Source organism: Leuciscus leuciscus, assembly GCF_965113295.1.
Source record: "Leuciscus leuciscus genome assembly, chromosome: 21".
NCBI lineage: Eukaryota > Metazoa > Chordata > Actinopteri > Cypriniformes > Leuciscidae > Leuciscus > Leuciscus leuciscus.
This window is the reverse complement of record NC_138745.1, coordinates 28,760,712-28,904,890: the sequence shown is the minus strand read 5'-3', so window position 1 is coordinate 28,904,890 and position 144,179 is coordinate 28,760,712. Positions and strand designations below refer to the sequence as shown.

The 144,179-nt window shown below is 37.0% G+C and overlaps 10 protein-coding genes and 1 long non-coding RNA gene across 25 annotated transcripts in view; 4 read left to right on the top strand and 7 right to left on the bottom strand.

Annotated features, from left to right (window-relative positions):
* timm23a (translocase of inner mitochondrial membrane 23 homolog a (yeast)) overlaps positions 1-55 on the bottom strand; it is an 8,044-nt gene extending 7,989 nt beyond the window's left edge. The window contains exon 1 of the mRNA XM_082151663.1: positions 1-55. This exon is cut by the window's left edge and continues 330 nt beyond it. The gene's annotated coding sequence lies outside the window, so the exon portion shown is untranslated.
* A 7,884-nt stretch (positions 56-7,939) lies between these two features.
* On the bottom strand, positions 7,940-44,806 carry qki2 (QKI, KH domain containing, RNA binding 2). 6 transcript variants are annotated; one of them, XR_014201029.1, is made up of 8 exons: positions 44,074-44,802; positions 31,395-31,534; positions 25,767-25,883; positions 22,107-22,250; positions 17,700-17,787; positions 16,238-16,525; positions 14,522-15,307; positions 7,940-9,917 (listed from the first exon to the last, which is right to left on the bottom strand). XR_014201029.1 is itself a non-coding variant. In XM_082151657.1 (8 exons), exons 1-8 carry the CDS (start codon positions 44,213-44,215, stop codon positions 9,901-9,903), a joined length of 1,008 nt encoding a protein of 335 aa, XP_082007783.1. In that variant the 5' UTR covers positions 44,216-44,806; the 3' UTR covers positions 7,940-9,900. The 6 variants fall into 6 exon arrangements, 4 of the variants coding, with proteins under 4 accessions (XP_082007783.1, XP_082007782.1, XP_082007784.1 ...); XR_014201030.1 differs by having other exon boundaries at positions 7,940-9,801; XM_082151657.1 differs by having other exon boundaries at positions 14,522-14,596; positions 16,238-16,522; positions 44,074-44,806.
* On the top strand, positions 9,924-13,383 carry LOC309485057. Its single transcript, XR_014201033.1, has 2 exons — positions 9,924-12,847; positions 12,897-13,383. It is a non-coding gene; the product is annotated as an uncharacterized lncRNA (long non-coding RNA).
* Positions 44,807-67,976: 23,170 nt separating the features above from the next.
* Positions 67,977-75,026, bottom strand: prph2a (peripherin 2a (retinal degeneration, slow)). Of its 2 annotated transcripts, XM_082151101.1 has the most exons (4): positions 73,367-75,026; positions 72,331-72,577; positions 70,200-70,449; positions 67,977-69,443 (listed from the first exon to the last, which is right to left on the bottom strand). In XM_082151101.1, exons 1-3 carry the CDS (start codon positions 73,945-73,947, stop codon positions 70,240-70,242), a joined length of 1,038 nt encoding a protein of 345 aa, XP_082007227.1. In that variant the 5' UTR covers positions 73,948-75,026; the 3' UTR covers positions 67,977-69,443; positions 70,200-70,239. The 2 variants fall into 2 exon arrangements, with proteins under 2 accessions (XP_082007227.1, XP_082007226.1); XM_082151100.1 differs by lacking the exon at positions 67,977-69,443 and having other exon boundaries at positions 69,576-70,449.
* A 492-nt stretch (positions 75,027-75,518) lies between these two features.
* On the bottom strand, positions 75,519-76,897 carry tbcc (tubulin folding cofactor C). Its single transcript, XM_082151099.1, has one exon. The coding sequence runs from the start codon at positions 76,744-76,746 to the stop codon at positions 75,691-75,693; it is 1,056 nt and encodes a 351-aa protein (XP_082007225.1). The 5' UTR covers positions 76,747-76,897; the 3' UTR covers positions 75,519-75,690.
* A 153-nt stretch (positions 76,898-77,050) lies between these two features.
* Positions 77,051-89,770, top strand: bicral (BICRA like chromatin remodeling complex associated protein). Of its 2 annotated transcripts, none has more exons than XM_082151093.1 (11): positions 77,051-77,982; positions 80,946-80,991; positions 81,113-81,161; positions 81,244-81,309; positions 81,891-83,282; positions 83,370-83,430; positions 85,412-85,496; positions 85,611-85,756; positions 85,845-85,939; positions 86,041-86,143; positions 86,739-89,770. In XM_082151093.1, exons 1-11 carry the CDS (start codon positions 77,892-77,894, stop codon positions 87,197-87,199), a joined length of 2,595 nt encoding a protein of 864 aa, XP_082007219.1. In that variant the 5' UTR covers positions 77,051-77,891; the 3' UTR covers positions 87,200-89,770. The 2 variants fall into 2 exon arrangements, with proteins under 2 accessions (XP_082007219.1, XP_082007220.1); XM_082151094.1 differs by having other exon boundaries at positions 77,051-78,256.
* On the bottom strand, positions 89,632-94,239 carry LOC309484740 (uncharacterized protein). Of its 4 annotated transcripts, none has more exons than XM_082151097.1 (5): positions 93,656-94,239; positions 92,162-93,247; positions 90,541-90,651; positions 90,346-90,462; positions 89,632-90,260 (listed from the first exon to the last, which is right to left on the bottom strand). In XM_082151097.1, exons 1-5 carry the CDS (start codon positions 93,663-93,665, stop codon positions 90,232-90,234), a joined length of 1,353 nt encoding a protein of 450 aa, XP_082007223.1. In that variant the 5' UTR covers positions 93,666-94,239; the 3' UTR covers positions 89,632-90,231. The 4 variants fall into 4 exon arrangements, with proteins under 4 accessions (XP_082007223.1, XP_082007224.1, XP_082007221.1 ...); XM_082151098.1 differs by having other exon boundaries at positions 92,162-93,250; positions 93,660-94,238; XM_082151095.1 differs by having other exon boundaries at positions 92,162-93,250; positions 93,656-94,237.
* A 442-nt stretch (positions 94,240-94,681) lies between these two features.
* LOC309485988 (protein VCF1) lies at positions 94,682-99,296 on the top strand. Its single transcript, XM_082153036.1, has 4 exons — positions 94,682-94,830; positions 95,322-95,444; positions 95,978-96,089; positions 97,548-99,296. The coding sequence occupies exons 2-4, from the start codon at positions 95,413-95,415 to the stop codon at positions 97,788-97,790; spliced, it is 387 nt and encodes a 128-aa protein (XP_082009162.1). The 5' UTR covers positions 94,682-94,830; positions 95,322-95,412; the 3' UTR covers positions 97,791-99,296.
* Positions 99,297-99,436: 140 nt separating this feature from the next.
* Positions 99,437-108,334, bottom strand: tepsin (TEPSIN adaptor related protein complex 4 accessory protein). Its single transcript, XM_082153035.1, has 13 exons — positions 108,066-108,334; positions 107,279-107,351; positions 107,094-107,185; positions 106,827-106,920; positions 105,773-105,840; positions 105,430-105,511; positions 104,519-104,587; positions 104,219-104,407; positions 103,975-104,143; positions 103,023-103,136; positions 102,759-102,837; positions 102,496-102,630; positions 99,437-100,838 (listed from the first exon to the last, which is right to left on the bottom strand). Exons 1-13 carry the CDS (start codon positions 108,102-108,104, stop codon positions 100,338-100,340), a joined length of 1,704 nt encoding a protein of 567 aa, XP_082009161.1. The 5' UTR covers positions 108,105-108,334; the 3' UTR covers positions 99,437-100,337.
* Positions 108,335-108,594: 260 nt separating this feature from the next.
* Positions 108,595-110,645, top strand: ndufaf8 (NADH:ubiquinone oxidoreductase complex assembly factor 8). Its single transcript, XM_082153037.1, has 3 exons — positions 108,595-108,859; positions 109,900-110,010; positions 110,406-110,645. The coding sequence occupies exons 1-3, from the start codon at positions 108,779-108,781 to the stop codon at positions 110,424-110,426; spliced, it is 213 nt and encodes a 70-aa protein (XP_082009163.1). The 5' UTR covers positions 108,595-108,778; the 3' UTR covers positions 110,427-110,645.
* Positions 110,646-112,124: 1,479 nt separating this feature from the next.
* Positions 112,125-143,832, bottom strand: slc38a10 (solute carrier family 38 member 10). Of its 5 annotated transcripts, XM_082153033.1 has the most exons (19): positions 143,606-143,832; positions 142,325-142,541; positions 141,916-142,033; positions 141,114-141,159; positions 140,918-141,011; positions 140,220-140,363; positions 138,854-138,978; positions 131,771-131,873; positions 129,488-129,670; positions 126,872-126,983; positions 124,743-124,849; positions 121,106-121,268; positions 118,773-118,940; positions 118,231-118,695; positions 117,919-118,017; positions 117,214-117,234; positions 115,855-116,094; positions 114,978-115,054; positions 112,125-114,941 (listed from the first exon to the last, which is right to left on the bottom strand). In XM_082153033.1, the coding sequence occupies exons 2-19, from the start codon at positions 142,412-142,414 to the stop codon at positions 113,910-113,912; spliced, it is 3,387 nt and encodes a 1,128-aa protein (XP_082009159.1). In that variant the 5' UTR covers positions 142,415-142,541; positions 143,606-143,832; the 3' UTR covers positions 112,125-113,909. The 5 variants fall into 5 exon arrangements, with proteins under 5 accessions (XP_082009159.1, XP_082009156.1, XP_082009157.1 ...); XM_082153030.1 differs by having other exon boundaries at positions 112,125-115,054; XM_082153031.1 differs by lacking the exon at positions 138,854-138,978 and adding an exon at positions 137,191-137,315 and having other exon boundaries at positions 112,125-115,054.
* Positions 143,833-144,179: the final 347 nt, after the last annotated feature.

The following is a 144,179-nucleotide window of genomic DNA, read 5'->3' as shown; positions in this document are numbered from 1 at the left end:
CTGCATCTCTGACCTCCACATGCTGCTCTGTCGTAAAGTGGAAGGACACTGCTGACGTAACACTGCCGTAAAATTACTCGTGTGATCGCTCCATAGACTGTAATAAAAGCTTTAAGATTTCAACAAAACAGTAATATATGTAGGTATAACATTAACATTAAATATATATTAGTTTGGTAAAGTACCGTATGCAATATAAACATGGAAAGTATGCGTAACACAAAGTATTTGTGTTTAAGAGTCTTGAAAAGACCTGTCATTGAATTTACCAGTTGATTGCACGACATTTTGCGACATTTTGTTTTGTTGCGCAAGGGTGATTTTTGTTTTTCATTTCAGAACAAGTAAGATTCTACAATTAAAAATAAACTGAAGTAACATTCATGACAATGACAAAAAAAAATTTGTTTTAAATGGTTAAAAAAAAAATAGGGAAGAAAAATGAAAGTAACTGTAGCTGTCAGATAAATGCTCTGCTGGGTTGTTTCAACTCATGTTTGGGTCAAATATGGACAAACCCAACCGTTGGGTTTAAACATTTAGGCCTGGTTTCACAGACAATGCTTAGATTAAGCCAGGATTAGGCCTTAGTTTGATCAGGGCATTTAGTGGTTTTATAAACGTGCCTTAAAAAAAATAAAATAAAAACCTTACTGTTGTGCTGCTCAATGGCACTGACATAAGCCTATTTATTATAAGCTAAATCAGAGCAAGTTGTTTCAGTTAAAACAGCTCAAACATGCATTTTAGTCTGGGACTATCTTAAGCGTCTGTGAAACATGGTTGGGTTTTTCCATTTTTGACCCAAATATGAAATAACCCATCAGTTTATATATATATATATATATTTGTTTTTTGTTGTTGTTTTTTTTGTTGCTGAAAACAACTGAAGATTGATGGGAAAAAAATGCATTGAGTGCTATGATATCCTGTTCATTAATTACAGCTACTTTTGTATTTGATGTTGATTTTATAGGTAACAGCCATAATTGTTCAGATTGATAGTTTATTTTATTTTAAATTATTCATTTACAAATATTTGACACATAAATAGACTGTGTGTTTGATATGCTTGGAGAAAAATCTCTGAAACCAGTGATGATGCTTTCCCACTAGATGGCAGACAAGGACAAATTTCAAAAGGCGTCTGACGGAGTTACATTACCTTTTTTTTTTTCTTCAACAGTTGGATAGTTTTTTTTTTCTTCTTCCTTTCAGTTGATTTGTTAGTTTGTGTGGGGGGAAAGATCTACCTCACACCGAATCATGTGCCACAATAAAGCATGTCCCTTAATGCATGCTTGAAAGCACAAATGGTTGTTTAGCACCATAAAGGTTGTCTTCTGATCCTCCTAGCCTGATGAGATTTAAGAGGAATTCACAGAGTGGGAGGATGCTGAAGCAGAATTCTATCACCATTGCTAATTTTTTTCCTGTCTCTTTCTTTTCCACCCCTTGAGGTGGAGCAATAACGTTTGCCATTGTTGTCATTCTGTGAGCTCAGACTTCCTGGCATCCACACTAAATTACCCAGGGCTTTCTGTGGGAGCAGAAATGGCTCACTGTTCCCCAACAAAAAGACCATTCACAGTCAGTGGAAGGCCTCCTATAGACAGCCCACAGTGCTGAAGAGAACCAGAGGCATTCGAATAGAGACAGGCACCCCGAGGAACTGGCCGCACTGGGAAATGACAGTGATGTCATCATGAATGCATCTCACAGATTATCTTTTTATCACGCTTGTGTTTTATCATCACACTTTGTTGTCGGCCTCTTATATTGAGACTTTTTGTGCCTAAACTCAAACGTAACAAATGTTGAGTAGCCTGCACACAAAAAACTCCACAAGGACCCCAAAGGGGGTGTGTTTCCATGGAGATATGAAAGCTGCGTACCAGAGCCTCTGTTCCTTAAACTAGTTCTGAGGAGATGAGAGGGGAGGATAAGAGGGGGTGGGGGTTCAAAGGGGTCCTCTGAAACCTTTCAGATGAAGACATAAAAGCATCACACTTTTTTTCTCGTCTCTAAAGTGTAAACAAGCATGGCACATACTGTTGCTGTCTGAGATTCATACAACAGATTTAGTTAGTTCTGAATTTCCATTAGCCATTACTCCAGTCATCGGTGTCACAGTGTCAGTGTCACAGTGTCTTCAGAAATCGTTCTAGTATGCTGATTTGCTCAATTATTATTGGTGCTCAATTGTTAATAATGGTTCTTATTATTATCAATGTTGAAAACCGTTTTTGATGCTTAATATTTATGTGGAAACCATGATAAATGTTTTGATTAATAGAAAGTTTAATGAACAACATTTCTGTGAAATAGAACTCTTTTGTAACATTATAAATGTAAATGTAATATGTAATTGCTGAATAAAAGTATTCATTTCTACTACTTAACCGAAACTTTTAAATATCAGTTTCCACAATTTTATTAACCCTCTGGGATTGCTCACGTGTCAGTCAAAAATGACTGCATTTTTTTTATTTTATTTTTTTATGAAATGACTGTACTATAAGCTATTTTAGTTTGATAATATTGTTTATTTTATGTTTTATTTTTAGGGGATTTTATGGTACTAACTTATTTTTATGCAGCAGTTATAATCCATTTATTTACTTATTGTGCATGGACCTGAAAATGAAATTTCCAACTAAAATGTTCATAAATCTTTCATGCATTGGAGCACAGACTTAAATTTGGCAGATTATTGCTGAGGTGAAAAAAGTTATAACATTTTACATTTATTGTTATGAAAAATGCACAAAAATACCATTCAATTGTATATGAAATATATATAAATATATTTTCCAAAGCACGTTTTCCCTTAAAACTGTGAAAAAAATACAAGCCATAAATCTTCCAAATTTGAGGTTGATATCCCCAAAAATGTGCTTTTCCAGTAATATTTTGTTTAGCCGCAGTACCAAACTCTTCCACTAGATGAAATTTGTCTCCCATTCATTTCCAATGCGGTCATTTTGACCAACAATACAAGTGTGATTATTTTTTTCAGGAGCATTTAACCTTTTCGAATCATGTCCATGACATTTTGGTGTGTTCACACAGTGAACAAAGTGGCAAAACCTTTACCAAGTAAAAAAATAAAATAAATCAAAACGTAAAAAAAAAATTCTTTCAAAAACATCATTTAAAAAAAATTTTTTCAAACTTTATATGTAAACATATTAAGTATAATGTGTTATGTTATATATATATATATATATATATGTATGTATATACGGGGTGGGATTCGGAACGAACAACTCAAGAGTTAAACTGAATCACCTGTTTTAAAGTCTCTGGAAACTTGAAATCCACCCAAACTCAACAGTTCCCCCTTAATGTGGATTTGTTTCGTTAAAGCCCAGCTGACACTTGCAATAGATTTACATCAGCCGTAGAATATCCCAAATACGAATTAAAATCCAAGAGCCATAGTTGTCCCTTGGCATAGCTCTTGTCATTTCAAGCTCCCCGTTATTCTCTGGCAGTGCTTTAGGACTTTGGCTTGGCTGCGAATGTTCTCCACTGTGGCCTGCCAAGTTCTGCTGTCCTCTCCCACCAGTCTGGACAACGTCCAGCCTTGTGGAGCCAGAGTGGGGGGCCAGGACTGAGCCAGACCCCAAGCCCCATCCCATGAGAGCAGACAGGAAGGGTGGGGGGACCCCACAGAACGAGAGGAAGAGGAACGGGGACACCAATAGAAGACAGTGAAGCAACCTACAAGTTCAAACACACAATGTGTGTGTCTAAAGTACATGTAAACTCAGTTCCCGTACATCTTTTCTTGGAAAACCCATTGGATGGAAGCGAAGTGTAGCTGCGCCCTACTGTGCAACTCCGCTGTGGCGTAACATCTGTTGTGTCATCCTGTTTAATTTGCTGCGTCCTTTATATGCACCCCACCATCAACACCTCCTATATTTCTCAGATCTTTTGCTATGAATAGAAACAATTACACAAGCTAGGTAAACAGCGATGACTTCCTCTCTTACATAAACACTGATGGAAGTGTCTTTGGAAACGGATCTTTAATAGAGCAGAAGGAAGTGTTCCTTGAGATTTGTTCTGGCTGAGCCCGTTGGGAGGACATTCCCCACCCTCTCCATATCCTCATGCTGGACATGTCTTTGTGGTCGTCATTGTTTAAGATCAAGTGCAGTTTGTTTCCTAGAAGACCCACACATATGCTGACACCCCCCTTGGTTCAACAAAACTGAGGGAAGCTGATGAAATCCTGATTCTTCAAGCGATGCAAGACATCATTCAAAGCTAAATGGGAGGGGTGTGAGTCGAAAGCTGATAAACAATGACAAAATTAATAATAATAAAAAGAACATGATATTTATGAAACATCATTTAGAAGTTCATTTTTGAGTGGTGTGAGACTAAATGAATCTGTCCAATACAATATTCAAAGATCACCTAATGACCTTATAAATTATTACATCTATTACAACTAAACTATTAAAACTGAGTGTCAATGTGTACATTCATTAATTGTGAATCCAGAGGTTTTAAGAACTTTTTCAATAAAAACAATAGGTATTTGTTACATATTGACTGGTTTTGTTTTTTTAATTAAGTTTTAATATATTAATAAATAATGAATTTATATAATGTTAAGTAATTCTTCAGCCCCCATTGAAGTTTGCTGAGAACCACTGGTCTACAGGTGTTTGAAAGGTTGCAAAGGTTTTATTTTTATTTATTTTTTTAAATGCTGGTATACACCACATCAATCATACTCATAACATAGTTATATTGTCAAACAGCATTAAACAGCATAAAATATTTGTATATTTAATGTTACGCTTCTTCGTATACCTGCAGTTTTAAGAGTGCACATCTTGACAATGCCCCCTGTTGCCTAATTTTGTTTAAATAACATAAAAATCGCTAATAAAACGAACAACATTTTCAACCATACCAGCTTCTTCAGCAGAAATCAGGCTAAAAACGGCATAATCTTGGTCTATAATGTGCAACTGCGGTAGGAATAATATTTTTTTTAAACAACCAACGTAGTCCAGTATCTGACAGATATTTCTGGGAAGGAGAGTGGACGTTTTAGGGAGGGTGTGTGGTTGAAGCTAGCAAAATGGAAATCACACCACCTTCTACGGAAAGCCTTTCTTTACAGCCGCCATATTGAGTTGCATTGCGACATCCCTATTCATTTTATCTATAAGGAATCTGTCGCCTCTTCCTTAAAACTGACTGTGGGTTTGGCCTGCCATCGGCATCCAATAAGATCGGTAGATTGACAAGGAAGGAAGGAAGGAGGGAAGTAAAGGGTTCTATTTTCGTTTGGTTAGTTGGGACAGAGAGTTCTGAGTTTGTTTGTGGGCATAAAGGTTGTAAAGGTCATCACAGCCTCTGAGGGGGAAGTCAGAGTGCGAGTCAAGAGGATACTGTGTCTCTCATAGGCTCTATACAGGGACTCACCCAGTTCATCTTTCCTCTTTGGCCCTCAGCAAAACTGTTATTCATTCCACTCATCTTCTGCATCACGCTCCATTACTTTAGATAGCCTATATGTGTTTTGATAAGGTAAGCAGCGCTGTAAAGTTAAGGAGGTAGGAGGGGGCATCAGACCTCAGAAGTTTTAATTGCAGGTTAGAGATGGAGCGAGGATGAGAGGGAAAAAAGGAAAGAGGGAATGATTACCTAACATAGCAGCTAGTAATTTAAGAAAGGCATGAACCATTTAACACAAAACGTGTGTTGTTTAATGAACACTTTGCCTTCTGCGGGAGCGAATTAATTGCACTCTCTCCTTTTCCATCCATTTCATTTTCTCCCTCTCAGTGCACGTCCATTTTTTGTGCTATAAAAGTTAGAGTGTAGAACTAAAATGAAATCCTTTCATTAGGCCTATTTACTCACCTTCATGCGTCATCCCAAATATGCTGCTTTCAACAAAAGCAAAAACATTTTCATACAACATCTCACTGGCCACAATTGTAAGCCACCAAAACACTTAAAAGGTAGGCTAGCGAACAGACCAACATTTATTTAACTTTTTTGTTCTCCTGGCTTCTAAAGGTGCGGTCATTACCGTTGTTCGTAGATTTTTCGCAGGCGAAATCTAGAAATTCCAATCCAAGCGATCAGGAATTTCGCGCGAGCGCCAAAGAGTTCCTCTCTCCGATATCGCCAATGTGTTTAAGTTGGTCACCCCAAATCTCCGATTTGAACAACAGAAAGCTTTGTCTTTTGGTCAGTTTCTCTCATAAAAAGCTTTAGAAAACATTTAATAGCCTATACAGTCCACCATTTGTGAACCTTTTTGAGTGTTGTTATTGGCCAGAGGCTAATAGCTCGATGAACTGTGGTCGTTAGAAAATTAGCATAATTTAAAAATAATTTTCCAAGGAAAAATAAGAGCATTTGAGTTCAGAATAAAATGAGCACAAATAAATACTATTATATTGTTAATTTTTCAGTAGCCTATTCTTTTAAAACAATCTTTGTTGTCACAGACCGTGACAGTCACAGATTAAGCTCTGTTGCTATTCTTTTGGATATGACTAGGTTTGTTTAATTGTTGGCGACTTTGCTATTATAGCTATTATTTACAGCTATTTAAACTGAAAAGGGAACAAAAGCTAGTAACTAGGACAGTGATGAGGTCTTGTGGGAACTAAAAGTGTCTGATTAGCCTTATCAGCTAAACACAGACCATTACACACAACAGCAGCTCATTAAAACAATGTGTGAACATTTGGAAAATTGAAAAACAGTTTTTAGAAGGTTATTCAGATTTTCTTCTCGACTCAAATTCCTCTCAACACTGAACCATTGACGAATAGAAAGTGTTATTCTCTGAGGAGGATATTCACTTTTCAAATGAGGAAGTGATTTGAAACTTACATTTTATAAGCCTGATGTTTGTTACTATAGTTAGACAGTGCTGTGATGAGCATAGCTGAAAAAATATTCCAGTTAGTGGGTGTTATTGGACTGACCTCCAGTTATTTTACAAAAGATGATGTTAGCTTATTTTGTTTGTTTTTTACACATTTCAGAGAATCTGGAAAGTTTTGCTTGCATTGTATGGTTTCAATGGACTCCTTTGAAAGACAATTACCGGTGTAATCTATCTGTGGATACTCTTTTCTTGGTGACTCTTATGACTTTCCAAAACAGCTCAACAGATGGCTACAATACAAAAACAAGCACACATAATGGAGTGTTGAGAAAGAAAGAATAATGAAACTGTGTGAAAAAGAGGTGGGTGTTCTTCCAACTCAAGCAACCGTATCATTTATATAGATTTTACTTCTTCCTTTTTTTTCTGCCCCATAATCATCCTGTCACTTTCCTGTTAAATGCAGCTTTGTTCAGGATGATCAATTAAACAGTAAAGAGAAGTTTGGACCCAGATCTTCTCCATTATCTACAGCAGACCTGAATCAGATTAGTAGGCAAAGTGTTCTGGCACATGTAAAAAGCACAAGAGAAAGAGCGACCAAGTTAGTTTCTTTTTTAAAACTATGATTTTAATATTCCGCTGTTGCTTCTCATTACAGAGTTTAGTCCAGCATATTTCAGTCAGTAACACACTCTTTTGCTTAATTTCACACAAATCCTTTTATAAAGATTCAAAGCAGACAAAAGAAATTATTGACAGAGTTAATGTAAAGAAATCATCAAATGTTAGTACAATCGGCAAGAAAAGATTAATCAAATTATATAACTAGAAATGGTTAATAGCTTACAATTTACATAAGAAGGCACAGAGGCAAAGCAACAATGACAAACCAAACGCCCCAGCAAATAATAACCACTTTAAAACTTGCTCAGAGTGAGGCTGGAACCAAATAATATTGTTCATTGAATGGGGGGTTTCCATTTTCCACCACCTATGGAATTATATCATCATGGAAAAAATACGTCTCTCATATCATTTTTGTAATAAGGCATACTGTTCATATCTGGAAATGTGATTTAATGTTATTTCTCACATACAAAATATGATAGAAAAATACATTATAAAATGTTACAATGGTTATAAATAGGACTGTATATTTTCCAATGCAGGGAGCTGCTTGGGTTTGCAAAAAAAGAAAAGAAAAAAAAAAGACAATAATAATATGCTTGAATGGCGAGTTGCAGTTCATTGGCATATACAATACACAAACACTCACTCACACAATCATCAGTAAACATGCTCACACATGTCGACACGGTCTATAATAATACTGCATGGAAGGCAAACACTAAACCAAAAAACACACATTAACAAACAACTCCAGTTCCTGGTCGTAAAAACAAATTCCATCCGTTAAATATATTTGCAGGATTTTTCCTTTAGCAATATCCCGATTAATAGTAATAAAAAAAAATGACATGCAACTTGATCACAAACGCAAACGTCTAAAAAGTATTGCATTTGCTCTGCATAAATACAACCAATATAAAAAAAAAAAGAAAAGAAAAAAAGAGATGTATCTTCTCAAAATCCAGTTATGATAACCAAATAACAAAATGTAATCATAATTTGTTAATAGGCTTTTAGTTTCTGAAATGGTACTGGAAGACCAACTGAAGGACATTTATTCGGTAATTTTAATAAAAACTGAAAATCATTTGCATAGGAAGGAAATGTGACATGTCTGCACACAACTTCTAGTACACTTCAATTCTATAAAAAAAGGAATAAAAATGAGTTCTGTACTAATCAACCCCAAACCTTTATCAATTTCAACCTGCTGAATTGAAAAAAAAAATGCTCCTTGAGATATAAGCTGAGAGAAAAATACAGAATCGAAGTAATAGTTTAGAAGTTTCATATTGATGTGCTTCATTGCTGTATAACAGATGTAGTGATGGCTCTATAAACATACACATATATTTTCACAAACAATCAAATTGCGAGCGTAAAGAGCTCAAGAAGTACCTAATGTAGTGGACAGGGTAAAACTCGATTAATCATTACTTGTAAAGAAAAATATTAAACGCACATAAAAACACTCGTTTTTGAGCGTAACGCCTGCAACATTGTTCTGTACACCTCTTGATTTCATGATCACGATAAAGAGGAATTGAACAGAAATACCTGATATGTTGGCATGTAACACACTGATGGACATTCATACTTGTTCGTAATTGATGATAGTGTAAAATAAGGCACTTGTTTGTTTGTTTTTATTTAAAAAAGACACCGTTTTGGTCTCTAAATATTTGTCATAAGGAAATAAGCATTGTTTGTTCATCACATTTAGACAATACTGTTTGTTTTTTTAATACAAAAAAGGATCACCTGTGAAAAATATATAATCATTTCCTGTGCAGCACCCTCGTATCAAAAAGATATTAATTGATGTTGTGTTTGTACACTTCCTCATGTCACTGAATGCTTTTCGACAGCTCTCTGAAGAAAACGCTGGTAGGCAAGCATGGCTTTTACATCCCTTATGGACATTTGGACCTCTAAGTCAGTTTTAAAGTAAACTGCAGGGGTTTTCTTTTAACTAATTCAGGATGGTATGAGAACTGCAGTGCACAAACTTAGAGTGTTAAACATTATGCTCATTTTTAGAAACAAATAAAGATGTGTTTATTTAGTGTGTGCATGTGAAAGGCTAACATTAGGATTTTAGATGTCGCCCAGACAGTGTTATTGCTTTATGACACTTCAGTGCAGGCTGGGAAGCCCAGGTCACCTGACCAAGGAGGTCCTCAGTTTGAGAAGGGGAGTGATTCGGTTCTGCGGGTGGTGGCGTGGGGCCATCACGGCTTCTCGGCTGTGTTAAGCGAATTAAAGCTGCTTCTGGGCTCACCAGCAGGCTGCCAAAACATAGAAGCGAAGGACGAGAGCCAGAGAACTGGTCAGCAGGCAGGCAATGGTCAGGTCATCATTGGGTGAAGAGTTCAGAGGGTCATTGGTTAGTTGCCGGTGGCGGCTGGGTTGTTAGAGAAAAAAAAAATGGACAGACAGAGGGGAAACGAAAATAAATAAATAAAAGGACATAAAAAGAACACAAAAGAAAAAAGATAGAGAAGGAGATTAGTTTCAGCTAGTGACGGTTGGATGACAATATGACATTACTAATTACAGCTACTGTAAGAGAAAACTGCTCAAAGTCTACATTAACACGGCAAAATCATGAAAGCCTCATGATTTAACTCCAGAACCCACCTCCCAGGTGAAAATGGTTAAAGAAGCAAAAAGGCAAATCAATTACAGAGTCATTACGAATTAAACTAACAGCACTTAATAGTTAGTAGCAGTCAACAGAGTCTGGGTGTTTGGAAAAACCGACCTCAATCCTGGATTAAGAGATGCAAGGATCCTCTGACTGCTATTAAGCATTAGAGTGCTGCTTCAATTCAAAAGCCACAAAGCTGCTAGTGATAATGATATGGATTCATGAGTAGTTACAGAGATGTGACGAGAGAAGTAAAATCAGAGAGTGACAGGCTAATCAAAAGATTTCTAGACAGCACAAAAAGTTTGGTGGTTTTTTTAACTCAAATTTTATTGCCTTTAAAATTGGACTATTTACAAAAAAAAAATAATAATACAGAATGCTAATCAAACAGAATTGATACTAAAGCACATTGGCTGAAATTTAGGGCTAAAACAACACTACAAAACACAATGAACACAGTCTACTTGTTTCGCAAGCTGATAAACTCTTAGCCTAAAACCTTATAAGACAGTGTTTCAAGACCGTCACAGGTACGACATCCTAAAAACAAAATGTACCCCTTATGGAAAAATAACATGGCATTGTTCTCCAAGCTTACATGTTTATAAATTCCCTATTCATTTACAAATACAATAGAATTTCATAAATGTTCTTGCTTTATAGTTAAACATATTGCTTTCATAAACTCATCTTTAAAAGATCACACACGATAACTGGTTTTCCATACATTTGACAAAATTCAAAAAGAAGCTTACTGCAAAACAACAAAGAAACAAACAAACCAAAAATGGAATATTTCGCCAGTTCATCTGTTGTTCTTGTGCTAACAGGCAGGCACAGTGTCAGTGTGTAACCGTCCTGCTTTGATAAACAACCTAACATCTCATGAGGTTTTTTGCGTTTCTTGTTTCACTTTGCTCTGTCTGAGTAGCGCAGACTAGGAGCTGGTGATTTAAAATCTTCAGTGCAAAATACTTGTGCCATATTTTTATGATGAGGAATTTCTTGAATGGAGAGTTTAAGGGATCATAAGCACCTTTATAATGCACCGAGCAACTATTTTAAAAAACGAGTAGTGCATATGATGACTTACACTCTCAAACAAGTCCTAACCTTCATAACCGTCTAGTCTATCTCATGTGACACTGTCCAAGCCAGGTGCTAGGAATATTTCATCCAATGCATTTCATTCAAAATCTTTTACAAATGATCAGAGATCTTTCTGTGGCTGTGGACAGTAAGCCAGACAAGGTAGATTTGACTTTTTGTGCAATTTCACAATTGTTATGCATTAAACTGGTCAGTTGTATTGGTCTATTAAATTATGACATGTTAAAGTCTTATGGGAGTGAAATTCACTTATATTGATCAGTAGATTCTCACATTTAAAGTTTTTTTTTTTTTTCAGGAGTCATAGTTATATGTACAGTTTTGGCACATTCACATGTTTGTAATATGAGTTGTTTAATTCAGTTTCAATTACAGCAATCTTTAAAAGCTGGTGCTGTAATTCCCTTAGATCCAGTTTATTCCATTTAAGGCATTTGAAAGAATTTTTTATCATGAATATGCTCAGTGACCCGGGCCAGAAATGATTACTTTTAACTTAAAATACAGTGATCAACTGATCTATACATAAAAACTGCAGTAAAAGGTATAAATAAAATATGTAAGTTGAGGAAAGATTCTCAAGAATGCATTAGAAAATTGTAATATGAGGGAAAAAACAAACAGATTTTGCAGAAATCAAAGTATCTTTACAGAAGAAATACTGTAATAAGATACAGCTTATAACAAGCCTGAAATAATATTCAGTAGTTTGAAGTTTCTCAATTAATATGATTAAGTATACATCTGGATAAATTGGGTAAAATCTTCTAAACATTATTTATGCTTGTCTGGCCAGGTTGAACTATGATAAATAATATTATGTTTCATTATGTGAGACTTTAAAAAAAAATCTTAGATCTTCCTCCAAAACCTAAATCTTGTTTAAAAGTTGTTCCATTATTCAGAAAAACTCTTTGTAAGCTGCCAAAAACTGTTTCAAAGGATCAGGATTGGAAAGTAGATTTAAATGGGACACTAATGTACTGTATTCAAGCGGCATACAATGAGCTTCAAATACACTAAAACTATGAAAGAATATTAAAGGAATGACAAATGAAGAATAAACCGAAGCAAACAAACAGGTGAGCTCCATTACCCTTCATTGACTATGAGCCTGAAGGCCATCACAACGTCATCAGTGTAAGGAGTGCAGTGGACAGTCAGTTTTGCTCCATGTAGGTTCTGTGAACCCAAAGTGGTTCTAACACTATCACACTAGTTTTTCATCTACATACGTCCACAACTAAACTTCAGGTCATGTTTGTCTCAATATACAATGCATGTAAGTGCTGAAGTTATCAGATCATACCAATAGTCTGTTCCAAAACCTGGTGAGCTGCCTACAGAGGCAGTTGTTATGAGCTATAGTAATATGTTCACTGATTACATTTTGACTTTAAGGCCATTCGCAATGTGAGGACAAAGATTGCCTCGTTTTACCTCATTTTAGCCTAAGGCGGAATGGTATATATCCTTCACGGAAAAGGCAATCCGAGAATGCATTGTGACGTTGCATTCATTTTATTACTGACAAGTATTGATAAAAAAATATATAAAAAAAAAAAAGTTCAGTATACTCTATCAAGTATTTGTGTTCTATGCAGGAGCGTAGTTTGTTAGTTTGAAGCTTTTATACGCGCTAAGTTCCCGTCTGAACTGAATGGACAAATTATCAGCACAAAATTGAACCCCAGTTTATTTAATTCTACGTTTGTGGCGCGCAAATCACCTAATACTGTGCACGCGTTACGTAACGCGAGCTGTTCCTATCGCGACGCCGATGATAAAATGTGCGATCCATTTGTATTATTTTGAGAATTAACAACTTTGAAACGCTATGGAGAAAGTCAAACATGATCTAAAACAGCTACATAAACTAAAAAGACTGATGAAAACAGGAGAAAACATAATCAAGTTTTTAAACTACTCATGACCACCCATACTAGAATTTATCACAGTTTTTTTTTGTTTTTTTTGGCTATTTGTAGATTAATAAAAATAGAAAAAAGTCAACATTGAGGAGCCATCAATGGTCTCACATGTAATTCTAGCCTTATCGTAACAAATGCTATAGTTAAACAATTACAAGAACTATATGATACATTTTCATTAGGGCAAGTACAGTATGGACGTTCTTGAATTACTGACCAAACAAGCAGTTTTTCCCCATGTGTAAAATGTGTTCTGTTCTAATGATGACGGACAGGAAAAACCTGGCCTTCAGATATTCCAAGAGATGACATAGCTGTAATCATTATGAGTCTGATGAACTGTTAAGGAATAGGAAATAAATCATTTCAATATAAGAAAAATGTAAAGTGAGTTTGACTTCCCATGGCATTTTGAAGAAGAAAATTCTGTCAAACTGATAAGGTTCCAGATGCTTAAATAATATAAAATACATAATATATCCTATGTAAACAAGTAATTGTTAACTATAGGCTATTTCTTTATTGCAGTTATGTTATCAACCAACTTTGCATGTGTGGACTATAGGTACCACAAAAGACCATTTTGCAAAATTAAACAAATAAATGTCATAAGGGAGCATTCTCTGAGACCCCGCTAAAACGGTTCACACATCAACCCCCCAATGTTCTATGTATCTATATATCCTTAAAGTATCACACTGTTAGCTTAGCAACATGCTAACTGCAAACTTTGAAACTACTGAAATCAATTGCAAGTCGAGTCTCCTGTGCGGAATGTAATTTATGTTACGTGTTCCCTAAGTAGAGTGTTCCAAATTGTACATTAACAGTGTTCCATGGTGGTTATGATGCTCTTTTTGAAGGTAGCTCACTAGATTTTGGAACAGAGCTGAAATCTCTGAGTTTGGAATGTTTTCATACGCCATAAGGATGTTTTGACCTATTGTAAATCAGTTTTTTTGCTCCAGTATTCTATTTTTTTTAACCTTTGCTTCAGTGACCCCAAGAACATGCTCAACATATAATACGAGTAAGATGATAACACCTTCAGTTTCAATGCATTTCTAGGTTGGCAGGTTTAGTGAGTAAACAAACCCTGCACAGTATGACTGGCATGTACTTTACCCGATAACAGCAACACTGAAATCTCAAATGATGCTTTTGTTTGGCAGGTTAGAAGTTGCTAAAAACAGTTCATCTCTTTGTATTGAGTGAGATGCAATGAAAAAGACAGTGTAATCAGCATACTGAAGACGACAAAGTACACACACACACACACACAGAGCACAGTTTGAACACTGGAGCTAAACTAACCTCGTTCTGCGGTCACTACCCTTTGGTAAGGATGGACGCGCATATCCTGCCTTCGTACTTTAGTAGTCACTGCACCTGCTCAGAGCGCAACATTGCCAACAAAACAAGAATTAACAGATTATTCATCAAAATACATTAAAACAACATTTCACTCAAAATTGTTTCACAAACAAGGCTTGGAAGTCCAAATTACAAGCCACAAGTGACCCTTTCTCCATTGTGAAATCACATCATGTTGTTCCCCTTCTCAATTTCCCAGAAAATCTGAAGTATTTCCATAACAACACAAATTCTGCTTAATGCTCTGACTAATTTAAAACTATAGAGCCCTTGTATTCCTCTCAATTCACAAGATGCTTCAGATAAAATGAATTCACTACAGGCTTTCATGGAGAATGTTTTTCACAAGCACGTTATATTAGCAATAATACTGATCACTCTCTAAATATCTAAGATACAGTTGCAGGAGAAATTAAGTGATACAAATATTACAAGCTAAACAAATATAGATTATTTTCCAACAGAGGAATGTAATAAGGCTTAATTATCAGTATTTATCTGAAGATATCAATTTTTTAATCTATGAATAAGTCAATAAAACAGTTAAGACCAGTGTAAACATGAGTAGTAATGATCTTTAGTCTTTTGTTTCTTATAAAAATCAGTTTCTTCGTTTGCTCTTTTGTTCCAAGGCAGCTGTAAAGCAAAGCATTTTTAACACTCGCATGGGCTGAAGACTGTGTAAAACCCCTGAGCATTACTAGCCTTTTGTCGGGAAAGCCATACCTACAAGGACAAGACAGAACGCTGGAGTTAGTCTACTGGATCTCCGAGCAAATGAGGACAAACTGTGTACTCCAAACAGGGTTGGACATACAGAATATAATATGAAATAAAATTAAATGTATCTTTTTAAAATATAATCAAATGTATATAATAAAACAAATATAAAAATACTTAAAGGTATAGCGGAGGATTTTTTACTTCTGGGTGGATCACCTATACTATTGGTCCTCCTAATTGTCAATCATTCTGGTGAATCAATCAAACTTATTCAAAAAGTGGAGAGGGCGGGTCTTATCTAAAATTCGGAAAGATCCTCCACTATACCTTTAAATATAAAAAAATTATGTATTTTATTGTTTAATAAAATAAAACAAGATATTAACATAAAATGTATTATTATTGGTAACTCTTTATAATAAGTATAGAGTAACAAAGCAATAATATAATTTGCAAACTACTAGTTTATAGTTAATAGTTTATAAACTGCAGGTAATACATTAATAGACTAAATACAAATAGGGATTAATTAAAAAAGTGTTATTGTTTAATTAGCTCATATGTAAAGAGTTAGATAATGCTTTGTTAACAACTTATAAACCATGAATATTTCACACTTTAGATTACGTTATGGAAAATCGGAAAATGTCCTTAATTAAGTGCTTTAATCCAGCCTTTATTGGACATTAATTACATTAGTATTAAGAGTTCCTTAAAATGTTTCAAAGTATTATATAAATTGTTACCTTATTATTATTAATATTATTATGAATATAAACTGCTACAGACAGATGAACAGTATAGCAAAATCTCTAACTGTTGACAAAAACCATGCATTTTGGGTATATCATGCCAGTCATAACTCCAAATCATGGTAATCACATAATCTGTACAAAATACCTTTAAAGACAAACAAATGATCAAATCTCTTACCTAAAACACCACTGGAGTCAATAGGATATTCAAGAATGGAGGCAGGGGCTAGGGTGTAGGGGTAATCGTAGGGTGCATAGATGATGCCTGACTCGGGGGTCTGGGGTAAGAGGTGGTGCGGTGTGCCCGTGGGCATGAGGGCAGAGGTCTGGATCTGTCGGATGAGGGGCATGAGGGTGGGTGCGTTGGGTGCAGGGTTACGCAGTGCCCCAGTGGGCATCCCCGGGGAGGGACCGGTGAGAATGCGGGGAGCTTGTGCTGTGGCGGCCAGGGAGAAGGCTAAAGCTGCTAAACAGAACAAGATGCACAAGAGCAAACACACAAAGATGTGAGGAGAAAAGAAACTCAGGTGCTAATCAATCTACCTTGTTTTACATTTCAAAAAGCAAACCAGCTGCCGGTTTGCGTATTAATTCATCCACATGGCAACAAAAAATTTGAGACAGGCAACTTTGGCTGTACTGCAGAATTTAGCTCCAACCATGATAAAAACTCGCCTGCCTGCTTTCTAGCATTCTCCAAGACATAACCTGCGTCCCTATTCAGAGGCTACATCCTTCGGAGGCCGATTGTGTCACGGTGGCGCGACAAAGGCGGTCCCAATTCAAAGGCTCCTTCAAATGCGTCCTTTGTTTCCCGTGCAATGAAGGATAAAAGCCTTGCCTACCACCAGGATTTTGCCGAAATATTTTTGACAGAAATTGACAAGTTGCACTTCTAAACATAAGTATTGGGTTTCAGCTTACTCAAATATCTAATGATTCAACGTTTGTATCATTAGATATTTGAGACCATGGTGAACATATTTACATAGTTTGTGAACCCTGGTTTGTTTTCAGACAGCTTAACATAACTTTCAAAAAAGTCCAGTACAAATGTTACTGCCACTCATCAACAACAGCAGCTGTCAGTTGCTTGGAGACAAGAACAATCTTCCGTAGGCTCGACCGTCCCATTTAACAGTGCTCGTTCCGACCTTCGCTGACTTCGAAGGATGCAGCCTTTGAATTGGGACACAGCTATTGATTAGCTTGTTCAGGTGTGTTTGATTAGGGTTGGAGCAGGACAGTGGTCCTCCAGGACCAAAGTTACCCATCCCTGGTTTAGGTCATCATTATTGTAAGTCAATATTCAAACTTTCTTTTTAATCAAGTTCACAAAACCCCAAAATAGACAGCATATCTAAAAACTGAAATGATGTACAAAAAGACTCAGTGTAAGATGTACGCTAAGTGGCTCGGGTTTAATTAATTGCAAGAAAAGATTGGTTTATAGCAAAACCCTAATCAGAATGTTTGAGGAATATCAATATGGTGCTCCAATATCTTGCAAGCACTGTAAACAAAGCTAAAGAGCCCAATAGAGGCGAGTTGTATTGCAAAAAAGATATAGAGGGATGAATATTAGAGGGGAGGAGAATCTGGACAGATAAACAGGTCGATGTTGATGATGTCATTCTTACGTGACTTGATATTGGCGTCTCTGTATGTGCCGTTGAGTATGGCCAGCTCCATCAGCTGCATTTTTTTCAAGCTGTCTTCACCTTCAGCCTGCCCATACACAAGAAAAAAGTTGTTTAGAATAATTTTACATTGTTTAGCTTACTTAAAAAAGCTGGATTCTACACGACAACACTTTTTGTTTACTAGAATGTTTGAGAAGTAGGCAGTGCAGTGGCGTGGGTAAGCTAATGTTTCACACTTGCTAACAGCTAGCAGATGATTTACTCTGCCACTGTTAAAACAAGCCAGCCCCAAAGAGCAAGAGGTTAAAAAAACAGATAACATTACTCTCAGCAGCGAATACTGCGACCAACGCCTCTCTGCATTCCCGTTTTCCGTGGCTTATCCTACAAGCTGTTTCCCCCTCTGCATAGTTCACTTCCCCTGAAGTGGACACTTTCTTGTCTATTAATGATGAAGTGCTTCATATGAACCACTGGTTCTCAGTCAGGGGGCCTCAGCAAACCTCCAAAGATGCCACAAGATGACTTACAATTATTAAAATAAGACAAAAGTATTTAAATAATTACGAACTACAAAATCAAGGTATTTCTTATTTTAGGTTAACAAGGTTGTTGTTGTTGTTGTTGTTTTTTAAAGGGATACTCCACTTTTTTTGGAAATAGGCTCATTTTACCGTTTTCGAATCCATTCAGCCGATCTCCAGGTCTGGCGGTACCACTTTTAGCATAGCTTCTTGTTCAAAGTTTCTTGATTATTACGCAGGAATGAGAGTATAGTTCCTAGCCATATCAGCCTAGAAAATCTCAACTTTTCATTTTCCGTCGGTCTTAGTACACGATGTAACTACAGAAGAGTCAAGTTTTAAATAGGAAAAATATCGAAACTCTTTGGTCATTTTTTTGAGAGAGATGCTAATGGTCCTGTCCGATTCAATGATCTATGCTAAGCTATGCTAAAAGTGGTTCCGCCAGACCCGGAGTTCGGCTGAATGGATTCGAAAACGGTAAGACTCAACTGTTTAACTCTGGGGGAGTTGTAAAATGAGCCTATTTCCAAAAAAAGTGGAGTATCCCTTTAAGAACCAGGATTCCCACAGTCTTGGAAACTTGGAAATATGAGGTAGCCTAATTAAAAAATGTCTAGACCTGGAAAAGTCATGTAAATGAATAAAATCACATAATACATGTGTATGTATATATATCACTGATATAAATACACACACAATCAATTATTAGTATATGTTATTATTATATATAAATATTTATCAATTTTTAAAATATAAATGTACATTCATTTTAAATATGTATTTTTTTTATATTCTTCTAGTTATGCTAAACTCTCAATTTTTTTTTACATTAATCAAGTAATATCATGAACGCCTGGAAAAGTTATGAGGCCTTCAAATATTGTGGACAATATTCTATTGTCTACAATATTCTATTGTCTACAACACTTGTTTTCCACCTAATCATTTATCTGTACATGACATGTAAAACAGCCATAAATGCACTGATCTATTGACAGCAACTGTATCAAAATTCAAGCCTAAATAAGTGAAAAGATCAGCAACAGACTTTTCATCAAGCTCTCAGACAGTAAAGTCTGAGTTCAGAGCAGGTCAGGGAGGGGCATGGCAGACAGTCCACAGAATAATATGAACTATGTCAGCAAGCAGAGAAGCGAAAGAAAAGCGGAGCTTTTCAAAGTGGGATCAGTGTGAGAATGTGTGTGTGTGTGTGTGTGTGTACCACCCTTCTCTCTGCTTGCTTTGGTGAGATCTCCCAGCCAATTGACTGAAGCTAGTGAATATCAACCACTATTTAGACTGTGTTAGTGAAAATACATATATAACAATTATAATCTTTTGATGAAGGAAATGCTGAATTCAACAAAAATTGCTGAAAAATCTGAATTATTCTCGTGAAATGAACTTCTCTTCCATTAGCTTTTAGTAGAAAATGGTGGAAGAGCACAAGTCAAGCTCAAACCCGTTATGAAAAGACATTTAAAAACTCCATGTACTATAGATCTGTGGTTCTCAACTGATTTGGTCATGGGACCTACATCTTCCCATGGTCATGAAGCCACAACCAAAATTTTAGGGATTTGAAAAAAAGCTAATTTATTTCTCAAAAATGGTTGAAACACACACAAGTAGGCCTACCGTCCCACTTAACTTAACATACACATAAATTGTAAGAATATAACTAACACAAGATAAACAATTTATATCCCCCATTCATACTATAGTTTTTCATTATACAATATAGTTGGCATGAGCTACTGTACCACAGTCATCAAAAATATAGAAAAATAAAGTGGTATTTCGGGTTAAGACTACGGAAACTACCATGGTAAATACACAATACTAGCATGAACTGTTAATGAAACATCTGGACACTGATCCATATATTTAGGTTATAAAAAAAAATACATTGAAAAAATATACTGGATGCCAAATCTTTAGTTTAGTCACCATTTAATTCAGGAAAGAAACGAATGGGATGAATTTGCTTAGACAGTGATTTGTTGCTATGGGGATACTTTTATATCTTGATATATAATTGCAGAGACTATTTTTTTCTCCCAAGTGAGACAGAAAGACTAGAGATTCCAGTCTCTGAGGGGAAAATATGTCTTCCATATGTTTTGGGCCTTGAGCTGGAAAATAAACGCCACAATAACATTTTTGAAATATGAAAATGGTGAAGAAGAAGTGCATGACACTGACTTGCCTAAAACAGATCAAATTGAATTCAAAATAAATATCAAAACATTATCTTTGAACACTACTTTATTACAAAAAAGCAACTTCTACAAATGTCTCACAGCTTTAAATGAGTAGGCAGTGGCAAAAAAAATTAAATAAAAAATAAATAACCTGAACACTTCCCCTGGATGGTTTGATGAAGACAAACACAAACGCAGTGGGTTTACCTTTAAGACGAGAGCTTCCTGGAGTAAACAGTGCTAAACTTTATAAAGAGCTTATTCCCCATTCAGGATTCCATTGCAGAGAAAGGGCACAACTGTCAATCAAGGATCAGTGCATCCCAAGAGGGTTTCCATAGTAGCACCACAGGGAGTCCAGAAACCCTCTCTCTTTGACAGCAGAGGAGCGATTACAATCCACAATTACACAATATTCCTGAATTCCATTCTCTGATTCTATTGTGCTTTCTACATTAAATAGCTGCTTTTCACAAGAAATACCACAGACTCAAGAAATGCTTTTTCTGTATTTCACTTTAAAGTTCACAAAACAACATTTGCAACAGTATTATTTTATTATTATTTTAAAACTATTACAGTATTCATTAATATTTTAATTAGCCTGTTTTAATCATTGTTTAAATGATCTGTTCAAAATCATTTCCTGTAATAAATTAAAATTTTAACAATACCAACACAAACATTATGTCTGTAATGTTACATATTTTTGAGTGAAATGGAACAATAACTGAGAAAAAAAAACTATGCAACCGATTTTACAGGTATCGAACAAGAATAATATCTGTCATTGACTGGATTATGTCTCTACTTGATAGATAAAAAACTAAGAAAAACAGTTAAAGTTAAGAAGGCATTTTGATGTTAAGCGACACAGCAAAATCGTTTCAGAGGACATGGAAATAGTATTAAAGCAAATATAACCAATTTTGATTTCAATCTTTTTTTTTACTTTAGTTTTACATTTTAGTATAAAGTCCTAAAAAAAAAACTTTTAAAAAGTAAATTGTTCTTCTTGACATTTGAATGTATCCAGCTAAGAATATTGCTATATTTCAATGTCTGATCTCGTAGCTATTTTATAAATGAAAAGAAATGAAAAAACGTTGTGAAAAACACTACAGAAAAAGAACATTTCTCTCAAATCTCACCAGGCTTCTAATGGCACTTCCTCCTAACCTGCTGTCACTTCCTTTAGACCCAAAGGTTAATTGGCATTCAGCTCTGCATCCCAGGGCAATGCTGAGACTTCTGTTGTTCCCCTGTGGGGATCTTTTGAGTCTTGACCCTTCAGTCCTGAGCTCCTCATTAATTTATAAGCAAAGGTAATTAAGCCTATTAAAAACTGCACACGGTGCTCACCTTTGCACATCTAGATCTCATGTGTGCTCATTGGCTCCAAATTTATTCTCATGGAGGAAAGCAACTCCTCTGTTTCTGTTCCCTGCTCACATTTACCAGTCTGAGGATGCAGAGCAACTAGCAGGGAAACAGAAAACCTGCTGAGCGCAGCTCTTTCGATTAATAGTGTTCTCCTCAGAGTAAATATATGTATCAGTGCCCAAGCAGCTTGTTTGCAAATCAATGTGATTTTTCCACTCTACACATTTTTTAAAAACCTCTTCTCAATAAATACACACAAGGTCAGGAGATCAAAGGGACAAATCACTCACCGCCGGGACAAGCAGTTTCTTGACCTCCTCGACGGCTCTCTTGAGTTTGATCTCGGCACGGTTCTGAGAGTCTTCCACAGTGATGAGGACATGCAGGTCTTCGTTCAGGTGTTCCCAGTTGGGCTTTCCTCTGTTTTGCTCTTCCTGTTCAAATGAAAACAGAAGAACCGTTTGAGAACCAGGGATGTGTGCACTATTCAAAGCTGAATTCAGATTTTTTTTGATCAATTCCCGAATTTGAATTGATGTGTCAAACAGGACGCAGAATTTCAATTCGAATTTAAATGCAAGCAAAATTTATTCAAATTAAAAGGGATTTAATTAAAAAATTTTAAGGGATTAATTAATTGTAAGGGAGTCAATTCTTCGGACAAATAGACAAATAGACAGATAGACAGATAGAAAGTGGTAGGGTGAGATTGGGAAATGACTTGATTCGCCCACATAAGAACTACTGGTAGACGTGTCGGAGAACATACACAACCGGCCAGGCCACATTTCCAACAAGACATTTTTCAAAAGTATTTTCCAGGGACATTTGTAAGACTTTGGATCAATTGCCTATGAGCGCACAGACCGCTTCCTTTGAATACGCAGTGCCACAGTTTCCATGGAAACTTTTCCAGACTCTTATTCCAACTGTACAGCTAAACATGGACACAACCTAAAACATCAACAGACACTTAGCAACAGTTAACTTAGAGACAAGTGACTGTCGGTTAATCTCAGGGTTCAGAACGCCAACAGCAGTGACAATCCTGTTGCCATAGAAATGGGGCGTTGAGCCTTATTGAATGCATTGTCTCTCCAGCTGGGTTTTTCATCACAGCGGGGCTTATGTTTACAACACAGCTCAGGCCTACAGAACAATCCATTACTGTGAACTCGCTCGCTGCCTTCTGAGGTTCCCACTTCAAGCAATCACAGACATCGCCATGGCCTCAAGGGAAAAGTTTGAATGAGAGTAACAAAGACATAGACGGCCCGGCTTCATCCTTGACCGGGGGACGCCAGCCTCAGATCACAGTTGGTGGCGTTATATTTGCTAATAAGTGGCTGTCACCTCCTCAAAATATCGAGTAATTAGATGATCAAATATGTGCATCCGATAAGGCTGCAGTCTTGAGCACAGCTGGTTATGTGCTAATAATAACTGTAATTTTGACTCTGAAAAAGTCTAAGCAGCAGCACAATGCATAGAGGTCTTCTGGCCTACTTTTGGTGGGTCGGCAGTTTTGTGCACAACACAGCAAAGTATGAAAAAGTTAATAACAGCTATAGATCAACAGTGAATGTAAAAGGCCAATCCAACACAAGCTGTAAATTACAGAAAGTTCACATCAACACGATTTTAGCAAGCTTTCATAGAAGGATTGTGCACCTAATGGTGCATTTGGTCTATTTTCCATTTTCATTCGTACGCAAACTTCCCTCAAACTTAGAATCTTTATTTTGCTTTTGCAAGATCCGAATTACAGCGTACAGCCTAAACAGGCTATTCCGTCATGTCATGTGATATTATAAACGTAGCAGTTTGCTATAGTAATAATTGACAAAAATATAAATCTGCCATCATTTACTTCAAAATCAGTGTGACTTTCTTCTGTGGAATATGAAAGGATATCCAAGTTGCTCTTTTCCATAAAATGAAACCATAAGATGTTCCTCACATAAAGATAATCGAATGTAAATAACCAACAAAGTTTTAATATTTGGATAAATTCACATTTTAATTACGAACACCTTTCACAGCCAAAAAACCTAACCCTATTATTTGTTTATTCCAGGAAATGTGACAGTAAATCTAATTTAGAGAAAGAGAACAGATGCATATGGCATCTCCATTTGACGCATGACTTGTTTGCCCCTGGCTGTAACTTTTCTTATTTTTCTCGCTTCCTTGATTGCCATAATTTTTCACAAGATTTATGCACAAGTTTCGCTCTGCTGTCAGAGTAGTTTCAGTGTTACAGAAAATAAGTTTGCAGAACACCAGAGGGCTTGATGGTTTCATAATCTCACATTCATTTTAGCACAATACTCAAAAACTTCACAGATTTAATTTTGACATGCTATTATGACAACAGCTTTTTGCACTGCTGTCAGAAAACAATTATGTCAAACTTGAGGAAACAGCTGAGGTTTAAACTTTCCATTTCAATTGTCTGTTCTGCGCTTCCTAGAAGTGCAACACTATAGTCTGGCAAAGAATGCTGAGCCACCAGTCTGTTTTTCCGTCTTGACCCACAGTACGAAACAGCCTTTATAAGCATCTCTGGTGTGATAGACGTAGATTGTGCAATACAGTGAGAGAATGGCGCTTTGCCTAAGGCATCTCAGCTCATTGTGTTCCATTAATTCCCCATCAATCTGAATCTCATCAATGCGTCTAACCCAATATTTTACAGTGTTTGCTCTTAATGTTTTATGTGCATGCGTGTGTAGGCAGTAGAAGTTGCACTGTGAGGAATAAACACAGATGGTGTATCCTCAAAAATCTCAAACTGATGAAACAAGTGATTTCTATTATGTAAAAAGAAGACATTCATGATCCATCTGTGGATCACTACTACAGGCTTGGTGTGTGGGAGTGGGAAACAGGCCTGAACTCAAAACGGTAGTTGCTAGTGTCTGTATACCACATTGAAATCAAACAGGATGACATCAAGCACTTTAGAAAAGCACCAATGCAACGCCATTAAAGCATTACAACATTTTGTAGCATTATTTGTTCTGTTCTTGTTTATTTGTTCTTTTCTTGATTTTTTTATAGTTTAAAGTACTGGCTATTTGCAACATGCTCATACTTCCTCTTACCTAAAAACTTGGGACTAAATGGTGTAGGATGAGACATTGCAAGGAAGTGAAACCGTATTCTTTGAGCTTGAAAAATCGAGCATTCTCCTTTATCTAATAGCACTCATTTTCATTTTAATGCGAGTCATTTTTCCTCTGTGTCAGGCAGCCTTGGAGGCTGGCAGATCGTCTGCCTCAGTTCTACAGTTGGGAAGGCCATGCAGACTCCGTCAGGAATTCCATTAAAATGGAATTGCCTGCATTTTGTCTCCTCCCATTTGGTATCTATTAGTTATGCGCTGTCGCAAAGATAGTATATGGTCTTCGTCACTATAAAACATGCAGTAAAAACGGCTCACAAGCTCTTCCATCATCAAAGAAAGAAAGAAAGAAAGAAAGAAAGAAAGAAAGAAAGAAAGAAAGAAAGAAAGAAAGAAAGAAAGAAAGAAAGAAAGAAAGAAAGAAAGAAAGAAAGAAAGAAAGAAAGAAAGAAAGAAAGAAAGAAAGAACGAAAACAAAACAAGTTGCTGACAAATGTTTAAGTACAATCAACTTGGATGTTTGAGTCATTTAATTTAAATGAAATTAAACTGACTTATTTATAATAATTTAATCTTGCATAACTTACAAAAATGTTGAAAATTGCTCAACTTATTTTGATGAGTTAAAGTAATGTAAAAACATGTTGTCATTACTTATTGATCACATCTTTTTTATAGTGAAAAAAAAGAACAATAGAAAGAAATAGTAAAAAGGGAAGGGAAAGAGAAAAAGAAATTGAAATAAAAACAGAAACACAGTAAAAAGAAATAAAAGAGGAAAAGTAAAAAAATAGTAAAATGCAAAAAGAAAAAAAGATCTCACCTTCTTCTTGTCTCTCATGGAGCCTTTGCCTCGCACCATGATCTTGCAGCCCGTCTCTGCCTCCAATTGTTTGGCTGTCAGGCCCCGGGGCCCCAGAATTCTTCCCACAAAATTGAACTGTGAAGAGACATCAAAAGGTAAGGAAAACAAGAGAATTCTTTCAGTGGAAAACATCTGCATTTTATACATCTGGTATGAGGATCGCAGAGCTGAAAAGCTGAAACGGATCTGAAATCATTTGTGTTGCAGTCTCGCCGTGACTGTGCTTTATCACTGTGCACACGCATAGCTCTGATATTTTAGTCATTATAAAACTATTTAACTTGGTTAAAAAAGACCTTTAAAAACTAGAGAGGCAGAGGCAGCCACAATCACATCCTCAAGGTTACAAAACACAGACCATCATCCCCTCAGCTAATGCTTCTCCCATATGGAAGTTTTGGCAGAGCTCGACGTAAACTGCAGCATGGTAACATAATTGTATAATTCAATCAAAGGGACTTTGTAAAACCCTGGCAAGAATGCGAGGAATGTTTAATCCCCTTTTATTGAAAGGGGAACATCTAGAGACCAAATGCGGTTTTGGAATGTACCATTTGCCACGGGGAAGCCTTAACTGTGCTCCACCCTATTCCTGCACTGACACAAGTCACATGGAACAAATGTAACCTAACAAAGGGGTCAAAGTGTCATAGAAACACAAATACCTACCATATTTAACAGCCAATATGACTTTGAATAGATACAGGATGTACACGAAAGTGCTTGTTTGTTTGCTTTTTAGTCCAATCCAAATTCATGTTCCAATTGATTTCTACATGATTTCTGCTTTAAAAGTCAAACAAAACAAACCTGACATGTGGGACTATGAACAAGCAACAATAATTTGTATTCTGACATTGACATACTATTTTCAAAAACCAAGTTGGTTTGAACCGTTTCCACTAGTTTCCACAATCAAATCGAATACCGCTAACATTATAAATTATGTTTTTCGACATCTCGGTAGGGAAACCACCAGGCAAGCATACTGAATGACTAGTGAAGCTGTGATTCGACCCATGGCGTGATTTGTTGCGCTGCCCCTTTAACAGTCGCGAGGCCAGAACATTGTGCTTTTTGGCATTTGTGGGCCAGTGGCAGCGCCGCTCTTTCAGCATTTAACCTTATCTGTCACAAGGGTTGAGTGATAAGCCAGGCAGCTGCATCTCTCTCAGGGTCACAATGCATTCTCTTCCTTTTAAAGCTCATGTCTTCTCGGGCCGTTCACAGCTGCTGGGGGTCGTTGGCTCTCTGTGCTGTATATTTAGAGTTGAGCTCATCAAACTACTGTGTGGATGGCACTGTCTGTCTGTCTGTATCCTTGTGTTAATGTCGTTTTTAGGCAATGTTTGTGCAACTGTTGACTTCATGAACTTTTTGTCAATCAAGATGTTTTTTGCTACCTTCCTGTCATTCTGATTGGTAGGCCGTGTAACAGCGAGATGAGTCACCGCTGGTCTACTTAACCGCACAGAATAAATGACAGAAATGACTGCTAGTGTATAATCTCCAAAACAAAGGGACAACAGCAGGAAAAAAGAAAAGAGTCGGATAGAGGGTGGATATATTTTTGTGTTTACAGCACAAAAATACGCTTTACTAACATTATAAGTGGACATTGAAAAAAAAAAGAACGTTTTTATTTGATCAAAAATACAGTAAGATTCTGAAATATTATAACTATTTAAAAATAACTGATAATAATTCTATTTGAATATATTTTAAAATGTATTTTATTCCTGCGATGATAAAGCTGAATATTTAGTATCATTACTCCAGGCTTCAGTGTCACATGACCCTTCAGAAATCATTCTAATGTTTTTGCTGCTCAAGAAACATTTATTATTATTATCAATGTTGAAAACAGTTGTGCTGCTCAATGTTTGTGTGAAAATATTAATGTGCCCTTGCTGAACAAAAATATAGAAAAAAAAATAATAATCAACAACAACAAAAAAAAAAAATCTTACTGACCCCAAACATTTTAAATACACCCATTATATGGACTCACAGATTTTTTTAATTTTTTTATTTTATTTGTGTTCATCTGAAGAAAGCAAGTCATATACATCTGGGATGGCTTATTGAGTTATTGATGGAGTTATTGGTGAGGGAATAATCATTTTTGGGTAGACTTCCTTTAAGAAAACAAAGAAAGTCACAGAATCCTAACAAAAAGTAAACAGTATTTTTAACAAGTTCAAGGCTCTTAATGAACAACAATGAAGCATTGGAAAAACCTCATTACCAGTCGACAGCTAGAAAGAAAAGAGTGGGAAGAGGATGACAGACTGAGGCGACGGCCTGAGAATCATTCTGAATGGTCTTTACATGGAAACAGTGAGAGCATGCAGAATAGAAATCTAATCATCATTCCCCACCCCTCCCATCTCCTCATCAAAGTCCACATTTGTTTTCACACAGACTATGCAGGCAGGGATAATGTTCTAGATCATTCTCTCCAAAAGGCGACGGAGGACAGAAAGGCCAGTGACCTGCATGTCTCTCACCCGCACTTGGCACTGATTGTGGGATGGTGGTAACCCTGACAGGTTCCCGCGGGATTATCGGAATTCTGGTTCTATTACGGGGAGCAAAGTCACTCTCAAAACAAGATGATTGATGGCTGCAAATAAGATAAGATTTGTTGGGCCCCGACTGATCTTTAAAAGACAACGGCCAACAAAGTGTAAAGAGGAAAAAAGGTAGAGGCAAAGCAACAAAAAAAACAAAACAAAAAAACAGGGAATAACAGTATCTTACATTTGCTAATCATGTACATTTGTTTAAAACCTTGCAAACATTAGATTTTCTGTGACGTGAACACTGAAAATTGAATTGAATGTTGATTAAAGGCGACTCTAGCTGGTTGACAGTTATGTTGAAATGTCAAGAATATTCCAGGAAGCATCAATAGAAATATTTGAAAATAAACAAAATCAATAATGTATTGCACAATATGCCACTATTCTAGCAAAAGTACTTGTGTAGTTTGTTCATTTAAATTATTTAAAATTGCAAAATTTCCAGCTATATTGAAATTTAAAAACAAACAATCTTTATATGAATCAATTTTGTCAAAAAAATTTAATAATTTATTTTATTTCAGCAACATTTTTTTGTACATTTATTTAAAAACATCTCGCCAAATAATAAAATGTGCCTTATTTTGAAGTGGGCCAGTGAAAATGTTGGCCAGGCAATTAAAGATCTCATAGGCCTGAGAAATCCCTATTGTTGAGCCTGATTAATCACAATAACTGGGTAATATTGCACATGAACCAGACCCATTGGTGCTGCTGGTGTGCTACTCCAAATGACTTTGTTGCTTTATGAATCTGTGACCTCAATGAGTCACTCAACAATGGGAAATTCTGAGCAGGTTGTCAAAATGTATCACATTTTAATACACTAGACACCAGACATCAAATTGGAAGTTCCTGTGTTTTGTCATCCATCAGGCTAATCTATTCAAAAGCTTTTCTTTCTTCAAAATGTGTTTACTTGACGCAAGAACAGCATCAGAATGAGATGTTTTACATTTTGTGAGTTTCAATTTCTCTACATAACTTTTCAAGCAAGTTAATTTTGCACACTTTCTCAAGTGCTGTCAGTAGTTGGTTGGGTTTCACCCTAATATAGAGGACAATTCACAGAGGTTAATTATAACTAAATGAGAGATAAGGGAGAAGCCCCAGTAACGCATCTCTCATTCAAACTCGATTAACCCTGACCCTACTATCGCTCTTATCAGCTCTTTAAAATGGCAGAATCGTGAGAGCTGACAGCCAGAAACACTCCTCCGTCTACTTAACATCTCCTTAAACTCAGTCTCAACCCTAAACCTGTTCAAGATCAAACGAGCCAGATAATCGCCCACTGTGAAAACGTACATCCCAACACTTTGTTCAGTTCATATATAAATGTTTCAGATCGGACTCCTCGCGTAATCCACTATTGGGCCTGATGACCGTTTCTGCATGAATTATGTTCTCTGAGAAGAGTGTGAAAGCTGCCCTTGCATCGAGATTTGAAAGTCACGATGTATTCAAATTAGAAACACAGGCTGTGAGTCAAACAATGCCTAGGATTGCAGTATTAAGCAATATTTACCATGCTAATTATAACCATTTGATTATTGCTGTCCTGGTAGAGACGAGTTAATTGGATCAATCTGCTGCAGGCTTCTCATGCTCCCCTGAGTCGACGTCTAAGGTAAAACAATCAACGTGCAAAAACCCCCCTCCAGAGGATCCACCTGTGATTATAGACTTGAAATAAATGTGCTTTCATGGACAAATTACCAATTTTCTGTCATTTGAGTAATCTAAAAAAAAACATGTGTTAACACTAAGACATGTCTCTCTCTTTATTTACATGCACTAGTCAGGGTGCATTTTAAGAGGTAAAAATGGCAGTTTCGGTACATTACTTTTCCAGGAATACCATGAAGTGGCAATGATCTTATCAAAATAATAATCTTCTATGAAGCAGCTTTATTGACCTTAATGTTGCATAAACATGCCCACACTGATGGAGATTCAACATTTAACTGCTACTCAACAGTCTATGAGTTGGAAGAAAACAGCAAGGACTTTGGGCAGGATTTGGGACAGGGCCAAACATTATTTTTGCAATTCCGGGAGTCATTAGTGTCAGAAATGGTTTTCTACTTTTTACTTGCTGCCTTTACAAACCATTGGCATAAATGTGTTGATTCTGTAGAAAACATACACTGTCAGAAATAAATATTTAGCGGTACAACAGATTGTTTCTGTGCAGTAGCCTTAATGAGACAGATTTGTATCTTATCTACCCCTAAAGACTGCCTATTAGTATATTAGGTGTGCATATTAGTATCTTAACTGTACCTATTAGTATCTTATCTCAGGTTTAGACTACACAATATTTTTGTCTGTTATGATAGTCACTGTGTCAGATTATTAAATGTTTGTTGTGTCGTGAACAAGAAACATGTCAGACTACACGTTGCTTCCCGACCAATCATCACTTGTCGTCTTTAACAATGTGCGTGATGTCATCAAGAAGGTGGAACTAGCGACTGACTTCTGGAAACAAGAGCGTAAACAAACAATGGCTACAGAAGCCGCGTACATACCGGGTTGCTGAAGCGGCTCTGCTATCATTGGCCAGCATTTATCTTTTTTCACTCTGTCCTGGTAGTCCCTCAAAAAAACCTTATAAAGGCAGTAGGACTGTTGCCATCTCCTCAAACCTTTCCTCCATTGCATAATTCCACCTAGCAGCAACAATACCATCGTCTCTCTTTTGGTGTATGAAAGCGGAAGAGCTTCTACTTAGAGATGTGACGTGTGTTGTTTACGAATCACCACGACACCCTACCTCAAACGGATCGTGCCAAAATTGGGCTGCTATCATGTAGTCTGAACCTGGCATTAAGGTATGTGCTCTTTAGGGTAAGATGGCATACAAAAGGTGTACTTTTAAGGGTACTGCCCCACTAACAAGCTCATTTTTTAAAACTTTTTTTCTGACAGTGTAGCTTCTAACTAAACATTTCTAAAAACTTGATTTAAGTTACAATAGCAGTGAGGTAATACTTACATCTGGGAATTCTTTTACAGGCACGTAGAGTTTCTCTTGGAGTTGTGCAATGGGCCCCACAGCATCTGGGAGCTCGGAAGTCCTTTTATCTGTGCCGTTCATAGTGTCATTGTACATGTCCTTCCGTACCCGTCCAATTTCTGTCAAACAGACACATTAAAAAAACAATTATTTGGAGGCTTAATCCAAAAAAGTTGCCTCATCTATCTTTAAAAACAAAGAAAAGTTGTTTTTGTTTTTGTTAAAAATGACTTGCAGAAGTCTTGATGAGTTCATGCAACTATTTAAATATAAAAACAACTCCCAAAGGGCATGAGAGCCCAGCCAGCCATAGAGGAGCTAGCGCGACATGATGTGCATTCACAAAGAGTGAATCAGACACCAGCCTTTTGAATGCTTGCTGGTCCAAACCGAGGAATTCCAAAGAGACCAGCTTAAAAGACTGAAGCAATAATTATTTTTTAACTAAAGCTCTTTAGAGGATATTGGGAAGAAGCAGCAGTATATTAGAATGGATTTACACCGATGTACAATATGGTTCAAAATAACAACATCAAAGCATGGCCCAGGCCTACAGATTAAAATGACCTAAATATAACCCTGATCTGAGCTAGCTGTAGCTTGTTGGGCTCCCATAGGATCCTCCCAGAGTAAAGCAGAGAACCTCAACAAGATCTCATAAGCAATAACTCAACAGTACTCAGCAGGATGTGGTCTTCTGAACTCCACCGACACCACCCCTCCCGAAGAACGAACGGGATTGTTTTCATATGACTTACATAAGTGAACGCAGGCATGTAAGCACATTTACACTCAATTACATGCAACACATGCTCTTGGCATCTAACCATGTGTTCGATCCCTGCCATGAGACACAGCGTTTTCTGATTTACAATGTTTTAAATGAATCCAGACTGCACTGTCACATTAGGACTGGTTTCATCTGTTCATATGCTATCATTCAGAATAAAGCTGATTAAATAAACCCTCAGAGTAAAACCAGCCATTTGAGGTCCCACAATGAAGCACAAATCCAAACATCAGCTCAAACTGCTCAAAGCCGATTCATTTACACATTCTGGGACTTACTCGTGAAATTGGTATAATTGGTCACTTTACATTGAGTGTTGAAAGGGGATTAAACAGTCAGTCAGAAGTTTATATTGGGTTTTGTGTGACTCTGCGGCTTAACATTCCAACAGTCTCGACACTTTGGATTAAGTATGATTTATCCCATGAGTCACAAGGGCTGGGCGATAAATACAATATTCCCATCTCAATTTTAATGTTTTTTGTTTGCCCATTAAGTTGAAGGGATAGGATAGTTCACACAAAAATGAAAATTCTGCCATCATTTACTCACCCTCACAAGACTTCATCTTCGGAACCAAAATGACCTAAATGAGATCTGTTTCTTATATAAAGTGATCGTGTCTCTTCAGATGACTTGTATTAAAAAGATCAATTCATTTGGATATGGATGACATTTTTGATGCATTAAATCTTTGGTTGCAGGGACTTTTAATGGATGGACAAAAATGATGAGAGAATATAAAAAAATATCTTCATTTGTGTTCTAAAGATGAACGAAAGTCTTATGGATTTGGAACAACATGAGGGTGAGTAAATGACAGAATTTTTATTTTTTGGGGAGAACTACCTGTCATAAGCGCCCGGTTTCACAGACCAGGCTTAAGCTAGTCCCAGACCAAAATGCATGTTTGAGCTGTCTTAATTGAAAGCAACTTGAATGGCATATCTTAAAATATGTCAGTGCCATTGATTTGTCTCAAGATGCACACCAGTAATGTTTTTTCTGAGGCACATTTATAAAAGCTACTTAAATGTCCTAATTTAACTAAGGCCTAATCCTGGCTTAATCTAAGCCCTGTCTGTGGAACCAGACCTAAATGTTTTTAAAATTCAGAAGAAAAACAAATGGCTTTAACAGGGAATTCAATTCTGGGAATCAGTTTTGTCCATTCTCCATTTCAAAGAATAGATTCAAAACTCAATGATTTGTTTGCATCACACAAACATCTTAACAGAATTCTTTGCATGCTATTTCCATATATTATTATTAATATATTGATACAAATTAATCTTAACATTTTTTGACATATTGGGTTATATATATTGGTGCAAATGAAAACGATCAATATTATCAATAAATAAAATAAATCAATCTTATTTGTGTTCAATTGGTAAATATCATATGTCATATACTATATCATACTATATGGAAGCAATCACTTTTTTGTTGAGATGGTAATTTCTCATATTTAAAATAAAAATACAGAACTGCATAAATAGAAATGCAAATTTAAAAATAAATACTATCTGTTTTAACCATATGTATTTTGTCTGAAGAACAGCTGAGGTGACATAAGACATATAATTATCCACCCCCAGTTTGGCTGTTATTAGCACAAGCTTCAAGTGCACTAAAAACAAACATTAGAGGCGACTGGTCAACACTGCCAACCACAACATACACAGACAGTGAGATAGTCCTTCCTACTGCTGCTGCAGACCATCATTTACGTGTGTGTGTGTGACAGAGAGAGAGAGAGAGAGAGAGAGAGAGAGAGAGACGACTCTGATTACAGTTTGTGTTTGCTTGCTGTCATCTGAGTCTGTCCAATACTACAGTATGATACACTTGGTCTGGTATGGCTGTGAGCGAGCAACAACTACATCACTGCGACATAAATATCACCTCCATAATGCCAGCAGATCCTGCACTCTAAACACACAGCGCTACGGATAACCTATTCAGTTGCTGTTATTTACTAATGGCACACTGTCATGCGTCTGGTTTAAATTACTTCTTCTGACAACTTTTGTATTTTTCACACTTTCAGTGTCAGCCATGGAAAGTTTGCACCTATATGATGCTTTCAAACAAGCAAATTTGGATGCAGTTTTTAGACTTTCTGAAACTTTTGACTTTATAAACCTAAGAATTGGAACGCAGAGATATGTGCTGGCAGAAAAACAAGCGTGATTTAATGTGAGATGTCAGACACATTCTTTGGTCGTTTAGGGAACAAAAGTGTTGTTGCCTGCGAGAGCTGGCGGTCTCCAGACCATGCTGGACGCTGGATAAAGACAAAGCGTTTACTCAACCAAACACTGCTTCATAGTGTGTGCCATTACATAAGGTTTGAAAAGATGTGTGCACATACACACACACAAATTCATATAAACAACAAAAGTGGAGATAACAAGAAAAACAACACTATGAATGAATCATTTAAGAAAGGTTGTCAATTCAAATACTTAACAGGAATATCAACCAAGTACGCAAGTACTTTCTTTATTTGAATGAAAGAACACGCTGCACAATATTAAAGAAAATCTTGATATGCAATATTGGTTAAATATTGTGATATTTGATGTGCGATACGATAATGCTTTAAAGGTGCAGTGTGTGAAATATAGCGGCATCTAGTGGTTCGGTTGCGAATTGCAACCAACGGCTCAGCCCCCGCTCACCCCTCCCTTTCGAAGAAGCTACAGTGGCCAAAACAAAACAAACATGTCGTCGTCTGAGACAGCAGAGAGTAGCCAGTCAAGCAACGAGGTTTCTTTACAAAGAAAAAATAAGACATTTTGGCCACCGACCAAGAGTGTGTACCATTGTCACTGTTTCTGTCCCACAGAAAGTGCTAAAGTTGGACAAACTTACCTGTCCAGCAGAAAACAGGCAACTTCGCTGTAGTTTTTAAAACATTTTTCTGCTTCAACATCGTCCATCTGGAAAAAGCCTTGTACGTCAGAACGTAGGCTCACTATTGGCCAGCATCACACACATGACCAGCGTTGACCAATAATGAGCCTACGTTTTGACGTACAACCCAGAAGCGCTGCACTGTTACACTATGTGAACTCACTCAGAGGCCCACACAAAAGAAAATGAATAGTTGAATAAAGTCGTTATTTTTGTTTGTTTTTTGCGCAAAAAATATATTGTTGTCGCTTGATAAACTTAAGGTTGAGCCACTGTAGTCAAAAATCAAAAATATCTTAATCTGTGTTCTGAAGAAGAACGAAAGTCTTACGGGGTTGGACCAACATGAGGATGAGTAATTACTGACAGAATTTACATTTTTGGGTGAACTAACCCTTTAATACAGGATTTGTGTCGTCGTATGTCCAGACTTCGCCTGGCTGCATCTTGTTTTCTCTTCTTTGCCGACGAAAATTGCCTCTTTGTCGGCTCTTGTGCAAAATTATCATGTGATCCTCCATTTGTTAAAATTTCACTACTTACAATCGTACTTCGTTACTACTACTACTTCGTGCGTATTGCTACTACTACTACTTCGTGCGCAAATTGCCTCTAAAAACACCAACTAAGAAGAAGCAAAAACAACAGAGTGATGAAACGCACTCTGTAGAGAAGTTTGTCCATTTAGGGCTACTGTAGAAACATGGCGGCGCAAAATGGCGACTTAACATGTAAGGTGACCCAGGTCATTTTAATGTCAGTATAAACCAAGGGGGGTTTAGGGCTTCAGGTTGGACATTATGTTTAATTAACAACAGAAATGTAATAATAAAATGTAAAAATAAAACACTGCCTAGCCTTCTCTGTATGAATTAAATATACACTGATCATTAAGCACACAGATTGAAGAAGGTTTATTAGGCTGCTGTCACTTTAAGAGCTGCATGGCTCCAATATGTTGTTACATGCGCACTTTCTTTCTGTGTAACTGTTTATTCCATTGACTGTGACTGACATAACTGACTGTGTTTACGTGAAAACTCACCAAGATGGGCATTCTGACATCATTTTGTGTGTATTTGGCCATATAAACTGCAGAAGAGTTGAAATCGTGATTACGCACTGTCCGAGAGGCGGCTTCACTGTGCATGTGTACTTATTGCGCCTAATAACATCAAGCATGTCACACGTATGTAACGGTCATGTGTCCAGTCTATTCTCTGCTGTCTGCTTCTACCTAAAACTTAGACCTTTTGAAGTATTAAAATCATTCAGTTATAGTAAGCCATTAAGAAATGCTTAACGCGATATGTACATTTTCAATATATCGTGCAGCTCTAATTAAAATGTAATATTTCAAAATACTGTTTTATTGGCCTATTGTGCCCATTCCTAATTCATCACATTCATCATATTTCTGCAATGATTATAAGTTCCCCACTGATTTATCAAAGTCTTAAATAAAATCATTTTATTTAATTAAATATACACAGATTCTTAGTCAGACACCAGAGAGTTTTAAGACTTTGGAACAGAAACAGATTATTTCAGTCTCTAACACACAGACATCGAGTTGACCATCTGTGGCAGTGTGGGAGAGATGAGAGACGCTGAGATGAACAGAGGAAACATGATAAAAGGTAAAAAAAAAAAATAATATAAAATAAAAGCTAGAAAAGGTTGCAAGAGGGATGAAAGAGTAGACCGCAAACCGTGAAACCATCTGGATAATCGTCGACTGCCAGGAAACTGTCCGACTCCTCCTCCGTTTTCACACAGAGAGCAGACACCACAGTTACTGCAATTGTCAGGCTGTTAGTGACAAGTGTAAAAACAAATGTGTACATGAAAGAACAATATTTCCCTTTGCTCTGACAATATATCTTCAAACCAAATACCTGTGGTGAAAGCAGATCTGTTTCAACTGCAACTACCGTCATTTTAGCCAACAATTAATGACTTAAAAATGCAACGTACATAAATTATTCTAATTAACAGCATTTTGAATGCTTGCTGTGTTGACATCTCTTCCATGCATAAAAAAAAATCTGTCATTATTTAATTGCGAAAGCCATGCATGATGAACAGACACAAATTTAAGTCATGTTTCACTGAAAATCATGCCTTCTGCCATAGCTCTTAAATCAAGCATGATTGACGATGGCTGACCATGTGATGTGCCACAAGGACCAATGAGCTCTGATGATGTCATTGACATCCAACCTGACACGTGAAGCACTGAAAGGCACAATTTTTCACTCAAAAGGTACAGCGGAGTGCAGGATTTTCTGAAAATATAGACTAAACATTTGATCTGCTCATCAAAACTATCAAATGACTTAAAAACATATACATATAAACTGAATTTTGTAATGATTAATATAAATTAAGATGGTTCAAATGCTTCTTTTGACTATAAGAAAAACAGTAATACAGATTTGGAACTACACGAGGGTGAGTACATGTACACGACAGAATTTCCCATCAAGGTCATCTTGATTCTCCAAGCAATCAGGAAATTTGAATGTGCAGCTTGCGCTTATCACTCTGATTGTGTTGGTCAGCAGTAACGTGCTATTGTGATTGGATGATTGCTGATTGAGTTTAGGTTGAGAGAGACAGAGGAATTGTCTGGTGGTGTCAAGACGACTGTGGGGCAAACTGGCAGTTAAGGGTGAGATAAGTATTGAGTATTTACAGATGCAAGCTAAGCTGCCTGGAAAGAGCAGGAGACTGATGAGATCACTGACACGCTTGATAATCAACATTTATCTTATCAAAGAAAACGGCCAAAAGGGAGACAAAGAAAAACACACAAACAACTGAAAAGCACCTTCACAAACACACAAGACACGAGGATTGACACTGAAGCTAAGATTTGACCTGAAAACGACATTATGACTGTCACTTTATAGCTCAAGGTCATGTCGGCCACTGCCAAACAAAGCAGATTCACTCAGAAAAGCCATTGTGAAAAACTGTCTGATGGTCAGGGAGTCAGATCTAGTCAGATTTAAACATCATTAAAACTATTTTTTCCCCAATATTGTTTGAGATTCACCTCTAAACCTCCCTAGCAAAACCCAGATATGTTAAATCCCTTTGTGGATGAGTATTTATTTAGCTTTTCTCTGGGAAAGAAAATCAATTGATGCCAGTAATGATTGTTATTCCACAGAAAAACATTTGTCATAACTAAATGTAAGAACTTGTGCTGACCTCTGAAACGACTTTTCGGCAGACATCACTAAACCCTCTTATTTTTATACCACTTGTCAAAGTGACCACTTTTTATGATGCAATAAATTCCTGATGGATAAAATCATGTCTTGAAAAATATAAATATAATAAAATATCAACTACCAGTCAAAAGTTTGAGGTCGGTAAGATTTTTTTTATGTTTTTGAAAGAAGTCTCCAGACAGTTCTGTCAAAGAAGCATTATCTACAGAACCAGTAAAATGATGTGCCTTTCACAGATCTGAGACCAAAATGAAATGTATACACCCGAAAATAAATGACAGTCGGAATGGGATTTGGAATGGGATCAGTGCTTAAACAACAAATTACCAAAATGTTGGGACAAAACATATATTCCCTTTTAATAATCGCTGGGATCAAGTCATTTGCATACAATGCTGGATATAACACTCAAGACTTGCACATACATTTTTTACTATCAAGATAAAATTCCACAAAGAGTTCCTCTTGTCAGATTCCACTGTCCATTAAACACATATGTAATACTTCTACCCCTGTGAGGAACATGTTTTATTCTGTTGATACTTTTGAAAAGGTTTTTAACCAAGTAAATCCAAATTTAGCCTTAAGGTTTTTAGAGAAAAAAAAAAATCTTGATTATGATTTCACATTTCTAACTTTAGTTAGTGTGTAATGTTGCTGTTTGAGCATAAACAACATCTGCAAAGTAACGACGTTCAAGTTAAGCAAAGAGAGATATTTCTTTTAAAGAAATTGCTTTTTAAGGAATACAACAAACGCCTGGTATGGACTACACGACATTCCTCCCGGGTTAGTGACATCACCAACCCCAATATTTACATAAACCCGACCCCGGAACACGATTTATAGATTATCAAGACAGAATTTACTAATCAAAGACTAGAAGATAACTACACATAAGCTACATAAATGCATCAACTAACCATTCAGGAATGTTGTCTACATGTTGTCACTTCTTCTTGAGTCTCTCCATCTTTCTGAGTCCGGTTTGAACATAAAAGACTAAAAGTTTTCGAAATTTTCAGTGCATGTCTGTGTGAGGTAATAAAAGCTGCTAAGGACAAGAGCTCTTGTTGCTCCGCCCCCTGTGCCGGGAGCAGCAGCTCATTTGCATTTAAAGGGGCTCACACAAAACGAGGCGTTCTTTAACATTCTTTAACATTCTATATAAAAGAATGTTAACTTTAACATTCTATATAAAAATATTGGTGGGGTATTTTGAGCTAAAACTTCACATACACACTCTGGGGACATCAGAGATTGATTTTACATCTTGTGAAAAGGGCATTATACCACCCCTTTAAAAGATAAAAAAAAAAAAAATGTAATAGCTAAACCTGGCTCTCGCCATTAACATAGCCAAAGAAGTTGGCTTGGCGTTAAAAAGGAAAGAAAAAAAGAAAGAATTCTCTTTTTTGCACCATTTATTTGCATTTATTTGATAAAAAAAATACTAAAAACAGTATTATTGTGAAATATTATTACAATTTAAATTAATGGTTTAATATTTTAATATATTTGTCAAATGTAATTTATTAGAATTTTGCAACCATTGTCACATGATCCTTCAAAAATCATTCAAATATGCTGATTTGGTAACATTTCTTATTATCATCAATGTTGAAAACAGTTGCGCTGCTTTTTTGTAGAAACCATGATACATTTTTTTTTCAGGATTCTTTGATGAATAGAAATATCAAAAGAACAGCATTTATGTGAAATATATTTTTGTAACAATGTAAGAAGTTATTTTGATAGATTTAATGCATCCTTGCTGAATAAAAGTATTTAAAAAATCTTTTGAACAGTAGTCTAAATGTAATAAAATATTGCTTTATTATAAAACGTTTTCTAATTGCAACATTTTCTGATGCTAATAAATATAATAACTGGTGTGACACCCTGATGGAGCTTTTCATTTGGTTGAACAGTGATTTAAGCCTTTTTCATTCACCTGTTGCCCTCACCCCAAACCCTGATCCCCTGGGACTTTCAGCATCTCGCTCTGTCTGTGTCACGGGATCTGGCTAAGGAGGTAATAGCTTAATGCAGTCAAAATCAAAGACCATGGATGTCACATGTAGTCTGAATCGAAAAGGTCATTTAACTACACTCACTCACACATTCATTCATACTGAAAGGCATTTCAGGGGAGCATGAATATATGGAACAATCATGAACTTGTTAAATAATAGATACATGGACACAATTATATGTGACAAAATGTTTCCTGGAATACCCGATACTCTCTCTCTCTCTCTCACACACACATATATTCACTTGATCTCTATCTGTGGAACATTCAGCACTTCTAACAGTCATGAAGTGATGACAGACTCATGAAGAATCATGTGATCTTTGCTCCACTCCACTCTGTGTGTGCCCTTGTCACGGTCATATGATGCATATAGGTCAGAGAGGCGTCTCTTCATTGCTCATGTGCCACTCTATGTTTGGACGGGGTGACCAGAGCACCACGCTTTACAGTTTAACCGAGAAGACCATAATATGAGGACAATCAGAGGTCAAGAGGCACTGGTGAAAATTCTAACTTTCACCCCTTTAGGAAATACATTATGCTATGGAGACATTTAGAAAGACAGACTTAAATACACGCATTAAAAGATACCCCACCAGAAAAAAGAAAAGAAAATCACAATGTTCAAGGCACTTTATAAATGGGATGCAAACTTTAACCCAAAGTATTACACGAAAACACAATCAAACGAATACATTTCTTCATTTTATGCACTGTAAAAAAAAATTTTTTTTTTAAGTCAGTAAATTTTATTTAAGTTGAAATTACTTAAACATCCAAGTTGATTCATTGTACTTAAATATTTAAGGCAGCAACTTTTTTTACAGTGTGGTAACCATATACATTTTTTCTATTTCATTTCAATGTTTATTTAAAGTGTATTGATAGAAAACACAATCCATTTAAAAAAATTTTTTATTTATTGGAATCATGTCAATTATTTTATACATTTTGCCTGTTTCTTTTGCTGACCATTTAGAAGTTAAAATAGTTTTTTTGCCCATATTTTGTACCCCATTTATTGAAAGTGCCTCCAACAACAACATTTGAGCAATGTTGTTAACGCAAGCCCAATATTATTTATATTACGCAATAATAAGAGGCAACAGAACAGTTGCAGTAAAAAGCACATTTTGCAACAATTTCATCTTTGAATCACTAGTAGGCCCCCTGGGGCTCCGAAGTCTCTTTTTATATCTAAATCAGATAAAGAAAAGCCAGTGTTTTCAACGAGAGGTTCAACACTACTTCTGGATTCGCTCCCAGATATTTTCCTTCAATGATGGCATAATTACTCAAATAATTCAATTAGCTGCATACCAGCAGAATATACTGTATGTTCCTCAGAGGGAACTCAAAATAAGTGAGAAGAAAAAGAGCAGCACTTGGAAAACCAACACTGGAGATTTACAAAACCCAGAAGAGTGCACAATATTAAATAATATGGGGTTATAAAATATTATGTGTAACAAGCTGTGTTCATTTAGAACACAACAGACAATGCATGCAAGAACAACTGCTATAAACAGTAGCCTACATTTTAAATAATTCAGAGATAAACCTATAAGAGCAACTAGAAACTGTAAGGATGCCTTGAATTTTAGGTAAAAAATTAACACATTTGAAAACTGCAAACCCAAACAATGGAGTTCTCTGGCATCATAAAATCCAATGAGCGTGTTGAAAAAATAGCCTGTGCTCAAGCAAAATACCAAGCTCAGTAACCTCTTTAAAATAACCTGACAGAACTGGATCCTCATTTAAGGAAAATATATGAGACACTAAAGCTATACCAAATGTAGTGGGTGATTCAGAAACTGTGATTGTGAGAAGAAAGCTAGATCAAAAAAAGCTCAACTTTGTAATTCCACCTGACAATCAACATTTTAAGAGCTCCCAACAGTTTGTGATTTGCTCAGCTGAAGAGAACAGATAAGGCTAAATTAGCTCTAAACAGAGGAACTGAAAACCCTCGAGTTTTGTGAGTTTATTTATGACACATCCTTCAATATGCCACAAGCTATGGGTGAGCAATGATGAATCTAGAGAGATTTCAGTGTACCGATAAAGCAGAGACAAAATCCACTCTAATATGGATTGCAAGATACTCTATATATAAATCTAACAGATCACCCATCTCTCCATGAAAGTATTGCAGTGATAACATTTATATTATTACACTGGATTATCAGCAATAAACTGGGAATGAAATAAACCAGGGCCATGGGCTGATTAGAATGAGAGGGAGAAAGAGAGAAGTGGTTCTGTTATCACATCCTTAGCTTCCCCTGCATTCTCAGAGGAAAACTGTTACATGCGTTCTGCGCAGCATTTGAATATGTTAGAAGTGTCAACTCTGAGCAAACTCAAGCTTTTCACTTTAAGTACAAAACTTCTTTTACAATACCATCCAGGTCTGGAGAGCCTAGACAGATGTCGTGCCACTGTAGTACGTGTTAAAAATAGCCATACCTCTAAATTCACAAAGCAAACAAGTAGGTTAGTCTCGATTACAGCCACCAGTTCCCTAAATCGGAGTAACATCCAACTGCGTCATGGCCCGTTATGATATTTTGTAATTGAATGCATCTGTGCTGATTTAATAAGCTTGCTGCAAAATATCTCAGTGTGTGTGGATAAGATTAAAGACATTTCCAGGTCATGTAACGGATTCATTTGAGCAAATAAAAAAAATAAAAAACTTTTTCAGCTATGGTCGTTTAAGGAAGAAATTATACTGTCTGAAATGTTTCTGAAGCCTGTTAAAAAAAAATCAGAACATGGTCATTACCATCATTGTTACAGTCTGAAAGAATGAATAACCTTCTGTAGTGATAAGCAAATGTGTTCTTTCGTTCATGAAATAATCTTTTTTTTTTTAAATAAGCCATGTCCTCGAATAAATCGCTGTTGTTTGCTTCCATGGAGACATCTATCTTTCGTTCATCAAAGTCCCTTCCTTTTGACTGCTTTCCTGGTTTCAAATACTGACTAAATCGCTTTAAAGTAAGAGCTGTGAAGAATAATTTCATTTGTTGGATCAATTGAAAGAACACACTTCCTTCACTGAACAAGTCGTTGTTTTGAGGCAGCACAGAGTTAGTCTTGTTCACAATAAAGAAGAGAGAAATTATGTGTAGAAATTACTTTGACTCTAATATTGCATGACAGAAGTCATAGCTTTTTCCAGCATAGGACAAATGTGCTGTTTGTGTTCTATAGGAAAACATGAATGAATGATGCATAAACAGTTAGGTCCATAGTCTCATAGTGGATTAGCAAGCAAGGAAATTTTAATAAAGTAGCCTATCATAAGACTTGATGCTTTCAACGAATCAGGAGTGAATGATTCAAAGACTCACTGATAATCATATGCACTTGTCGCCACCCATTGGCGTAACAACACAGTGTAACTTGCTAAGTGTAGCCTACGTTACTTACTAAATTAATCGTATAACGAATAAAATACAATAAAAACTCGAATCACTGGAATGAATAAAAGTGATCAAAATATATTTTTACAACAAATTTAAGAGCTTTTTTACAACAACACTGAAACAGAAAAATAACAACACTGACATTTTTAGGATAGCCTACATCTGCGAGCATCCGCAGTTTTTCCAAACACATTCATCCGTTCTTTTTATAAAATACCAGAACTCTCACCTTCATCTAACAGTCGCTCGAGATGGTTGAAAATGCCACAGAAGTTTGGCAGGCTGCTCATCAGTTTCTTGTCATTCATGAGCTGCATCAGATAATCAGGAGTCGGCTTAGGCTTCTCCTTCGTTTCCATTTCCCCAACCATGTTTAAAATATTGGCCCAAAAAAAAAGCTAAAAAAAAAAATGCGTTAAGCTTTGGAAAAACACGACAGCCCCCCACAAAAACGCAAACGGAGGGGTTTTATATGTTTTCCGTTTTATTCCAAACTTTTGACACGATGTTGCTACTTTTCAAACACAAAGTTCCAACTTTGTATCACCCTCAATCATCCGTTTAAAAAAAACCGATGACGCAATTAACGAAACGAATCTGCGCGAAAGTTCTTATTTGTTTGTAGAATGTTTGCAGTCAAATAACTCCAAAAACTCCCGCATGCCCGCTGAGATTTGTTCGTCTCTCCTCTTCAACAGAGTATGTTTTATAGCCACCACACCAAACCTCTATCCAGGCTGTTGAAAACAGCTTCTTCTCCTCCCAGGACTTTTTCAACCACCGTCGATGTGTTTCAGAGCACTTGAATAACGGTTTTAAAGCAGGGGCAATGTTCACTTGTAGGCTCTACCTCTCGCGCTGTGGAATCTCCTTTAGTCGCGCGCGCCTGATGTTTCTGTGTTCAGTGCCGTTCTCTCCCAAAGCTGTCTGTCAGTCACATGATCATGATCAACCCTACACTGCTCAACATTGCCATCGTGCGAAGTCGCCAATGGGAGGAGAAACCAGCACAATCTCTCTCTCTCTCTCTCTCTCTCTCTCTCTCTCTCTCTCAAACTTGTACACATACAGTATACTTGAGGTTGAGGAGGAGCTCCCATTCACAACGTTTTTCTTACATTAAAGTCATTATGAATTCTACAGACTCTTTGTATGGGAAGCCAGCCAGGGGCTAGAGCCTAGTTGTTGCCATTTTTAAATGAAACATTCCCATTAAAAATACAGTTTGTGACAATATGCCATAGCGAGAATATGCAAAATATGTAATTGGACATTCGAACGTTCTGGCAATGTTCTCTTAAAGTTATGAACAAACGTTATTCTAGTAACGTTAATATGACATTCATTTAAATTGATCTGGTCTTTAATAACGTCATCAAAATGTTAGCACAAAAAAAAAAAAAAAAAACATTGTTTTTGAATGTTCATAAAACATTAAGAAAAAAACGTTTAATAACAGAGTGAGAACGTTAACATATGAACACTTTTGTTAGCTGGGTAGTTACTGAGATATAGGCAATTTTCTTGTGTGACAACTATAGCCAAGATGCACTTCATAACCCTAAACCAAACTTACTACATTTTCAGACATTCTGCCCTATACACACAAATACACACACTTAATAACCCCGAAGCGATGACATGAGTCAAAAAAGTGGGCAGGCTATTTTTCTGCATTCCAATGCATTGCTAAATATTTAAGCATGCCACTGTCTCAGAGATAACATTATCTTGGAGGAAGCATGGTGGATATCATGGTCTTTAAAATCAAGTTTGACTAGCTGTGTCTGTACTCTCCTGCTACTACACTGACCTTGTTTTATAAGCATGTGTTATACATGTTCAAACGCCACGTTTTAAGAAGGTTTTATTTCTGAGTGTGTGTGAAACATCTTGAGCCAAGTCTTGAGAAAAAGGAGAGAGAGGAATGAAAGGGCTTGGGGGAACAGGAAAAGTTTTCATCAGTTTGCGCGGCCCTCCTCTTTCCTCTGTGAAGTGGGCAGCATTCTTATGTAGATGAACAGACTTCAGCTATTGCTCTCACAACAGCAAAAGGCCAGAATGAGAGGCCCTCTTACAGGGAACAGTTTGATGATGAAATGCTGACCTGGGATCAGATTTGTGCCATGTGACATTTTAAGCAACTATGGTAAATGCAAAAAGAAACAGATCCAAAGATAGGAGGAAAAGTTAGTGTTCCTGCTGCCTTTGTGATTGTACACTGAGTGATCGTGGTTAGCATGCTAAACTATACGCACACACTGTAAAAAAATAAATAAATAAAAAACCTAATCAGCACAATTTTTCCTAGTAAAAATACCCAAAAATATACAGTAAAGACCAATTTACTTGAGATATATATATATATATATATATATATATATATATATATATATGAAGAGTTCAGATGCAAAAGCCTCTAAGTGCCATCTGAAATATTCTTCTAGAATGATCATTTTTATCAAGCTCGTATATTTAAGTTTAATAATTTCACTTAAATCTCAATGCAAATGACCTATTAATTGTCATTTAAGTGAAATTACTTAACTTAAATATACAAGCTTTATAAAAATGATCATTCTAGAAGAAAATTTCAGATGGCACTTAGAGGCTTTTGCATCTGAACTCTTCATATGTATGTATGTATATATATGTATATGTATGTGTATTGGACTTTTTTCTTGTTTTGAGCATATATGAAACTGAAAACAGTACAAAAATACAGGTTGAGATTTTTATTTTTATTTTTAAAAAAAATTTTTTAAGATAAATATTTTTCAGACAGGATTTTTTGAGGATCACGGTTTATGGCTAAAGCATTACCTAGCAGAAAACTGTCAAGTCACAGTGTGTATGAGTATGTAACTATATATTTCAGTTGTCAGAACATTCCTCCGGGATGCTATGCGACCCTTTATACCCTTATTTTTCACTATGGGGAGTCAGATGGGTGCTAATTTGCCAGGCCGTGGAGATGAAAGTGAGGATGGTATTAGCCTGGGCATCAAGGGATTGGAATGCAGGCTATTTAGCATGGGAGTCAGACAATCCCCAGGGCCTCCCATCACCACAGCACAACGGCTAAATAAATAGAGAAGTAATTAACAGACTAGTGAGAGAACGGACCGTTTCATTACTGCACCTTCTTCTGATAGAGAGAGAGAGAGAAAACAGTTCACTAGGCAAAGCCATGCAGTGAGATGTATTGACAAAAGACTATGTGCAAATCTATTGGAGAAAAAAAGGAAAAACACACAATAGTCATTTGATTGACACCTCAATAAGATTATTATAGGCTCTGAGCAAAACAAAGAAAAAGTTTTTAATTGTCTTTGTGGAAAGTTACACTACACAAGAAACTACACAGATTTGTTATGCTGATGTGCGCATCACACACACATATCCTCTTTCAACCGAGGCTTATTGAAGCATTCATTTAGTTAAGTGATGCACAACTGAAATGTGCACAAAAATACTATTTTTCAAATAGGTTTTCACAATTTCTGTCTGCCATTGGTTGTACAAACAGATAGGGGCTGTTTTAGACATTGTGTAATAGTACTACATTATAAATTGTTAACTTATGAAATTAAAAACTTCACATTTTCTGTTGTGACATATGAGTTCTTGAATGAGAAAAATGTAGGGCAGGATTGGATGAGATGTCAGTTGTAAGGGGGAGCGAAAGATGTTTTTGATTAAAGATCATGAGAGCACATGCATTTTAAATAAAATAATAATGTGTGTGGATAAATCATTTATAATAAACTGCGATATTCCATGAAAAAACTACGAATTGTCAAGTTTGAGTTCACTGTTTTCAGCTTAAAGGGGTCATGACATGAGAAATCAAATTTGCCTTGATTTTTTGACATATCAAAAGTCTTTGTACCAGTAAAACATCCTGCAAGTTTTATAGCTTAAAATCTCCTCATTATAAACAAAGCATTTCTTCAATCAGGCTCCAAAAAACGTCTTGTTTTGATATTGCGAGGTCTGTGATATCAGACGGGTAAATACATTTGAATATGACTGCCAGCAGAGCGAATAACAATGAATCATCATACCAAAGAACCCTCCTACTGGCATTCAGTCACTTTAAAGGGTTAGTTCACCCAAAAATTATCCTCGCCTTCAAGCCATCCTAGGTGTATATGACTTTCTTCTTTCAGCCAAACACAATATAGTTATATTAAAAAATATCTTAGCTCCTCCAAGCTTTATAATGGGAGTGAATGGTACACATTTTTTTGAAGCCAAAAAAAGTACATCCATACATCATGAAACTAATCCATAAGGCTTAGTTAATAACGGCCTTCTGAAGCAAAGCGGTGTGTTTTTGTAAGAAAAAATTTCTTTATAACTTTTTAAACCCTAATCACTGGCTTCCGGTAACGGGCGTATACGCGAGTCTAGTTCCGGCGGAAGAGTGACCTCTGACCTTGAAAACAAAACACCGGTCACGAATTAGAAGTCTAAAACGAGAAGTTTTAAAAAATGTCAGAAAAGCTTGAGTTTGTTGCCCAGCCCTATTTGTTTGAACTGCGAGAGGCGTCCACTCTCAGCTAAGCTTATGCCAGTCGTCATATGTCATACGCCGGAACTCGACTCTCTCATGAATGTGCGGACGGACATTACTGGAAGCTAGTGATTACAGTTTATAATATTATAATTATGGATATTTTTCTTACAAAAAATCATTGCTTTGCTTCAGAAGGCCATTGTTAACCACCTGGAGCCATATGGATTACTTTTATGATGGATGGGTGTGCTTTTTTGGGGGGGCTTAAAAAAATGGTATACCATTCACTCCCATCATAAAGCTTGGAAGAGCCAGGATATTTTTAACTCTGACTGTGTTTAGCTAAAAGAAGAAAGTCATATATACCTAGGAGGACTTGAGTGTGAGTACAGTCTTTGGGTGAACTAACCCTTTAATGGCTGATATTTGCCTACACTGGATGTGAGCATTATGTCACGTCAAAAACAAACAGAAGCCATTATAATCACTGCCACTGTCTACACTGGATACAATATACAGACACACATTCTGACATTCTCAATGCGCTTGAGTCTGTCGACAACAGGACAAATTTAAGATTGAAAGAACGTTCGCTTTGGATAAAAGCGTCAGCTAAATGATTAAATGTAAATGCCTAAAAGTACATTCAAATAAGTTAGACGGTTTTTATTCATGCTGACTTTTAGAAGTACGGAGCCCCGTACATGGTGATGGAAAAAAATCTGAGATGTGCGGAAAAATTATAAGTCAATGTTTTTGTGTTCTGTTGCAAATGTTTTGTGTTGTCCCAAGAAACTTTGGTTTCGCTTGAAAAAACAAAACAAATTTCCACCACCATATCCCTTTAGGGGCTCCGTAATGAGGACTGTATGCTGACAGGAAAACCATTTGAAAACGTTATTTTGGTCATAAGACAAATTGTATTATTGTTAAACAGATACAGGGAACTTATGCAACTGTTTTGCTTTCATGGGTAGAAAGGCTGGAAACTACTTGTGACATGGCGATGAGAGTGTGTGTCCCAGTTGTGTGATTATGTTAAACAATGTTTGTTCACAATTTGTTTGTGAATGCTCATCTAACAATCATGTCTATGTACATAAGCATCCAATGTGTGTGTGTGTGTGTGTGTGTGTGTGTGTGTGTGTGTGTGTGTGTGTGTGTGTGTGTGTGTGTGTGTGTGTGTGTGTGTGTGTGTGTGTGTGTGTGTGTGTGTGTGTGTGTGTGTGTGTGTAATAATGCTGTATGTCTGGGAATGTACGTTGGGTATGACATGGTGTATGATGCATGTTTTGCCACTGGGCCTTTGTGTACCAACAATGTTGGTTTGTAGCCTGTCGGTACTCTGCAATCCAGCGTGTGTATATATTAGTGGAATACAGAGAATGAACATGCTTTGTCTATGATGTTATGATGAATGCCGAGAGACTATTAAGTGTCTCTCCCACGTCATAGCACACATACCAAAGCCAAGAAGGAGTTAAAGAGGCAAGTGCATTTGCCTTTGCTCTGTGCACGCATGCTGTTCTGTCAACAAGCCAAACAAGCTTTACATTCAGCATGGGGCCTGGGTCAGTTGAAAGGTCAAAGTTCATCCCATGCTTAGGCTTCATGTCTGCATCTTCTGACATTCCATTATAATCTATTGATACAAGTGGTGCAAAGTATCCATGTAAAGCAAGGAATATGATACACAGACATTCATGGCATTAAGATAATTTATCATTCATTGTGTGTTTTATTTATCACATTTTATCTTTTTAAAACATATTTTGTATATTCACACACACACACACACACACACACACACACACACACACCAAGGCTGCATTTATTTGATCAAAAATGCACTAAAAATATAAATATTTTTTTATAAATTTTAAATAATTTCTCCAGTCTTCAGTGTCACATGATTTTTCGGAAATCATTTTAATATGCTGATTTGGTGCTCAAGAAACATTTCTTAGTATCATCAATGTTAAAAACTATTTTGTTGCTTAATAATTGATATACGTGATACATTTTTTCCAGGATTCTTTGACAAACAGAAACGTCAAAAGAACAGCATTTATTTGAAATATGTATTTTTTTGTAACAATGTAAAAGTCTTTACTGTCACTTTTGATCAAATGAATGCATCCTTGCTGAATAAAAGTATAAACTTCTAAAAAATTAACAGTAGTGTATTTATATAAATGTACATAATTATATAAAAAACGCATTAAAGAAAACAAGGACTATAGCTCCTATAGTTAATTGTGATTAAGTTGCATTGGCAAGAAGGGGATTGCTAAAAATGTGTGTAAATTTACACTGAATGTGACAATAATTCTGTGATCTACTGCCCACATAAATAACACTGAATTTTTTTATCTTTTTATCCTTATTTACACCATCAGTCTTATTTCAGAAGGATTCAAGCACATGCAGTGAGAATGCAGAACCTCTTAAATGTGTATAGAGTCAAGTGATTCCTTCTCTACAAGTCATATCAAAATCCTTTCTGCATCACTGCAATTCATATGTGGCCTGCAGCAGATATTCTTAAGACCACCTCCAGTGAGGCAGCCCACCTTAGCCGTAGATTCAGCTGCCCATCACCTGTCACTCACCAGTCAGCTGGTGGTCCTAACTGTTGAGAGGCCATAGTGAGACAATTTGTTGCTCTGTTTGAAGAATAATTTTGTCAGCTTGAGAAAAACAAAATAAAAAAGACCTCTAGAATTGGGGTTCACACCTGTGGCTCCCTTAAATTCAGAGGATGAATCATTTTCTCAACCATATTCTGCTGGAACATTCTGAATCTGAAGAACGCCAAAGGAAATTTATCTTTTCAAAAAGCATCAGTATGCTAGAAATAATTTAATATTTTCTGTGTATGTATGATCATGTTCGGACATACTTTCTTTTGCATTCTCTGCGCTTATTTTAAAGGTGCAGTAAGCGATTTCTGAGAAACGCTGTTGAAAGTGGATCGGACCGAGCACCAAAACACCCTTAGCCAATCAGCAGTAGCCTACTCATGAGGGGGGAGGTGCCTGTGCTACACAACTTGTTCAAGAATTTGGGGGCGGAGCTATCAAGAAAGGGGTGTGATCCTTTTCGGAAGGGGCGTGTTTTGATTGGTGATTTCAAATATCAACAGCATTTCTCAGAAATCGCTAGACGCTTACTTAGAGAATTAGGTGGAATGAATTTAAAAGTGTTTGACTTTTATTGCTAGCTGAAATCATAATACAAATAGCTATACATTATTTTATACAATTACTTTTTATAACATTTAGTTTTATCAATAAATTGCAAGGGATGAGGGAAAGATTTTTGTGAATATTAGGAGTTTGCGTACATCCCTGATCATGCTCAATGGTTGAAACTAAGAATTACAGCAGATGTATTCGTTTTCTGATACATCGTGTAACCTGTTTATTTTTGTTTCTCTGATGCACAGATCACGAATCTATTATCTTCAGATGCAGAGAATGCATTAGTGTTTTATCGACACTGAATAATACAGTGCCACCGTACTCATTTCTCTCTCTGGTTTATCCACAACAGCTATTTTAGCTCCATTCCTCCCCCTCATCACCCCTTTTCATTCTCCCACCACTTCTTTCTGCACAAAATCAGTGGTATTCACTAATAAAGACCTCAGAGACATAATGCAGGAGACATAGCCCCGTTACAGAAATAGATTTATTGCTAATCCATTATGCATAGTGGGTAATGTAACATATCCAATGCACAGACGCACAGCGGGAAGAAAAAGAGGGTTTAAGTGCATTGAACATTAGACTGGAAAACTGGAGAGCAGAGAAACCCACAGGCATCACAACATGCCAGCCTGCAAGTAGATGGGCAGTCCTGGCCTCCAACCACACTTCCATTGCTGTCACTTCATTTCTTCTTCTTTCCCTCTCAATAAAAAGGAAAGTTAGCTTAAGGCAAAGAGATGCCCTGAGGTGACTCTCAAACCCACATGTAGCCACTAAATGCTAATAGGCACGGAATGATGCCAGACAGTATGGAAATCGGCGTACTGGTGTGAGGCTGTGGGGTTGATGCGATTCAGTTCAAAAAATGCTCACATCATTTCGCATCTGTGTCTTTCTTTTTTTTTCCTTTTTATTAATTTAAAAAGGGCCAATGTACATTAAACAAAATTCAAATACATGTAAATGAACTCGAGTTAGCTGAAAGGCTAATTTTCATCAACAGTCCCTTTGCAAAATGAAAGGAAACAGCCCTTAAATGAATACAATAGAGATAAAAAGCATATAAGGCTCAGTTAAATACAATTAAGTAGCACACATACTGTACATAATAAAATCATATTATGATTTTGAGCACAATTTAAGCTTTACATGGATATAAAAGCCTGATATAGAAATATATATAAATCCTGATCACCCTGTTAGGGTTTATTTTGCGAAAGTCACCGGCTAAAGGCCCATTTACACCAATAACTAACTATAAAGATATCTAGAATGATATTAGCGTCCACACCAACATCCGAAAACGTTCTGTTTAATATAAGAGTTTTGTATTCTGCGACTTTAAATGCTCAAGCTCTGTAAAGCATGATGGATATTTATTGGATGTCAATGTTTTTATCATCCACCGGATGGGGAAAAAAATCATTTGGAAAGTGATTCTAACGATATCGTGCCTCTGTGCTGTTACTGTAAGTTGTGGTGTGGACTCTGCTATTGTTCTACATTTAGAATGATTTTTAAAACTATATAGTCATTCATTATGGTTATCACCCTTGATGTGAACGGGCCTTAATTGTACAGTATCCCTTATTTATTTTCCAGTTCTTTAATCGAACCCATATGTGCACTTTATTCTCCGTTTTATCAGGCGTTTAAATTTTATTCAGTATGAAGGGAAATAGTAAACATGAAAATGCCATTTGGATGCTTTTAGGCAAACTGAATCTCAATGACTCACATGCAGTGGTTCATTTATATGAACTTTACAAGAGAGGACATCCACTAAAGTGTTGCCAGCATCATAACAATTACGGTTGATTTATGGGCAACAGAGGGAGATCAATATGTTCAAGTTGACACCTTGGGCACTGGGCCGGTTGAGTGCTATAGATAGGTCTTTGTAAAGCCCTTCACATCACCACCTTACCTCCGCTGCATGTCGCACATGCCCCAAGGTCCTGGTGCCCTTGTCACAAATCCAAATGAGAGACAGATGGCTATTAATCGGGGGTGGGCTGGGAGGGTGTGACAGCCATGGCCGACCAAGATGTGTGTCAGAGACAGGCATGATTACAGGAATCTATGCCTTGTTTTTTCCACTGTTTGATCCAAGCAGATATAACACTGATTCAGGGAGAGATAGAGTCTTGGGACAGAAAGCACGTCTGTGGTATCAAGATAATCGTCTGTCTTTCACATTGATGACAGATACATTAAGGATCACCCGGTTCGGACGTCCACTTCGTGATCAATGGATGTGATTAGATAGATATCTATTCCTGAGTTTGATTAGGTTCCAAAATGCCAATCAGTGAGGGTTTGAAGGATCGAAAGGCTGTGGTCTGTTGTTTTTAGAACAGAGAAGTGACTTCATTAATTGAGCTAGCAGTCTAAGCAATGACATCACCACAGCTGCCTACGGATTGATATGTCAGTTCCAATCATCCAACAGACTATACCAGATGAGCAACATCTGAAAATCATATGACTGCCTCAGAAAACACTGATGAAATATTCTGAAAGACTGGTGACTTAGAAAGGGAGTTTTAAAGAAATAGCTCAACCAAAAATGAAAAAATATTATTTACTCACCCTCATGTTTTTCCAAACCTGCATCTATCCGCAGAACATGATTTCACCAAGTACAACATGTTCCTGGATCAACATATTTGTTGATCCACGAACAACATTCCGATCATCCAATCAGATATGAAGTTTACAGTTTATGTCAAGTTTAGGCTTACAACCAGGGTTTGGTGCTTCTATATCAGTGTTATTCACGTATCATTTCCCTCTGATTTTAGGGATAACGTATGGGGTTAGGTTTAGGGGTAGGGGTAGGGATATGGTTATGACCATATCAACCAAATATGTTGACACAGGAGCGCGACTAACTCTGCAAAATTAGGACGTGCTATCTATCCCGTTAATGAAGGTACACTCCATATATCCAGATCTTCTACTCTAGAAGTCTGTGATTTTGATCAATATAAGCTTACTTAATCTAAAACCACATACCAACAGTTTTCGTGAGGCGGATTAATTAAATATATGGTGTGAATAATTTTACCCACAAAGACTGATAAGATGGTGTCAAAAGTTTAGCAAAATCCTGAGCTGAAATTCTGCAAAGATGTGCTAAAAGAGAAGCACGTTATTTGGTTGTGTGTACATTTGTCTTTTAAGCTCAAGTGGGCTAGAGCGAAAATTCTCGGTGTGTGAAGCAACTGACTCTCAAGAGTCATATAAACAGACTTGGAGGGTTTGAAACGTACCCAACGACCCACATTAAAAGCAAACATATCATTTTATAGCTTCATTTTAAACTGTTGTCATCTCTGTTAGCCTGCACATTAAGTTCAAAACCAGATTTACCACAAAAATTAACTGGTTTGTTTTTGCCACAAAACACATTGGGGAATCATATGGGACATAATCATATTGTAAATCCAGCTTCTTCGAGATCATAATTCTGTTGTTTTGTTTCCGCAATTACAGAACTCATACTCTCTAAGTCAGTATTAGTAGTAAAATGTATATTCTCTATAGCCCAAAAAAAGCAAATGTGTCATAAGGATCACATTGCTTTCACTCTATAGAAGGAAATGTGCTCTGTTTATCTTTACACACCTGGAATTGTCTTCAAAGTTGTCCAAAACAAGTTGTAGGGACAAAAGAAACTGGATCAAGAGCCTGTTCTCAAAGTATTCTTGGCAAATGATGCTTTCTCTTTCTCAGGAATGGGGTGTTGCACATTACACACACATGTTGAAGGAAATATCTCTAGGTTCCACTACGTCATGGCCATCTGCCGAAATCAGATTCTCTACTCTCTGATCTCACTCGGTTTACATTTAATGTCAGCGCGCACAATAACAGAGTATGAAGACTGCAGCACAGCCCATTAGACATAACACTGTCAGTTTCACCACATCATAAAATCCTGGGTGGGGAAGTACTATATGTTTATGATTGCTTCAACCATACTTTCTAATGAAAAACACATGATACTACTATACCATGTCAGTGCAAAATCAAAAGAAACAAGAGTAGACAGACAGTAAAAAGAAGTAATAGTATCATAGTAAATTATAAATAGGGAAACATAAATAGTTACTCGTAAATAGCGTCTCGAGATATTTAAGCGCAGACATCTGATCTACTGAGATTACATTTGGACCAGACACTAGAAGAGGAAGTGCTCACAGAAGTGGGAGGAAATGGAAGGACTGGGAACTGTGTGTATATAATGAATGAGACATGACGGAACTCATGGGATTTGAAAGGCTGGTAGTCCATCTGAATTTGCTTTACTTCTGAGAGCAAGTTTTATTGAAAGATTTAAGAGCTGCTCTCCGCCTCTGTGACATTCATCCCTGAGGTCATTAATGTCTGATTTGCTGTGACTGAAGACTGGAGTAAATGCTGCTGAAAATTCAGCTTTGCCATCACAAGAATAAATTAACTTGAAATATTTTAAAATAGAAAACTAATATTTTAAATTATAACAAGTTCAAGTAGTCGAAAACCCTATACTAACTACCCTGAAAATGCAATTCTTAGTTTAACCGCAGTAAGGTTAAACTAAGAATTGCATTTTCAATTCATCATGAGTGGTTTGTTGTCAGCGACTCAGATATAATGTCCAACCTTTAGAAAGACATGAGTCATAGAACTCAAAATCTTCCAAAGAGCAAATGTCACAGCCCAATGTAATTCAGACTTGGCTCATTAATGCTACACAGTGTTCTGTCAGTCTGTCATATCGAGAACCTCTCGTTCCAGAGCTTGTTACTGGATACTGCAAATGCTCACACAGGTCACGCAAGCATACTTCCTCATTGTGAAGTTCCTGTTTATCGAAAATATTAAAACGGTGACCATTGTGATCTGCCTTGAAAACTAACTGTTGCATGTTCAGTATTTTTGTAATTTTCAAAGAGATTCCTTTCAAGCACACTGTGTTCAGCTGGAATGTGCCAAATTTTGTAAGCAACCTCTGTGCTAGAACATGAAAAGACACTGGGAAAAGGGTAAATGGGGCATGATTTAATAAGCCGGTTCATTTTTAATTCCAGCTTTCTTTTTATGGTAATCCAATGCATGCCGAAGCAGTTTAGGATTCTTCAGTATTGACATGCTAATGCTGCGCTAACATATATTTGCCCATGTTTTTACATGAGAGTTTGTGAACTGCCCTGCCTTTGTCCAGTCTAACTCAATGTGTCTCATTGAGTCCAAATGTGTACTTCTATTGTGGCCTCTAAGACAAATATGTAGCATCGTGAATGCTCGTCCAGGCCACCCTCCACCCCCAGTCCAGGCAGACCAAAACATAGCACTGGTTCACAAACAATCAAGTGTCCATTGACCAGCCAAGGACAACAGTGGTCTTATGTGCTCGATGGGCGTTTGGACGTACAAGGAGGGTTAGTGTGGTGACATGTTTTGTCATCGCCAGCTGGTATGGTGGGCATGTGAGGGCGAAGACGACCCATTGTTCTCGCACAAACAGAACAATTGCACGTTTCAGAAGGCCACACTGTCTTTGAGGGACAACGCACCCCCCTGATTGCAATGAGGGGCCGATTGCATGTGATAGCAGGAGTATTGACCATAATGCCTTTTGCTTTATGTTTGCATTTCTACCAATAAATTTCCATACTTTTCCATGACTTTTGAGGCAAATATTCATGACCTAATGATCCATGAAACATCTGTGTATACATGTAAAATAAGAATAAAAACCCATGTTCTAATTTCAAAACACAACATATCTTAACTAATTATGACAAACTATGTGGTTTGTGTCTGACACTCAGAACTCCACTTTCTAATTTATGTTGGTGCAAGATGATGTTTTATCTTCTTTTCATCAATTTTTTTAGTTTATGTGGCTGTTTAAGAGACTGAAGGTGCATTCAAGCCATGTCGTAATTACCACAATTACATGATTAATACAAAACGTTAACACGTTAAAAACGTTAATCGTAGAGCTTGTAACCCAGCTAACAAATTTTGGTTCCCAGAATGTTATTTTTTACAGGTTTGCTTTTGATTAGCTAGGAATGTTCCTAATGAAAGCAAAACATTCGTTTTTGGTTTGTAGAACATTATTGTAATGTTCCCCTTACGTTATAATCTAACATTCCTCTAATGTTAGATTCTGTTACCCTAACATTATAATCTAATGTTCCCATAACTTTATATTCTAAGGTTATCCTTTAACATTCTCCTAATGCTATATTGTAACGTTCCCCTAATGTTATATATTGTATATATTATAAACATTAAATATTTATAGTTAATGTCTTTAATAAATAAATACATTTATTTGTATTTGGTATTACTTTACATAAACTTAACACTTTTTACTTTTATTCAGCAAGGATACATTAAATTGATCAAAAGGTAATTGATTGGTAAATACATTTATAATGTTTTGTAATTCAAATAAATGCTGTTTTTTTTAACCTTCTATTCATCAAATAATCCAGAACAAATGTACCACAGTTTATGCAAAAATATTAAGCAGCACAACTGTTTTCTACACTGATAATAATAAGAAATGTTTCTTGAGCACCAAATCAGCATATTAGAATGATTTCTTAAGGCTTATGTGACACTGAAGACTGAACTAATGATGCTGAAAATACAGCTTTGCCGTCAAAGGAATGATCTCATTTTAAAATATTTGAGTATATAAAATTAGAAATCCACATTTTTCACAATATTACTATTTTGGGTTACACTTTATACTTTAAGGTGACGTAGTTACACGTTACTACACTTTTTTTTCAGTCCTGTTCCCCATACAAATGAATTTATTATAATAATTACAATAACTGGGTAATAACTAGGTACTAACCCTGAACCTACCCTTAAACCTAACCTTAACCCATGTAGTTACCTTATATTACCCAGTACTTTCTTAGGTAAGCATAAGATAAAGTGCAACCCCAAACCCTAACTGTAACTCTATTGTAAGTACATGTAGTTAATTAATATTACTCAGTACTTATTTGAGTAAAAACAATGTAACTACATCACCTTAAAATAAAGTGTAACCCTATTTTGTACTGTAGTTTTGATCACCTAAATAACTATTTAAAGAGGTTTGAGTGGAGGATAGCATATCATTATGAAATACAAGAAAATAGCAAGAGTTTAAAAAGTTTTACACTTTATAAAGCATTACATGTCACAGTCCTTCCCCAACAGTATGTGTATCATACTGAACAGGCCCATTCGGATCAATATTTCCTATTAATGCTATATAGTCTCCAGCTCAAGGCCTTTTATTTTTATTGTCTTCAAAACACACACACTTTTATTCCCCTTCCACATCAGCTCTCAAAACTCTCAAATAATCAAAAGGAAACTTGAGAATATTGATTTTTCAGATAATGTTGTGTTGTTGCTGCTTGAGATTGTCCTTCAGAGACGAGTGCGATGGAGCCTGTCATTGAGCTCTGTACGTAACACACACACGCGCACACACAAACATATATACACACACTCACTCAGTTAAAGCAGCCTTTACCAAAGAGATATTTTACAATAATGGAGAATATGTTCCTCTATATTTTATAGACAGTTACATTTGCAACTTATTGAATTTCACATCACTCCACAATGTCTTAAAACGGTGGTACTTTGATATAAAGTTTTCAGGTTTCTTTCCTTTTTTTTGCTCCTTGTTTGTTCTAATTGGATTTTTTTAATTTTTTTATTATTATCTCATGAATGGTTTGAGCATATTTATAATGCATTAAATTATCACTTGATACAAATATCAGAATTGTCCATGTGAATTAGATTGGAACAAATAAATACTAAAGTTGTGCCAGTCGCTTTGGTCAGTTAGCACTTAAATCGCATTTTAGCTTTTCTATAGTAAACCTACATATTTATAACTCCAAATATATTTACAATAACTATTATTTACAAAATAACAATTCAAAATGTATTAAAATACCTACATTATATGCATATATTTCTAGTTGAAAATATAATTTATTTATATAGTATAGCATCTTTCAGTCGCTGGGAGTTGTAAGCTATTCTCATGGCCTTAGCATAGCTGTCGCTTGAATTTAAAAGACCCGGGGGGAAACAAGGTTGTACCACCACTATTATCGAGTAATTAATCACTGACTTTTAACTAATAACACAAATCAATGTTTAATAAATAAATGAGTGCTTATCAATTTTTTTTATGAATCATTGGATGACTAAATAACATACCACAACTTGGGCCTGTCTCGCATCTATTTAAATAAATGACTAAAATATTTAGTTATTCTAAAGACTCTAAAGCCATGCAGGCCTTAGAAATGCTTTAATGGCCATTGTAAAACCAGAGCCTTTCTCATATGCCATTTTATCTCCCCATGAAATCTTGTCTTTTACCCTTTGTCTACCACTCCTCATTTTCACCGTAATCCATTTAACACAAATAGAAATAGTTTTCTTGGCAATCTAATACGTGATATGTGTGGACATAGCTCGTCATTGTGAATGATTGATTGATATAGTGCTATGAGAATGAGTCAATCGTAGATGTGTGTTCAAGGGTTTAGGTGGAAAACAATAAACTCTTCTTTCTATTGTGATGCAGAAACAGTTTACAAACCCCAAACAGAAATGAGTGTATTGTCAAGCTTTCACTCAGGTAATGTGGTTCTGGCACTAACACCAGATTTGGGGTTGAAGGCGAATTCCCCTCTATTGTTTCTTTATCTCTTGCTTTATCTGGATAGAGTGATGCCAGACTGAACAAAATTTTAGTTTTTCTCTGCATGTCAGTTCTTTGAAATGAAGACTGGTATGAAAGTGTTAAAAAAAGGCTTTTAAAGGAATATATATATATACTGTATATATATGTGTGTGTGTGTGTGTGTGTGTGTGTGTGTGTGTGTGTGTGTGTGTGTGTGTGTGTGTGTGTGTGTGTGTGTGTGTGTGTGTGTGTGTGTGTGTGTGTGTGTGTGTGTGTGTGTGTGTGTGTGTGTATATAACATAAATCAATGAAACAGCAGATCTATGATAATGAATTTTCACTATATTTGTAGGCAAAATAACAAATACATACATACATGAATTAATGAAAAAATTATGTTGCCTGAGTACCTATTTATTTATTTATTTATTTATTTATTTATGCATTCATTCATGCACATATATACATACATAAAGAAAGAAAGAAAGAAAGAAAGAAAGAAAGAAAGAAAGAAAGAAAGAAAGAAAGAAAGAAAGAAAGACACACATACATACATACATTGCCTAGATATATAAATGGGTGCATGACACCCTTGTAAACTGAGAAATCAGGCAAAAAATGTGTGTGTAGTCACAGATGTGACACATCCTTTGAACCTGAAATATTCTTGAAGGGGAGAACTTTGAATCAGAACACAGACAGATGTGATGAGATGGGCTTTTGGAAGCAAAAGTGAAAGGCTCCGTCAACTTACCATGAATATAGATTACCATTATCAAAACCTAATTATACCTTTAAGATCTGCTGCCAACTGCCTCTGCAAAGCTGTGCAGAGAGAACAAACAGACCCAACATCAACTCACAATGAAGCCTTACTTCAGCATTTACTTGACACGCTAATGGCTCTAAGGCTGAATAAAGAAACCCATATGAGCCCTTCATCTTCACTGACAGAGGCTGGAACCTTTGTGAAAAATAATTGACTAAAAAAAGTGTGTAAAGTTGTCATGTTTTAAACTATAAACGCCATCATGGCCTCCTGACAGACCCCCAGTCATCAGAGCTAATAACCTGGTGGCCATGTCGTAAATCACATAATGAAGTCTTTCCCCGCAGACTTTCACCATCTTTGCTGTTTAATCCTGATCTCAGAGGGGCAACAGCCTGCAGTAGCCTACCATAAAATGTTTTAAAAAACACTCTCTCCTCTAGCCATAGAGTTTAACCTGCCCCGCAACAATGAAACTACACCTACAAAGAACCTCTCATTCTTCACTTCAATGCGTCCATCTATCTCTCCCTTTCTCGGTCCCCAGAGTGTTTTTGTCATTCGCAGTCCCCTTGCAGGCGTTAATCTCCGGGTCACGTAGAATGAGACCAACCCTGGACTCAGGCCAAGCACAGAGCGCATGGGGTGAGAGAAACGTCGAGGTCATGACTGTGTAAGTATTTGATCATCGTGACATTATTCCGCTTTTTTCATTGGTGTATGTGATATAAATGTTTGTTGCGAAATTATTGGGGGTTTGCAACTTGCATTCAAAGATCACATGGGTGGAACTTGTCTGAATGCTGACAGAATAGATTCTCTGTCAATAAATGTGAGACGCTAGTAAATGCTGCCCCCATGAGGAAGATGATGTTAATGTCTCATGCTTTTAATTTAAAGGTGCACTGCTTTAATACAAAGTTATTTGAAAATCATGTACATTCAGATGAGCTACTGTAGAATTATAAAAGCCAGGGGGAAAAAATATTTTACATCAAGCGGGTCACCTCATGGGGACAAACATCTTGAGATCACATGACCAGACGGAATTCAGGGTATTTGAAAGAAGGAATCATTACTCATACTCATAACTTGCTTGAAGTAAGTTTTCTCTTTGGAACAGCTGTTCTCAAATTAAGCCTGTTGCATCTGAAACTATGAACATAGTTATTAATTCATATATATAACATCACATTGGAATTTTCAAGAATATTGTAGGCCTATATTGGAGTCACACTTTTTACTACAGTAAAATTTTCTGAGGATTTAGCCAACTTCTGCATAATAACATAGCCTACTTTTACAAGGCCAAAACATATTGTAATTAATTTACAATTACAACATAAAACTCAAATATTTTATTGTGTTTGCTTGATTGCTCAACAGTATAAAATATGATATTGGACCAAATGATTCAAGTTTAAGTGTTTGAAACCAACATACAAAATCACTGCCAGAGAAAGCACAGATTGTTTAATTAGACCTCTGAATCAAAACCGTATAGTTATTAATGCATAACCCTTGTTACAACTTACCTGAGACAACTAGCCCGACTCCCCTATTTGTGAAGGCCAGGTCAAATATTTAGGAGCTTGGCCTAACTATAAAGGTGTGTATTTTAAAGCTTGTTTTGTCTTATTTTAAATAGGCTATGTGAATCGAAATGAAGAATGCTTTGTGTCAGTATCATTATCAACATAAATGCACTCTTGGCTTGGAAAATGGATTGGAATCTGTCATGTGCATAAAAAGAACAGGCCTACTCCCTGTCTGAAAAGTTACAAGTAGATGTACACACACTTACACTCCTCACAGATCAATGAATCTCACAGAGATCACGATCCCATTCTGCTGAATGTGTGGAACGCCATCAGCCGTCTCTCAGACACATACTGATGAGGCTGTGGAGGGCTAAAGACACAAAGCGCAATGCGTAGGCCCTATTAACTCTCAGAGGGAGTGATTTTATGAACATGAGCGTGAGAGAGAGAGAGTAAGGAACACTCAGAAAAGGTGTTTTACAAGAATAGTTTGGGCAAAATGATAGGCCTAATTCTGTCATCGAGTAGCCTAGCCTATTCACTTTCGTGTTGGTCCGAGTCAATATGTCGTTTTTACCCTTTGCAATACAAAAGTAGACATTTTTTAAAGAATTGCAAGTTCTTGTAGTTTATGGAGCCTGTTAAGATCCATAAAGGGACAAAAAAACATGTTGTAGGCCTACTATCATATAGTTTCGTAAGGCTCAGAAATGCTTAGTGGATTTGTGAATACGCAAATTTTTAGGAAACGAAACATAACACGATTTCGATGATTCAATGCATTGTTCATAACACATAAAAGAAAAGAAAAAAATAGGCCTAAAAAATAAAATAATAGACGCTGTTTTTTTCGCCACCTACTGGCGTAATATAGCCTACATGTAATATGAATGGTCACTGAACGAATCTTTTTTTAATGAACTGATAAAAAAACTAAACAAAACCTCTAGTTATGGGATGAATCAAAATCCTCACCGTAATGATCAAACATGTCATAACAGTTTCACAAAAAATTATAATAATAATAATAATAATCTCTTCATTTGTGATGAGTAAATAATGATAGAATATTCATTTTTAGTTCATTTATAGTTGAAGGAGTTGAAGAGGGTGAACAACATTGGCATTATAATGTGTGTGAGAGAGTGTGTATGATAGTATGTAGGATGAGCTCAACTTTGCCTGAAGATGCTGGCAAAAGATGGATCAAGAGATGAAGCAATTTTCTATGGGGTGAGATTTCGGTCACAATTCTGCGCGCGCAAGATCACATTTTGAGCGTGGAAAAGGGCATTTCGCACGCGCGTGAACTGAGTTTTGCGGAGAAATGCAATTTTGCATTTAAAATAAGTATTTGGATGTGCGCGGACGTTCTCTTTCGCGTGTGCAAAGTTTCACTTTCTTGCTCCTTTCATACCAGCCGTGAGCGCTCTCTAAGCGCAGACGGCTCGCTTGCTCAACACAACCCAGCGTTACAATATGCCATAATTCCAGCCAATCAGAGATGAGACTGCTAAATTCTGATTGGCTGGCTTGAAAACCAATCACAAGACTCCCTGCATCACCTACTGCGGAAGAGAACTAGTTTTTTATTTATTTTTTTATTTTTTATTTAGTCAGTTCAAATACAAAAACATTTCAGTACAATGCAAAAAAAAAAAAAAAATGGTTACAAAGTATTGACAATACAGCTCAAAATATTTTACCAAAATAATAATAATAATAATTATTATTATTATTATAAAATAAACAAACATAAGAACAAATACAAAAATATAAGTATAAAATATCAGGGCATTTATATGTATTTGAAAAGCTTTAATATTTGTATTGTTTTTATAAGCTTTTTATTTTGTGATCTCATGTTTGAAAGAGTTTCAAAATATATTGTTAGATCAGTGTTATAGAAGGCAATATACCGTAGGAGGTTTTCTTTTGTTTTATTCTTGTCTTATGAATATAAAATTTCGCCAAAACGATAAAAAGATTAATTATATAATTTTGTTTTTCAGAAAAAAAAGGGTTTTTGAAACAAAGTAAAATGTCATGAGGGTCTAAATCAAGACATCTGTTCAATTTTTTTGTCATATCTATTTTAAAGTCAGTCCAAAAAGAAATTGAACATTTATTTTTATATTGCCCTTTTTCTGTCTTCAAGTGATGTGTTACAAAAAGTGCACTTATCACAAACAGCGTGAATATATCTACTAATGGTTGCATTTACAGGATAGCATCTATGAATAATTTTGTACATTACTTCTTTGACTTTATTAGAAATAATAAACTTATAGGGCATAGTCCAAATGTTGCGCCAAGATATACAATAAGGTTTAAGCCACTTTGATTTACATGGAGGACTGGATCCAACATTAAAGGAGTTTCTTATAAAGTTGTTATTAAAACCTTTATCAAATAAAGAGAGACCATTTACAAAGAGTTGAGGATTTTGTAAAGATGTATTATTGATATCTACATCTGAAAATTTGTTTAATATTAGTATGCCATTAGGAATAGCCTTAATTACTTTGTTAAATTCTTTTTCATTTACAAATAAACCATATTTTGAAATAAAATTAGGGTAGGTGTAAAATTGCCCATTTTTGTCAATTAGTTGGCTAACAATTAAAATGTTGTGTTGGACCCAATTCTCCATGTACAAAGATTTTTTATTATGAATGATATTACTATTGTTCCATATAATACACCTATTGGGAGAAAAATTGTGTTTGTACAAAAGGGACCAGAAAAATAATGTTTGTCGGAAGAGAACTAGTGCAGTTGAGTAAAGTTGGCAGTAAATTCACAGATTCGATTGTTGTATAACCATCAGGACAGCAGTGATGTGTGAACTGAATTTAGCAACAATACAGTGAATTACAGTAAAGATATGTTTCATAAAAATCATAAAAATTATACATTTACAATTGTATAAAATTTAAAATATATATTTTCCCAAAATAAGTGTTGTAGTATAACCTTCAGGACAGCAGTGATGTGTGAACTAAATTAGGCAACAATACAGTGAATTACAGTGAAGTTATTTAATATTTTCATAAAAATTATACATTTACAGTACAATTGTATATACAATTTAAAATAGGCCTATATATTTTACCAAAATAAGTGTTGTTGTATAACCATCAGGACAGCAGTGATGTGAACTGAATTTGCCAACAATACAGTGAATTACAGTGAAATTATTGAATATTTTTCATAAATAATAATCATAAAGAATATATGCAAAGCGATATTTATACAAAATAAGTGTTGTTATAAAAAGAGGTGTCATTTGTGCAGTAACAACGTTTAGCTCACGAGTTATTGACCCGGGAAGTTCGAATCTGTGAATTTACTGCCAACTTTACTCTCAACTGCACTAGTTCTCTGAATCCGCAGTAGGTGATGCAGGGAGTCTTGTGATTGGTTTTCAAGCCAGCCAATCAGAATTTAGCAGTCTCATCTCTGATTGGCTGGAATTATGGCATATTGTAACGCTGGGTTGTGTTGAGCAAGCGAGCCGTCTGCGCTTAGAGAGCGCTCACGGCTGGTATGAAAGGAGCAAGAAAGTGAAACTTTGCACACGCGAAAGAGAACGTCCGCGCACATCCAAATACTTATTTTAAATGCAAAATTGATTTTCGTTCGCTCGCAATATTTTCTTATCTGCGAGACGAAAATTTCTCCGCAAAACTCAGTTCACGCGCGTGCGAAATGCCCTTTTCCACGCTCAAAATGAGATCTTGCGCGCGCAGAATTGTGACCGAAATCTCACCCCATAATTTTCCAGCTGAGAGGAACAGCGAAAGGAGGTTAAAAATAAATAAAAAACCTGAGAAAGAACAGACTATCCATCACAACACAGTGAAGCAGTTTTTTCAGTGTTTGTAGAGACTTAATTCAGTCTGAGAAACAAATGAAACTCAGAGAAAACTGCGTCATCATCTTGACAATAATAGTGTTTATTGAAAACCACTGCAATACATTAAAGCAAACCAACAGATGGCAGTGTTTGAGACTTAAATCGATAGTTTAGGTTTAATGATGTGTTTATGCTGGTTGGCCTAGTTCTGTCACTGACCCCTACTGTTCAAGCCAGAGAAAGAGGATTTAAACACAGGTCAATGCACAAATCCTTTGAGTTTACTCTTTAAAGGTCAAGTGTGAGATTTCTGGGCCACCAGGGTAATTCTATGAAATTGCATAAATAAACAAACAAATAACGCGAAATGAGGCATTATTGAGTTGTAGATGAATAAATACATGTTTATGTTCTGGCCTTTTAAAGCTGGTATAGAAGATAATATTTTATTATATAAAAAATTACTCACTTCACCTTTAAGAATCATCTCTGATTAAATGAGTCAAAGTGCGATTTCCATTAACTTGATAAAGGAACATATATAGGAACATTTGTTCCGACGTCAACCCAACGTCAGGCTCTGATGTCAGTATGACGTCGGATTCTGACGTCAAATCGAATAATAAATAAATAATCATTAACATCATAATTATTTGCTCTACATAACAATTTAAGGGGGGAAAAATATAGCTTAAATGTTGCTTCTCCCAACTCAAATACTTCAAGTTACTTCCCAATAATGTATGGAAGATCATAGATTCATCTGACGTACAGACTCGCACATTGTTTTACCAGTTAATCCACATTCAGCTAGAATGTTTTTCTCTCTTGTTTCTGCATATATTGTGCATATGTCTCTCAGTTCCACTGTATTTGTTGTGACAATGACTCCTGTAAAGTGTTGGATGTGGTCTGATCTTTCTGTTGAGCAGAATCCAAATGTCACCCGAACAAATTTGAAGTTAGATTTAATTCTCAACAAACTTTCAAAATACACTGAAAAAAATTATTTTTGCTGCTTGATTAAAATGAGCTTAAGCAACACAATTGCTATACATTTTGTCCAAACTTAATTTGATTGTGTTCAATCTACTTTAATATAGGTAAAATTGAAGTTTACTTAATCCATTTGTGTTGGATTACATGAATGATTTGTGTTGCATTAACTGAAACTGGGCGGTGCTTGTTAGTTCCCAGCATGCTTTGCATATGGCTGAATTTAGAGAGAATAAATGTTGAAATTAAGTGTTATTTTATGTGTTTTTGAGAAAATTAGAAAAGGGGAAGACTTGATAGTGTGTAATTGTGTTTAATGCTCAATTACATTCATATTATTAGAACCATTTAAATTACAGAGGGTTACCATTGTGGAGAAGAGTGGAGCATTTGGTTAGGTTGTGGACTGATTCAGCAACATTAATAGATAATGCTTTGGCTGAAAGAAAGTGTAAACTTAGCATTTAAGATTGATTCATTCATGCACTGAAAAGATTTAACAATTTAAATTAAGTATAATTTACTTTGTTGATTGAACATGAATAGTCTGTGTTCATGTGTGTTGTTTGAACATGAATAGTCTGTGTTGTTTAAACGTGAATAATCTGTGTTGATGGAACACAATTGTGTAAGTGGCTACCAAAGCAAACAATTTGTGTGCAACCAATGTCCACTATTCAATTGAGTAAATCCAATGAATTATTTTTTTCAGTGTACCCTACCTCACCTGAAATGTGTCGTTTTGAAATTATTTCAAAACTGATCATAATCTCACGTGACCCCAGTTTGACGTCCTAATTACGGCTATAAGATCACTTTCTCTTAATATAAAGCTAATCGGGGATAAGCATTACTTGCATGATTTCCCACCACTCCCAAATACCCTGTGACCAAAAGGAAAAATGAGGGGTAAAAGAGAAGTGCACAGCTTTGTTTGACACATTCTGTACCTGCTCAAGGACATTCTGTTTCTATCAATGCTTGATACTCTTCACCGGATATGCAGCAGAAGTCCAGGTCACCTTCCAAGAAGTTAAGCTGAACACACTCAAAAGCAGCTTACTGTCTTTATCAGATCATCTGTGTTTACGTGCATGTCGGAAAATCAACATACCCAAAGAAAGTCGCCCTCTTTACGGCCTTATCATTTCCCATAGTGTTCCATGCTAATATTCTGCTTCTTTCCTAAAAGCATAACAGAATTGTTAGTGTGGATGATTTATCTTGATGACTTTTCAAATTAATCTAGCAGTTATGTGGTTTTTCTATGTTTTTGTTAACATATCATGTTATTGATCAGTGTGCATGAGGTATTTCATGTACAACACTTTTTAAATACAGACCATATGATGAAACTCACCAGACCTACTATTCAGATTCACTGCCATGTGCCATGCACACCATGTGAACGCAATAATCACATAATTCTCTTCTGATCTTATTGGATAAGGCAAACCTCCCACAGAGCTCCCAGAATGCCCTGCACTTTGATCTCAGCAAATGACTAGACAAGAGAAATCTGCATGTTTTTTTTTTGTTTTTTTTACAATTAAACAAGTTTTATTCACAGTAATAATCACTACGCACCAAACACTGTCCTAGAGTAGTCAACTTTTTCTCATAATTAAATTGTATTTTTACAAAAGGAAAAAATATATTTGTAATAATTCTACACTATTTACATAGACACATAGTTTGAATTAAAATAAAATAATTACAAAAAATTACAGGTTTGAGCGTAGAGTTTCAGTCTCTGGCCTGGGACGTTTCGTGGAGTAATTGTGCGGATGTAAAAGCACAGGAGCTCCCAGCAGTGGGAATGCAGAAGTCACAGGTCAGGGTTTAGCTGCCAGTCTTAAGCTGTCTCCTCAACTCCAGGGGACTTCTCAAGCATCCCCTCACCCTGCACCTGGTTATCCCTCTGTACCATAGCACACATTGGGGTCTCCTAAACCTGCAAAATCAGCCTCTCCTTTCAGTGCTGTTGAAATCAAGTATGTTATCTGATGCTGAACTTATGCACAAAGCATCATCAGGCAGGTCACAAAAAATATATTTTTTAACAGATCCCCCCCCCCCCCCCCCCCCCCCTTTCTCAAATCACAACCCTGGTCCTTTTTTTTATTTATTTTTTATAAAGCATTACTTTAAAATAAAACAAAACAACTAACTTCTTGTCTCTCCATCCATCTGTACACATTTCATACCTAAGTCCACAAGGGTGAAATGACACCTGTCTAAAAATGTGTTTTCTTTGCATTTGCCACACCTGTCCCATGACAAATTGTGTTGTTTATTCCTAATAAATAAAAGTACTGACTGTACTGAGGCTAGTTTCCATATTTTAACCGTTCACACTATAGCCAAATCCGTGACTAGCCATTCTTAGGTTGAATATCAACTCATAAATAAAACAAAATATGACTATAAAAATGACTATAAAAACGTTTAGATTTTTTTGTAGAGAAGTACAAAGTCAAATGGGAAAGCGAAGCTGGTAAAATTACAATTTGATTATATTATATTATATTTAAAGCCCCTCTTTACAAGCCAATCATTTGTATACTAATAAGTGTTTTCACCATGATATTGGTTTCTAATAAACCAAATTATTTAAAGGAATGTAAATGACTGACAAAGTTTTCTTCACCAGTTCTTCATTAATTGGCTTTGTCTACACTTTGTGTAGTGTGGATGATATAGTTACAGTTTTAGGCTGTGTCCCACAGCTCTCTACCTCAGGTAGGTGTGGCCAAAGTTTGGTGGGCGGGGTTAGCTCAGCTCGCAGTGGCAACAGCCTCTTCATTTGCCCCCTCGTCCACTTGATTGCCTTTGCCCATGGCCTTCATCTTAGCCATGATATCAGTGAAGGTCTCTTTGACTGTTTTCTCCAGGATCCAGCCCTCGCTCTCACTCTCAGGGTCTTCTGGGTTGACCAGTGTGGACAGAGAGGTGTTTATGTACTGAAGTCCAATCATTACTGCAGTCTAAAGAAAAGCATGAAAGATATGATTTAGATAGCTGCAAAGAGTGATATGTTTATTCATATTTAAAGGCACACTCTGCAGTTTCTGTTTTTCTCAAACAGCGCCCCCTAGAGTCGCTGTGGAGTACTTGTGTTTAACGTTACTGTCGTAAATACCACTCACGCAGAGCCGTCTCTGCACTCTTCCGACCGCGCTTTCTTCGTCGACTCTGCCATGATTCACATCTGAAATGCGTGCTAGTGACTTCCATAGAGGCTGCTTCATATGTTGTTGACGTCGTACCGTAAAGCAAGTCGTGATTCTCGCGAGATTTGGCGGGGCGCCACCTCTCAAACTTGCATTGCTGGTTTTGCCAGCGGCGTCCCCCGCCCGCTTTGCTATCGGGATGATTCGCCCTACTACTAGTTTGTTTACCATCAAAATGATTTCGAAGCTGTTATATTAAGGTACAAATCTTGCATAGTGTGCCTTTAACATATGTCCAGGCTACATTTCACAGATAGATAGATAGATAGATATCTATTTTTATATACAATATTTCTATTAATCTCACTTCCTATGATTCTCATTCTGTAATTCTCAACTGTAATTTTACTGTGACAGCAATAAAATATTTTTTATAATAATGTATATTTTTGTCAGTAATAAAAACAAGACTTTTTTATTTAAATCAGCAGAACAACAAATATTACCGTGATGTATAAATACTTTATAAAAATAAGCAACCCCTTCCTTACACACACACACACACACACACACACACACACACACACACACACACACACATATATATACTGTATGTGTGTGTGTGTGTGTGTGTGTGTGTGTGTGTGTGTGTGTGTGTGTGTGTGTGTGTGTGTGTGTGTGTGTGTGTGTGTGTGTGTGTGTGTGTGTGTGTGTGTGTGTGTGTGTGTGTATAAAATCAGTAGATGGAATGTTCTACATCTTTAATTGGTGATTTGAAATCACCTTTTCCAAGAAAGCAAGATTTAACTCCGCACTGCAGATTAGAACATTTGATCCCTCTGAATCTTCAGTCACCCCACCATCTCACACTCCTAATCTCCACCAACCCTAGTTCAAGGTCTTGTTGTTGCTACAGACTGTTGTAAGCTTGGCAGATTTTGTTTAAATCAATGTTTATTTCCATACGTTTCCATTAATACTAAAAAAATGTAATACAAAATGTTTTTTTATTGGGTAAACTAATATTTGCTTTATGTATCATCCAAATGATTTTTTTTTTATATATATCTTTTTTCTTTTTTCCAGGTAAATATTAAGTAAAAAAAATGATTATTAATATTATTTACCAATCTTTTTAAAAGTTAGATCAGGTAAAAATACCTCCTTAAGGTAACGTGTGCGAATTCCTGAGACATGTATTTTAATTTATCCCAGCAGGTAAGTCAATATTTCAGAACTACTACAAGGTAATCAGAAGATTTATCACATTTATTAATACCCAAGTCAGTTAGAAGTTTTCCCTGATGGTGCCATATTAGATGATTGATTGAGGGAATGAGGCTTCTGTCAGTAAACATGGTATCACGTCATAAAGATGAGCAATTACTCCTCTAACTAACCTTTACTTTTGCACCTTTTGAGATTGTCTGATAAGAAGGACAGGGTCCTCAAATCTGTAGCCAAAACAATGTGTAGTTATAATTTACCTTATTAGGGGGCAGACAACAAAAACACCTTATGATGGCTGTTTACAAGATTAAGTATCTAGACTGGACAAAACGTTCCTTAAGTACTGATCAAAGATCAGTCTGACCTTTACAGCACAATCCATTAAGATTAGAGGTACGTAATGTAAGTCATTAAGGTCTGATCCTGGATCAGCACATTAAGATATTCCAAAGCGAAACATCTTACTTGCAAGAGGGTGACCGCCAACACAAGTATCCCAATAGAGTTCATCATTCCACCATAGTATGATACAAGAGCGTCTCGGCAGCCACGTTTCCAGATGTTCAGTTCTTCGGTGTAGTGGTCATAGCTGTAGTGAGCCGAGTTGTTGGTTACTTGCTGCTGGATGCAGGGCCGTGGCGAGCTAGGGTTGCAACAGCTGAAGGGCACGCCATCCATTAGGTATTTTCCATCCACATTGCTGCTGATACGACTAAAGGCACACACAAAAAAAACTGTTTTTGCAAATATACTGTATATCGGTTTTATATTACATTTCAGAATGCATAAGACAAAAGTAGGACTCAAATGTACAGTAAATAAAAAAAATGGCAAAAGCAATATAAACTTTCCCTTTCGTGTCTTAGTCAGAATTGTTTTGAAAAATGCTGACATTCTTTGTTCTGATTGAAAGCTGTGAATGCTGGCAAAATAAGCAACTTCCATAAAATTATACTTTATAACTTCCTTATTATTGTTATCAATAAAATCAAATTTATTTAAATTAATTTGAATCACTTTGGAAAACTGTATAGGTTAGGTGTTAAACATCAAAAACCTCTGTGATGAAAATATCACACACTCTGATATTAAGGCTGGTAATTTCGATGTCTATTCCAAGCCAATCTACCAGGTATTCAACTGATTGAAAGGGACAGTAAGCTCTGAGGGCAAGAAAATGTGATCCAAGAAGATTAGTGACTAAATCTAAACTGGTTAACATACCTGATACCACTTACACTGCACATTGACCCCTGCAAATCACCCAGTACCTAGCCTCACTTTAAACTTGCTAAATAACTCCACAAACAACATAAAAACAAGGCATTCGAAAAACCTTCAAAACAAACTCACTGTTTTTGATCAAGTATCTTAAATGAAACTTCTCAAGCTCATTATCTAATCGTCTAAACTATATCTGAACAAAAAATGAATTGAAAAGAACTGAAAGGAATGAATGTTTACGCATCACCCAATCATTAAGCTGCAAAAGGACACTCACTCTTTGACTTCCTTGGAGCTGAAGTCCAGGTAACGGTTGCTCACCCACTGGATCTCGAACCAGTCTTTGTAGTTGTTGTTGCCACAGCAGCGGAACTCTATCTGCATGAGATCCAGAGTTCTCTTCATGTAGCAGCGACCGGGTGTATCGGTGTCCTTGTAGAACTTCATTCCATTTTTCAGGCCCTCTGCGAGGGTAAACTCTAGAGGAATGCGCATGGCAAAACACAGAGCCGCCGTGAGGATGAGGAGGAAGTTGAAGATCACACAACAAATGAGAAAGGGATTCAGAATGGACTTCCATTTCGCAAACTTGGTGGAGTCGAGGGAGTCATAGCAGATTTTGCCGCCAAAGGCATTGAGAAAACACGCTAAAAGACCCACGCCGATTAGAATGTTGGGTACAAAATGACTCTCATTGTTGTCCATAAGTTCACTTCTCTTGCGAAGTTCAATTTTAAAGAAAAGGCCCATGCTGAAGACAAGAACACCGGCCATAACAGAAAACCAGTACATGAGCCATAGCATCTGGGCCAGCTTCACCCGTTTCTTCAGGTCAAACTTCACCTTCATGAGAGCCATGTTGAACAACTAGTTCAAGTCCAAAGAAAGAAAAAAACGAGTTTGATGATCTCCAAAGACAGCTGTGCAATGTACCTTACAGAAGCTGAACGTTGAAAGTACGTTCAAGGCGCAATGTGTAATCCATTCCAGTAGAGCGAGAACTTAGTAGCTATTTTCATGATGATCTTTGCATCCATTATAGACCAAATCCAACTCAGGTTCTTTTACAGGTAAACACCAGTCTAATACATTATCTTCTTCACAATCTTAAAAATGGATTTTCATCTACAATACTTAAAAACAACAGTGTGCCCTGGTACTGACGCAAATAGTGGTGTCCCTCTATCTGCAAAGCGAGGACAAAAGCCAAGGATCCAAATGATTAAACACAAAGTTACTGTACGTCATCCTAAACCCAGCTAATCACCCTCATCCCATTTACAGAAATCCCTGGCCAGCAGATGAGCCTATCTGTAAGCTGCTGCCGTGCCGTGTGATTGGCTTGATTGGTCAGATGGTTTGACTGGCATAAGTAAAGAAACACCAAAAACCAGGAGGCAAAGATTTAAGACCATTACACTTCCACTTCAAGTGTCTTAGAGTTCTGACAAACAAGCCACTGTTTGAGGGGATCTCAAAATTTCTCAAAGTTCAAATATTCATGGAACTAATGATAGTCAAAAAACACTAACACTTTACAATAAGGTCTGATTTGTTAATATTAGTTAATGCATTAGCTAGCATGAACTACAATGAGCAATACAATTTTATGGAATTTATACATTTTTGTTAGTTAATAAAAGCAATTGTTCATATTAGTTCAGTTTATAGTGCATAAACTAACGTTAAGATACAACTTTTGATTATAAAAAGAAGTATAGTTCATTGTTAGTTCATGTTAACCAAAGTAGTTCAGTAATGTTTACAAATGAGACTTAAAAGTAAAAAAATGACTAGTCACACAACTAATGCATATGTAGATATTAATTGTATTTGTATCAAAAACTAGAGCCTATAAATCTGAATATAACAGGCCAATTCTTGCATAACTACAATTATGTTTAATTATCTGTTATAATTTTAAAGTATTAAATTAAAACCTCATAATGCACAAAATTGAATGCGCTTTTTTCCATAAATCTTGTTTTCAGAAAATGACTGAAATTTGTTACCAAACAAATTACATTATATATTAATAAATGTATAAATGAGTAACAGAATTAAATGCGATAGTTCACCAATTTTTTTTTTATTCTCTAAAACCTCATGTTGTTCCAAACCTGTATGACTTTCTTTCTTCTGCAGAACACAAAATGGGATATTTCAAAGAGTAATCAAACAGTTTCGGTGACCACTGACTTCCATTGTATGGAGAGAGAGAAATAAAAAACAAAACACTGAGACATTTCTCAAAATATCTCTTTTTTTTATGTTCCACCGAAGAAAACAAGTCTAAAGTTTTGGAACGACGTCGACGTGAGCTTCGATTAAACAATGAGACATTTCACTTTTCTGTGAACTGTCCCTTTAACAATGATTTCATTCAGTTTTATTAAATGTCTTGGTGAATGAATACAAATAAACAGATGTGATGAGACTTTTTTTATTTTTTTTACAGCATTATATTAATACATCATTCAATTAATTAATGAGCTTTGTAAGTGCGGAACTCGGGAACATTCAATGTTTATGGCATCTCAATATCAGCATATTTACTGAGCACACACAATAATGTAATCACATGAGTGTGTGTTTTTTTTTTTAAGATGGTCCCACAAAATCCCAACTACTTATTCTCTCAGTCTCAGGGATGACAGTCCAGTTGGGCGAAGGTGTGCCAGCAGCGAGCCAATTGAAATCATCCACATCTGTCCAATTGTTTCTGTCTGGATCAAGTCCGGCAACTTTGAAATGATCATGAATACCTGGATAGGTCCACGTGAATGGTGCAAACCTGACCTCACGACAATCCTCTATAATTGCCCGGCTGGTCACATGGACATATATCTGAGTGGCGGTGGTGTTATGGGTGCGCAGTTGCTGACAGGGGAACACTAAAGTGCTGTCAGTGCACTGGTCAACAAACACAGAGCTGGACACTGGCCCGCAGAGGATCTCGCAGCTCCGGATGTTCTTGATGTGCAGGGTGCTCGGACAGCCATAAAGTCTCACTTTACAGTTTGTCAGATGAGATAACAGAACATCTTGTTGCTGGATCTCCTCAGCTTGCATGATCAGGACTTGATTTTCAGCATTAGAGAATCCACACTGGTATACAGAGATTGCAGCATCAGTTACTACAGTACCACCACCAACATCAGATGCAGACTTATCTGTTGTTTGTTTACTCGGTTCAGGCTGCTTACTTGCTCCGGCATTCCTGGATCGGAAAGCGAATTTCTTTTTAGGCAACACCAAGTCCCTCTTCTCATCAAGAGAGCTCTGGAGTTTCTGCATGGATGCCTGTGCCTGTCGTATTTCATATTGGGTTAGAAACAACATGCTGTCGTTGAGAAACTTCTGGAGCTGTTGAATTCTCACAGTGACCTCCTCCAGTGTTTTTGCGGCTTTGTCGCGGTCACTGAGGTTAGAGCTGGAGAGCATCTCCTCGACTCCTGTCTTCTCAGCATTAAAGGTGGACGTGAAGAAATCGCTCTTTTCTTCCTTCACGGTCTGGCTCTCCTTGACATTTCTCCGGCGCTCTGCCTCTTCCAGCCGCGCTTGATCTCTTCGTAACACGCTTTCGGGAACATTGACAGCTGTATTTGTTTCTCCGTCATCATTCGCCACATTAACTTCCACTCCTAGTGCCGCCATGTTGCTTCTCAATAGAGGTGTGGTAAACGCGCGCTGATCATGTGACAACTCATCTAAGCTTGCTGATCAATGATTGGACAAAAAATCTGTACCATTAGTAACGCGGCTTTCTATTGGCTCATTAAATGTTCACGTTCATAATAAACTGTTTTCCCACACAAATTATTTATTACTTTGTTTAGACCCCATAGACCCCTTTCTTCTCTCATATTTGTATTTGATTCATATTTTAATTAAATTATTTATGTGAGATTTATTTTTAACAACATGAAATGTTATTACAAGTTTATTATAAGTGTTGATTTATTTATTTTAGAATTGCAAAATCACCTCGTGACTGTAGAGAAAACAAACAATGTTTAGTTTTTTTTAGTTGCACAGTTTGCCAACTGTTTTTTTCTTTTGATATAGCCTACCCAACAATTTATATTGATTTTGTATTGAATTTCGTACATGATGCACTATGGGCATACAAATTAAATCAGCACAAAATAAACTTGGTTCGTTTTAGTTCGTTTTGAAGTGATGAAAATGTATTGTTTGTCAGTAAATGTTAGTTTTATTTAAGTTTTCAATGTTTTAATTTAGTTTCATAAATGATAACATTGACATGCTTGCTGTAGCAACAATCTCATAATCATATAGCCTACAGTTTATAAAAAATAAAGCTAAAAATAAAACATGTATTGTACATTTCTTATTTTGCTTCAGGTTCACACTTTTGGGTGATGTGATCTCCTTTTAAGATTTTGTACATGCTTTAATTTTTTTTTTTTTCTACTTTAAGTGTTAGAAGATTGTGTTTTTGTTTATTGTAGTTGTTTCTTTTATACACATTATACAAGATGATAGATATACGAATTGCGATTTAACTACATGTTAAGTTTGGGTATATTTTCAAACTATTGTTTGTATTATTTATTTTTTTTAAAGGTGTGGTCCACGAGGGCCCCGCCCACCATAACAAACACAATTTTTATTCAGTTATGCATGTCAGGCATTTGAAGTGATCAATCAAAACAGCAGCTTTTATTGATATTTTGCAGAAGATGCAGAAGGAGCCTTTACAGTAGTAAAACATACAGAATAAGAAACCCCTGTAGTTTAAAGTAAAGAGCCCTTGGTGTCTAGTGCACTATGTAGTGATGCTGCCTTCTGCTGGAGCCGCACTGCTCCACCGGCCCGTGCAGAGATGGCGAGGAAACCCCGTGGACACGGCACTGCTTTTTCATGACGGTGAGTTTCCCCTTTGAGTGTATTATAATTTTGTGATAAAAATTTCAAGGAAAAAACACACACAACCTCCTTCCTCCCCTTCCTTCGGGGAGGGAAGAGCAAGCGTGGAGAGAGAAAAATCTATCTGAGACTGAGCAGCAAGGACAGTGAGGGAAAAATATATGAGTGGGAGAGAGGGAGAAAGAAGAAGAAGGAGGAGGAGGAGGAGGAGGAGGGGGAGCAAATTAAAAGTTGCCAAATGGAGATATTGGGTTTCAAGAGGAGTGAGACAGGAGTAAGGGTTTGCCTCTTTTTCAAGTCGTCTTTATGTGATGCAAATTCAAATAAATATTTATGCTTCGCCAACGAATTGTTCTCCGTTCGGTTTTTCCTCGACGAATTCAGCCGTTTCTTAATAGGTGTGGGGAAGGTCCACGACGTCAAGAAGGCCGTCGACAACTCGGAGCACGAAGAATGCATAAGACTCGCCTGATGATCCGCGTTTACTCTTCACCAAACCTAAGACATCCGTGCCAGTATTAAACGAGCCGTCCGATGCCGATTACGCGTTTCTTTTTGCCGCCCGTCCAAGCTGCGCTCGTCGGCTGTCACAGATGTGCAAAAACGCATTGTAGAAAGGCTTTTTCGAGACGTGCGATAAAACGAGTCTCTCCAGCCTCGGTCTATTTATGGACAAAGTCCCTGTGTGTTTCTAGCTGTTACTTTCAGCGAGATTAAGGCGGGTTTTGTGCGTCCTGCCCTTGCGCCATGGAGAGCCTTTTTAGTCCACCCTGTTTGACAAGTGAATCAGTAAAATGCGTCGCCTTGCTTCAACAGGGTTTTACTCTGTATTTTGAGGGGTTGCTGGTTTTCTACGTGTCTCTTTTCCGCCCCTTTGACTTATCAGGCAAAGAGGATAGATAGTTTTTTTTTCTCTCTTGTAGAGAGGAAGAAAAAATAATTCATCTCCTCCCTCATTTGGCTTGCTAAGTTGACCACAGGTTTAACGAATATAAGTGTTAAATATACCTCACATCTCTGGTACATCGTTTAGTTGATTAAAGCCCGTTCATTTACATGCAAATTCAGGTTTTTATAAATATATTTCGAAGTTGTTTATCAAGGACATGGGCCGGATTAACCTGTCATACTTTTTTCTTCATTAAGATTGCACTACACGGATATTGCTCTAAGCTTAGACTTGCTATGTTCAGTTTTAATTCATTCGTATCTATTTAGACGGTCCGATCAGTGTGTTTATTTTTCTGTTCTTGTGTGTATGCGGTTTAATAATGAATGAATTAAATTCGCAGTTTTGGATTTCTGCAAGTTCAAGCTGTTTTATTTTTTACAACGCACGACGTCGTTTGTTTTGAAACAAAGGCAACAATGCATATCTATCGAATTCTGTTCAAACATTTAATCACTTTGGGAAAAACAGAAAACACATTTCGTTCCCTCACCAATATGTGTTATAAAGCATTAACAGAAGCTTGTGAAGTGCGAGTGTGAACAATCAAACTGGCCAAACATGTTTCACCCATCCCCCACGTTTATTCCTCTGTCACATTTCCACACATGCATTTTCAAGTTGTTCACCTTTCTATGGCAGCTTTACAAAAATATGATCTGAAATTACAATCGAGTGGCATTTTTACACTGCACAACTTCTCTGCGTCATAATGCCCTTTTGTCTGTCGACTGTAGCGAGCAGTGGCGCAGTTTCAATCAGCAGCCGCCATTTTAAAGTCTCTTGGCTGCGCATGTATCTGCAGCAAAGAGTGTACAGCCATTCTTTGTCAGACTTGTGCATTTTTAAACATAAACATCATATTTGTGTTACACTACAATGTATGTTAGACTATTTTACTTTCCTTATGTGTACTTAAACACTAAAAACAAGTTTCCTAGCTGATTAGGATGAAATTGTGTTTGTTGCGAAGTCAAATAATTTCTTACTGTTTACTTCACAAGAATATCAGCTATAGTTATTTTTTATGTTGTGTATTTATTCTCCACTGGAAAAATGTATTTACCAGAGGTGGTCACACTATAAAAACTCAAAATTTCTGATTCTTAATTCATTTGTTTGTCACAAGTTTGTGTATTCGCAATGCCAACGTAGCGTTATGTCAAAAAACTTGGCACAAAGGCCTGTGACTGCAAAGAACAGTTCCTATTAATGTCAAATGCTTGTATGTATTTAATATTATACCTGAAGTCTTATATTATACCTGTCCTGAGAATGTTCTTTAACCCTCTGGTGCTCCTTGCGTGGCAGTCAAAAATGACCCATTTTCTTTTCTTTTCAATGAAATTAATGTACTATATTTTAGTTTGATAGCTTTTTATATAATATTTTGTATTTTTAGGGGATCCTATGGTACTAAATTATATGTATTAGTTATAATCCATTTATTACCTGTTAACCACTTTTCGTAATTGTTGAATGCTTTGGAGTATGGTTTGGTCTCTTTTTAAAGAAGACACTTAGCAGACGGAAGTTGAAAAAAAAATATTGTTATGAAAAATGCACAAAAATACAATTTTCAAATTTTATATGAATTATATATTTCACAAAACATGTTTTCAAAATAAAGCCATAAATCTAAACAAGTTGTGTTCCAAATTTAAGGTATTCATTTATTTATTTCCCTTTCCAATGCTGTCATTTTTTTCAGGACCATTTAACCTTTTCGAATCATATCCGTGATTTTTGTGGTTTTCGCATAGCAATTGCCAAAACCTTTACCAAGTTTCGTACCATTCCAAAAAAAAAAATTTTTTTACCAAAGAGCACCAGAGGTTATAAAACTGGGGATCCTGACATAACAATGCTTTGATTTTGTGTAAAACACTATGCACAGTACATTTATTGGATCCTTAGGTGTATTCAGAAACAAATTACAAAGTATGTCTCACTGTAGCCAAACGGCAGGGAAATTGTGTCCATTGTAATATTTCAAAATCTGTTACTGTCGCAGGTGTCATGGATGATGAAGACGACCGCCGTCTTCTGGATTTTTTAGGGTAATCAGCTTTATAATTTGATGGTTATGGTTTAAAGAGCTTTATGTTTTAAACATTGTTCAAAAATTAATTTTGCCCATCAAACATAAACAAGCTTTAATGAACTGTTTTATTTCAACAGAGATGTGCAAGCATTGAATGAGTATCTTCATGGTTCAAATAGTAAATCTGTAAGTATACTTAAACTATATGACATTTGTGTTCTACAGTATGTTGAAAGGTTATTGACAACTTTCTTTGACATTCAAACAGATTGGAGAAGATGATGTGACAAATGCAGCATTTGGGTCGGCCAGTTCATTCTTCACAAGTGACACAGTGAGTATAGTTAAAGTCCCTATCAAGGAAAGTCAGTTCACATGGCGGCCATATTTGCAACGCTTCCAGGAAGCAATTTTGGTCATAAAGACGAGCTCCTATCTACTTGAATGGGAATAAAAGGAAATCTCAAAAACTGCTTGCCAAACTCATATTTAAATAACATTTTTCAAATCAGCAACTAAATCTGACATGAACTGTCCTATAAATATGTTTCTTATGCTCAAATAGTTTTAAAAAGCACATATTTCAGGTTGGTTATGTTAATGCACATGTGCAGTCATGTGCCAAGTGCACGTCTACTACACGTTAACTGGGCTTAACTGTTTATGTAGGAACAGGAGCTTATAATGACATCTGCAGTGACTTGACAACTTTACCAATTGGCGATTGGCTCTTTTATTTAGAAGGCGGGAGTTTTCTTGCCATATTGTGTGTTGTACTTTCTCCCATTCATAGAAATGAGTGAACCGCCTTGGCATACTGTATACAGTCTGGTAAAGATAGCAAGTAATGGGGATACCTAGAATTGGGATTTAGTAGGAGCATCTGAACAACAACTTATTTGGTTTTCTACTCAGAGTGGCTCCAATGAAGAACTCAAAGATGGCCACAATCATTTGGGAGAGTTTGGGGAGGCTGGTGGAGCTGAGCTTCAGCTCTCAAGCAGTCTTCCGTTCATCGAGGATGAGCTCGACGGTGGAACCTCTCCGGATGGGGTCGATCTCAGTGGCGAGGACCAACCGTTTGACATCCTCCAGAAGTCATTGCTGGAAGCAGATATCACAGAGCAGACATTGGCTCAAGAAGCCCTTTTGGACTCCCAGCCATCTCTCATTTCTACAGCTACCGCCTTCCCTCAGCAGCTGGTCTCTGGAGGGTTTGGAGGCGTCTCGGGTCCTGGTGTGGCGGCACCATTGGCACAACCTCAGGCTTTTATCCAGCAGGTTCCCCAACTACCCTTGCCAAATGGCCCCACTGGACACATCCAGGTAGTGGGATCCTTCAGTGGCAGTGCCTCCTCTATGATGACTATCAATAGTTTGGAACAGCCTCAGATCCTGCTGAGGCAGAGTGGAAATGTAGTAACAAACAACAGCGGGCAGGGTACCATGTTCACCCCTTCCGCAGCTGGTCAGGTGTCAATGTCTTTCAATAAAGGAACGATACCACTTCAGAATATTATCATCCAGAGAGGCCCTACGCAACAGGCATTGGTTAGACCTATTCAGCCTAAACCCTTACAGGCAGGAGGACAAACTGTATACAATATCAGCAACATTGGGCTTCAACCTAGCACCAACACTGCTGCGAATTTAGTCAGTAGCCCCTACACAGCTACTGGCTCTCCTCAGTCTACTCAACAGGTGAAAGTGGTCAATCCAGCCAACAGCATTGTAATGCATTCACCGCTGGGGCAACAAGTGCAACCACAGTCCCAGTCCAATCTGCCTCAGGGGCAGTTTTTGCTACCCAGTTCTATTTCCCTAACCCCTGGTACGACTGTTCACAGCTTCCAGGCCGTGAATGGGCAGGTGTTACAAACAAACACTCAAGTGGGTGACCCGGGGTCAATAAGCACTACCACCTACTCCATCCTCACCAATCAGAACACAACAGTACAGCTTATCGCTGGGCAGAACTTTTCAGCTGGAGGGCAGCTAATAGTCAATCAAGGTTTGGTCAGTGGAGGTCAAATAGGCCAAGCTTCACCCACACCTGTAATGGAGGTGTGTCAAAGGCCTGGTGCTACGGCCAAAGTTTGGAATACCAGCGCGTCGCCTAGCCCATCGCCTCTACAGACGTCACAGACTTCAAGCCACCTCACCATGGTCAGTTCTGGTGTTCAAGGCCCACAGGTTTGTCAGCAGTTATCTGTGAGTCCAGGACAGCACCTCCAGCACCTTATGCCTGTGGGCCAGAACGCATCAAATACTTCAGGCGTTCCGGAGTTTCAAGTCTCTCTAAACCAGGTGAAATATATTTGGATTAATTTATCCAAAGTGCCTCTTCAAAGTTGTATTGTTTCATTACATTTGAATGTTTCTTCAATTTCATAGAACACCACAGCAGCAACACAAAGAGGGCAAACACAATTAGTTAATCTCCTTGGTACCAAAGGTAAGACTACTTTGAATCCTTTTTGTGTTTCCATCAGTGACCATAAGTGAGATTTGATAAGGTTTTTTGCTATGTTTTTACACAATTTAAAATAAATGTTTTCTATTTTTATATATTTAAAATGTAATTTATTTTGTCATGGGGTAATTCTAATATGCTGATTTGATGCTCAAAAAACATTTCTTATAATTATCAGTGTTAAAAACAGTAATAGCTGCTTGATATTTTTGTGGGAATCGTGATAATAAAAATTTCAGGATGCTTTTATGAATAGAACGTTCAAAAGAACAGCATTTATTTGAAATAGAAATCATTTGTAACATTATAAATGTCTTAACTGTCACTTTTGATCAAACTATGGCTGCGTCCGAAATCGCGTACTATGTGAGTAGGTACTACATTTAAATTAGAACGTACTTCGCGACCGTTAAAAAAGTACGTTCTATATAGTATGAATACAGTTAGTATGAATGGAGTCCGGACGTACTACATGCGCCATGTTGGTATTGTCACGTTACATGCGCGGTCACATCAGCGCGAAAAATGTAAAGAGCCCGTTCCACTGACTGCAATGTTTTTAGTTCTTCTTTCCTCTTTCGTCTGCGTTTTTACGTCGTTCGTGCTCACAATTCAGAGTCGTCGGTCAGTTGCTCGCAGTTTTAAGCTTTGTATTCTGTATCCATTTAAAAGTGAAATAATATACAAAAATAAAGCAAATACATTTGAAAGGTGTCTGGAGTGTGTGGTATTTCTCTTCAGTGTGGCACATATATACCTGCAATTTGCTTGTTTCAAAAAACATATGGAATCTGCCACAGAATAAGCGCACACAACACCCTTTAAAAAAATTAATTACTCAATGCCACATATTAAACACTTTACAACTGACAATCTAACTAGGCTACTGTAAATCCCTGGGAATTAAGTGTTTTGTAATAAAACTTGCTAAAACAGCATTACAAAATGAACTTTCTAACAAATAAATGGAAAGAGAGTGTGAAACATTTGTTTTCTTTATTAATTTTTTTAGCAATTATTTCTAAAAGCTGAAGGACTCTTTCCTCTCTCTCGTCGCTCTTTCTTTTCTTTCCTCATCCCTTTCATTAGCCACTCTCCACTCTATAAGAACACAGGTGTGTTCATCAGCCCCCTGCAAAATCAACACAGAATTTAACATTAGTGATGAACCATGGTCAATCTATTATTATATTAATATTACATGGACAAGTTGAGGTACGTTACACTTGAAACAGTAGCTTGCTACGTAGCCAACACATTACATATCAACACTGGTAAAGGAGAAATAAAATCGTTGTAAAATTAAAAAATAAAAGTTTTGTAACTCTCTCATTTAACTGAGAAACAACGTCGTTGTTTAAATAAAACAGTGTTAACTAGCTGATAGGCATTAGCTCGTTCTGTTCGGTAATAATAATAATGATAAAATTGTCATTTTGCAGCCAATTCACAAACTTGTACCCTCGATTTACATTATTTAAACTTTTAACAAGTCAATCGTTTACTTATATGATGTTAAACGAATACAATTTAACCTCAAATAAACAAAAAGTGTTTTGTAAAGTACTTACACTTGAAAACAGCCGCGTCTCCGTTTTCCGCCATTTTCAAATATAACGACGACAACTCCTCTCCCGTGGCATCATGGGATAGTAAAGTGTCCATCGTATGCGCACTTCAGAATCTCGCCGGATGTAGTAGGTCATCCGGGTACTTTTCGCCTACTATTTTTCGAATTCTATGATTTCGGACATACTACTCTGCTCGCGTACTGTTTTTCGCATACTATATAGTAGGGAAGTATTCGATTTCGGACGCAGCCTATTACTTTCTTTAAAAAAACATACTGACATTTGAATGGTAGTGTATATATTATTATGTGTTTTTTGTTTTGTTTTTTTTGCACCTGAATTTCCTCTCTTGGATCCATGAAGTAATTTTTCTTTATTCTTTTTAATCTTAGCTGTGAAAACACTCACTCCTGCCAGTCAGGAATTGCCTCTTACACCGAAGCGACCTGCAACTCAGCAACTTACTAGAGGAGGAATGTGAGTGCCCAAATTGTACTTCTGTTACAGATGAAGTGTGTAATTTCTGCACCATTAGTGTCAACGAATAGAATTGCAGAAATAATGATTGTAACACTGGGGCTTATTTGACAGGGTCCTCCAGCAGTTAAGACAGGATCACTGTAGAGTCATGTCTTCAGAGCGGACACCCTTCACTTCATTAAATGATGGCATTTACAGATTACTGCCCTATCATGTTTTCCAAGGCTCACCACCACAAGATGAAGATTTCGCCAAAAGTGCATTTTCAACTTTTTCTCTTCATAATCAATATTTAACCATAGATAAATCTGTCACAGGTTCTGATGATCATTTTTGACTTTACAGTTGATGACGAGTTTGAGGCAGTTGCCACACAAGTGCTAAACAGAACGCAGGCCATGGTGAACAAATACAGACGCTTACTCATGGTGGAAGCAGAGGTAGGTTCAGAACATGCCTTTAACTTGAATGCACAAAATACTACATATAGTTATTTGTAGGTAATTAATTACTCTAATGTCACTGCTTAATGCTCTTTCAGAGGTCTAGCCCTTCATCAGAAATGGTGATGATTGACAGGACTTTTAACCAAGAGGAACGGGGCAACTTGACCCAAGACAAACGAATGATATTAGTGGATCCAGGTGAGACATGGGAGCCTGGTTGACTTTTCACAGTTTTTTATATTATATTAAACTAATTAACTAATACTAATGTTATGAGTTGACATAAAGTAATTTCACGGTGTTTCCAATTAGTTTTATTTTGGTTGAATACAGTTAAGTAGTATTTGCAATGTATATTTTGGAGGTTTTTTTGTGTGATTATTTAATATTTTAAATGTACACATTGATTTTGTTATATGCAAAGTAACATGCATAACTATATGTAATTGGCAAAGCCTCGGAGAACAAATGAAGAAATTCATTTATTATATGAATAATTTAAAAAGAATTTAAAAATGTAAAACAATATGAGTGTGTGTGTGTGTGTGTGTGAATATATATATATATATATATATATATATTTCAATCATCACAAAAGTAGAGTGTGAAGGTGCTGCTGGTAATTTTTGATCATTCAGATACATAAACTGCACAGTAGATTTTGATTTCTTTTGAAATTGTTGTGATTTATGGAACGCTTTTACGATGTTGTACTGTAGTTATACCAAATGCAAACAAAATGATATAATTGATTGAATGTATGTTTGTAATTTTTTGCCACATTGCTCCTCAGATGGCTTCCTGGAAGACTTCTGCTGTGGCCGTAAACTAAGGATCCCAAGTCCCGAAGTCTTGACCCCAGTCACCAATGAGAGCAATCCCAGCACAATGGAAACATCCCCAAGGCATTCCATAAGTCTCACCGTAAAAGAGGAGCAGGGTATGAACAGCCACACAGAACCTGCTTATAGGACAGAATCTAAACAACAAGGAACGGAAGAACACAGAAGAACTCCCATCAAGTGCATCCTGGACCTAAAAAAAAAGACATCCAGCACCGTAATCAGCAGCAACAGTCAACATGCTCACTACCCTACATCTCCCAGCCAATCACAGCATAGCTCTGCCCAAGGCTACCCTTCGAGCCTGGGACGGGGCCATGAAGAACAAGTTCCCTCAGATCATAATCACACTTCATTGGCTGACACAGACTCTGTGCTTGAGGCTGCTGTGAATAGCATCTTAGAATGTTAGACGGTGCCATATCTATGTTTGTTAGTTGTTCCATGTTAATCTCATTTCATTTCATGCCATGTGTGTGCGAGCTGATCTCCACGGCATGTGTGAACGGACGTACGTTGGCATTATCACGGTTTGAAATGCACACAGCAGCTCTGACTAGGTTGAGGAACAGGAAGGGGAATCTAATGATAGTGATACTTTAATACTGTGCCTGTTGTTCTAGAGAAGTTTACATAAGAAAGCCTTTTTGACAATGCTTTACAGGATACACTTGCAATCACACACACACATTAATATATGCACACATACACACACACACACACACACACACACACACACACACACACACACACACACACACACACACACACACACACACACACACACACACACACACACACACACACAATCAAGCAGTAAGTAAGTGTGATGTTTGGAATGTCATGAGTAGACATTGATATTTGTAGCGTATCGATCAATATCAGACACTTAGTCTAATAGTCTGTCCGCACTTAAGGTTTTATGGTTGTCTCAACACTTATGTTGTATCATTGCAGTAGACTTTGACCAAGTAAGGCACACAAACACACCTGCGCGTTTAATTGTTTTTAAACATTGGTTGTGCTCTTCTTTTTTTTAAACATTTGTTTTGCAATTAGTTTTGTACCTTACAGGTATGTTACCTCTCCACAGAGACAAAACTCACTTGTGTGGTTTTGTGCAGGGGAAAGTTAAGTCCTCAGATTGAGGGTACAATGTTACATGATGTTTATCTTTTTTGTTTAATTCATTTTTTGAAATGATGCATTATATATATATTTTTTAAATTCTGTGCTGCTCCCTGTCTGGAGATATTATGTGCTGTTTTGCACCTTTAGTTAGTGTCTCAAAGAACCCTCACTGGTGAATCTCATGAAAACATGTCAGTCGCATTTCAACCCAAAATCAATGGAAAATTTAAGAAATAAAATTCTTAATAAAACTGCAAAAAATTTGCAAAAAGAAGAGGAAACCTATTTTTGGACCAGTAATATATATTTATTGCATTGTGGTACCTTTTTTTTTTTTTTAAATCAAGTAAGCACATTTTAATCACATTTACATTTTCTTTATTGTCATCAAATTCTTAATACATTTTGAAAGAATCTAGAAGAATTTAAGGCAGCGCAACAATCTCTACCATTATGTACAAGTACATTACAATCTTTTCTCACAACAAATTAGATTTTTTTTTTTGCATTATGGTAATGCAAATTGGTTGTAATTGTGCTTGTCATGAAATATTGGCATCACAATCTCAGTGGTCCTACAACACAGGCTTGATTTCTCTGAGCAAAATATAATTTCTTATTTCTTGACTTTGATTTGGGGATTTTTGTGAGATTTACCAAGACTGATGTTGTTTGAAACTTTTCATTTTCCCTTGTGCGTTGAGTCCCCTGCTGGTCAGGCTGTAGTCTTGGCAGTCAGTTTGCAGTTTCTGCCTCTAGTGGCAGCTTATATTTGCACATGTGGACGTGACCTTGTACTTTAGATAGCCATGATCACAGCTCTTACAGCCCCTCTGCAGATCACTTCTCAAATATGCGCAGTTTTAAATCGGTGAAAGCAGAAGTAGTGATATCACGGCATATCAGGTTTTTATTGGTATCTAATAAGTAGCATTATGAGACGGCTGCTTCCTGAGATAATGCAGTTTGGTTGGAGGACAGTCCCACATTTCAAGAACCCGTTTTGAGAAATCATTTCTAAAGAGGAGACTGTAAGCATTCAGTCCTGTTTTATAGACTAGAACCTATATTAACTGTGCCATTACAGGGCTTCGTCAGTCAACGATGGGAGTATGACCAAGACAATGTCAAAAACTGACCTGGGGAGCGTTTCCCAAAGCCAACTAAAGTCGTAGGTTCCATTGTTTCCAACAGAGTTCAAAGGAATTTGCGACCATAGTTGGCTAAACTGCAGTGTGCGTACATTTTCACAAGTCTGTTTCCATTAGCATCCATTCCAGATCTGAAGGGATGGTTGCTTGTTTTCATCTAATGTCATCCCATTGTTTTTGCATCATTAACACTAAACTCCCACCGTCTTTCCCAGCAATTCAACCAAAAATGACAGACAGGAAAAAAAAAAGTGAAATATTCTTCTCTCTGATCTGAGCTCTAGAGGTCGGTGTTAGGGAGCATTCTGAAAGACCTTCACTTCGAAGGGCTTCTTTGCCTTAGGACAGAGCGAGTGAAAACAAGTTTAAATAGTGTATCGTTTGTTTTTACTGCTTTTTGTTGTGCGAGTGTGGCCTTCAGTTATCGTAATACCCCATGGTAAAAGTTGCTTTTAACGTTTAATTTTCTGCATCACCTAAAACTTGATTTGTAATGTTTGTATTACAAAAAATAAAAACATGAAACACAAAATATTTATACTTTTTGTAAAGAAAAAGAATGTAAAACAAAAAAGTTATTTTTATTATGTTAGGTGTACACACGTCATACTGTATATGTGGTCAGTTCATGATTTGTTGTTTTTGTGAGTGTTCATTACAACAGCAGAGATAAATATTAAATCCATTTTGAATACAGCCAATCTGTCGCAATGTCTTCCTTTTTTAACAAATTGTGGATATTTACATGCAACAATATTACATAAAAATTAGGAAATGAAACAAGATCATGTAAACAACAAACAAAAGAACCATATGACAGGTCTCACGAAAAAAAAAAGTGCAGAACAAAACGTAAAATTGTTTTGGTTAAAAGCATTCTATTTTTCTTTTTTTTTTGGGCAAATAAATGAACATTTAGAAATATTTAATTCAAATAATAACATAATCTTTGCTTCAAAATAGGTTCCTATCAAAAATGTAAATTCATAAGTACTTTATCAGTCACAGTCTTGACATTTCTAACTAACTTGTCAACAAAACCACAGCAAACCTCAATTGTAGTAAACCAATAGTTGCTGGCATTATAATCTTGCCCTATCAATTATTAATCTTATTGTGCCCATATGGCCCTGAAAACAATTACAAAGATTACCAAACGTCGTTAATGGTACTTCCTCCAGCGTTCGTTCTCTGTAAAACAGAATAAAACAAGACATTTCAATCATGCATGCCAATGATTATGGGATGTTTGTTGATGACATCGATTCAGACTCACTGAGATGTGGGTATCTCCATATGTAACACAGAACGCAGTATCCAGTCAACAGCATGGATATCCCACCGATTCCTCCTCTACGAACATCAATATACTTCCTGTAGTACCACTGCCAACCTGATCACATAACCAGAAAACACTAGAAAAAACACTAACACAAATGTTATGTTATATTATGTTGGATAAGGAACAAACCTTGCTTTAACATGGTCACAATCTCTCCAGGTGACACCGGAGTTCGAGCGGCAAGCCAGACACCAAGTTTATTCAATTTGACATCTCCAAGTTTCCGCTGCACTAGAGGCACTATATGAACAAAGGCATTTTTATAATTTCATATTTTTATCATTTCAACTCTCTTGAAAGAATGAATATAAATGGTAATAGGAGGAATGAGATGAACCATCTCATCTCAACGTCCCTTTCTAGCCAAGCTGATGAAAGTGTAGCTCATTTACTATCAGAAATGCACTTAAGAATGTGCTTAACAATTCTAAGGTACCTAAATAAACATAAACCTAAATGTTGCAAATGGAAGTCTTTTTTTCATTAATTTCTACCATAGGAAGTCTTTGTTAAAGCGTTATAAGCCATGAACTAAGCCAACCAGCTACGAGGTGAATCATAGCATTAAAAACTGATTCAAAGCAAAAATATACTTGAAAATTTGATAAAAATACAAAGGTACAAGACTGTGTACTTAACAGCTTTAGTGAGGAAAGAACTACAATCCCATGAAGCAATGCGAACAACATAATCAAATTAAAATTGATGTTGAAATATAAAACTACTCATTTGTTGAAATTATCTATAGAATGAATCTACAGAAACAATGTATTTTAAGTTCATTGGAAAATATGCATATACATACAAATATTCGACACTTGATTTTATATACAGCATCATTTAATATAGTTCTCACCACATATTCCACTGTAAAACAGGGTAATTTTAAAAATACGTTAAAATAATACGGGCTCACGGCTTCAACGGAAGCATATACCATCGGTTAACAACCTCGTAGCTCACAGTAAAGGTTGTCTAAAAAGATTTCTAAGTTATCATTAAAAAAAAATATTTTATTTTTTTATTTACGTACTTGAGTATGCAGATACTGCGCCGCTCATTCGCACAGAAACACGCAGAACATGCAGACTTCATATTCCAATAGCAGACTTTTTGCAGTTAAACGTTCACATATCGTGATTTTACTAAGTGTACATCTCCACTTTTGATTTATTCATGCCAAATTCAGTGACTTCTGCATTATAGAGCAAATTCTATTGTTATTACTTGATTTTGCGACTCCTGTCCAGGTTTTCCGCATCGCAGACATCAGAGGGCCCTTACATATAGGCCTTTAAACTTTACCGTGTAAAAACGATACACTGGCAACTTTTTGTTTCGAATCATTTTAGGGCAGTTCAAACTTTAATTAAAATATAATTAATCTAATTAAGTAAAAATTGGAGAGAAAAAAAAACAGATACAAGTGTTAAGCCCCGTTCACACCAAGAATGAAAACTATGAAGATAACTAGCACAGCGTCCACACCAACACACAATAATGTTCTTGGCCTCTTTAAAGCAGGGCGGATTCTGATTGGCTGTCAATGTTATCAGCTGGAAAAAAACGTTGTGAAAGTGATTCCAATGATATCGTTATCATTATTGTTGTGGTGTGGACTCTGCTATTCTCTTAAATTCAGAATCCTTGGTGTGAACATGCTTTTAAACTAAGTGATTTTTCTTTTTAAAGGGATTTCTCTTCACATGAAATAACTAAACAACCAAACATCACAGAAATCATGGATTACCTTCACTTTGGGGGAACGGTCCAGGAAATTGACCCTTCTTCCAAATATTTTCATTAGCATAGCTGCCTAAAGGTACTGAGGAGAACTGTATTCTGTTGTAAGGAGACTCTGGACTACATGATAGACTTCTTTCACCTTGCAGTCTTGAACTAAGGATGTCTTCTGAAGGTTGATGAATGGTTTCTGATAAAGTCAGTGAGGGTGGAAAGGCAACTTTGGTAACTGCTGTTTCAGGCTTGTTTGATTTTTGCATAGTCTCCAGAGCAGAATCTTTGGATGTTTCATAAACAGGATAAGGCACAAACAGATTATAAGACCTCTTGTAATACAAACTGTAATTGATGTGGTCCCACACAGAAGTCTTGGATGTTAAGAAAGCATGAGCTTTATGCTCTTTTGCTCTCGAAACTAGATCGATATTCTTGTTCTGGCTGTTCGCAAGTCTTTCAAGCTCCTCCAAGAAGTAAACTTTTGTTTTGAGTTTTGGGTTTTCATGCTGTACACTGCACTCAGATGGGAGGCTAGAGTTTTTCAGAGTGGCTGGCACAAATCCAGGGGTATTGATTTTACTCTTGGTGATTGACAACTGCTCTGATAATGGTGCCATCTTTAGCTTCTTTTTGCCTTTAGCACTTTTTCCATTAGTTTGAGATGTTCCCTGATTTGGTCCTTTGGAGATCTCACAAAAGCTTTTATCTCCTTCATGCTTGGATAATGAGGTAGCGATGCTTGGCATCTTTGAGATTGGCACTAACAGGTGTAATCTCTCAAGTTCCCTTTGTCTTTTAGCAAGCCATTTGTTTTTAGGCCTCTCCATGTCCAGAGTTTCAGATAAGACTTTGACCTCAGTAGTTGTGAGAAGACTGTCTGCATTGTGAGTATCTTCTTTCCTCCTGCTTTTGGAGGTTAGTCTCTCATCAAAGATGACACCATTTGTTGTCTTTTTATGGATCTTCTGTCTGGATGTGATTGCAGTCAGTTCTTTTGGCGCTTTAATGCTTTTTTGGGGTTGTGTAACTGGTGCCATTTTGCAGTGTGGTAGGTGGGTTTTCAGCCTCTTGAACGGCTTTCCACAAAATGGACATTCTTCTGAAAGAGAAAAGCATTTTTTTTTAAAATCCGATATACAGGACTGGATCAATAGGTTTGAAATCGCTGTATTGTTTGTAGAAACCAATAACTTTAATATTTTCCCTCATATCTCTTAGAAGAAACATGCAATCATTTTATGAGCAGTTTTCTGTGTTGTTGATGTAATTCCTTTAACCTATTTATTAAATAGCTATACATTTTAAATATCTGTTTAACTGATAGTTAATTTAGTCAACTTCCAAGTAGTACACAGACATCTAGATGGCCTCAAAACAGATAGGCTATGGGCTAACAGCCACAAAACTCCACAACTTGATTTAATGGGGTCTTAAAAACTACAAACAAGGCATGGGATACTAAAATGGACAAATAATCTATCAAATATTTAGATTTGCCACTCACCTACACTCATCTTTTATAATTTCACTGCCATCTTTCAATGGAAGAGAGAAAGGTCTTCTTTCTGGTGTCTTTTAAATTAATCATTATTAAACTCTTGACTTGGGAACCTTTCTCATGCAGCCACTTTTAACCAAGTCGGTTGTATTTTAACTAGCTCGTTTGCCAATGTATGAAATCTGCTGTTTGTTACCATGGGACATGCAGTAAAATAACGGACCCTGCGATATGCGATGGACCCGCTAGAGGACATGATGGATTATTTTGAGTTACGAAAGACCCAGTTAGCCGTCTCTATCAATGCCTGTGTGTAAGTAGCCTACTGCATGTATGCATAACACCGTTGATCACGAAAACAATTTCACATTCTTTTCCGAACGAAAGTTTTTTTTTTTCTCGGAAGGAAGGTTTACTATCTATCTATCGACAAAAGAAGTAAGAACTCAACACTTACAAGCAGAAAGGCAATAACAAAATATTATAAATAGGCCTAGCCTATATATGGGGTTACAATCATAGACTGTAAAAAACTAGGTTACAATACATGGAATTCTAAAATGAACTAAAACGTATTATATTATCTTTATACTAATTATAAGTATTACACAATCGAAGTGTCTTACAAGCAATTTCTATAAAGAATTTGTATATATATATATATATATCAACATCTTTCGTGAAAATAAAAATAAGTTAGGCTATTTTCTTTATAAATGTACATAGGTAAATGTACATTTCGCAAAGAATAGTAAAAAAAATATATAAACTTAATGTGAAAAGGGTCTATTTTTTTATTTTTTTATTACTAATACAGAAGTTTAAGGATAAATTCGAATTAGCTTTGCGGATAGGCCTACAAATTGACATCATGACTGAATAAAATGTTGAATGGGACAACATTTCAAATTAATTGATAACTTGTCTAATCCAAATCACCTTAAATGTATTATTTAATGTAGAAAAAATCTCACAAATAATAATGAAATTAAAAATAAAACGTTACGTGCGAATCGTACGTCACCCCTCGCTCAAAGGCACGCAAGCTACGTCATTATGACAGCAACAGATGGAAGTGTGAGCGAGTGAGAGAGAGAGAAAGAATGAGATCCGGCGAAAATGGATACGTTGTAACTTCAGAAAATGACTGAACTCAAGATCCATCTGTGAACAGAGAGAGGTAGAGTACATAACACCCCTTTCGTCTCTTCACAAACTCCATTTATTCCGTTTAAATTACTTCGTTGGTTCTGTAGTAGGAACAGTTCATCGCTAGGAGGAAGTAAAGTGAACTACACATAGCATTGTGCTATCTGTCTCTCAGCTTGACACCCTGAACGCACTATTTTTGCATGGCAACATTAGTATCGTTTTGTATCAGTGTGACTTATGCCCGATGGCCATTTTGTCTCAATAATGTCAATTAATACTAGATGTTTACATTTAAATGATATATAGACAAGGTGGTTCCCTTCCGTTCTTCGTCACTCCTATGCAGATCATTTTTCTAGTAGGAATATAATAGCTCAGTGTATCTCACGAATGCATCTTAATGCATATTAGCTGATAATAGATATTAATATTACGTTTTCTGCACACCTGTACTGCAATGTAAACGTGTCTGCAGCTTCTCACAATGAATTCTATTTGTCATGTCGCTCATCATCATTAGGGGAAATCTTGGCAGATCCCTTCATTTTGCTGAAAAGAAGCCGGTGGTTTCCGAGTCGAAGAGGTGTTGTGTGCCCTTATTTTGCTGTCAAATGCACAACCACGACATGTTGACAGAAAGCAGGTAACATAATTCGCTTTTAATTGTTTCTGCACGCATGTTTCATGTTGCTTTTATGTAACGCATGTCCTGTAAACATCCATGTGGCTGCTGTTGTCAGTACTTCACGTCTGGGGGTGGTTATTTTTAGATGTTCTTTTAGAAGGCTGATCCTCTTGACTAGCTACTACTATATCGGTTAAACAAGTCTGTGCTGTCATCCATCATCAGGCTTTGATAGCTCTTTGTGTTGATGACATTTTTATTCTAAAATCTGAGTCATAATCCTGCAGTGGACATATTGATGACTAATGGTTGCAATCAAGTCTGCAGTGCTCCATTTCTTAAGACAGTTTTCAATCTTCGTTCTTTTCAATCCACGGACCTCCCTAAATATAATCATCCTCGTGCGAGGGACAGCCATCCTGAAATTTTATTTAGTTTCCTGTTGTAGCCCAATTTATATTGTGGAGAATTAATATTATAAATATATAGAAATATTATTTGGAACATATTTCGTTTTTATTAAGTTAATTATTAATGGTCTCTGTCAACAGAAAACGCAGACGCAGCTGTGATGCTGAGCAGCTCCAGGTCTTACCCCAGGCAAAGAGGTCTGGAGGTTATTCATTTCTTCCTGAGGTTGGCCGTGATGTCTGGGACTCTGAGGTAAGAAGACGCAACAGCTGGCCAAGAGCATTCTTTCGTTCAAGAACGGTCAACTGTTGACGTTCATTCTAGAATGATGTGTTTCGTAAAGGCACACACTAAGCTCTTACAAAAGTATGGAGTTAAGATTCCAAAGCTGTATCAAATGGAAGGTATTTGACTTTTCCAGTGTGAATGAACCTAATTTTAGGGTGTGTTCACACTTGTAGTTCGGTTTGTTAGGTCCGGTAGCCTGACTACGTCAGACTTCGGACTTCCGCTCAATTTCAGTTCGCTTCTGTACTCAGTCTGAGATAGCGACCTATCTCCCAGTTTTCCTCCGGCCTCAAAACAGCCGGCCAATCAACGAACAGAGCGCGGGCTGAGAGCCGTGACGTAGACGCTGATTGTACCGTGGATGCGTAGATTTACTTTACATAATCTGCAAAAGTCGTTCACAGCCATGTTCACTCCGGTATTTCGCTCGATGGTTTTGTTTTCGCATCATACATGTGTTTACAGTGGAAGTTCGATGCGGCTGAGCCGGCACATAACACACGTCATACTCATAACCAAACGATATGTGATTGGCTTATGGGTAACCAATGATTTTAAACTTCAGACAAGCGCCCCCCCGCGAGAAAGAAAACGCTTTTCAATTATGCCCTTCCAGACTGTTTACGAAGCAAAGCGAAGTAGCAGAGTTTGGTATTACCTGGCTATAGGCCCGGACCAAAAAAACTAAAACTTTTAGTCCTGGTCCGCTTAAGAGTTCACATTGGCATTTTAACATCAAACCTAAAGGCATAGGGATACATTCACAACCTGATTGGTCTGCTTTTATAACGTTTCGAGATGGAACTTGCCGAACATCCAAAACAATGCTGTGTGCTGGGTTAAATGCGCTCGTTGTTTGTGCGTAGCCTATATATGATGGTATTTTGACCAGCTGAGAACTCTTGAAAAGCTTATCAAATATGTAAAGGAGTCGAAACAGCAGCAGGAATCCCTCCGTCACACACACAAACGAAGATCTGCTGTGAGGAGACGCGTTAGATGCGGCAACATCGCGACTATAACGAGAAACATCAGGTATGCTTTAGCATTCCTTCCTTTTATTTTGTGACATTATGTCCCATTTTTGGTCTTTTTACATATCTTTGGTCCGTGTTGCATTCATATTTCATATCGAACCGAGTTCGTTTGTAAGCGGACCGAGACCCATCTTTTCTGCGGTCTTGGTCCGCTTGTTTGGTGCGCACCAGGGTTCGGATGGCAGTGTTCACTCTTATTCGAATGGACCGCAATCACTCCAGGGCTAGTTTTAATCGAACCAGATATGCCAAGTGTGAACACACCCTTAATCTCTTTTTGATTATTTTACTAGTTGACAGCCCAATTGTAAGACATTTTTTTCATTGGAAACTTTAACCAGAAGTGGTACAGCACAGAAACCCTCAAATCTTTTTTTCCCAACAGTCTTCCAGCAGTGACAGCAGTGGGATTAGCAGTCCGGACCGCATGGCAGGTGCCAGTTCCAGCATCCAGAAGACCGACCAAAGAGGACTCCCTGTTTCCCAGGCTCCCTGCAGCCCCACTATTGCAGCAGAAGAGCCGGCCATTTCCTTGAGCCACAACGTCTCGTATGATCACATCAACCGTATCTTGAGGGAGGCCCACTTCAGTAGCCTGCAAACTCGTGGTCAGCAAGGTCCAACGTGATGGACAGTGACTCTTCCAGCACCCATTGGCATTAAGGAACAATGTACTGGGGAGCTTTTAGAGGGATTTTATGGGTCGCTTTAAGGCCTGGCACAAATATAGGCCCTCTAAATGCATTTATGTTCTTTCTTATAGCACTTTTTCATGTTCATAGTGTTTATGTGGGGCTCTACTTGATGTGTTGACCATGAACTTCACATAGGTGCTATATAAAAGAACTATCTTGAAAAAAACAACAACATCAAGTTCTTGTAAGCTTTTCCCCTTTACAAGACAGTCACACATGGTGCTACTGCGGTTCTGGGTCATGTTTTACTCAGACACATGCATTTGGCCACTTTTGACACTCTTTGGTTGGTCTAGATAAGGAAAAATAAATAAAATAATATCCTTTATTTAGGAGCTGAGGTAAACCATGTGATTATATTTGCTGCCCTGCTTTGGAGTCATTCCAGGATGATCAATAATGCTGTTGTTTACAGAATATGCCGATTTGGTTCTCACTGGAATTTAGACTCTTTCAGGAAGTTTTTTTGGGGGGAAGGGGAGGCTTGATGATTGCTTACATATCCAAAACTCAGGTCTAGAGGATTTCTCCCTGTGTGCCATGAAGGTTGAGACTTCAAACGAGGAACTTGGTGCCAGATCCGTCGAATAAAAAAAAAAGAAATAAAAAAAAATCTCTTTACCTTTACCTTAGACGAGGAAACGCATACTAGCACATCACACTGTAGAGAGACTATTCTGAAAATGCATGCTGGACTCTGTTAATGTACATAATGAAGCACTCTTAGAGAAGGTGTAAGCCAACTGACAGGTGAATTAGTGTGTAAATCCAGTGACTGCAAATTGAAAGCCATGTCCGATATTCATATACGAATTATAAAATGATCAGAGCTTGAAATCCGCTAGTTTAGATCATTCACTAGGCTCAATGTAATACGAGGACTCGTCTTATACGGGCAGACCTAAGGAATGACCTAAAATTAGCTTGCACCTAACTAAGCACTCTGGAGTGTCATGTCACCACAAAATCCTAAATATTTTACCATAAAATGTCCATACAACACACTTATGCCCGTGTCTGACCAATATATATGATGGCTTGATTCATTTCAGAATGGGAAAACAAACTGGAATGGTAGTGTTCCTAAATGTAGTATGCACAAGTATAGTTCAGTCCTTTTTAGATACACATCCTCAACTAAACTCCAGCTTAGTCCAAACAGTTGTATGAGGATACTTACATCATTTCAAGCAGGTGATCTAATTGTGTACAAGATACTGATACACTTTCAACTACTCAGTGCACACAATACTGTACAACCCAGGCACTGTGCTTTGTGTGAAAGACTATTAGCTTTTGATGATGAAAATCGTCCCTGCAGTCACCATCGTTTTGTATGTAGGACTGTACATAATATATAGCTAGCATATATACAATATTTGAAATCATTGTTATTTTACGAATTGTTCCTCTGATGTAAATTAAATAAAGATTTTTTTTAATTAGATGTATCATTTATTTTATTCCCGTTTCAGTCTCCGAATGGACACTTGCCTTTCAAAACTCATGGCTTTAGTTTTATAAGTTGCTGTAACATTTTCACACAAGAGAATTTTTACATATTTGCACACAAGGTAGACAATGGTTTGGCAGGATGTATTCTGATCAAACTCGACTATGTGGGTGTTAATGTTTGTTCTTATTTTATAATGCACACAATAGCAAGAGGAAAGACTGTAGTGCAAATAGTAGCCATTTCAGTAACACTCGTGTTTAACACCTCAACTGAAAAGCGTCCTGAGTTGTTTCTTAATAGTATCGCAAAGAATTCAGAATGATTTGAAGAGATGTACCAAACTGATCATCAAGACTATTCCCAGACTTAATGTGAACCTCTAGCAGCATTTAGACGATGCGTAAAGAGTATGGTGCAATTGTAGGTAGAAGTGATCTCCATAAGCACTGGTTAAGTCAGTAACCACATTCACATGCACAAGAAATCCTTGACAGCAACTGGAATATTCCTGTATACATGTAATCGGCATATAAACAAAGACATGCATGCTTTTTCTGCTGTTCTCTGGTGGAAGTTTTTTCTTAGTAATCAGCATATTGACATCAACTCATCAAGAGCACATTGACATGCAATATGTACACTACCTTTCAAAAGTTTGGGGTCGGTAAGTTTCCCAACAAGGTGTTAAAGTGACTCAAAATTATGATTAATTCAAGCATCAGCCAGTGGTCTCTATTCAGATTTCTGGAAACCACCAGAATATTGTGTCTAATCGGGTCATGGCGGTCATGTTACTGCAGACTAAAATTTGCATGTGCATGTAAATGTAGTCACTTTCAGCAATTATAATAATAATATTATTATTCTTAATATCACAAGGTTGTTAACCATTCCATTCAACAATTTCTTTCACTGCAAAGCTGATTCTGTGCTAGAAGAAATCACTCATAGGCTGAATCATGTGAACATGAATGGAATGGTTTTTTCCCCCATGTCAGTACACAACCGTAAATGAAAGTTGGCATCAGAGATTAAGGAAGGAGAAGGCAGACACTTGCTCACTTGATGTGGGTGAGCCTGCAGTTCTCTCACAGCTTTTCTGGCTCGCACAGTCTATGCCTGTAGTGGCTTCTACACTTGTCTGGGCGTCTGACTCGAAGGGAACAGGCTCAACCAAACACACAGGTTTGCTTCTGTTCACTAGCTCCATTCCACTGAAGAGCGACAGTCTGATTGGTTCTGAGATCTTGGGGGTGTTCGGGTTTCTGTTTCCCCCCTCTTCTTGCTCTCTTGTCATATGAGACCCAGGTGCAGTGCTGTTACCCTGTGGGTATTGTGTAGATGGGGTCTCCTCTGATGGGATAACCGAGGTTGCGATTCCTTCAAGTCGTCCTGGAACAAATGGGATGGTCATAGATTCAGAGGGCTGGTCTGAAAGTGAAGAGCTGGCGAAGGTTGGACGCCCAGCACGGTCACACCTGGGATTTGTGACACAACCAAGCAAGGCCTCAAATTGCCTTAGGAGCTAGTTCAAAAAAAAAAGAATCTGTTAGTCCCACAAGAGGATAGAACAAGGGCAATTGTGCTCAGGGCCGGATTAACCATTAGGGCAACTGGGCACTTGCCCAGGGGCCCATGACATCTAGGGGGCCCTGACAGGTAAGAAATACAGGTATCAAACTCTTTACAGTCTTCACTGCATAAACTGCATCTACGCGGGTTCACGCAGACTTTCCTCCCGCTGAACGCCAGCGATTACTAATTCGTGAAATGCACTCCCGCTGGTTGAGCGCGGTAAAGTTCATTTCAGGTTCGATATTAGCCGGACATTTGTTCTATAGGGTCGGTAGTCTAACAAAGATATCAATAGCAAGATTAGTTTTAACATTATGTGACCATTGTATATCGACATGATTCAAATATTCATTCAAAATCATTCGTGCATTAATGCTGCATAATTATACCTGAAAATGCTTTGACGCGTTTCCACAGCGCGCGATGCTTAAGGGAACGTCTGCCAATTTCCACCAACTGCGGTAAACGTAGTCTATAATTTGTATTATTTAAAATTACTTTTAACATTTAAAAACAGACGTTTTCAAATCCCAAAGCTTGCAGAAGGTTCCTAATGGCAATACTGACTTAGGCTACAGCTTTCCTGGTAGCCTTGAGTAAATTAACATTTAACATTAAAATTAACAAGAAAATGATTCATAAAACGTATAAATATCAGTTGAGCCTATGTTTATTTTCGTCACTGACACAGACGAAAATGAAAAGACTATCAGTCAAAGTTCAGCTTTAGGAGAGGTAGAATAGGCCAGGATAAGAATACTGAGAGAATAAGAAATATGAAGATGAGGAGAGAGCAGGTATCGACAAATAATCTAATGACAAGGTTTTAAAGCTAGCCTATTTCTTATAATTTTTTGGCCTTCAAAAGTCCTAAATTGCACATATGTAGGTCAGAGAAATCCAAATTTTCTCGGGGGAGCATTCCCCCGAACCCCCCTAACTACGGGGGGCCTTGAGTCTTGTTGCCCAGGGAATTGTTAATCCGGCCCTGATTGTGCTTATCAGTAAATATTAGCTGTATTTTACAAAGTCTTGATTTTGTTTTTGGGATCTACTAGAGTAGGTTTTCATGCTTGAATGTTCAAAAAACATTGTTTTTCATTGTTGCAGCACCTCTCTTCCCAGTCTGTCAGTAACACTCAGTTTAGTTTCTGTCTCTACGAAGCTCCTCTTTCCGAAAAGCGCAATGTGCTCCATAACACTTGGACAAAGCGACAACACACTACAAACGCAACTCAGCCCTGCCTCACACCCTTTTTTTGCGTATTCCTTGGGTGGGAATTATTTTTGGGGAATTAATTATTACCATTTCGCAGTGTAAAGCAGCATAACAGACTGTTTTTGTACAGCTAACATAACTGGAAGCGAATGTCAATGAAAGGCTCAAACATTCAAATTACAAATGGCCGCATCCACTCTTAAGTTAAAAATAAGGTCGATCGAGAATTTGGAGTGGACCGTTTAACTTTGCAGCCCTTTTTCATGTAAAACATTACACTAAAGAAAGTTAAAATTGTAAAAAAAAAAGCATAATAGCTTTAATTTTAGCTTTATTATTATTGACTATCCTGCTTCCATTCATTTACACATGGTTTTGGGGACGGTACCTTGGTTGCCTTGTTGGCGACAGGGCCTGCGGTTCCGTCACTAAGTTGTCCGAGGCGTTTGTGTGTGATATTGAAAATATGATCTAGAGAGAGGAAGTCTGAAGACATCAGGCAGGCCAGAGCACACAATGCCCTCTGCAGGAAGCAAACACAAATTGGTTATGCTGTGCGTTATCAAAGCAAATTTTTCAGACAAGTTAAAGAAAACAATTTAGGTTTATTTTAAAAAAAAAGCCTAAATGTTGCAGAATAGGAAACATTACCATCTGGACGATTTGTGTGTGGTCCTGAAGTCTGCGAGAGAGAAGTTCAACAACCACCTCACAGTTGAGAGTTGAGCATCTGTGAGAAAACAGGAGCAAGACATCAGTTATTTTAACTATGACATTACTGGCCACTGGAATACACATCTGTGAAAAGAAAACTATATGCGCTGACATTATAATCCAAGGGTGTATTGCAGATCAGTAATGATCAACGCTGATGCCAACAAAAATCAAGAACATGTCTCGCATGGAATTTTTTACTCTTTGATGAAGTACTGGCTCTCTTCTCTGGACAGGAAGACTTTGGAACCATTGGTCAGTCGGTTGATAAGCGCCGTCTCCTGACCACAGTCCCCCAACTGAATGGCCTCCACACTGATTTAAAAGAACAAATACTAAAAGAATGAATATCTCAGAATAAATATGTGAATCTCACAAAACCTCAAAAGAATATAATCAGAAGAAAAAAATAATTAATGTACTGTATTTTGCTTTGTGAACATGATCCCCATTTATTCATTCTTTTTACCATGACAATATAATGTTACAAATCCTTTCTGTCAAATAAATGTCTAAACGTCTTTCTAAACGTCAAAGAATCCTGAAAAAAATGTATAATGAATTCCCCCAAAAATATTAATAATAATATATAATAAGAAATGTTTCTTGAGCAGCAAATCAGCATTTTACAATGAGTTCTCAAGGATCATGTGACACTGAAGACTTTGACATCAGCTTTGACATCACAGGAATAAGTTACATTTTAAAATATATTAAAATAGAAAGTTATTTTCTGATCAAATAAATGCAGCTTCAGTGAACATAAGGGACTTCCAAAAACATTTATGTTTATACATATAAATAATGGTAATATTTGGTATTCTGCCTTTAATGTATGCAGATTGTAATAAATAAAAAATCTCAACCATACTGATTCATTATGATAATGAGTATTTATGCTTAATTATAAGTCATAAGTCATGTTTCAATGGTCCGAAAATTTATAATAATAATATTTATATCTTGTGAAATATGACAAATGACATCTGACATGACTCTGTACGCTGCTATTTTAGTTCTGGAAATGAGATGCCAGCATTAAAATGCCCCTTGGTGATGCAATGACCTGGCGTTAATGACCTCTAACACTTGAGAAAGCAATGTGTGTTGACCTCCATCAAGAACAGAAGCCCTGTAGCAGTCTGTCCCTTACCGTTCCGATAGGTCACCACTCTCCCGACTCGAGTCGCCCGACTTACTGCTTCTTCCCAGTGAGGCCTGGCTGGCTTCCGCAGTCTCCTGGGACGAGTTGTGGGAGGAGCTGTGCCCACTGTCCGTTTCCTCCCAGCCTCCACCAGCCTGCCCTGGGCACCTGTGAGATGCTAAGAGAAGGAGAAATGGTCCTTTCTTTGAAACTATTAACATGCACTGCTTTTCTAACCTGGTGCATGGCTCACCTCTGTGGCTGTGGGATGGGATGTTGTAGGCACATGCTGGCACTGCCATCTCCACAGTAGCAGAGGGCGCCACCACAGCGTGGTAGTGGTTATCATGTAGACGGATGCCAGGATGCTCTGTTGGAGGAAGGACAGCGCTGGCAACCACCTCGGCAGCTTTCTGAATCTTGTCCAATAGAGTCCCTCCACCTGAACGAGAGAGGGAAATGAGACAGGACACACACCAGAATGCCTTCCAGTTGTAAATATTAGTGTTGAGCTCAGGACTTGGATGAATAACATTAAATGTCTGTGTCTTACTGGACTCTTTCCTTCCTGGGCTGTATCCAAACCCCTGCATGCCAGACCTGTGCGACTCTGAGCCCATTCCTGCAAACAGAAATCTTGGTATTATTCACATACTATACATATTTAACATTTTTTTACTTATATTAAAGCATACCTATTATAATTTTTGGGATAATACCTTTTATGTAGTGTTATAAAGCTGTTTGGGAATGTAAAATGTCTGCAAAGTTTCAAATATCAAAGTGCAGGATAAATGGAGTTAATTTCTCCCAAAAGAAAGAACCGATTGTGAACGGTCTGAAACGAGTCGTCAGTAATTCCAGTCTTACTTCCAGCTCGAACCTACGTAGGTTTGAAATTTGCATAATGCCAGCCAATGGTCTTCATTGGCTGCCTGTGAACAGTGTCTGCTTTGACCCGCCTTAAAACACTAGTTCTAGCTGATGCTGGGAAGAGTTTAGTTTGTGCTTTTGATATGTCAAGAAGATCCACATTTGCGAAAGAAAATCCACATTGCAGTTACTAAGAAGAATGAGGACTCACGGTCAAATTGATACGATGAAACTGACGTCATTGTTACTGTTAGTATCACTGTGTATTGTGCTCTGAGGAAGCCTCTGGAGCTGAAATTCAGATATGGTAATAGGCGTTTGGTTTCTGACATGCGCTAGAAGAGGTAGACCAATCACAACAGACTGGGTCATCTGACCAATCAGAGCAGAGGAGTTTAGAGAGACCGGATCCTTAATCGAACCAGACAGTGGTTTCGGACATTGTGATAAAAGAGGCGATGCTGAAATGTATATTATATTTTATGAAAATAAAAGTGTTTTGACCATATATTCATGTAAACCTATTGTAGAAGACCTCCAAAATAAAAACAAAAAAGCATAATATGGTGAAAATACCAAAACAGCACTCACCCACAGACTGTGTCAGTGTTTTGTGTTGAGACCGTCCAGAATCTGAGGACATGGTATCATTAAATAGTAGGCTAGCCAACTCCTGTATAGAAACAAATGCTGGCTCAATTCAGACAACAAACAACAAATAGACAGAAGTGTGAATGCCTGCTGTAATAATTATACATTTCATATTCTTTATGAATAGAAGTGCATCTATAGTTGTTTTCTATATATACCATAAACTGTAAAACATATATTAAAGTAATAAACAGAAGGTCAACATACAAGACTACAAAAATAACTTAACTGGAGTTTAATGGGTCAATGATATGGATTTGTCTGCACAGAGAGAAAGTTTTACCTGTGCCGAGCTTCTGACTTTCTGAAAAAGAGCACTTCCATGGATGGGGTCCGGGGGACCGCTGTAGACTAAGAAAGACATAATACAGTCACCCTTAATATTGACTCAAATAAACTCAATCTATTTACTTCTTTAAAATACTTTACTGTTCAAAGGTTTGGGGTCAGTGTGCTTTTTTTAATAGTATTTAAACTAAGAAGTCTTTTATGCTCACCAAGGCTGCATTTATTATATGGAAAAAATACAGTAAAAACAGACATATTGTGAAATATTATGACAATTTAAAATAACCGTTTTTTAATGTTATTTATTCCTGATAATAATTACTCCAGTCTTCAGTGTCACATGATCCTTCAGAAATAATTCTAATATGCTGATTTGCTGCTCAAGAAACATTTCTTATTATCAATGTTGAAAACAGTTGTGCTGCTGCTTATTATTTTTGTGGAAACTGTGATAAATTTTTTTCAGAATTCTATGATGAATATGAAGTTCAAAAGAACAGCTTTTATTTCAAGTAGAAATCTTTTGTAACATTATGAAATTCTTTACTGATACATATTCTCAATTTAATGTCTTTACTGTATAAACGTTTTTTTACTCTTTTAAAATAAATGTACTGACCGCAAACTTTCACACAGTAAGTTCCTGCTGATATTGTTACTTATTCATCAGTGCATGTTATTCCAAAGAAAAAATGTGTTTGCAAGTTTTCATCAAAATATAAATTATTTCTTCGCTTTTAAACGATTTCCAAATTTTGCTGACTTCACCAATCTGTCCCATTTTCCATGTAATACAAAGACCACTTTTAACAATCTAATCAATTATCAGTGGCTAAAATCAAGTCGTGCCCTACAGTTTAATCTCATTCTCATTGAATATAATAAAGCAGGTTGTAAACATCCCTGCATCTTGATTATGAGATTTTCACAAGTTACTGATGCTCTGGTTTAAAGTTTTATGTGTGTACACTGACTCCTAAGAATCAGTCAATATAACTTCCTTTAAAAAGTGTTCCAGTGTTTACCTTGAATTGTTTAGACCTGCTTACCTAATACTTCCTGTATGAATGTAGCATTCCGCCTTAGCTCTGTGAGGAAGTGAGCTGGTCCATGGCCACATAAATGCAGGAGAATCTTCAGGACCTTGGACAGGGTTAAAAGCACAATAAACACCACAGACCAACTAAAGATATCAAAAATACTTCAAAACATTGAGCTCAATGAAGGGAGTTTATGAATTACCCTTTGCAGGGTTTGAACCTACAATCTTCTTGTTACCAACCCAAATAAGACTGAGCCACACCACACTCTCTCACCTTAAGTTTGACGTGGCAGGACTCCACCTGTAGTCTCTCCAAGAGGTACTCGAGAAGACACTGGCAGCAGCCCACTGACTCATGGGAAATTTCTTAGTTACCATGACTGTCAAGGTCCACTGATGACAGAGAATTCTTTATCCTGCCCTACTCTACTTTCTTCTGTAATGCCTCAAAAAGGATACTGCCGATTTCCTCAAAAAGATAGCCGGGACAAGGCGATTCGTCATCTGATGTTGCCCGCATAAGCGTTGGCACCTGAGACACAAAAAAAGAGGTGAGGAAATCTCTCTACCCAAAGTCACCTTTAAAGTCAGTTTGAAACGGAAGTTGCAATTGTCTTTTCTTCGCTATTGTTCTTGGAAATTATTTTGATTAAAGAATATGAGGCCACATGAATTAAAAAAATAAATAATGATGTGCACAGGTAAATCATTTATAATAGATAGCCTACTGAAATATTCCATAAAAAAAGAAAAAGAATTGCAAATGTTGCTTTCATGGTGACTTTAACTCGCTGTATATGTGTGTATGTATCTATGCTTGTATGTATGTGTATGTACACACACACACACACACACACACACACACACACACACACACACACACAACGTGTTTCGTATTCTTAGAAGTATTACCATCTAAATGACCATGGTAGAGTGATACCATGGTACGTTACTATATACAATGAATGTACCATGGTATTTATATAACACTCCATTATAGGACACTAGTTTTACTATATAACACAGGCACTCATGTTGCTGCTATGGTACAAGTAAAACAAAACATAGTAGGACCACGTTACATGTCCAAAACACCATGGTATTTTGGTCGTGTATTTTTAAGTGTCTGTTTACAGTCTATTTAACTGCTGATAACGCCAGACATACAGTAAACAACGTAGGAAACTAGGTTTGGCGTAAAAGATAGCTGAAAAGACATAATATCCCTGGTGCCACGGATACGTACTTTTTGTAGGAAAATCAAACGTTCCAGTAATGTAGCCATGATGGAGCAATCTGTGTTTTTTCGCCGGTCTATGTACCATTGCTCACAGGGCGGGTGACCGTGCGGATCCTTCCTGCCCGAGAATATCCTCAATCACACGGACCTCTGTTTAGCTCGCCCACTCTGATTTGACACAGGGCTGTCCGGTTTGTGAATCGGATCTTTTCAGTGAAACAGTTGAAAAGGTTCAGAAATATTTGATCACGAATGACTCCATTGAAAAGATCTGTTCAGTGCAATCGATTCGCGGAAATGAATTGTAGCCAATAGAACGCGGTCCTAAAGAACACGTGACTGGATATGGAAGTTCATCTGGAGTGGATTTTTTGACCATCCTGAAAATGTCTTTGAAATCAACTCATGTTACTATTGGCTCTTCATCAGACGCAGGAAACTACAACAGAAAAATCAACCAATCAGAAAGCAGCGAAGATTTTTCTGGTTCCATATTAACGCTTTGATTGGCCAATTACTCGTCAATGGGAGGTTCACACACGTTATCTCAGAGGTCAACAGAATGGCGCTGTCCATGTTGAATATACACACTACATTAATCTCTGAGTGTATGACTTTTGTGAATAACTATGATGGGTCACAGATATTTTAAATGAACTTCGACACACCAAAGTATTATTTAGCTGCTATTTAAAGGATTATTTTCAAGTCTTTGAACTATGTCTGGTTCAAATGTTTGGACTCGCAGCAGAGCGAGAATGAGACTCTTCCCAGAGCTGTTGGCTCAGTGCTCAGGAGAGGTACACGTTCATTCAGTATTCCTTATTAGTTTAATCAGTATTGTCATGTGTGCATGTATTTGTATATATGTGTGTGTGGTGTGTGTGTGTGTGTGTGTGTGTGTGTGTGTGTGTGTGTGTGTGTATTTAATATATATATATATATATATATGAAGAGTTCAGATGCAAAAGCCTCTAAGTGCCATCTGAAATTTTCTTCTAGAATGATCATTTTTATAAAGCTTGTATATTTAAGTTCAGTAATTTCACTCAAATGACAATTAATAGGTAATTTGCATTGCCATTTAAGTGAAATTATTGAACTTAAATATATGAGCTTGATAACAATTATCATTCTAGAAGAAAATTTCAGATGGCACTTAGAGGCTTTTGCATCTGAACTCTTCATATATATATATATATACATATACATAGCCTATATACTGTATATACATATATACACACACACACACACACACACACACACACACACACACACACACACACACACACACACACTCACCGGCCGCTTTATTAGGTGCACCTACTTTGCTAAGAACAGGAAACTGAGGCTACAATTCGCACAGACTCACCAAAATTTGACAATTTAAGATTGTTAAAATGTTGCCTTGTCTGATGAGTCTTGATTTCTGCAGCGACATTCAAATGGGAGGGTCAGAATTTTACGTAAATGTGGTGGTGTAAAGGTGTTTAAAATATTTTCTTGGCACACTTTGGACCCCTTAGTACCAATTGAGCATTGTTTAAACACCACCGTCTATCTGAGTATTGTTGCTGTCCATTTCCATCTCTTTATGACTACAGTGTAGTGTACCCATCTTCTGATGGCTACTTCCAGCAGGATAATGCTCCATGTCACAAAGCTCAAATCATCTCAAACTGGTTGAACATGACAATGAGTTCACTGTACTCAAATGGCCTCCACAGTGACCAGATCTCAGTCCAGTAGAGCAGCTTTGGGAGATTTGCATTATAGATAGATAGATGCATTATACTATCGTTTTGTAAAGCTGTCTGTTTGTCTATTATTATATTATTAGGCAGCTGCTTATGGGAAATGTGTGGCCGCCACAACCACTGGAAAACAGGAGCTGACCAAAAACATGTGTGTCAAAGAATTTGAAGCCCTGAGAAGCTGCTTTCAATCCGCTGTGAGTGTTTTATTGCGATTATGCTGCATATTGACAAGTATATATTTTTTGACAAGTATCCTATTCACACAAACCTACATTAGAGACATTAATCAGAAAACAATGTTTAAGATTATTAATTATTTTATACTTTAATTATTATTAAATTGTTTTAGCTCAAACATAAGAGCATGGCGCTAACACCAAGGTCATAGGTCTGATTCCCAGGGAATGCATGAAACCTTGAATGCAATGCAAGTAGCTTTGGATAAATGCATCTGCCAAATGCATCACTGTAAATTACAAATTTTATATTAATGTATAAATATTCTGTCTAGATATTGTAATATAAATGTTTTAATGTGTATATAATATATTTTGTTGGCTTTTCCTAACTAATTGTTTTATATTTGCAGGCGAAAAAGGGAGTAAAGTGAACAACATCATGAATAAATATCATGTTAACCTTGACAGCGTTGGAGATCATTTTAATTAATTAGCCAGTAAAACATCTGGTGATGAATATCTTCTTTCGTAGTTGCTTTCGTCATTTCTCTCTCTCTGTATATACACACAGATATATTAATAATGTGTTTCAAATGGATAATTGTATTGTGCACAAAACCACAATAAAAAATTTTCATAAAAACGTGGAATCATAATTATCTTCCTTTGTTCAGACATATCGTTACAATATAATATATAGAGGCAGTTTAGACTGAATTATATCACCATCTGCATCATTACTCTGCTGTTTTCACATATCAATATATCAGAATTGGGATAAAAGAGGCAGACTAATGATAACCAGACGTTGTGTGTTGTTTGGAGTGTGTAATTGATGAGGGAGTGTCAGAATGAGAAATGAGATATGAGGTGTTGCGTGATGGGTGGTCATTATCACGCCCTTGACCGCCGATTGCAGATCAGCACTCCAGTCAGGCTCCAAATTTGGACTCGCTCCTGAAATCTAGGATGGCGGTTTTAAGGGGTTTGTTTCCAATCAAACAAAAGCAGGCTGAAACATGAAAGGCCAGCTGATTAATGTGTATCCGTGGGGTGTATGTCACTGGCACCACAAAAGATTATGGGCTCTTAGTCGTCTCGTATGGAATGTAAAACCGTGCCACTGTTAAATACACCCTTCCTGCACAACCCGCACCCTCATTAGCCACATGTTAATTGATAGAAGGGCCATAAAGGCAGCCACTAATGACTGGGGATCAACAAACGAAGAATGGCTCCGGTATTAAAAAAATGTTTCAAGCAAAGCAATGACCTGTATATCTATAAGAAAACACATGCTACAGGTTATGCTTTAGCTTAGTCACAATCAGTGTTTGTGGCCGTCCTTCATATGGGCTTCATTCGCACATTTTTAGTGCACTACAAGGTGTTAATTGAAAGAGAATGGTCCTTTGGAAATGGTTGTGTTTGGTCCAAATTGGCTATAAAATCGAAAGGTTTAGGCTGGGGAACTCGTCCTGACTTTAAAAAGGCTTATGCGGACAATCAGTTCTGTGCACATTGAGCATTAATGTAGCACATGTTGTCCTTTATCGTGCCAATACTCGACATGGCAAATCAACCAGGGACAGCAACAATGTTTTAAACATTTCTTATTTTTGTATAGTCATCAAGCGAGCCATATTTATGACATCATATTAATTGAGAGACTAAACAGGATGTTGTGCATTCAAAAAAAATTGTTTGTCACAGTGCAGGACTGTTTAAAGGGATAGTTCACCCAAAAATGTAAATCATTTAGTCACCCTAAAAGTTGTTCCAAACCTGCTTTTCTTTCTTCTGCTGAACACACAAAAAATATTTTGTTTTTGTTAGGTTTTTTTGGGTCAATGGGGCCCATCAACTTTTTGGATACCCACATTCTTCAAAATATCTTTTTTTGTGTGTTCAGCTGAAGAAAGAAATTCATACAGACCACTTGAAGATGACAGAACTTTAATTTTTGGGTGAACTATCCCTTTAAATGAACTGAAAAATGTACTATTCACTATAAAATGTAAGCTAAAATCCTAAACTTGAGGGGAAAAGATAATAGACATAATTTGTACATCTAATATAATATATATCACAACTTGAAATATGAACACAAAGAACATTTTGCATAGAAATTCTGTTACACATAAATCTTTTTATTAATTTAACCCAATTTTCACCCAAAAGAACAAACTAATATGGTTTAGGCCAAACAGTTTTCAACTTCTGAAGTCTGCTAACATGTAACTTGAGCATTTTTAGAGGTCTCCACGTCATCTGATAACTTATAAACACCTGTACATGGATAAGTAAGCCGTGTTACTGAGAAGGCAGCATTTTCCATTAATATCTTCTGATTTCAAACCATATCTCTCTCTCTCTCTATATATATATATACATTTGCTCTTTTGAAATATAAAATGTAAGATCCCCAGAAGTGAGATCAGGAAATTTATCAAAAGAATAATCAATTACCATGGTTAGTTTAACCAGCAAGGTATATTAAAAAAATGCAGTTGGGGAAAAAAAGACACAATCCACACACAGTGTGGGTGTAACAGACTTCAGATACACATCATCACTGCAGAACATAAACCCATGAGGCACTGATAAGAATCACATCTTCATAGGCAAATATGGAATGAAGAACAACAAAGCAATGCAACCCTGAAAAGAAATCCATTGCACAGTGAAAACAAATAATTGACTATGGGAAACAGTTACGTTCAACACTAAATCAAGAATCTATATGGTCCAATTTCAGAAAACCTCAAAAAGATGAGAGCTGAATACTTTCATAGTGATAAAACAGTCAAAGACAAGCTGAACACACAAACAAATCAAAAGAGAAAAACAAAACGCACAATTTTAGTCAGCTAGCAATAAATCAGACATTTTGCATCAGTCGGAACATCAGCGATTCTCATACTTCATTCACTTATTGACTAACTATTAGATGTAACAGTTAACAATATAGTTAACTTTTAAATATACTATTAATTATAAGTTAACTCTTTGGAAGAAAAATCTGATACTGCAGCAGACCCACATAGAAAGACACTCCTTTAAAAGGCGTACATTTGATTGCATTAAAAAGAGAAAGAACTTAAAAAATTCGATCATAAAGGACTTTGGATGAATATGAAAGAAAATATTATTTTCAGGATTTTTCTGAAACCCATTAAGGAAGTTTCTGGCTGGACTTAACAATGTACACTGGAAAAACAAAGATGTCAGTGACTGTAGTCTCAGATAAGAAACTCATTTTTACCAATCAGACTGACCACTGAACATATTAGCCAAGGTAACATTAACACTCCATGTTCAAAATACAGAATAGCAGATTGAAAACACTAAGGCACAGTAAATGGTCCAATAGTTCCTAGAGAAAATAAAAATCGGAGGTTTTTCACCTCATATTAATTGTAAAGCCGACGGAAGTTTCTGGCTTCTATTTTCATTCACAGACGGAAGTATGCAATAACTAAATTACATTTTACAACTTGGCATATAATTTACCATAGCAGACACAAGGGGGTACACTTGTGCCATTTTCCTTCCTATGCGATGGTCCAAAACACAATATTCTTAAATGCCCAGCGTGCCCATCAAGGCCCATTTTTAATGTGATGCCCGCTCAGTTTATTACACCAGACATTCTGTTTATTGCACCAGATTCAGCAAAATCTCACACAAAACAATAATGGAAGCTCATAAGGGACTATGGATTCAGTGTTCCCGGCGGACAACTAAAGGATCACATCAAAGTGCCCACTGTCATCATGAACCCAAAAGGACTGTTGTGTCTACTTTTAAAATGAGGAGGAAAGAGATTCTTCTCACAGCCAGATCACTTTGTCTGCACGTCCATTTGAGAGGTCCATGTGGTTCCAGAGGTTGTCTTTCCAGAACATTCTACTCTAGTCTTCATTCTCCTGCCTTTGAAACGTCTGTTTAAGCTGGCGTGTGTGAACCAGAGACCCTGCCAGCAGCTGTCCCTTTAGGTCAGCGTTTAAGTCTAAACCTCCTACGTCCCGCAGAAGATCCAGGTCAGCACCTCCTCCACCCTCAGGGTCCACAGATCTGCGCCTCCTCCTAAGGTCATTCTGTCCGCTCCTCTTTTCCTCTATATTCTCCTTCAAGTCCCTGCCTCCTTTTTGCTTAGGCACCGGCGGGAGTTCTTCTTTGGGTGCACCTTGCTCTTTCTTCGCGTCAATGACCTGCTGTAGTTGGTCTAGTCGTTCCTTATGCTCAAGTATTGATTTCTCCTTCTCGGCACGTTCCACGATCTCTTTATCCGTCTTCTCTCGTTCCCGTTTTAAACTCTCATCCTCAAGACTTCCCTTGTCCCGCCGCTCCTTCTCCTGCTGGCCACGTCGCGCATCAATGACCTGTTGCATCTGGTCTAGCCGTTCCTTGTGCTCGAACAATCTTTTCTCCTTCTCGGCACGGTCCATGATCTCTTTATCAATCTTCTCTTGTTCCTGTTTTAACCTCTCCGCTTCAAGCCTTTCCTTCTCCAGCTGTTCCTTTTGCTGCCGCACGTGTTCCAGCTCCTGCTCGCGTGCCAGTTCCTCTCGTTTTTCCCGCTCCTTCCTCTCCTTCTCAACACGGGCCTGCACCTCCTTCTCAATCCTTTCCTTATCCAACTTGTCTTTCTCTATTCTCTCCTTCTCCGCCTCCAGTTGGGCCAGTTTCTGATTCAATCTCTGCTCCTCAGCAAGAGGGTCAGGATTGATTTTGGATGGTTCTGGTTCTCGTTGGTGCAGCGGAAGACCTTGGGCATCGACCTCTGCAGGTACTGCTTCGCCTTGCCCTGCTTGGTTTTTCAGCTCCAGCTCCTTCTTGAGAACTTCAGCACCTCCTTCTTGCACTGATTCAAGGGCATTGTGGGGAAGACCGGCTACAACATGAGCCTCTTTTGCTGCTGGGTCCTCAGGAACCGGCTCACCCTGGGGCTGTTGCAACTGGGCCGAAATGACAGCGGCAACTTTAGGCTTCACTGACCCCGCCATCCCTTCCAGCTGCCTCTGCACAACATTCTCCACATCATCTGCACCCTCTCCTACAAAAGACATGATGTGTTTCATTACTGCACTGCAAGCAAAATCACTTCAGAAGGGAGCAACAATACTGCTCATTCTCTTTTTATTTTTCACTACATGACCAGGGCCACAAATAAATTTGAGAAGAGCTGTGTCTGTATTGGTACCACCAGTATGAAACAATGAATGCGTTTAAATGCACATTCTTAACTAGATTATGCTTAATAAGCCGGAAATGCACGTGATCGTGTAACTGCATTAACCCGATTTCCTTTATCGGAGTAAGGTCATAAAAGGCTTATGCATAAACCTATCATCACAGCTAGATTTTTTCCCCCTTACGGCGATTTCGCCCAGCATGTAAACGCATTAACCAGCTTTCTGTTGGCTTGTTGAAGTGCGCATGTGTGATACGTGACCGGAACACATCCAGACAGGGCAACTCTTTTTTTTTATCACACTCTTTTCTTGAAATCTCGTGCAGAAGTGGTACAGTCAAAATGCTGCATCTGTAACTGGATAATATTTCAGTCGTAAGTTTCCCGCTGACATTGCAGTATTCTTTTTAATGCTTTATTTAACATCACAATCGACATAACAAATGACATACTCTTGAGTCAGATATGCAAATTAAGTTTTGACTTCACTACCGGGAAATAACCTGATTTATTAATAAAGTCTTGTAAAGGCGGCTTACTTGTGTTGTCTGGTTATTGATTTTCATGTAAACAACAAATTATTTCAATAAGCTGATTTTTGTGAGTTATCAGCATACTGGTGTGCTTGTAAACAGGATCATTATCTGACTTTAGAGACTAACCTGCTGCTGCCTTTGGTTCAGCTTCTCCTTCCTTTACTTGATGGACCTCCTCCTGGTCCACATGTCTTTTCTGCTGTTCAACTGCCTTTGGTTCTTCTTCTCCCTCCTTAATTTGGTGGATCTCCTTGTGTTGCTCCTCAATCACCGCCAGAAGTTTTTCCTGTTGGTCCAGAAGCCTTTTCTGCTGTTTTTGCTGCTCCTTAATGACCTGCAGCAGCACAGCATGGTCCAACTGACCCTCTGAGGATCAGTCAAACAGAAAGAAAGAAAAAAAAGAGAAGAAACAATGATCCAACATGCCTTAAAATATACAATAATATTAAAATTGTATTTTAAATTTAAAATCCTTTGAATATAATTACATTGTAATTATCAATGGCCAAAACAATTGTCAATCTGATTGTTTATCAAATCAAAAATAGATTTTAAAATGTTCTTAAGAAAATGTTAGTGGTGAATGCCTATACAAAACCTGCCGCGTGATGTTGTAGTTGGCCTGATCACTTTCCCAGTATTTGCCAAGCAATAATCAAAACAAGGTGTTCTGATTCTCAAGCGTATTGTTAAGTTCTTCTAGGTTGTTGCTAGGGTGTTTCTATGCAGTTAGTAGTGCATTGTTAGGTGGCTGCTAGGCGATTGCTGTGTTGTTCTGTGTGATTTTTAGTGCACTGCTAGCCAGTTGCTAGATAGTTACTAGGGTGGTTCTATGCATGTGCTAAAGCATTGCTAGGCAATATGGAATCCTAAAAACATCAATATGGAATTCTACCAAATAAATCACTTTCATCATAAAACAAGAGAGAGTTGTACTTCCAGAGCTATAGATCACTATACACACTATACAAGCCGCTTTTCCAGCGTCGGGCCGAACAGTTCTAAGAACAGTATTTCCACTTGAGCCTGGTTCAGCACGACATGATTACAAACCGTTCTCGGCCCCGAAATTTTCAGCACGGTTGGTCACTTGTCTGTTGCCTGGCTACCAATTTCTCTGTGCACTATTTCAGCAATATAAACACAAATTAATAATAAAATTAAAAGAAATATCTGATCATCCTCCATAACGGTCTGACCACAATGACTGACACATTTGTATTACATTCTGAAGAGTTCTGTTATCAGCACCACAGTGGAAAATGAAACCATATCTGTCCCGGCTGGCCTGGATCGGCACGGAATGGAACGGTTAAGCAAAGAGAACTGCTTGGCCCGATGGTGGAAAAGCGGCTATATACAGTAAACTAAACTATTATTAACAGTTATGACTGAAGTGTGAGAGAATGACTTAAAAATAATAGCAAAGATGACAGACTGAATGAACTGAGAAGAACAGCAGATATAATACACATCATCTCGTACCTGCAACAATCTTTTTAATCACTGTAGGAGGCAGGAGTCCATGGCACAACAGAATGGTGGAGGAAGATAAGAAATCGAGAAACAAAAGAGAAAAAGACAGCAGAAAGAGTGCAAAGTGCCTTAATAAAAAAACAAGCCACGTGAAAGAGACAGATTTAAGATTTGGTGCTTCCTTGCAGTATATCTGAGCATAGCAATGCAATATGACAGTTCAGATGTCGGCCAGAGAAAACAGAGAAAGTAAAACAATTACTTAGAAAAGAAAAAGGGCAAGATAGGTTCACATATCAAATACTACTTTCTAGTGTATGGATTGAATAAAATGCTGAATAAATTTGCTTAATAAAATGATCTTGTATTGTATCCTACTAAGTCATGGGTAAAGGAGTTATATATTTATAAATGAATTATGAATATTATGAATCTTATGAATCTTAGATATTGTGTAACAATAAACCTATGATGAATGGAGAGAGAGAGAGAAATAAAGTCCATTGTCCATTTCCCACTAAGAAACAAGGGTAGAAACCATCTGGCCAGGAGTTATGAAGAATAACAGAACCAGAAAAAGAGAAGGGAAAATTGCAACTGTGAGCTCACACATCTGACTGAATAACAGAACAGGAACCACTATTTTTCAAGCCTATTTCAAACCACACTTCCTATAGCTTATGGACAATGTTCTGTGATGGATAAAGCACTTACCTTCCATCTTGTCCCCATCTTCATCCTTGTCTGCTCCTCCATCCTTTCCATCTGGAACCTTCTCTTCCTTGTGCTCCTGCACAAGAAGCTTCTCCTTCGCTGGAGGAAGCACAGTCAATGAATGAACAAATCATTTGCTTGGGCCTTATGATGTGCCATATAAACAGAATATGAATAAATACAAAAGGTCAAAGACTACTACTTAAGAGTTTATCAGTCATGGACGCTAAACAGAAACTAGATGTTTACATATTATGAAGATCTGGGAGGTTGTCAGAGAGTTGTTAAGGAAATGCTAATGTGTTCACTTACGTTTCTCATCCTGGGGTTCAGGGGCTTTCACAATCTCCTCTGGTATCTTGTCTCTGGCCACTTCATTCTCATCATGCTTCTCATTCACTTCAGGCAGGTTTTCTGGTTCATTATGTACCACCAAGGGCTCAACCTTCTTCAGATCTTCTGGATTTTCTGCCTTGTCCAATACCTCATTAGCTGCAAGCTGGTCTTGATCTACAACCCTTTTCACCACAATTATTTTTTCTTTTGACTTCTCCTCTTTTATAGATTCCTGCCCTAAGTCTTGTGCTTGCCCTGCCCCCTGCTCAGCAAGAATCTCCTCCTCCTCTCTGGCAGGCAGTTTCTTTTCTTCCTCCACAGCTACAGGTTGTTTCTTTTCATCCTCTAGCTCCTCCTGGTTTTTGATCTCATCTACCTGAACTCTGTCATGAGGGATGGGCGGCTCATGGCGGTGGGCTTCCCCTTCTGGGACCGCTACACCTATACAAGATTAGTCATAACTCTTAACTGCTCAGAAGTTCATAAAGCCATCAACATTACAAAGCTAAATGCATTACCTGCTCCAGGGCGATTCAGCTGAACCTCTTCCTCCTTATTCTTTCCCTCTGCCACTTCCACAGGTACTTTAATTTGAGGGGGCTCTGCTGCTTCCTGCTCTGCTGGCTGTTTAATCTCTATTGGGGGCCTATCTGGCTTCTCTCCTGGATGAGGATCCACTCCATTCTCTTGCATTAGAAACAGACAGACAAACTAGATGTCACAATGTGCAAAAAACAAACAAAAAAAAAAATCAAATTTCTGTGCAAGGTAAAAGGCATGTCAAAATTATCCCATACCCAATGTTATCAACCTATGACTCTCAGGCTTCACGTGGCTCTTTAACGATGGTCTCAAAGTTGTTGGTTTTTTTGGTTCTTTACTTAGATGTAATTTGCAGTGTGACTCTTTGACAAAAACCCTACTTTAGGTACAGACAAACTAATCCAAATAAAGCAAAATTATGGTAACAACACTGCATTGGTCTTCATTATGGCAAAAATCCCCAAAGTTGAAGGTATAAATTTAATTTATCCAGTGAGCATTCAAACAAATCAAAACCATCTTGTATTTTCTTGTATCTTGTAGCAGCAAAACTGTTCTCAACATTATTAATAATAAATATGTTTCTTGAGCACAGAATCAGCATATAAGAAAGATGATTTCTGACCATGTGACCATGTGAAACTGAAGAATAGAGAATTCAAAAAGCTGAAAATTCAGCTCTGCCATTACAGGAATAAACCACATTTTAAAATATATTAAAATAGAAAAGTATTTCACATTTGTTTTTAAATATTTCACAAAGGAATGTGGATAAAAATTAGCCAATTTAGCTGAATCTGGCACATTTGACATATTGTCATGTATTATTAATGTGTATCGTCCCTGATAAAATAAACAAATAAACAAAATAATATTGCTGTTTTTACTGAATGTTTCACCAAATAAGAGCTGCCTTGGAGAGGATAATAGACTTCTTTCAAAAAAAATTACAAAACCCTACATTTTTTAATGGTAGCCTATATAGAATTGACGAATTAGAGGGTTTGGTGACATGAGTCAAAAAGTAAAGCTGTTTCAGAGAAAGGTAATACTACATAATAAACTATATTTTTTTCTTTTGAATGGTATTTCACAATACGACAATGAATGTGTATTAAAAAATATTTAAATTTTTGCACATTAAGAAGCTTTTTTACAAATGTGAGTCTCTCAAACCAAAGAACTTGTATCTTAAACTGGCTAAGGCTGTCATATACAATATTCTTTTTACTTAGCCTGAAACTAAAATATGTGCATGCTTTTCAGCTGCAGCCCAGTCTTACAAATCCCAGAGTGCACCACACAAATACCAGTAGAGGGCAGCAGAGCATGAAAGACCAACATGATACGAGCAGAACCGTAAAGATTTATAATAAGGGTATGAGATGGATGCTCAGTGCTTTCCATATAACCTTGCCACTCATCCTGTGCAAAACAGCCTTTGAATATTTACAATGTCCACACCTTTCTTTAACCGGAGTCCACTACCGCAACAGATAATCTATTGCACGACAGCATTTATGCATATGCAGAAAGGAGTTACACATTTCCAATGAGAAAGGATAGCAGTCTTGATAAACATTATCTAAGGGAGCGAGACAAGAAAGAAGGGAGTTGGAAAGAAAGAGCGAGCGTATAGTAAAGGGGGTTGGGTGCACTTCCCTACAATCCTGAAAAGCAAAGCGTGCCTGCGTGTACAGCTGCAAACGCACACCTCTACATGCCCGCGGGCCCCATGTTCCACTCGCTCGCTCGCTGAGCCCTGCGTTTTCATACAGCTGCCCTCAACAGCACGCTGTAAACAGGAAACAGGTGTGGAAGTGGGTGTCCGCTCAATGATAAATGCCAGTGTCAGTCAGCAGGAGGGAGTGAGAGGGAGAGGAAGGAGGAGTGGCAGAACAGAAAAGGAGAGGTAATGGTGGATGAAGTTGTTGGGACGCTCCTGGTATGTGCCTTTTTACGAGCCTCTGTCCTGTATCAGCCTGTGTTGGAGGGAACACTGTCGTTTCTGCCCTCTCCCAGAATTGGACGCCCTCCCATCTTCCTCCCCTGACCGGAGCCATAACGGGAAAACGCCACCGGCCGTTTCACTGCTGCTCTGGGACACCGAGCGCTCAGGTTTGAAGGGCGTCATTCAGGTCACTGATTCAAACAGAGGCCTTCCACTGGAGCTATTAATTTGCGCTCTTTCACAATTATTTCTCTTTTTTCGCATTATAACTCATCTTTTCAGAACTTCATTTTCTATTTTGTACCATTTTTCAACTCATCATGAATCTCTCTCCAAAAATATTAGGCATTGATGTACCTGGTACTTTGGGCAACTCGTGGGGGATGAGGATAGGAAGCTTGTCCTCAGTTCTTGCAGGGACATCCAGAGGGGGGTTTAATTTCTGCGGCTCGTTGGAGGAAATGGACAGCGTGGTGAAGGTACTGATGAGCAGGATACCGAGACCGACCCACAGAACCAGCTAAAACAGAAAGAGAGGAATGAAGAGAGAAAAGAGAGTTAGTGTATATGGTCATCTGAAATACTTCAGTAAAAGATCAATGGTGTGATTCAGATTTGCCTTCTTTTTTATTTCAGGCTCTATTAAATGCACTCAAAAATATAATAAAAATACAATTTATACAGACAAGGACTTAAACACACCATGTCGTTGATGAATATTTTTTTCAATTTCTGCATTAAAATTCATTTTGAAATAACTCCTTAGATCATAATGCAAAACGTTGCTATGTGGATAAAAAAACAAAGCTGGAAATTATCATCACAGTTTTAGAAAGTTTTTATACAGTGCCCTCCACAATTATTGAACCCCCTGGTAAATATGATCAAAATTGGCTGTAAAAAATAAATCTGCATCGATTATCCTTGTGATCTTTCATTCAAAAAATGTGCAAAATTCTAACCTTTCATTGAAGTAAAAGAATTGAAAGTGGGGGGAAATCACATTATGAAATAAATGTTTTTCTCCAAAACATGTTGGCCACAATTATTGAAACCCCTAGAATTTTTTACGAGTAAAATATCTCTGAAGTATATTCCCATTAATATTTACCTTTTTTAGTACACCAGGGTGACTAGGAACATGAAACTGTCCAGCTATGACTTCGTGTTTCACAGGAGTTTAAATATGAGGAAACACAAAGGCCAAATTCCCTTAATCATCCATCACAATGAGTAAAACCACAGAATACAGTTCTGATGCGTAGCAAAAGATTGTTGAGCATCACAAACTAGAAAGTGGCTGTAAGACAATAGCTAAAGAATTGAAAATCCCCATTTTGACCATCAGGGCAATAATTAAGAAGTTATAACCAACTAAAGATGTTATGAATCTGCCAGGAAAAGGACGTGTGTCTATACTGTCTTAATGCACGGCGAGTATGAAAGTTTGAGTGGCCAAAGACTCTCCAAGGATCACAGATGGAGAATTGCAGAGATTAGTTGAGTCTTAGGGTCAGAAAGCCTAAAAAAAAAATTATCAAACAACCCCTACATCCCCACATGTTGTTTGGGAGGGTTTAAAAAAAAAACCTCCTCGCTCATCCAAAAACAAATTCCAGCAAATTTAATTGTCAGACACGACTGGATCTTCAAACAACACAGGGTTCTGTGGTCAGATGAGACTAAAACAGAGCTTTTTGGCAGCAAACACACTAGATGGGTTTGGTGAACACAAGGATAAAAAGTACCCCATGTGTACAATTTAATATACCATTGGATCTTTAATGTTGTGGGCATATTTTTCTGCTGGAGGTCCTGGACTTCTTGTTCAGATACATGGCATTGTGGATTCTATCAAATATCAACAGATAAAAAATCAAAACCTGACGCCTTCTGCTAGAAATCTTATAATGGGCCGTGGTTGGATCTTCCATCAGGACAACGATCCAAAACAAACATCAAAATCAAAACAAAAATTTGTTGTGGAGCACAAAATGAAGCTTCTGCCATGACCGTCTCAGTCCCCTGACCTGATGAGTGGGCTGAACTGAAGAGAAGAAGCACCAACATGGATCTGGGAATCTGAAGGATCTGGAGAGATTCTGTGTGGAGGAATGGTCTCTGATCTCTTGTCAGTTATTCTCCAAACTCATCAGGCATTATAGGAGAAGACTCAGAGCTGTTATCTTGGCAAAAGGAGATTGCAAAAAGTATTTAATAAAAGGGTTTCAATAATTGTGGCCAACGTGTTTTGGAGAAAAACATTTATTTCATAATGTGATTTTCCCCCCACTTTCAATTCTTTTACTTCAATGAAAGGTTAGAATTTTGCACATTTTTTGAATGAAAGATCACAAGGATAATCGATGCAGATTTATTTTTTACAGCCCATTTTGATCATATTTACCAGGGGGTTCAATAATTGTGGAGGGCACTGTATATATTAAAAATATTGAAAAAATATGTTTACTTTGAGAACTAACGAATATAATTAAGACATGTACACTAACAGGTATTCAGTGTATTAGGAAATGGTTTTACTTAATGATTACCCCGCTAACAAAACTACAAAAATAACTTTCAAAGATAAAAACTGGTAAATGAAATGAAATGGTAATAAGTGTTTTTTTCTTCTTTAGAAGATATCGTGTTTTTTTTTTTGCAAATTCAAATTTGCTAGATTTAGAAAAAGTATGGATGGAGTTATTATCCTCGCCTATTCAGAGTTGGCCAGAAATTTCGAAAATTGGTGCGTTGGCTGACCAGAATGTTTGCGGATTGTGGGTTTTTGATCCACATCTTTCATCTCTGGAATGTGAGTCCTCATGTTTGTAGTGTACCTAACATACTTCACTTTGACTTTACACAGCTTGCGTTTTGCATACACCTTGTCAAGCTTCCCCTAGAGATGATAAAATCAAAAGTTTGTTCAAGTGCTTGACCTCACTGAAAATGGGAAGGATGTATTCATTTTCCCCCCTCCTTTGCTCAAGGATACTCCACTTCTGCTGCACTTCCTGCTCATGGCGTGAGGTGTGTGCTCTCTAAACTGTCCCAGTACAGCACCGCTCTGCTCAATACACAAAGCTGGCAAGGGTATCGTTGGCATCCGATCTACAATAATGTCCTACAGTCATTAATGGTGCCCCAAACGCTGATGAAATCTATTAAAGCAGGCCCTTCCCAGTTTCACTGCCCCTGATCTGTGGGTATTCTTTGTGCAGCAGTGGACCTGGACATGTCAGGCTGCTTGGCATGAGACATGGAAGACTGGCATTATACACTCACGCCAACACAAACATCTGCTGCACTCATTATGACAAGAAGCTCTTTTGGAATGATCCTCGCCCCAATATCAGAAACACCACCCATTTGGGTGGACTCCAGTGTTTGGGAAGCGACCCTGGTGGCAAACACTCATGGGCATGGAAGTGTGGCACGGTTGGCACTAAAGAACAATGAACATCAGTATGTTGGGCTGCTCGCAAACCACACAATGCAAGAGAGGTGAGGGAGACATCAGCATTGTGGTTACACATCATCTAAGATGAGACCTCAGTTGTTTTCACTCTATTGTGAGAGCAAAGGCATCTGTAATTTGGGCGAGAGACGGTGGGGGCACAGCTCGAGGCACAGAGCCAGACAGTGCCAGCACACACACTGTGGGAGTGACTCCACACAGCAAGTCAATGCACTTGCAGGATATCAAAATTAATGACAAACTCCATTACAAAGAGAAGAACAGCTGCCTTTTCTTCCTCACACACAATCCCAGTGCATTCCTATTTCAGCTCACGTCAGACTTCACACAGACAAAAATTTGATGTCTGTAAGATTTGTTTATGTTTTCGAAAGATTCGCATTTATTTGATTAAAAAATATAGTAAAAACAATACTATTGTGAACTATTAATAGGAATTTAAAATAACTGTTTCATATTTTAATATATATATATATCATATGGGTAAAAAATGAACCGTCGGGTGTGCCGTACCTGTGCAGTCCAGGCGTTCTTCATGATCTTCTTGTAGATGAGAGCTGGGCAGATGAAGCAGATCAGACTGCCCATGGTGGCTCCAGTCAGACCCAGGATGGTTTCCACTATGGCACACAGACACATACATACATTTATTTTATAATATCATTCTGTAATCACAAAAATGTGAGTGCACTACTAATTAAGAATAAAAAAAAACAAAATCAAAAAAAAAAAACATTCACACTATATAACCAATATTGTAATTTGGTATTAATTTAATAATTTGGCTCTAAAATATGATTGGCCAAGACATATTTGAAGCTGTAAAATCGCCCATGCACACATCACTTGCATTCTATATTACAAAAACAAAAAAAACAACCAACGGTAATGATAATGACCTATATTATTTGGAAGAATTTATTTGTGTAAGTATTTTGCAATTAAGAATAGTAATTATTTATTGGACATTAGTGTCTTTTTAGAAAATATGTCAAATATTAGTTCACTTTTCTACTTTGTATTGCTCATTACATTTTCTATAAACTTTCAAATGTTACAAATGGCGTCTAGAATTTCTGGTGGTGTAAAAAAAAAAGAAAAAAAAAAGTGTTTTTACAACAATACAATTTTTCTTTACATCTTGAAGACATGTACAGTAAGTGTACATGTTAATCATTTTATTCAAACAAATTTTCCAAGAATACTTTTTTAAGATACAAGTATTTTTTAAAAACTAGATAAATACACTACCATTCAAAAGATTGAGGTCTCTTATGCTCACCAAGATTTGATAAGAAATATACAGTAAAAACACTAATATTGTGAAATATTACTACAACATAAAATATCTGTTTTTATTTTAATATACTTTCAAATGTAATTTATTCTTGTGATGGCAAAGCTGAATTTTTAGCATCACATGATCCTTCAGAAATCATTCTAATATGCAGATTTGGTGCTCAAGAAACAGTTCTTATTATCATTGTTGAAAACAGTTATGCTGCTGAATATTTTTGTATTACACATTGTCTTTCGGGATTCTTTGATGAATCTAAAGTTCAAAAGAACAGCATTTATTCAAAATATTAATCTTTTGTAACATTATAAATGCCTTTACAGAAATTTTGGATTAATTTAATGCATCCTTGCTGCATGAAAGTATTAATTTCTTTAAAAAAAATCTTACTGACCCAAACTTTTGAATAGTAGTGTAAATATAAAACCTATATCATATTTCTGAAGACAGTCTCAACTAACTTAACATAAAAAGGTAATATTATCTGATTTTTGTTTAATATTATCTGACATTCAAACTTACTGACCTTGACACACAATGTAAGTGATATAACACCACCCTTTAACAGTTGTATAAATCACTGTAATGTGCATCCTTAGATGGCGAACTGCTTTAGTATATAAACCAAAATACAACAGCAAGCTGATCTAACTCAGGGTAAAAATCCATTCCAACCTGCACTATATTCAGACCCACCAGTTTAAAGCGGGAAAAAAATGGCACAGGCAATCTACACCATCTCATCTCCTGAATCACCACATCCATCCTCCATCAGTCTTTCTCCCCTGACCTTTCCATCACACACTCCCCCCTCATCCCTCTATCTGCCTCCTACCATCCTTCCTCTATGTTGCCCTTGTGTTGCAAGGCTGGGCAGTGGGCCCAGGGGGAATTTTTCATCCTGAGAGCAGCCATATTGTTTTACTCAAATTTATGCCCTGCAATGTCTGCTTCCCTATGGTTGGATTTGTGGCCATGAGGACACGCCGGTGGCCAGCGGAGCCGTCATGGAGGACAGAGCTATGCCTCTCCCCCATTCAATCGTCTCTGCGAGTCTCACCTTCCCCTCTCTATTAGTCTAATTGGGCCCACTGAGCCAAATGGAGCCCACGCCAGCGACAGCCAATCTCCATGAAGAATGAATAAAACATGGCCCACCCCACCATCGCCTAAAACACACATCTTTATCATCCTCTTCCACTGATAATGAATGGACGGTACAGAGAGGAAGGATAAGGAGTGATTGACGGAGAGATACTTTAAAAGGGAAGATGAAGTGGGGTGTGATGTCATGACGGTATTAGAGAGAGTGAAACTTGAGAAACGCGAGCACACACAGACTTACCATTAGGAATGAGGATGCCGCCCAACATGGTGCCAAAAACAATGCAAAGAGTGATGCTCTTGAAACGAAGGGGTGGCATATACCCGCCTGCGGCGAAGGTGCCATCCTTTTGCTGAAAAACAGAGACAAACAGATCACCTTCACAAAGCTGTTACTAGATTCCAGACATGCATGTAGTTCTCCAAGCCTCTGTTATGGTTGAACAAGTAAAATGCATGTAAGGATATTGGGTTTGGCATGCAAGCTTCATAAACCCCCCTCTGCTCAGTTGTCAAAATGCCAGATTTAACGACGGCATAAAACCCTTCACCCGACTGCGAATCCAGCCGTGATTTGAGCTGATTCAGCGTGGCTGCGATGGTGAGACAGCAAACTGAAATCTTGGCTGCTTTATGGAGGAGATCTGGACCTGTTCTCATCAATCCAGACCCTTTTATTTCCTCTTGAATCTCTGTCTGCTGTCCGTGGAGGCTGGATCACTGGTGTCTGGGTAGTGGAAGGAGACTCAAGGAATCTCAAGGGATCCATACCGAGGGACAGAGCATGCAAATGCATGCTGACTGAGACCAGACTTGGGGTCTGACATCAGCCCTGTGTAAATCTGTTAGACTCAATGAAGTCTTTATGGAGTCCATTAAATTTAGCAAAATACTTCTGCAGCTGGTGCAGTTTATGTGCATCAGTAAGGAGGAGACACCTGAGTTTGTCCAGACGGTGCAAGGTAAATGATTTTAAATGTGGGCCAAGAATTTTGGCATTTAAAAAAAAGGGCGTACATATTGAGGGTTAATTTGGTGTGGATAAAATGGGATGTCTTTGTTGATACGTCAAACCAGTCACAATACACATCACTTTTAACAGTTCTTTCTAGGTCAAAACAAATTTGCACAGTTCAGTTTCACAAAAGTAAATGACAAATGCAATAAAAACAGAAATCAAAACCGAAAGCAAGCAAACAATGAAGTGCTGGGGCTAGAAAAGTGGTCATCAAACTGGGGTCTGGGTAGGGTTGGGTATCATTTGAATTTTAACGATTCCGATTCCAATTCCGCTTATTGATTCCGATTTTTATCGATTCCTATTAATTTAGATTCCAATAAGGTAAAAAAGTCTTATTGCACAACATTTTATTGTAGCTGAATACCATGAATAAAAATCAACAGGCTAAAGAACACTTACAACAAGAATAACATAGCATAAAAAAAAAAAATAGCCTAACTAAAATAAATTTCAAGCATTATTAAAAACAAGTAAACAAATAAACAAATTAGCAAAATAAACACAACTGAACAAAGATCCGATTGAAAACAGTGTTTTAAGATGTTAATTTACAGAAACTATGAAATCAAATGTAAAATAACATTGCATTTTATAAAAAAAATATACATTACAAATATAGTTTAAAAAGTTATTGTCAAGAATAGTAAGTGAATTTTCTCATTGTCTTTAGTTTGATTAACAGCAGGAATATTAGGCTTCTGTCACTTTAAGAGCTGTACGGATCTATACTGTTATGCATTTTCTTCGTCAACAGGTTACGTTCACGGCGATATTTTGAGTGTATTTGTCCATTGAAGTGCAAAAAGATGCGGTAGAGAACTCAGTTCAGTATCGTGCACTATACAGTCTTCTTGCGCTTGGATGGTTTAAAATCACATTAAAATCACTTTTTGTGTGCGCACACTTTGGATGAGTATGCAGCACAGAAAAAAGCATGCAGGAATTTAAATATTAATTTCATAATAAGTATCCGATTCCAGAATTGGAATCAATTTCAATTCCCAACCCTAGGTCTGGGCAGGGTTATTATCATCAACTAAAACTAACAAAAATCATTTCTGTTAAATGAAATTAAGCTTAGATAAAATATAAATATTAGTTGAAAAACTTAAACTAAACGAAAATGAGAAATGTTGCCTTGGCAATAAACTGAAGTTGAAGCACTAAAATGATAAATAAATAAAAACTAAACTACAACTGAAATAAAAATAAATTAAACCCAAATAGTAATATTTAAATGAATGAATGAATGAATGAATGAATGAATGAATGAGTTGTGTGTGTGTGTGTGTGTGTGTGTGTGTGTGTGTGTGTGTGTGTGTGTGTGTGTGTGTGTGTGTGTGTGTGTGTGTGTGTGTGTGTGTGTGTGTGTGTGTGTGTGTGTGTGTGTGTGTGTGTGTGTATATATATATATAAATATATATATAAAACTATGAAACGAAATTACTAAAACATTTAACTAAAATTAACATGACAGGTTTTATTTTTATATTTTTAGTAAAACTATAATAAAACTAAAGTAAAAACTAAAATCTGCAAGTTTAGTGAGAAATATTGTGTAAAAATGATTTATAAATAAATTAAATAATAAACAAACAAACAAACAAATAAATCAATAAATAAACGTAATTAATTGAAATAATAAACCAAATTTTACAAAATAGAAAATACAAAACACGTTATATTTTACAGTATAAATGGTTTTTTTAAATAATTTTTTGTTTTTTTATTCATGAAAGTAAATTGCTGTCTTTATGTTTTAGGAAAGTGGTCGGTCACAAGGGAAACATAATATTAAGGGGGTTCATGGCACAACTCTCTTTGTAAGACTGTTACCTGCTGCTCGAATAGCATTGTGTTGATGGCCTGTCTGCAGGGCAGGATCATCATGGGGAAGCCCACAGCCACAGACATCATAAAGCCCACACGGATCATCTCCGTCACCAGGTTAGATGGAAAGTTCATCAGTACGTTCCCAGCAATGTTATCCGTGAAGCTCACATACCCGAAGAACCCCACCTGGAGGAACGCGGTACGAAGTACAGTTAATCATCTGAGACTTACGAAAGACAAATCTGCATAACAGACAGAACAAAAAATATGAAACAGCATTCAGTAGTGATCCATTTTCGATTCAAACTAAAAATTAGGCAAAAATTAATGTAGTGTAGGACTCTGTTTTGTTCATCAGGATTTGATTGGAGAGGCTGAGAAAGTCATTATATTATTTTATATTAAAATCATCTAAAAACATTTTTGCTAATGTACTTTTGTGCATCATGTGTGATAAATTATTTTGTGATATATTAATGATCATTTTGGCACAGTCCTAGTTTCACTGCAGTTTTTCAATTTAAAAAGATGGATACTCAATACTGAAGTAATGTTTGTTTGGAGGCAAGCAAGGAGAAGAATTCTGTTACATTGACTTTCCACTTCAGTATGTGAAGTGTAAAATTTCATATGGGGGTCACTTGATCCTGCTTGAAATGATCAGGACTAAAACTTCTTATGGCATTATACAGAAGCGGCCTAACAGAGATCCATGTCTCTTTGATGACCTCACAACCCCTCCTGACTGTGCAATGATATTGTTTTTATGCGATGAAAAATAGCGAGCTGCTTTTCAAAGGTCTTTAAAGCCTATCGGCCCCCTGAAGGCCCTCTCTACAGAGAAACAAAGCAGTGCTTTCCCTCCTTTCCCGACCTTGCTGGCCTTGATCTATCCGCAGAGGAAAAGGTTCCCTTAAGTAGCAACACCAGGCAGAAGTCCTTGAGCCTGCCACAAAACTCCCTCTCTATTCTATTCTATTCTATTCTACAAACCCTCCCCTGAATCAATTCAGCTTTTGTTCAAAGAGAAAAAAGCAAAAAGATGATGAAATATAAAAGCAGAATACAAAGAACACAGTAAAAAAAAAAAAAAATCACGAGCAATATTATCTCTCAAGGTAACGTTTATACTTTAGCTTTCAGAGAAGAGAATGGGGACCAGAAACATTCTGACGATGTCTTAAAACACATTCCACACAAAGTGTCCCTGAAAATATTTATGAAGGAATAAAAGAGACAAGGCATTTGATGTTGATGGAGCGTGTCAGTGTATGTGGGTTATAGAGGAACGTGCCAGTGGGTCTGACCCCATCGTCTGAGTTCTTTCTCTTCCTCTAAGCTCCAAATGGGAATTGGAAGGATTTTCCAGGGTATCAGCGTGAACCCAAAACCCACAAAAGGGGAAGGGCAATCACCTGTAGGGGACGGATATGGATCTAAAAGCAAGAACGTGAGACGACAGCAACTCTACCATTCTTGAATACTCATTTCTTTCCCGTGTCTGAGGCCACAGGTTCCCAGGAGCCAATAAGGACAGAGCAGCAACAGTGTTATAAGTTTTATATAAATGCTACAGTTTGTATAAACACAAATGCATGTTATACACTACTGTTCAAATGTTTGGGGTCAGTAAGATTTTATGTTTTTGAAAGCATATCTGTTATGCTCACCAAGGCTGCATTTATTTGATCAAAAACACAATAAAACAGTAATATTATGAAATATTACAAATTTTCTATTTTAATATATTTTTAGTCTCATATTCATACGGAAATCATTCTAATATGCTGATTTGCTGCTTAAGGAACATTTCATATAAATATCAATGTAGAAACAGTGGTGCTGCTTAATAGTTTTGTGGAAAACATGATATATTTTGTCAGGATTTAATGAATAGAAAGTTCCAAATAACAGTATTTGTTTGAAACAGAAATCTTCTGTAACATTATAAATGTCTTTACTGTCACTTTTGATCAATTTAATGTATCCTTACTGAATAAAAGCTGTTACTAATCGATCAAATGACTGAAAAACATATGACACGACTATCCGATGTGTATGATGTTTTACTGATTCCTAATATTATTTATGAAATAAGATTATAATAAGTATGAAATAGAGCACTTCACATTTGTCAGAAAATCAATAAGCTGTTTAGTTAATCACTCCAGAAAAGGTTAAAACAGAACAAAAAGGCTAAAATACAAAAACAAAATGGTTATTGTTTTGGCCTCAACAAGCAGCAGAGTATCAGTTATCAGCTGATGAAGTGTCTCACACACTTACTGTGATGTAGAAGGTGGTGACCACGTTGAGGGAAGAGGTGAATATTGTGCTCATTCTCTTCACCGAGGGCTCATCCAGGCTGTCATAAGTGGGTAATACTTGCCTATGGAAGAAAAAACATTTTTATATACATCAGGCTCAAGATGCATACGTTGAAGTGGGTCAATACAAGGTAAGACTATGACATACTGTTGATTACCACAGACAAAAATTCACTTGGAAATCATATTTATCATAACGTTTATATTAGCTCTTTCCCAAATGTCCGTTATTTGAACTGTAAAGCATCTAAATCATTATTTAACAGTGTTCTAGGTGGAAGAACATTTGGTTGTGCATAACTGATGTGATTTTTATTTTTTTTTGCCCATTTCTTGTGTCTTTGCACAATGTTACGGGGTCTACCAATTTTATATGGACTGACTTTTTTATGTTTTTACAAACTGAGGGACACCATGTGGTAATCGACAGCACGTCACTGATAAATTCTTGCATCAAACCCAAAGCATTCCTTTAAATAAATTTAAAAAATCACAAAACTAAAGGACACATTATTATAACAGATGCACAATTTTTGCAATGTCAGATTTATAGTAACGTTATGACAAAATATAACATTATGTGAAATCACATAAATGCTTATTTATGGGTTAACTCAAACTGACCAGTCACAGTATAATCATCATTATTTAGCATAAGGACATACTGAACTGTGCATTTGAGCTCTAGAGACATAAACATGCAAGAGAGCAAGAGAAGCAGGAATTTAATATAGAAAGGCCATCACTCATTTCAGACATACAAAAGACAAAATGGAGGGAGGGTGGGAAGGAGGGAGAGCCGAACTGGATGAAACGAGCACTGATAAAGGGTTCAGTATCACAGAGAAACAAAAAACAGCTACAAAAAGAGCAGGGAAAAAAATCTATGTCTGTCATCAGGACAACTAATAAAACCAGATGCCAGCAAAACATTAAATGGGGAATTTACAACGGCTATATATTATCGACAAGTGCTAGTCAGACTTTAGCATGTTATAAAATTTCCTGGCAGTATGGGCTTTTGTTCGGGCTCTCTTGCTCTCAGCCCACTCACAGCTCTTGTAGACACAGTCGGAGCCCATTCCTGCTTTTATTGGGATATACAGTACCACGTTCTGGGCTTTTTAAGCCAACGCCTGATCTCACACCAAAGACCAGTCTGTCTCATAGCAGGAACCCACTTCCAATAAAAACCAGAGAAGGAGGAGAGAGAGACATCTATGTAGACTTACACATTTTATGTGTATTATTTTTCACGTGTTCATTACAGTATTTGCAACACAGCACTGTAATGATATTGCTCAAACGTTCATTTTCCATTCAAAGTCCATTTGAAATTTGAAAATGTCCCATTGGCTTGGCCTAACATTCAAGTTTTTTCTTGATAGGAGAAATTAATACTTTTATTCAACAAGGATGCATTAAATTGATCAAAAGTGACAGTAAAGACATTTATAAATGTTATAAAAGATTTCTATTTAAAATAAATGCTGTTTTTGTTTTACTTTCTATTCATCAGTGAATCCTAAAATATTAAGCAGCACAACTGTTTTCAACATTGATAATAATAATGATGTTTCTCCAGCACTAAATCAGTATTACAATGATTTCTTAAGGATCATGTGACACTTAAGACTAAGGTAATTCAGCTTTGCCATCACAATAATAATTACATTTTAAAATATATTAAAATATAAAACAGTTTTTAATTATTTATTGCATTTTTGATCAAATAAATGCAGGCTTGGTGAGCATAAGATAATTATTTCAAAAACATTTCAAATCTTACTGACCCCAAACTTTTGAAAATGAATAGATGTTGTCTTGTCATTGTAAAATTTGCATACTGTATAGTATAAATGTTAACAAACGTCTCCAGAAATACAAAAAATGTGATCTGAATGAGGCATAATTGAGGATTTGTATTTTAAGGCCAGTAAATGCTACCTTTGTTTCTCCTAGGAAATACTTATTAACTGACACCATTTAGAAGCCAATGGTTGATTCTCATATACTACAAACCAGTCAACATATTGAGTCTCATGGCAACGAGATGTGCAACACGTGATGCGCAATTTACCCAGAACCCAAATCTAAAATTTGACTTCATTTAAATAAAATGCAAGCCCTGTTTTTTTCCTTCAGGAAATGCAAATATGTGACCCTGCACCACAAAACCAGTCACATGGGTCAATTTGATGAAATTGAGATTTATGCATCACCTGAATAAATAAGATTTCCATTGGTGTATGGTGTGTTAGGATAGGACAATATTTGGCCAAGATACAACTATTTGAAAATCTGGAATCTGAGGGTGCAAAAAAATAAATAAAAAAAAATAAAAAAAATAAAAATCGCCTTTAAAGTTTTTCATTTATGTTTGCGATTGTGCTGCATCCACTCACAAAAATAAATGTTTTATATATTTATGGTAGGACATTTACAAAATATCTTCATGGAACATGATCTTTACTTAATATCCTAATGATTTTTGGCATAAAAGAAAAATCCATATTTTTGACCCATAAAGCTATTGCCACAAATATACCCGTGCGACTTGTGACTGGTTTTGTGATCCAGGGTCACATAATTTCCTTCAGTGTAAGTTTATCTTTCAAGTCCTTCCAAATGCTTTTTCCCCAATATCTTTCATGTTGCCAATATAGTTCAAATTGAATTGAGAGAGAGAAATAAAATGGGAGCATATGTTAGTAGCATGGCCAGTCAAATGCTTTTACAACCATGACATGGACACAAACTGGAATTCAGACACATAACTATAGAATTATATAGATTTGTAGAATTCAGTGTCATAAGACAGAGAGAAAAGACCCCAGAAAAGCCATTCCTGATGAAATTTCAGTGTGCGTAAAGGGGGAAGATCGGTGATGCTACAGTCCCACTGCAATTTCTCTACACCTCTACCAAGTGTTGACACAGTAATTATTTTGTAATACTACTAAAATGATTCCGTCATAACACCTAAAGCCGTGAATCTGTGACTTGATGCTGTGTAAGCTGACATGACAATTTTACGATAGGAATAACACTATTATGGTGTTTACACATTACAGAGGTATTTACACATTAAGCAGGAGCCGTATAAGGGCACCAGTGGACCCAGAATGCTGCTCTTCAATAAACAGTTTCTGTTCTCGAAGTAAAAAGAGCAAACAAGTCAACTTTTCTCTAATGAATCAATTTGGCATCAAACAGAGCTTGTGCTAAATGTACTAAATTAATAAATGTAAATAGATGGATAAACGTAGGCGATGACAGGAACTGTTTGTGGTCGGATCAGGGGTCATGTAGCATCGTCTCGCTCTTCTAATGATCCGGTGTAAGTGGCATTGTATGTCAATGCTGGCCAAGAAGTCACAGCCAAATATCACTCATCACCCTTCAGAGAAAGTGTGTGTGTGTGTGTGTGTGTGTGTGTGTGTGTGTGTGTGTGTGTGTGTGTGTGTGTGTGTGTGTGTGTGTGTGTGTATGTAAAGGAGAGTTACAGTCAGCCTCAAGAACCACATTACCTCATCCACACCAGAATCCAACACTGACACCTCCTCCACCCCAACACCCTCACTCTCAAACACACACACACACACACACACACACACACACACACACACACACACACACACACACACACACACACACACACACACACACACACACACACACACATTTATGCTGGCATCCGCACACTTAGACACCTCAATTCTATTCACTTCCAAACACATAAAAACCAAGACACACACAAACATGCACCATGTTAAAGATAACAGAAGGAACCTTATATGTATAGGCCTATATGTATGTGTGATATGTATTTCTATAAAGTTACTTTTTTTTTCACGAATTTTATCAATTTTATCTAAAAAACATTTACAAATCTTGCAGAACCCAAACTTTTGAACAGTAATGTTTAAATATAAACATGTATACAAAGGAAAATTATTACATTAATGTAGTTTTTTTTTTTTTAAACATCCCTGGATGTTGATAGTTTAATTGTTTAAAAAAACATCCATTTGACAGACAATATTAGACAGGTCAAAACTATGATAACCATAGGTGTATTGTAGATATTTTATTTAATATAATGTGGATATAGAAAAACTACAGTAAGAATGTATAAAACACAATAAAAAAGAGAAAAAAGGAGCAGAAGGAACTGGGAGTGGAAGATGAATGGACATGGCGTGGTGAATGGCGTTAATGTTGTGAAACATTAGAAACAGAAAGGAGTGTGTAAATGACGCTCCCTGCCCAAGCTTGAGAATACCTGATCAGGTAAACACTGAGATTACCAACCCCCCCTTCATGGTTAGTATATTTGAGCTAGCGGAAAGGAAAGAACAGAGACATGAAATTAGTTCAAGACAGAGAAAAAGAAAGTGAATTCTTATCGATGTGAATAAACACTGGACAAATGTCTCCCGGCAGAATCAAAGAGCTGTAACAATGTTAACTATGATCTCAACATTAGTTAATGGTGCTCCCACAACATATCAGAGTTTCATCATAATACAAACAAAGACTGTATCAGTGCACAGTGGTTGAATTCATCAGGAGAAGATTCGGTCACGGTGAGCTCCTTATGGAAGAACTATGAAAAAAAGCTGCAAAAACTCATCATTTATGCTTCTATCAAAATGCACTTGTAGTTCAACTGTATGCGGATCTGACAAGATGTCCACTGACAGAATAAATCAAGACGGCCTTGTGGGTCAATCTTTTATTGCAAAGAAAACCGAAGCTATTCAAACGTGTTAAAAAGGGAAAGAGGCCTTTTGTGGTAAGGAATAGTTCACTCACAACTGAAACGCATTCTGCCATTATTCACTCACTCGTTGGTCCAAACCTGTATGACTTTCTTTCCTTTTTTTTGTTTTCATTACGCACATGTGCGAAAGATTTAAAAGCTACAGCGGAAGCAAGACAAACAGTGAATAAAAAAATGAAATGTTGGTCTTTTCCTCCATGAAAGAAAGAATGTCATACAGATTTGGAACGACATGATGGCGAGTAAATCATGACAGATTTTTCATTTTTGAGTCAACTATGCCTTTAAGGAACAGAGTTAGTGTTAAGAATAAGGTAAAAACAGTACGCACAAGGCAACAAGTTAGGCATTCCACGCAGATTAGAGCCACAAAATATTGATATTTGTGTCAGATATCAGATATTTGATAAAGAATATAGTAATGCCAAGCTAATAAGCAGCTTTAAAGGTCCATTTTCTCAAAGCAAACACACTTGTGTTAGATGCATCGGCTCTTGAATGTTCTTTTGCACCATTAAAATGGAGCCTTAAATTAAGCCTAACTGGCGACAGAAAGGAGGGAAGAGGCAGTGCGAGGATTGGGGAGTACTTACGACTGACAGGCAAATGCCATGCCACAGATAGGGATGCAGCGAAAGACGCCGTCCCACCGAACGTAAATGACCTTGTTCAGCCACTGGCCAGTGAGGAGGCCGTGTTTGAAGGAGGAGAGCACCATCTGTGGTGGAGGGGAGAGCAGGAGGGTTACAGAACATCCCAGAAAGAAGGGAGGGGGGAGAAAGACGAGGAGGGCAGTGATGATGCTGTGATTAAACCCTTAGACTGACTACGAAGAGTGCATGGAGACACTGTAATCTGTTTAAAGAGATTTAAAGACTTCACCCTAAAATTAAAATTCTATCATCTTTTACTCACCCTCATGTCGTTCCAAACCAGTATGACGTTATTTTGGAAAACAAAATGAGGAATAATGGACTAGTCGCTCTTTTCAATGCAATTTGGCTATTTAATTTTAAAGCTTAAAAAAAAAAAAAGTGATTGATAACTATTTTTCAAGTCTTCTAAAATACACTACTCAAAAAGTCTACTCAAGGCTACATTTATTTGATAAAAAAAATACAGTAAAAGCAGCAATATTGTGAAATAGTATTGCAATTTGTTTTCTATTTTAATATATTTTAAAATGTAAATTATTCCTGTGATGGAAAAGCTGAATTTTTAGCAGCAATTACTCTGTTCATTCTAATATGCCTGATTTAGCTCTCAGGTAACATTTCATATTATTATCAAGAATGAAAACAGTTGGACCACTTCGTATTTTTGTGGAAACCGTGATACATTTTCATTCACAATAACATTTATTTGAAAAATTATTTTTAAAAAGGACTTTATTGTCACTTTTGGTCAATTTAATGCATCCTTGCTGAATAAAAGTATTAATTTCTTTTAAAAATATATCTTTCTGACCACAAACTGACTTCAGACTGCTTCTCACACAAAGCTATCACATGGGTTCAGAACAGCGCATTAGTTGTATGGACCACTTTTATGGTTTTTGCATCCTTTTAGAAGCTTGAAAACATCAAAACAGCATAGACTTTTTTCTTTTGTGTTTCATGGAAGAAAGAAAGTAATCAGGTTTAGAACAATAGTTCTGTCATGAGTAAATCATTACAGAATTTTCATTTTTGAGTTAGCTATTCTTTAAGGAGAGAAACAAATTAATTAATTTGCCAACTAAAGGGGCAACAAATTGTACTGATCAACTTCCACACATGATTTTCAATACGAGTTCATCTCTAAAGAACAGGAAAACTTTCTAGTTTCATGCAGAACAATCTTGAAGGATCAAATCTGATTGCTGCACACGTTTGCAGAAAACATTCACAGCAACTTTCAAAATCAAGAGCGCCAGCCCGTGTAACCATCAGAATCACCACCAATCCCAACCCTATCAGATCTGCTTACCCAGTCATAGGGTATAATTCTAGCGGGAAATATATCAGGGGACTCTGGGTATTACCAAAGAGTCAAGACAACTCTGACGACCCACGATTCATATGAATTCTGCCACGAACGCACTAACCTCACACACACACATACACAAAGACACACACAAAAATAGCCGAAACCAGACAGCGCCGACAAACAGAGTTTTGGATTGGATGAAGGTGGACAGAGGAGGAAGGGGTTTTTGGGTAATGTAGCTGAATCCATGGCAGTGGAGTGGTCCGTTCTCCGGGGCAGATTACTTACGGGTGGCAGCAGAAGGTGGTGGCGATAATTGGCAGACACTGTATGACACCCTTGAAGCGCCACAGATGTACTTGCTCCACCCAGGAGCCACTGATTATTCCGTAACGCAGAGACGACAACACTATCTATAGGCCGGTACATCAGATGGTCAGTCAGAAGTCAGCATCAGGAATGGGGGCGGGGCAGAGGTTGAGATGGGGGCAGAGGGAAGACATATAGATGGTTAAATGCTAGACTAATAAATTGGGCTGGGGTGGAAAAAAAAAAACACACCGTGGAGCTGGATAAAAGGTATATAAACTGTTAAGGTGATTACACTGTGATGCAATAGACAAAAAAACTCCAGGAACATCCATGTTTGCAATGTCAATGTTATAAAATATTCAGATTACATAAAGTTGGGTCAAAAATGTCTATATCAGGACCTTTAGTAACCTTTAGTGCTTCTATGTTGTGAGGAAAATGCCTTTTTGTCATTTTATTATTACAAATTATATTATCAACACAATTCAAGTGAAATCCTGCGTAAAACCTGAACTTCAAGCATTTTTTGCTTCAATTGAAGAAAGAACACCTGACCGTCTTTACAAAGAGGTTGATCAATGTCACATTTATCATCAATATTACATTTAATTACTGACCTAGAATGCAGAATCTTAAATATCTGTCTTATTAATTTTTAAGCTAATTTGTTTTACATTTCTCAAAATTCTAAAACGTACACGTACAGGTTAAATTACAGAATTTCAATATGATCTCAGCAATTATTCACTGTACATGACTCGAAAACTTTTTACATTGAATGTTCATTGAATTTGATTTAAAAACTGTTCTCCACCGCATTCAACATCTTTTCCTAATAGAGTTTTATAATGTTCTGTGACAGCTGTCTTTAGTTGTTTAAGAGCTTACGCTTCACTTTTAAGCTTCCAAAAATTCCACAGACATTGAAGTTCTGCTGCCATGGTGATGCATACTCACATTGTATTCACAAAAATCAGCCAATCGCCACATTAAACTTCTCAAAAGAAATAGGCCAATTTAATTTTAAAAAAAGCTATAAATGAATTTCACACATACTTAATACACTACATCATTGAAGTGACTGTCAAAAACATGTCCTTAAAACAACCACAATGAGCAGCTGTAATTTGAAGTGCTTACGGTTTACAAAACATTTTATATTATTTAATTAAATATTCAAAACGCTAAAAGATCAAATTACTCCTTTACTTCCTCTTATCAATGCCATATATATATGTATATATAGTAAACTGCCTACATCTGTATGAGGGTGTGCTGATGGGATCTGATATTACATTTTACAGGGTTGGAGTTTGGAACGGTGGAAAGGGGAACGACTCACCGTGAACATGAAGAGTGTGTAGAAGATCAGAGCCATGGCTGAGAACGACTGGATGGATGACATCATGTTTCTCTGCAAGCTGAGGGGTAGTACAACTAACAGCGAGACTGAGATCAGTAACACGATACGGAAGCTACGATTCACCTGAAAAAGGAAAAGGAAAAGCAGTTACTGGCAATATTCAGGGCAACAAAACTGGGAAAAAATTATATTATATATATATATATTTAAAAATATATATAAAATGTAATTACTAGTGGTCGACCAATATTATTTTTTTGATGACCAATGACGATATCTTAGAGAGCAGGGTGGCCGAAGGCCAATATAATAAGGTTGATAAGCTGATATATCATTTGACCACTAGTAAGATATATTCATGGCCAGTAATATTTCTCAATTCACCCGGTGCGATAAGGTGTGATAAAAAGTTCATTTTCACACAGAAACTGTGATCTAATCTACTCTAGAGTTATAAAAAGTCTATGAAGTGTTCTTTTTTTATTAGCTCAGCACTTTTTATAGATAGTGGCCTTTGAATTTATCATTACAGGAGGATTGTGAACAAGGGCAATGATCAGTTCTGTAAACTGCGTATCAACAATTAATTGATTTGGAAGAAAGGTGTTGGAGTAGCAACAGGAGTTTAACCAATTTTAGCCAGGTGACAACCTAAAAGTAGGAAGGTTACTTCTTACCTGCAGCCCAAGCAGCTGAGCAAAGAAGTTGGACCCCAGATCTGCGATGACGACATAGAAAGCAATGCATGTCCCCAGCATGAGTCCAATCATGCTGAAAAGAGAGAGAATGCAAGTAGAAAATACAAGCAATAAGACCTTACTTCATTCATGAGGTCGAAGCTGAAAAGGTTAAATCTCCACAAAAGCATCTTACCTCAATTCCACAAGTGCTTTGCCTGTTTTTCCATAAGCATGAAAAGCTGGGAAGGGAGAGATAGAGAAAAAAATGTTGAGTTGGCAAATTTCAACACCAAAACCAAAAAAGGAAGTTTCTTCCAAAAGTGTCTTTTATTATTATTTTTTGACAATAAAGGTTGTACATTTTGTCTTGAATAGCATTTTAATGTGACACTACTTATCACAAACACTGCTGTGGCAGGAGATCTTTCAATCTGCGTAACGATGAAGCTTTTGTGAAACTATATAAATTGAAAGGCCTATTTGTTTGATTCACTTGCATTGATAAAGTTAGATATTTTCTTTAAGCTGCCTTCTCAAACTTTGTATATGCATTTAATTTCATGATATTGTTTCATAATGATCTAATGAATCTTCAGCAAAGAAGTGAATTAAGTTAAATAAAAGCCTAAATTCAATCTGTTCATCATATAAAGCGATCGAGTGAGTCTCTTCAGAGTTTTACAATCTCTTCATGAACCTTTTGAAGCATCATAGTGCTAGTTGCATAACTGTTTATGGAGGGACAGAAAGGTCTTTTGTTTTCATCAAAAAGATCTTAATTTGTGTTCCGAAGATGAACAAAAATCTTACAGGTTTGGAACGACGTGAGGGTGAGTAATTAATGACAGAATTTTTGGATAAACTATCCCTTTAACTAAATTGAATGAATTATTCCACAGTAATCCACACGCAGGACCTTCTAAAACATTGTTATTTGGTAAATGATGGAAAATGAATGCGACCTCTGTGTGTTTGTTGCTTTTGTTCACTCTCACCTAGTCCAGCATAAGTCCTGCGTTTGGTGTTACTGGCTGAGTGGACTAGAAACATGCAGGACTGGTGGGTCATCCACGAACAGAAGAACAACAACAATGTGCCCAACACAATTCCACACTGCAGAGAGAAATCCAGAAATCCATATAATAGATGAACACAGATGTCCTACATGTTTAAAATCAAAGTCAAATGCTTACACTGATTCTTGTACTGATATAAACTAGTGTGGACAAACTAAAATTGCAGCTTATCAATTTCTGATTCGTTCAGCTTACAGATTATTAACCAGCAAAGTTGTGTGTAAACCACTGTAAGTGCATTTGGCAGACCTAATCATATGGAATCCTCCTATCAGCACACAAAACTGCACAGTACACTTTCCCACAACCCCTTTAACAATGTGCTTACCTGTCTGAAGCAGAAGGGCATCGTCAAGACACTCACACCCACAATGCTGTTTACAACGTTCATGATCAGACCCGAATTTGACGCAGTCATTTTGGCTCTCGGACAGCTGAGATCTCTAATGTCCAGACGGGTATGCGTGGCGCTTCTACACTGGCTTAAGGTTTAATTGAGATAAGTGGGTTGACACAGATGTCCTTTAACTGTTCGCTATGATGCTCTGTGGAGACACAGAAGAAAACAAAAAACATTCAGCTTTAATGAAATTGAGAGATTTTTGATTTTCTTGTTTATAGTGTTATGCTTTGTATATGAAGAGGAATATACAGGTTAATAAAAAATAGCAATTTATACATCATTTTTCAACAATTAAATTGCTTATTTATTCCTAATTAATTTTAATCCTGTATGACAGAAGAAGAATATGCAAACAGTTTCTTAAAAACAGTAATCAATGCAAATCAAAGCATAGGCTATATATATATATATATATATATATATATATATATATATATACACACACATATATAAAATCAATACAAATTCTATACTAATATACTATAATATATATAGTTTATACTAATAAACCACCTCCAAATAAACTCTGAAATATTGAAAGATGCTAAATTTATAAGAGATAGCCTTCCATGCTAAAGGAAGGCAGATCATCACAGAATGACCTGGAATAAAAAAAAAAATATTTTTCTATTGTTGGTCTACAGACAAGTTCAACTAACCTGATTCCTTGAAAACATTAACAATGGCATATATCTAATTGCTGCACTGATTACAAACAGCAAGTGTAGTTGTCAAATGTGTTTTTGGTTTGCTTGCCATATGGCAACAGTTGTGCTGTCAGAAGCACTTTGAGTACTTTTATACAACTCATAGAACATGTTGATTAGTCATTTTTGTATGAAGATTTTTTGTTGTTGGGGGGGGTCAGTTTACAATAAAATCACAAATGGCAGCATGTTTGCATAGAGTATAAACAGAAAATATGCAGTGTTTGCTTTTATCTTGAATCAATGGAGAAAATAAACACTTTAGTCTATCAGATTAATATTAAGAGTTCATGTGACAGTATAACACTTGAGTGAATACTATACAGTAACACATCAAGTAACGTTAACGTTAGTTGTTCTATACTATATATCTAATTTGCCAATTTAATATGCTATACATATTGCAACAATTAACATGTCTCATAACTAACCACATTGACAGTTCATAAACTTTCCCATTTTAGGAATGAAGATGCTATAAAAAAGCTTGTTTACATACCACGTCCACACTTTTCCCATCAGTCATTCATTTCTATGTCATCATCGGTTCATAACTGTTTTAAAACGATTATTAATAAACGTCCGGTGATGTTTATGCCGTCTGTATAAAGTTAAAGGAGTTTCAACAAATATTTAGAAAGATATTTCCCGAAATAGGCACAAAAAACCTTGTTTCCACAATCTGTAACCAGGAAGTACGCGCAGTGCTGCCAGTGTGGCGTTCTCAAAGACACTAGCGCGCCCCGTTGCCTCCAGTGGCCAGGAGTGGAATTACATGTTGCCTACAGCGTCACAGCATGTCACGGTTAGTCAGGTTCACTTTCATTTGACAAATATTGCTGAAATTGGAAGTTGACGGTTTGTTCGTTTTGTTTTCAAAGTAACCAACACCTGCAATATCTTTGAGTCCCGCAATGCTTTACTTTGACACACGTACGGTGTGGGTTTTATGCATGCAGAGATCACATCAATGGCTCTGTCTGTCAACAGCACCTACACAGACGAAACACGGTGTTGTTTCATTTGGACAGAGATTTGAGCAGGAAAGGGAAACAGGAACAAGGGATGTTGAT

Excerpts from the sequence above, each read along its gene's own strand:
- qki2 (XM_082151656.1), bottom strand. The coding sequence starts at position 44,215 with ATGGTTGGGGAAATGGAAACGAAGGAGAAGCCTAAGCCGACTCCTGAT. Across the intron at positions 31,535-44,073 it reads CGAGCGACTGTTAGATGAAG|AAATTGGACGGGTACGGAAG; the intron begins GTGAGAGTTCTG and ends TCTGTTTGACAG. Across the intron at positions 25,884-31,394 it reads CTGTAAAAGAATTCCCAGAT|TTCAATTTTGTGGGAAGAAT; the intron begins GTAAGTATTACC and ends GTCTCTTCACAG.
- prph2a (XM_082151101.1), bottom strand. The coding sequence starts at position 73,947 with ATGGCTCTCATGAAGGTGAAGTTTGACCTGAAGAAACGGGTGAAGCTG. Across the intron at positions 72,578-73,366 it reads AGCTCCAAGGAAGTCAAAGA|TCGTATCAGCAGCAATGTGG; the intron begins GTGAGTGTCCTT and ends GTGTGCCTTTAG. Across the intron at positions 70,450-72,330 it reads TGGCGGTCACCCTCTTGCAA|ACTGCAGTAATGATTGGACT; the intron begins GTAAGATGTTTC and ends GCTTTTCTTTAG.
- tbcc (XM_082151099.1), bottom strand. The coding sequence starts at position 76,746 with ATGGCGGCACTAGGAGTGGAAGTTAATGTGGCGAATGATGACGGAGAA.
- bicral (XM_082151093.1), top strand. The coding sequence starts at position 77,892 with ATGCTGCCTTCTGCTGGAGCCGCACTGCTCCACCGGCCCGTGCAGAGA. Across the intron at positions 80,992-81,112 it reads CGTCTTCTGGATTTTTTAGG|AGATGTGCAAGCATTGAATG; the intron begins GTAATCAGCTTT and ends TTATTTCAACAG. Across the intron at positions 85,497-85,610 it reads CAACTTACTAGAGGAGGAAT|GGTCCTCCAGCAGTTAAGAC; the intron begins GTGAGTGCCCAA and ends CTTATTTGACAG.
- LOC309484740 (XM_082151095.1), bottom strand. Across the intron at positions 90,652-92,161 it reads ACCGTTCCCCCAAAGTGAAG|TGCCTCTAGTGCAGCGGAAA; the intron begins GTAATCCATGAT and ends TTGTTCATATAG. Across the intron at positions 90,463-90,540 it reads TGTGACCATGTTAAAGCAAG|GTTGGCAGTGGTACTACAGG; the intron begins GTTTGTTCCTTA and ends TTATGTGATCAG.
- LOC309485988 (XM_082153036.1), top strand. The coding sequence starts at position 95,413 with ATGCACAACCACGACATGTTGACAGAAAGCAG. Across the intron at positions 95,445-95,977 it reads GACATGTTGACAGAAAGCAG|AAAACGCAGACGCAGCTGTG; the intron begins GTAACATAATTC and ends CTCTGTCAACAG. Across the intron at positions 96,090-97,547 it reads GTGATGTCTGGGACTCTGAG|TCTTCCAGCAGTGACAGCAG; the intron begins GTAAGAAGACGC and ends TTTTCCCAACAG.
- tepsin (XM_082153035.1), bottom strand. The coding sequence starts at position 108,104 with ATGGCTACATTACTGGAACGTTTGATTTTCCTACAAAAA. Across the intron at positions 103,137-103,974 it reads AGTGGTGACCTATCGGAACG|TGTGGAGGCCATTCAGTTGG; the intron begins GTAAGGGACAGA and ends CTTTTAAATCAG. Across the intron at positions 102,631-102,758 it reads ACACACAAATCGTCCAGATG|AGGGCATTGTGTGCTCTGGC; the intron begins GTAATGTTTCCT and ends TGCTTCCTGCAG.
- ndufaf8 (XM_082153037.1), top strand. The coding sequence starts at position 108,779 with ATGTCTGGTTCAAATGTTTGGACTCGCAGCAGAGCGAGAATGAGACTC. Across the intron at positions 108,860-109,899 it reads TGGCTCAGTGCTCAGGAGAG|GCAGCTGCTTATGGGAAATG; the intron begins GTACACGTTCAT and ends TTATATTATTAG. Across the intron at positions 110,011-110,405 it reads GAAGCTGCTTTCAATCCGCT|GCGAAAAAGGGAGTAAAGTG; the intron begins GTGAGTGTTTTA and ends TTATATTTGCAG.
- slc38a10 (XM_082153030.1), bottom strand. The coding sequence starts at position 142,414 with ATGACTGCGTCAAATTCGGGTCTGATCATGAACGTTGTAAACAGCATT. Across the intron at positions 118,018-118,230 it reads TGAACCCCAGGATGAGAAAC|CGAAGGAGAAGCTTCTTGTG; the intron begins GTAAGTGAACAC and ends TGCTTCCTCCAG. Across the intron at positions 117,235-117,918 it reads AGATGGGGACAAGATGGAAG|TGATTAAAAAGATTGTTGCA; the intron begins GTAAGTGCTTTA and ends TGCCTCCTACAG.